The 118471-nt window shown below is 41.1% G+C and overlaps 1 protein-coding gene across 1 annotated transcript; it reads right to left on the reverse strand.

Moving 5' to 3' along the window:
- Positions 1-12556: 12556 nt before the first annotated feature.
- PKP1 (plakophilin 1) lies at positions 12557-80042 on the reverse strand. The gene is made up of 14 exons (XM_061631887.1): positions 79535-80042; positions 63054-63151; positions 49405-49835; positions 40664-40808; positions 31855-32062; positions 29281-29458; positions 24727-24841; positions 23629-23784; positions 22058-22234; positions 21764-21917; positions 20913-21099; positions 19553-19637; positions 18692-18795; positions 12557-16040 (listed from the first exon to the last, which is right to left on the reverse strand). The coding sequence occupies exons 1-13, from the start codon at positions 79749-79751 to the stop codon at positions 18724-18726; spliced, it is 2223 nt and encodes a 740-aa protein (XP_061487871.1). The 5' UTR covers positions 79752-80042; the 3' UTR covers positions 12557-16040; positions 18692-18723.
- Positions 80043-118471: the final 38429 nt, after the last annotated feature.

Below are 118471 nucleotides of genomic sequence, written 5' to 3' on the forward strand. Positions count from 1 at the left end.
ATACCCTCCCAAGAGAGGCTAGCCTGATACTTTATTTATAGTAATTTTGGTGTTATTTATTTATTTATTGTACTTTTAGACCGCCCTTTAGCGACAAGCTCTCAGGGCGGTGTACAACAGAATAAAACCACATTAAAATACAGGTGAATGAGGGTACAATACAACTATAAAAACATTTTAAAAGCAAGGTGAAGACAAAGATTAAAATAAGATTACAATTAAAATTAAAATTAAGATTAAAATGCCTGGGCAAAGAGGTAGGTCTTTACCTGGCGCCGAAAAGATAACAAAGAAGGCGCCAGGCGTATCTCATCAGGGAGGGCGTTCCATAATTCGGGGGCCACCACTGAGAAGGCCCTAGATCTAGTTATTGCACTCCGGGCCTCCCTATGAGTTGGAACCCGGAGAAGGGCCTTCGACGTCGAGCGTAGCGAACGGGTAGGTACATAGCGGGAGAGGCGTTCCACCAGGTATTGCGGTCCGATGCCGTTAAGGGCTTTATAGGTAAGAACCAACACTTTGAATCTGGCCCGGAAACATATTGGTAGCCAGTGCAGTTGGGCCAGGACAGGTGTTATATGGTCAGATTTTTTAGTCCAAGTAAGAACTCTGGCTGCAGCATTCTGCACCAGCTGAAGTTTCCGAACCGTCTTCAAAGGTAACCCAACGTAGAGTGCATTACAGTAGTCCAATCTAGAGGTTACCAGAGCATGTGGCGAGGTTCTCCCTGTCCAGATAGGGTCGTAGTTGGGCTACCAGCCGAAGCTGGTAGAACGCATTCCGTGCCACCGAGGCTACCTGAGCCTCCAGTGACAGGAGCGGATCTAATAAGACCCCCAAACTACGGACCTGCTCCTTTAGGGGGAGTGTAACCCCATCTAGGGCAGGTCGGACATCATCCACCTGGGCAGAGAGCCCCCCCACCAACAGCATCTCAGTCTTGTCAGGATTGAGTCTCAGTTTATTAGCTCTCATCCAGTCCATTATCGCGGCCAGGCAGCGGTTTAGTACATTAACAGCCTCACCTGAAGAAGATGAAAAGGCTTCAGCAGGCTTTCCCGACCCTTGGGTCCCCAGATGTTGCTGGATTACAGTTCCCGTAATTCCTGACTATTGGCCATGCTGGCTGGGGCTGATGAGAGTTGTAGTCCAGCAACATATAGGGATCCAAAGTTTGGAAAAGGTTGGTGTACAGTGATTTTTGGTGCCACTTTGTATTTGCCCAGGTCTTTTAAACTTGGGTTTTAAAACCAACCATAGGCCTCTGCTATTTCAATGTGCCCTTATTTGTTGTAGGCTGTGCAAGTCCCCTGCAGCCTGGCAAGGCTTTATAGAGCATTGGTGCAACTGCCACATCCACAACACTGCCATGCATGGATGCCAAGGCACAAGGTGAAGGGGCAGGTAAATCACTATGCCAACCTGGAGTTGGTGCAGTGACTGGGCCTGGAATGGACCCAATGCCATCATGTGATAGCAGCAGGGCTGGCTTAGCCCTGTACCCAGAAAGCTCCATTCAGCAGGCAGGAGGGGGAGTTCAAGCCAGTGGAGTGGCACTATCATCACTCTGCAAGGGGCACACTGATGGAGGCCAGCAGGGTTGGGCAGAGCTCAATTCAGATCTTCTTTTCAGTGCCAGAGTTCAACAAAGGTCAAGAATTGCTGGCCTTGATGGTTAAGAAACTGTTGAGGACTAGGGAAAGTGGCTTCAGGACACTCTTGGCATTTTTCAGTACAGAAAAAAATAGTGTATCAGGGGGAAGGGAGAGATGATGAACGACTTGTGCCATAATATTAGGTGCTTGGGTCATCAGACCACATTTGGATGAGCACCATGCCAGTGTTACTTTGCACCTAGAAGTGGCTGGAGGAGGGCCTCATGGTGCTATCTGTTGTCTTGAGAAAGAGATCCTTAAATTGTTCTTTTGATCTAATTCTGTGTGAATAAGCACAGTTCCAGTGCAATGAGTAAGTGCTGAGTTCACAAATGCTGAAGCCATCGCTCTATCTCTGTGCCTTGTTTTCCCACATTCTCCTTGATTGAAGTGGAGCTGTGAGTCACTCCAGATCTGTATTTGTGCCAAGACGTGAGCTGAGTCCTCTTTCTCCCTCCTTTTCCCATGCCAGTTAACCGCAGCAAGAACACTGATGTTCCTTCGAAGAGTTCCTACAGGACTGGTTTCAGGGACATAAAGCCCACACGGGTGTGTCTTTTGTTCTGCAACACCCCACCCCATGATGTCAAGGCTTTAGGGAGTGGAGTAACAACCATTTGTTCCACCCAGGGCAGATCTTTAACCCTTCTTTTGCTGCTTGTCCTACTGTGTTAGAAATTATTTCTAATAATTTTGAGTCATTCTGAAAGTCACACAGATGTAAGTATGATTAACTACATTTTTTTAAAAAAAATCGGCATACTTAGATGACTGTCAACACCAAAACAGTAATTAATAGTGGTCACAATATACTTTGCTGTTATATGAGGGCAGACTGCCCTGGAGCATAATAAACAATTGCTGCCCCAGGGATTCAAATGTTTACTGGAGAAGTGGGATCCACTGTCAATCATGCCAGCAGCCACACTATAAGAAGCAGTACTTGTTGAATCAGTCAGGGTTGCTCTTCTATGCTTTGATATTTCTGTAGAAGCCATTCAGCAATAACTACCTTAGAGCACATAACCAGCTTTTGCAGATGAGAGCTTGGAAATGAGAAATGACTTCAGTGAAACTTTCGACAATGTGAATAGATATAGCTCTTTAATCTTTTTTGCATAATTAAAAAACCACAACATAAAGATACCCGATTCAACCAATTTAGAAATAAAAGATAGATGGGGTTAGGGATGTTCTAGAATTCTTCCCAATTCATATTTGATACCAAATTTTGCATCAATTTGCTTGTTCTCTATCATTGCAGATAGTTCCAGTGTGGTGTAATAGTTATAGTGTGTCAGAACCTGGGAGCCCAGGGTTCAAATCCCTACTCACCATGAAGTTTACTGGGTGAACTTGGGCTGGTCACAGTCTCTCAGCCCAATCTACCTCACAGGGCTGTTGTAAGGATAAAATTTAGAGGAAGGAGAACCATGTACACTGCCTTGAGTTCCTTGGAGGAAAGATGGGATATAAATAAATTTATGTAGCAATTTTCCACAGCTATTTTCAAAAACAGATTTCTAAAAAGAAAAACCACCTCTAAAATATTTATATTAAGAATGATAGTTTTATAGATATTGATAAATAAATGGAAATTTCTATAAAACTATCCTTCATATCAATATTTTAGAGGTGGTTTTTCTTTTTAAAAATCCGTTTTTGAAAATAGCTGTGGAAAAATTGCTACATTAATTGATTGATTGATTGATTAATATACCTTATTTCCTTTAAAATATTTATATTAATATAAATATTTTGGGGAAGAAAAAATGAACCAGTAAAAGCAGCAGAGGATAAAGAACAAACTCGAATCAATACTGGCTTGTTAGGTTGATGGAATGCCTTCAAAGCAGCACCAGCCAAGGGAGGTCCCCCTGCCCTCTCAAAGGTGAGCGTGAGCTGGCATCTGTCGAAGACCTGCAGCTCAGTATGAGACCCTTTGACAAGAGGCCCCTAGACCCAGTGCAGTGGCAGATGGCAGTGCTGAGGCAATGGTACTTACCTGACCTCCCGGCAGCAGAATCACTGTCCCTTACTGAGAGAGTAAGGGGCAAGGTGGTTGGGAAGTCAGTGCTGCAGAAGCACACTACCAGAGCCAACATAGTACTCTTGCTGGTGTATTTGCACAGCACTGCCCTCCCTGCCACCTTGCCCTCCTCCCCTCTCCTCCTGGTGAGCAGCTGCAATTCTACTGCCAGGAGGTCAGGTAAGCTGTCCACTACTGCCTGGACAAGATCATTCTCTTCACCATTGCCACCAACTTCATTGTTCACTGGGGATGGAAAGATCTGTCAATTTCAGTTCTGTCAGTTTCTCACTTTTCTAATGTTAAATTGTTCTCTACATTCCTGCAACAATCTGCAATTTGTTTTTTTAGAAGATTCTCCAACATTTTAGTGCGAATTTCTCCAGATAAACACATTTTTGTAGGCAGTTTTGACAAAGGTACACATTTTTGCAAGCCATTTGTCATCATAATGCCTTTTTGCATGTTATTTTCACTCATATATTCGTTTTTATACACACTTTCCCCTACTATATACATTTTATAAATATTGTTCAGTTGGTGAACTGCATCCCAAAATTCTAATAACTGTGAATTTTGAAGGATGGCTGTGTTTTGGTTCTCATATTGTTTTGGAAAGTGCAAATTTGATCAATACTGCTTGAAATGTGAACTGAATTGAAATTCTCACCCATCCCTGTTGTTTGCCTGCCTCTCACATCAGTCCAGTCAACTGTGATGAAGGAGGAGCAATAGATGCTTCTGCCTGTTTGCTGTTTTGGTCTCTGCTGGCAAACAAGCAGGTGGCAGCAACGACGAGGGAGAGCAGCAGCAACAGTAGCTGGTGATAATGGCAGTGGGGAAGCGGACTCACTGAAGGAGCTGGGTCCATGGAGAGTGTTTCGCCCAAAGGCCCTACAAAGCCTGACTCCAACACTAGAACCCATTGTCTCAGAATGAGGATGAACCTTAGACCAACTGAGCTTCTCTGCTGTAATTGGCCAGTTTTGGTGCAAACTAAAGCAACCTTCCCAAGCCTGGCTGGGGCTGGTTGTAGTCCAAAACATCTGGGGGCACCAGTGTGGGAAAGAGTGATCTAAAGGACTATTTTGTTCTTGCATCCCAGTGGATAATGTCCATGTATTGTCCTAACCACGTACTGATTAAACGTCCCCTGTGGACTGTATCCATGTGTTGTCCTAATCGTGACTTTTTAACATAGTTTCCCAGTTCTAAAAGCCTAAAATGAAATCGTTTTGCCCTGTTTGTAACAGAAGCCAAAACATTCTCCCATAGCCATTCCTGCATCTCCTCCTGAATAAGGTGAGTGTAACTATAAATGTGACTTCAACACTTTTCTGAGAACATACACCTTATGATGCTGTGTACATGTGTGTCAGTATGTGTATTAAATGCATTTACTATGTGGGTGGTATTCAGTGCTACTTCTACTCAAAGGAGACCCATTGAAATTAATAGGCATGACTAACATAGGTTCATCCATTCCAATGGGTCTGCTCTGAGTAGGTTTTCACTAAATACAACCATGTGCTTCCAAGGAACGTGCATTACATACCTTCTTATTGTTTATATTGCTGGAAATTCATTCAGCAGTATTTAAGCAGGAGTCTTTAAAAACCCAAAACAACTAGCTGCTGGTAGCGTTTGGTCAGATCCACACCATACATTTAAAGCACTCTTATACCACTTTAGCAGTTATGGCTTCCCCCAAAGAATCTTGGGGACTGTTAAGTTTGTTAAGGGCTCTGGGAACTGTAGCTCTGTGACAAGTACACGACAGTACTTAGGATTCTTTGAGGGAAACCATGACATTTAAAATGGCATAAGAGTGCTTTAAATGTGTGGCTTGGATGTGACCTCTGGGTGGCTCATTTGTAAGGGAAAGGAACACCTTCCACCTCACATATCCTCTCACACTGAGACACCCTCCCCTCAGAGTAAACCCTAAATGTGAGTATTGTTGCTGGGAATGGTTCTCCTACATGTGCTTGAGGGCTGACAAGAGCACCCTATTGACTTATTCGCTGAAGGTGGCCAGGTAGAATATGATACATAAATCACACCTTGGGGCATTTAGCATCTCCCAACTATGCAGCAATGTCTGCTAATATGTTGTCTAGCCCAAGATTGGCAGCTATAATCTAGATGTCAGCAGTTTACCAAAATCCCAGTGTAGCCTTCTTTACATAGCAGCCTTCTAGGCTTTACTTTTTATAGGGTAAAATGTTCCTCTTTGATGTTGTGTAATACTTCAACCTAGCTGCAAATCTTTACTCCCTAAAAATGCCTCAGCTGCAGCCGTGGCATGGAAGAAAGCTCATGGGGTCATCTTCCAGCTCTTTAACATTTATGGATTAAAACACCATCAGCCAGGATTAAGAAAGAAAGGGACTTGGAATCAATTCTCCATCAAAGGCCCCTCTTAGGACACTGCTAGGCAGGGAAAATTGCCCTGTGATCTCTGTCTGGTCAGCATATTTTCCATTTGGATACTATTCTTCTAGTTTTACAATAGCTTTTTGAAGTTTTGTGGCAATGATTTAAGCGACAATGACTTCATTCCAAAGTATAAAAATGTCAGTCTATTTTAACTTTCCTGAGAATCCAGGGGAGTGATAAAAGGTTTGCCATTCCTGACATTATTTTAAAATCATGGAATGGCTTAATTTAACATGTACAGTAGCAGAGTTTTGTAATTTGCCTAATCTTACAATGGGACAATCAAACTGAGTGACACACATGCTGCTATAGCTGATGACATAAACATAAATTAAAGGATTATGTGTCTTTATTGCTGTTTCTGGCAGACCTTGCCTAATATTTATTTATAAGGGAAATGACAACTGCAGTATCTAAACCTCCTGTTGAATTCCTTGGAGACAGTGGTTAGAGTAAATAGATTTCAAGGGTCAAAGGGCCCATTACAATTATTTATTTATTTTAAAATATATGATCTTTATTAAATTGTCCATGTTACAGCACAAGAACACTGTCCCTATATCTGCAAACAAGACTCAGAATGAGACACTAACATTGGAATAAAGGTTATATTTATTAAAATATAACAGCTTGGAAGAACTGCAGTTCAATTTAACCCAATTAACCAAATTCAGAAAGTACGAGCAGGTGAGGATTTTAACTAATTCTGGTAGGGAAGCATCCCTCCAGATCCATGGGCTCCAGATCATAGCCACTAGCTGTGACTCCCCAGCAATGGATGGGGAAGAAATGACCCCCTCCTTGCTAGGTGATCCCAGGCCCTAGTGTACCATCATTCACCCCAAATGTGCATGTTAGGTTGAAAGGGCTTTTCCCCTAGGTCCTCTCAGGAATATAGCACTGGCAGATCCCTAAAGGGTGGCCTTAACCCAGTAATGCCCCAGTTACCCAATATTCTCAGTATTCTCCCCAATATCCTCATCTGCCTGGACTCCATCCCCTTAAAGGGCAACCAAACCAAAACACTCCCAAGTGTCAAACAAATTCACCCCAACAGTGTGACGTAGGCCAAAACAACGGGGGGGGGGATCCAACTATCAATCAAGGAAACCCACCAAAAAGTTCTTAGACCTTTCAACAGGTGACTGGCCAAGCCCATGCTGCATGCAGGGAGGGAGGGTAGACACATTAAAATGCAAAAAGGAAGATTCAGGGAGCAGCTGGCTTATAAACCCTGTTCCCTTTCCCTTCCATGTATTCCTCTCCCCAGACCCCACCCCTCAGGAGACAATCTCCCAAGTCATCTTTGAGAGGGGAGGGGTGAAGGTAAATGCGCTCCCACAACAAGAGTGGGAATGATAATAAAACAGACTTTGTATATGAGTACATTTGGTCTTCCATTTCCTTTGATTCGTATCCATTGGTATGAGTAGTCTGAGATCTCTCCCTAGGCTCAGTGGACTTCCTGTAAAATATGAAATTGTGTCCCTCAAGTGAATGCTTCCTTCCATAATATCCTGTGCACATCCAGTGACCTTGTATGGTTTTTTTTATATCAGATTTCAATTAAATTATCATGCTTAACCACTCCTTTCAGCCATCTAATGTGATGTGTCAGGTTTGTTTTTATATGCTACATGCCAGATCCTGCCAGATCACCTCTGAGTTGAGATAGTGTTGAAAAATCTCCACTGATGCTGTGGCTGACAATAATGCCACTAGGTTCTTATGGGGTATCTGTTGTGCAGATTCCTTATAAATTGACAATAACGCGAGCACTGGATATATTTGCAATATTACAAATACCAAGAGCAGTCAATTTAGAATGAAATTAATTTAATTTAGATAAGATAGCTGATTCACGACTGATCAACATTTTTAAAATATGAAATTGATACATTGATTGACATCAAATGAGACATATTAAAAATTTAATACAGTTCAAGAAATGATTATGGACTATCATTCTCCATATCACTCAGGATTATCATAATTATGGTATGTATATGCTGGGAAGGGATTTAAAATTTTCTTGTTTGAGTGCTAAACCTGGCCAACAATACAACTAGTCGATGTCTGATGATTAAGAGTTAGGCTCAAACTATCATGGAAGGAAAGATCAAATATGGCCATGGACTAAATATTAAGCAAATTCCTAAGGGCTACAAATGTAATCTGATGTCTGTATGCTTCAAAAATTCATTTATTTATTTATTTATTTATTGCATTTATATACCACCTCATAGCCAAAGCTCTCTGGGTGGTTTACAACAATTAAAAACATTAAAAACAGTATACAAATTTAAAACCATACCAAATTAAAACCCATAAATACTGATAGGCAAGTTAAAAATGTGCTTTATTTATATTTATTATATTTATATCCCATCCTTTCTCCCAGTAGGAGTCCAGGGCGGCAAACAAAAGCACTAAAAACACTTTAACATATCATAAAAATAGACATTAAAATATATTAAAACAAAACAACCATTAAAAACATATTAAAACAAGACTTCTTTAAAAACATTTTTAAAAAGCTTTAAAAACATCTATTGTTTAAAAAAAGAAGGTTTAAAAACATATTAAAAAGCAATTCCAACACAGATGCAGAATGGGATAAGGCAGCCTTTCCCAACTAGTGGGCCACCAGATGCTGTTGGATCACAATTCCCATCTTTCCTGACCATTGGCAATGCTGGCTGAGGCTGATGGGAGTTGTGGTCCAACAACATCTGGTGGCCCACTAGTTGGGAAAAGCTGGGATAAGGTCTCTGCTTAAAAGGCTTGTTGAAAGAGGAAGGTCTTCAGTAGGCATCGAAAAGTTAACAGAGATAGCACCTGTCTAATATTTAAGGGGAGGGAATTCCAAAGGGTAGGTACCACAACACTAAAGGCCCACTTCCTATGTTGTGCAGAACAGAGGTCCTGATAAGTTCTGCAGGAGATCCTCACCTGCAGAGCGCAGTGATCAACTGGGTATATAAGGGATATGACGGTCTTTCAGGTATCCTGGTCCCAAGCTGTATAGGGCTTTGTACACCAAAACTAGTGCCTTGACTAGGTAGCTAATAGACAGCCAGTGCAATTCTTTCAGCAGCAGGGTGACATGTTGGTGATACCCTGCCCCAGTGAGCAGTCTTGCCGCCACATTTTGCACCAGCTGCAGCTTCTGGAATTTGATCTTTTTATCACCAGACTTCATTTTGTATTATGTTGTAGCAATGATGAACCAATTCAAATTTTAGAACTTTCATAGAAATTCGGTAACGGCATATAAATAAAAACTAAGTGATTTAGAAATAAAAAAACCCCTAACTTACGCTTCTGCCTTAACAAAAATATATGGTTTTAGTCTAGGGATGGGTATCATTCCTAGGGGAGGGTTTTTTGGGGGGGGGTACTTTCTCTCTTTTGCTATAGTGAGAAGCCTCGAGGAGGGCCCAGCAGTAAAAAGATGCAAGCTAATCTGACCATTTTGTATCACTTAACTGGGTATGGAGCCCATGGCTGATCAGAGACTTCAGTCAAGGTCTCTTAGGTTCTGTTTAACTACATAGCTGCTGTTTTTTGTCCTTTGACAAAGGCATTTCTGACACACATGGCTTGCATTGCCCTCTGGAATTGTGACATCCTCATGGCATCTGCCTTACCGCAACAGGCATGCAGCTGCAGGTTCCAAGCTTTGGTGTAGCATCAGCCCAATTATCCCCTCCTGTCCCTGGAGTGCAACCAGATGCAATCTGGAAAGCAGGGCAGCCAATAGGAGTAGAAGACTATTCATTTCTTACATTAATTTATGTTTTCATATGCAGTTGTTTCGTCTGGTCATGTCTCCGCAAGCTGCTAGTGTCTGTGGTAAGGGGAACACCTTTCCAAAAATGCCAGCGCTACAGTTTCTTATCACAGTGCATCTAATTCCACCACTCCCTGCTCGGATGAATATGGTTATTTACAGTGACCTCTCAACACAACTTTCCCTTTTTCCAAGTAGCTATTCCAGATCTTCAATAGATGTTACTGGTTGGACCAATGACGCTGGTAAAGCTGTATTTAAGCAGGAGGCCTGGGGAAAATTAATACCCTCCTGTCATCACCAGATCCATCATATCACAGGACTTGGGTTCTCATAATGTGAATCAGCAGGCCTAAGGTGCCATATTGCAACCTGCCGAACAGGTGTTTTGCTTTAAATGCACTTATCTAGTGTGAGATGAGATAGCTGTGGCTGCTGCTGCCCATTCCTTCCAAGTCCTTTCATCTGTCTTCCCTTCTGCCTGCAGTGGATGTTTGCTTTACTGCAGGGAGAGATGGAGGGTGGATAAAATGACTGGGGGAGGGATGGGTAGGAACTACCTTATTTCCCACTTAACTGGTGCATTAAAAAGGTAAATGCTCATCCTCTGGGTCACAACTTGGCAACTCTAAACAAGCATCTGGACAAGCAAGACAAAACAAATTGCTCAGTGAGATGCAAGCTATTTCCTCTCCCCCTCCCCAGCTCATCATTTAGATTTATCTTAGTCCAGGTATCAAAGAACATCTGCCCTTAAGGAAAAAACTGTATCTTTTTGAGCTGCTTGGTATGGCTTGGAGCCAAAGAATAGCAACCCTTCTTAAAGAGCATGTGCTGTTGTTTCATGGGGCCTGGAAGTAAACAGTTCCTGCTCACTATTGATTTTGCTTTATAGTAATTATGGTATAGGGCTGGTATAGTAATTATGGTATTATCTCGCATGCAATAACCAAAACCAAGCTGGCAATATTGGAACACTCGTGTGTCATAGGAATAGGCCATGAGTTGAGCAGTAATTATAGAAGAGCTGTGGGTTTTCTCCTCTGTGCATACTCAAATATACTTGCTCTGCCTCCATACTCTGAGGCAGTATGCTTCTGAATGAATACCAGTTTCTGGAAACTGCAGGAAGGGAGAGTACTCTTGCACTGATGTCCTTCTTGTGGGCTTCTCATAAATGTCCATTGTGAGAACAAGATACTGGACTACATGGGCTGTTGGCCTGATCCAGCAAGCTCTTATGTTCTTAAAAGTGTTTGCATTTTTTTTTTAAAAAACAAAACCTTTCCTCATTACATGCATACTGTTCATATCTTTATTTGAGCAATGGATTTTGCTTTTGCTAAACACTGAATGCTACTCACATTGATTACCCTTACTTTACTTCAATTCCATTTTTTCAAATATGAAAAGTGAATGAGTGAGTGAGTGAGTGAGTGAGTGAGAGTGAGAGAGAGAGAGAGAGAGAGAGAGAGAGAGAGAAGGAAATAGATCTTTACCTCTCCATTTATATCAGTCAAAGCTGATTTGTGACAAGCTTTATACATCCATCTAGTGAAGAAATGTGCTTCCCTTTTAATTGCTAAATACTACCCAAACCATCTTTAAGGAAGGTTTGCTTTTCTGAATTATGGCAGTTTTCAGAATGGCCTATTATCAGCTATGAATGGACTTACTCCAGTGTTTACTACAGAATTACTGTTTGCCTTTGTCAACTTGAGAATTTACACAGAATACTGCTTACCCAAGTTACTTCAAGGTAATGATCAGAAACAGCAAGTTGAAATGCACCAATGGATGTGAGAATCATGAGGAAGGCTTACATAAGAACTACATTGCTGGATCAGACTAGAAGCTCACTTAATATGGTTTGTCTTTAACAGTAGTCAGCCATATACCTCTAGGAAACTCACGGGAGTACATGAAGTAGATAGCAGTTCCCTGTGTGTCTCCAGCATCTGGGGAGCCATATTACCTCTGATTCAGTAACAGGATAAGTGAATGTCTGAATTGCAGATCAAAAGGAAAGACTAAAAGGAGAGTCTTAAAATGATGATAGCAAATATTTGTATCTCTTATTAGTAAAACGTTTGGTGATCTCTGTTCTAAGGAACTTATTTCCATGGTACCTATGCTGTTGATTTTCTGCAATGTATTCAGCAGTATGTTTCACAGAACTGCAATAGCATTAGCCTCAGGACACTGCAGCTAGTGTTAAATAGAGTGATACCTTTTATTTATTTATTATTTGATTTATATCCTGCCCTTCTTCCCAGCACCCTTCTTGTGCTAATTAGCACCCTTCTTGTGCTAATTTCATCCGCAAGTTCTATCTACCTGCTTCAGAAATATACTCATGTTACATGCTGATGGAGAAGCAGGATAAATAGAAGCTCCCAGAAACACCCTGTCATGGTCTATGGTAACACAGAGGTATGCCTTCACTTACCATATCCTCCTCTTTCTGTCTTTCATTAAAGTACCACAAAATTGATGGCACATAACAAAAAAGCTCACTTGAGGTCTTCAGAGGATAGGGCAGTGTTCCACTGATAGCAGAAGGAAGAAAACTGAATTATTCAACCAAGTGGCTTATTTATTAATATACCTGGTAGCAGATAGAAGTAAAGAAACCACAAAAGCCTTCCAGCACTTTATTGATTTCAGATGTTCCAATGAAGCAAATACACATACAGTACAGGAAAAAACAATGTTGACACTGGATTCTTGTACATATATCTTACAGAATACTTTGTATAGCTGGATTAGTGGTTTCGATGGTAATAAAAGATAGCAAGTTAATACAATAGAGGGCTAAAGCTAGCAAAAGTTCATTTTTAGTTGTGCCCGTGAGTCTTCTGAATTGATGCATTGGACATCCAAGACATCCTTTAGCTAGCATTTTACAAGGCATATAACGAAGCAAGCCCTTATAAGCATAGCACCTCTTGCTCTGTTGAGGTCATAACTAGCTCCAGCATTTATTTACATGACTCATGTCCTATGCAAGCATCAACCTCTTACATCTTGTTTCATGTGTGGCAGGGCCAAAAGAAGTGTTCAGCCCATCCTCTCAAATAATATTTCAGACCCATTCTGTCCATCCAATCTACACTAGTAAATGATATATACACTAGATCTAATTCTCTCTGGATAATATGGAGTGAGTTGGGGGAACGGGGCTGAATGACATGATAAGGGAACATGAACCATTGCAGAGCCTTTGACATTATTTACTTATCTATATATCTTCAAACCCTGCCTTTCTAAATAGTGCAAGTATCTTGATAGTAAGGATGCACTTACTATATGTCAGACATTTACAAAACTAGTTTATAGAGGGCAAATGCAGATGACAGGTAGTTCTTGCACCAAAGCCTTCTATTAATAATAATTCTGTCAACATGACCAATCTGATGTACGTGTAGACACTCACTGATGTTTATATGTAAGAATATGCTATTAAGATTATTATTAGCTTATTATTATGAAGCATCAAATGTTAAAAACATAGTTTATGACCAGACCTGGTGCCATCATACAGCAACATTGAGCAGCTGTTGGGGCCTCACTCTGGTAGGGCCCACTGGTGATGGCAAGTGCTCTGGGTCGACCCCCTCTTCTTAAATCCCACCCCCAGCAGTCAGGACTCTGAATCAACACTGGGCACCACCGTTTAAATTTCCCACCATGCTGTGGAGCGATGCTACACTGGGAGCATTGTGGGAAATTAAAATGATAGCATTTGATGCTTATTCAGCGTGCTGTTGCCTGCCATTGTTGGTCACCACCACTGTCAGGACCCACTAAGGAACCCACCCACCCCCAGAGTGGATTTCGCTGAAGGTCCTCTGAAAACTTGGAACCAGTAGCAATCAAACTGATGAAAACGAGCTAAAACACACATAAACCAGAGACCTGCTGTTTGGTTATTATAATGTAAATTTCAACACTGTTCACCTCTACAGATCCCAGTGACGTGCAACCCTCTTTTCTGCCCATTCCTCTCTACTAGTCTTTCTCCTGTTAGATTCTCTCCTCTTCCCTTCTCTCTTCTCCATTATTCTGTACCTTTCTCAGACCCCACTTCATCTTTAGGTCTGTGCTTTCTAATCTGCCTGGCTACTTCCTAGTCCCCTGCTTGGTCCTATTTACTTAGGTTCTGTTCAGCAGATTTTGGGCAATTCTTACCACCCCCAGCAGTCCCCACCCCCAGCAATCCTCTGGAGACTCTTTTCCATGTAGGATGCAGGTGGCTGCAGGGGGTGGCGGGAGGAGGGGACAGGAACCTTTCCTCCCCTAAACTTCTTTACATTAACTTATCTTGGTCTTTTATTTGGAATTCCGATACACCAACTCACTTCCATAAAATTTACTTTTATCACCCACCATTTGCCCAAATTGTAGTTCCTCTACACAATGCCACAATAACCACAGGAGCAGTACAACACACCACTGAGAAATGTACAAAAACATATGCAAGAATGTATCTGTGAGGACTGAAGACTGAATCAGTAGTTGGAAACCACAGGGCAAATTGGAACTGGCTGAATCTCTCTCTCTTTTAAAAAAAAAACAAAACTCCCATATTTACTGGTCAGGATGAAGTGAAGCAAATCTTGTTTTGCAGTAAGCCTTTAAAATGGTCTGACAAGGAACAGGTCTATTTCATTAGTCACTTGTTAATTCTATAATTTCATTATGGTTTCTACTGACAACCCTAAGTTTAATAAAAGGCTCTGGCTGACATCCAATGTCATGTGAGAAGACTTCTGCTCACACAATGGAGTTTCTCCTTCCCCATGTCCCCCAAATCCTCAAAATCTGATTCAAAGGATTAGAAGACCTTCTGTTGGAGAACTGGGGGACCCGGGGGCTATAGGGGGCAGAAAGAAAAAGGAAGTCCCATTATGTGAGTGGAAATCAGTTGTGCACTCAGGCAAACATCGCTGGATGTCATTATCCATTGGTTCTCTGTTCCAGAAGAGTAGGTTATGTCTATTTATCTTCTTTCTGAGCTTATGATATTGGCAAACTTGTTCAGCTGACAGATTTACAAAAAAAGCAAGATAGTGACTTCAGTGTTTTTTAAATAGTCACATAGAGGCTTGTGGTAGTTTATATCCTCAGTAAAGAATCACCTTGGGAGTCTTCCACACACTCTGTTACTCATATACAGTATAAAAATAAAGTTTTTAAAAATGATCAAGACTCTGTTGAGTAGAAATTTCTCTGACATGAGTTTGCTTCTTGGGATTTAGAAACTAAGCGACCTATCGGAAGAAAAATGCTTAGCAGTAACCTGGAATATGAAAGCAGACCTGACCAAAAAATGAATGCAGAAAGAATCCCATATGACAGTAAAGATTAGGAAGAAAAACCTCAGCAATCTAAAACAAGAGCACTATGCTAATTATCTATGCATAATGACCACTGACAATGAAATAAACACACAAGATATTAGTAATTTTACACAATTCATTGAAAATGAGGAATGAAAGGACTTAAAGCACAATTCTGTGCATGTTTGCTTAGAAATAAGTTCCACTATATTTAATGGGGTTACTCTCAAGTTGCCGATCTTGTGCACATTTACATGGGAGTAAACCTCAGTGAACTCAGTTGGACTTATTTTCCTAATAAACACACATTACATTCAACTGTATACAGGGCACTCCAATACATTTTGCGGCAATGGAGTTTTGCTTCACTCACTCTATGTATGTATGCCTACTAAATATATGCATACATATTGAGAGAGAAGTGATGATTTTGTGAAGCATTAAATGGTAGTTCTATACATTTCCTAAAATAGCATCTTGACATTAACTGGGAGGTAGGTGTCTAATTTATTCTTTATACCTTTCAGAATTCTAACTCCCCATTTTTTTTTACAATAATAATGATCGACATCAAATAACACTAACCTCCAGCCTCCCAACCCATCCCCACACAAAAGGGAAAAAAATCCATTAAAACATTTTAAGATACCTCCATAAGGCAATACAATTTTCATACCTAATTTTACAACTGAGTTGAACTCTCAAAACACTGTGTTTGTTTTTTAATGTCTCAGCTAACTCCTTGAGGACTGAGGTCTCCAGACAGGAACAAGTTACAAACTCTGAAAGAAAAAGAAAATACCTGCAAAATTAATCATTTCAAAGTGTCTGCAGTTTATGCATTGAGAAATGTCACTGTGTGCTTTTCAATATCTTTTTCCTGCCCCTCCTCTACTCAGTCGCTAGTGCATAGCTGTATACAGATCACACTGTGCTCAGAGTGGGAGGTGCTATATGCCTCTTGAATAGTAATTCCCTTGCCACTTTCCTTCCCAGGTCTCCAGGCCAACAACTTACTCCTGCTAACAACTCTGTGCAAGTACAACCCAGTAGGGGGAAGGGTAAGAAAAGAGGGCTCCACTGAGTCCTGTACCAATCTACTCTACAAATGCACCCAGGTGACTGTTGTGTGGATCACAGTTACCCTGTTATTACAATATGCTGCTTTAAGCAACTTCCTAAAATATTCTGGGTACCTTGTAGTACTGCTGCATAGACTCCATCCAAATTCTTTAGTTAGATTATACAGGTAACTGCATTCCTCATCTATCTCCATTTTTTATTATGCTTGATCAGAGCCTTTTCTTATGAAATGTTTTATACTCTGATAGTACAAAATACACCTGCAGTATGCCAGTTATGAAAGCTACACAAATGGATATACATGAATTTTATATTTTCGAATGGAGTTCCTGGCCTCTGCTTGTATTTTGAAGCTAAAGGTCAACAGGTGTGCATATGTGCATGCACCTTTTATAAATATGCAGTATCTGGATATTTTAATTTTGTACTATAATTTTAGAATCCAAGTACAAAATGTATCTTAAGAAGTACAATCTTCTAAAATGTTACAACAGTCAATGCTTGCAATTATGTTATATTACTCACTGGGCCTAATTAAAGAAATGTTTGAGAAAGAACATGGGCAAGATCAAACCAAAGTTAAGCTCTTTTAATTCCCATTCACTTTACCAGGAAAGTTAATTAAGTGTGAGTGCTAAAATTGCAGCCACCGAAATCACTAGGTGCTTAAATATGGCTGCATTTTATTGCATGTTTATTTGAAAGCTCTCTGCATCTCAACAAAGATGGCTCTATCTGGCAATTAAATTAAAACATAGTTTCTGTTATGGCCTCCAAAATTCAATTACATCAACATCTCATTCTGCAATCTGAAACAAAACAATGTCATTGGTACAAACTATCCAGAGCTTGGAAAAGTCACTTTTTTGAACTACAACTCCCACCAGCTCCAGCCAGCATGGCCACTGGATTGGGCTGATGGGAGTTGTAGTTCAAAAAAGTAACTTTTCCAAGCTCTGAAACTATCCAATATGTACCAGAGGAAAATAAGTACAGCAGTATTGAAGGACATTGCTGATATTGTTTTCTTCTTAAATCATCATCAGCATCCCAACTTTTGACTAAAAGTCTCCAAAGTGGCTATCAAAATATACAGAATAATTTACAGGAGGAGTGGGAAACCTGGCAGGCCAGATCCTTATTGGTCTCCCAAGTGGACAGCCCACCTGTCAATCACCTGGGGTTATTATGCAAGGGATTTTGACACACCTGTCAAAGTTCCTTGCACAGTGCTTCCTGGCACCCAACAGCCATCTGGTTGTTTATCATTTGGGAACCGCAGCACATAGGGATAGCAAAGTTGGTTTTTGCAGGGATTGACTGCATTATCGAGTTTCCTATGGGAAAAATGTATCACACAGCTGATTCAGCCACGTATCTATCTGGCCCACACCTGACATCACATATGATGTCACGTGTGGGTAGGGAAGGAAAGATCTGTCAATTTCAGTTCTCTCAGTCTCTCATTTTTCCAATGTTAAATTCAGTTCTCTACATTTCTGCAGCAATCTGCTAAATTTTTTTTAAATCCTCATGAAAATTCTCCACCATTTTAGTGTGAATTTCTCCAAATAAACACATTTTTGTAGGCAATTTTGACAAAGGTACACATTTTTGCAAGCTATTTCTCATCACATCATACCTTTTTGCCTGTTATTTTCACTCATATATTAATTTTTATGCACACTTTCCCTAATATATGCATTTTTTGTAAATATTATTTAGTTGGCAAACTGCATCTCAAAATTCTATGTGAATTTTGAAGGATGGCTGTGTTTCAGTTCTCATATTGTTTCAGAAAATGTGAATTTGATAAATTCCTGATTTAAAGTACACATATTTTTATTTAATTCTATCTGGAAAATGCACAACCATTTTTTTTAAAAAAATGATAAAATCTAATTAATAACCACATTAAAACAGCAGGAACATGGAAAAAGAAATCAGGGCAACCAAAAACCCTTTGGCAGAGAACTGCCTTATCATGGAGAAGAGAGAGAGAGAGAGAGTCCCAGAGTGTTCAGTGTTACTGTATAAAAGCTCCTGTGCTGCATTGTCACCCATGTTTCCAATTATGGGTGCACATGAAGCAGGGCCCCAATGGAAGATCTCAACATATAAGTCCACATGGGCAAGTCATCCCAGACTATTTAGGGCTTCAAAGGTCAAAAGAGCACTTTAAATTGATCCTGGAAACCAACTGGGAGCCAATGTCCTAGTAGCTGCATTTAAAAATTCAGTTGCAGTTTTTAACACTTTCAAATGCAGCACCACATATTGATCTTGTCTAATCTAGATCGTGTGACTAAGATCCTCTCCTCCAGTTTAAAAGTCTAATTCAATTATTTACCTGCAATCTAAACATGCAATGAACATCTCTTCTTAGAATCTGGAAGACAGGGTCCTAAAAGTGCTTCCTGTTAAGGATCCCATCATATTCTTATCGTATCCTTGCTGCAGAATAGAAAGGAGGCAGGTGATAAATCAAATGAAGAACCATTTAATATTTGTAAGAGGAGTTACATTCAAGCAAAAGTCTGGATGCACTCATATATGTTTGCTTCTAAGACAAATTGGTTTGAATCAAAGACTTCCAGCCACGTCACTTAACAGCTCGTAGATAAATGCAAAAGCATTTTGCAAAGCTTGTTGAATGCATAAAGAAGTCCCACTTTTGTAATCATTTTTATTTATTTGCTACATTTTTATTTTGCTGTCCCCCCTAATGCTCAGAGCACATGCGATTCCCAAGCCTTCTTCTTTGTATTGAGTTGGTCCAAGACATTTATTAGTGGAAGTGTATCTTTCTTTTCTTTTTTGAGTTGCCTTCCATTAACAGACCAAAGGCTCTAGAAAATACGTTGCACTAAACACAGTTGTACTAAAATAAAATGCAAATCTCACAGTATATACAAATTATATTCAATAGTCTTACTATAAATATAAAAGAGCACTTCTTAGGAGGTCTCAAAGCTTGACATCTAAAAGAGATGTCAAAAGTCTCCAAAACAAACATTCTGTCCAGAAAACAAAAGAAAATGGCATATCTGCTTTCCAAAATGTTTTATCATCACACATTTTTAAAACACTGCTTCTGTTTTAGGAAACATTTACTGCAGGGCTGGCAACACATTTTATTATGTGAGTGGTGTCGTCCAAGTGCCATGTTGTTTTATGAGAAACAGGGAAAAGAAACACCTTATTCTCTTACTTGTTTTAGTATAGTTTGGAGCTCCCTGTTTGACCATAGGTCAGACAGTAGCATACGACCAGCTTCAGCTGCTTTTGGATAGGATCTATAGACAAGAAAGAAGACAAATGAGCTTCACCAAAAAGGATAGATGACACCAGCAATCTGCATTTTATAAACTGGATTTGACTTTAAGCCCTTCAGAATAGAGTTTGTAAGGCCTCCACTTTGCTGGCAGTACCAATTTTAACGTTGATTTCTGATTATTTTTGTAGTCCAAATAAGTGGCCCTGACATTTCCACTTCTCCTTCTGATCTAAATTCCAAGTTCACTGAACGTTAATGTTCAACGGTAGGAGAGGTTACCACATTTTTCAGGTTGAATAGGTTGCATCACTGCTTACAATGTTGTGGCGAAAGATTCATGATTCATATAATGTTACACTTGGAATTTTGTGCTCCAGAATATTCAAGGAATATTCCCAAGGATAGTTCTGAATTTATTCAAGAGTCAAAACAGCATAACAAAGAAATGTTTTAAAGACCATTTACTGTTATAATATTTTATGCTTACTGTTTTCATTTATAAGATCACTGTTACTGAACAAGAAAAAAAAAGCATGTATTCACATGTAATACTAAGCTGTGGACGACCCCCTCTGAGCCTGAGCAAAGCCTCAGTCTCACATGCTCCTCTCACCTCCTCCCACACAGCCAGGATCCCTGGTTTGTATCTGCTGCTGATATGCTTTAGAAGTGAAACTAAACTTAGTAGAAGTCCTCTTTCTGGTTGTGCGGAAGGAGGACAGGGGAGCACACAAGCCCCTCTTTTAGGTTGGGTTTGTGGAGGCTCATCCATGTAGCACTAACTCATGGTTTAGTGTTACATGAAAATCAAGTCCATGTGTGTGTTCTGTATTATATCTTCAGAATATAGATTCAGTTTACAAAATCACCAAGTAATGCTATTAAGTAGTCAGTAGTCACCATCTGACTCCACTCCGTGGTATTAATGATAAGTATATCAGATTCAAACTATAGGGCAGGGCTGTGGAACCTTTGGCCTTCCAGATTTGCTGGCCTACAACACCCATCACCTCAGACTATTGTCCATGTTAGCTGGGGTTGATGGGAGTTGGAGTCCTACAACATCTAAAAGGTCACAGGATCCCCATCACTGATTTAGGGAAACTAATTCAGCATCTGAGTTTCACACTGTCACCACAACTTTAAAAATGCTTATTGTGAGGTGTCAACATTCTGCAACATATGTCAAAGGAAAATATCTAATCTGAGAATATATATTATATTCAGGGAGCTGTATTTACTCTAAAACCGGTTCATGCCTCTCATATGCCCATTTTTCCTCACCATTACTCACCCATTTCGGCACAGGCCTACCACGTTATTTATCAAGCTGCCTGTTAAGTAGGGTTTGGCCATCTGTGGGTTGGACATGATTAGGTTTCTCAGTGTGTAGCAAGCAGATGTCATAATGTCTCCATAATTACTGGAACCTGGAGCCTGGAGGGCTAGGAGACGTGTCACATCTGGGAGCACCTGATGAGCTAAAGAGGGGCACAGACTTCCATTAAATAAAAAGTTGCATAAAACTCAAAAGAGACTAAACTGAATAGGCTATTGAGACTAAATAAGCATTACCCAACAATAAAGTCTACAATAAGGCATAAGGGGGAATATTTGCCACCTCAGAGCTGTAACAACACCTTTGCTGAAAGCAAATGATCATGTACTGTGAGAACCAAAGCAGATCAGCTTCAGTTCATGTAAACCTGACAGTGGCAACCAAACAAACCCAATTGTGGGACATAGTCCACATCTGGTCCAAAAAGACCAACCAACGTTTTACATGAGGTAAGTTATTCTTTGTTTATTTTCAGTTGCTTTTTAGATCATTAGATAATACTGCTGATCTTGAACAATCATGGCACATATGAATAAACCTGCAAGAGATTTTCAAACACTAAACTGGATGAGATAAAACAAGAACAGGGATAAGTAATGAACTAGCTTCTCACTGTTGAGCCTTTTTTCCTTCAACAAAATGTAAACAGACATTTAAGCACTTTGATCACATTTTACACAGTGGAATTATTGTCTTACATTTTACCTTACATTTTACATTTTACCTTACATTTATGAAGAAAAGGGTGCACATGTAAAGTAAAGAAAGAAACTAGATCCGCTCCTGGAATACAAAATAGTGCCTACCCATTGTTTTGTGGAGAATGGGGTGTCGAGACATATTGCTCAGTAAGGATGTTCCAGAACGGACAACTTCAGCACTAGTGGACTGCAGAAGGCGTGCTATACGGGGCAACCCTTTCTCCTTTAGAGCAATCAACTGGCTCATTCCATTTGACATCTAGAAAAATAAGCAATTTGGTAGTAATACATTTCTAGAGTTTGGGAGCAATATCCAATGTTAGTCACACTGAGAGTATGACTACCTTCAATAAACAGGGTTTTTTCTCCCAAATGTGGAGAGGGATATATTATATTTACCAGTCCCCTGCTTGCAGTCAGATTTTGCAGGGCTCCAGCACAAGCCTCCAGGGTGGCATCTTTCTTGCTCTGGTCCATCAGAGACAGGTATGTGCGGATGGCATCCGAATGGTACAGCCAGCTGGACCCTTTGGGTTTATAGTCCTCTTCCGGAAGAGGTAGATCATATTCATCATACTAAGGATAAAGAAGAGTGAAAAATCTAAGAAGCTGAAGTTTTACAAAAGAACCACATTTTATTGTCTCACTTTTTTGTTTCATTTAAAAATGTAATTTGTTTTAAACTGTGTTAATACTGTATTTTTAAATTGCTGTGACCCACGCTGGGACCTGATGATGAAGGGCAGGCAAGAAATCAAAATCCTCGTCATTATCCCATATTTGTTGAACATGATATGCAAGCATCAACATTTGGGTTTTTTTGCCTGCTAAACACAAGTAACATGGCAGGCAGACATATATAATATATTTGGATACAGAGCGCTATTTCCTTAATTTCTTGAGTATTTTTATTTATTTAACAAAATTTATATACTGCTTGAATCAAAATATAATTAAAACCAACAGTTACGCTAAAAACACATTAGAACACAATGCCACTTCTATATGTCTGGATAGGCTTGCCTAAACAAGTATGTCTTAAGCAGGTGCCAAGGCACTTGCCTGATGCAGAGCTTGGAAAAGTTACTTTTTTGAACTACAAGTCCCATCAGCCCAATCCAGTGGCCATGCTGGCTGGGGCTGATGGGAGTTGTAGTTTAAAAAAGTAACTTTTCCAAGCTCTGGGATGTCAATGCCTGGTCTGAATACCTCGTCTTTTTTTTACAGTTTTAAGTGGTGGTGTTTTTATAACTGGGACCAAGCAGTCCGAACATATAACACTGATTCTGGCCCGCTTGCACTGGTTGCCTATATGTTTCCGGGCTCGATTCAAGGTGCTGGTTTTAACCTATAAAGCCTTGCACAGCACGGGGCCACAATACCTGATGGAACGTCTCTCCCGATACGAACCTACCCGTACACTCCGCTCAACATCGAAGGCCCTCCTCCGGGTGCCTACTCAGAGAGAAGCCCGGAAGGTGACAACAAGAAAAAGGGCCTTCTCAGTGGTGGCCCCCGAACTATGGAATATTCTTCCTGATGAGGTACGCCTGGCACCAACGTTACTATCTTTTCGGCGCCAGGTAAAAACCTTCCTCTTCTCCCAGGCATTTTAGTTTTAGTTTTTTAGCTTTTAGTATTTCAGCTTTTTGATATTTAATATGCATTTGTATGTGTATACATATGCTTTAATTTTTGATATCATTAATGTATGTTTAGATTGCTTGATATGTGGTTTTAATTGTATATCAGATGTTTTACTTGTTGTGAACCGCCCAGAGAGCTTCGGCTATGGGGTGGTATATAAATTGAATTAATAAATAAATAAATAAAATTTATGCTTTTAATGATTATGCATTTTAGGATTATGTATCTTTTATTATAAGATACGATACTGTAGCAAGAAGTTGGGAAGGGAATACAAACCCTTGCAATCTATGAATGAATTAGCTCTATGCACCAAACCTTACCTCCAGCTTTCCACCTCTGTTGTTGAAGCAGCCTGTCAGGGTTTTGTCTGTGTAAGTGCTCCTGGCCATGTGGTTGAGCTGTGTGTATTTATTAGGCACCTCAGCATCCAGGCGGTAAGACAGATTGTGTAGGATACAGATACAGTTCTCCACAGACTAAAGCAAACAAAAATAACCAGTCACTTCTCTCAGTTATGTCAGCCAACATGCTATCATTATCTTAGCTGACAATTAACACATATATACTTTGCACATGGCAGATATATCTTAGTATGAGGGGGGGAGGGTATCTTGATTCAGTGACTGATCTTGATGCTCAGTTTTAAGTTCTATTATCCTGAAATTAGGTCTCCCAGTAAACTGCTTATTGTAACAATTCCAAAGGAAAATGATGGCAGACAGCACTTCAGGACAGGACCCATTGCTATCCTTGGAGACGCCCCAAACAGTAGGACTTCATCATAAATGGTCTTCTGTGAGTCTTTCGTGTAATTTTCCCATGTGGAAGAGAGAAGGAGAGGGAGAGAGAGGAAAGGCAACAGGAATAATTCACCTAAGATGGCAAATATATTAGGACTGGAAAGCCACAAAAAGTTCCAATTTAAGAACTTCATATGGTCAAGTTTTCAGATGAACTTAGTACAATTTTGGGGGCCCACACAATGGAAGATCCTGATGGTCAGTATATCGAAATAGATTCTAGCAGACATTCCTTCTATCCTATGTATGCAAGTCTACATTTCATACACCTTATATTCGTATGACATCGATATCATTGTTGTAAAACCCTTTGATATTTTTATGAAATTGTGGTATAAAAGTATTTTTTATAAATCAGTAAATCAGATGCTTCCTAGACAATCCCCTCTCATATGAGAAAATCAGTCTCCGTTATCCTGAGAAATAAGGAAGGCAGTTCCCAACGGCTTATTGTCACCACAATTTTGAGACACATAGTTTTAAGACATTAGTAACTGTTAATTTTTTTAAAAAGACATCGCTGTACAAATTAAACTGGGATTATGATTCTGCCAATATTAGCCAGAGATATATCAGCTTGTGAGATATACACCAAGATTGCTCTATGCCTGATGGTACCTTGTCATCTGGCCGGTTGGCAGCCACACAGTTCTGGGAATAAGTCATTACAGAGTCAATCAGTCCAGGGTAGCTTCTCATGGTTTGACGTCCAGCATCTGCAGAACTCAGGTTTCTGCAAGGAAGGGGCATTTTATAAATCAAAGGGAGAAGTAATCACAACCAGTGAAGCAGCTCGGTTATTCTTTTCCTGCACTGCATATAGTTCTCTTTGATTCTATGAGGGTGAAATGCACCTATTAAAGGGAGCCCACAGAATATATCACAGGCCAATTTCACAAAATATATCTGCGCAAATTGAATAGAACCACCGTCACTCTGAGGGCAGGACAGGCTGACAAGTAACATTTTTCTAGACCTATTTTGAGAACAATGGCTGAGCAAACTTTGAGTGCAATGATGATATTTACAGGACACCCAATACTGATTGAAAGCAACACTGCTCCTCTTCTCTCCCCCCCCCAGTCCCAGACTCTGGGAGAATTTGAAGATGGGGAGGCTTTGTGCCCAGCCACAGACAGAAGTGAGATGCCATTGTGGGCCAGCAGCTGGACATACATGCCTCACACAACATCTGCCAATGAGGAATGTATGGCTGGGAAGAGTTGGAAGAGTTGGAAGCAGACAAGGTACTGCTTCTCAGATTCTGGGCCAGGGTCAAGATTGCTCACCGCTGGGACAAGGGCAGAAGTTGGTAGGTTTAAGTGGGCACCTGCCTCTGCTCAAGGTTTGCCTACTGTGCTATTCAGCTTTTGTTGCAAATCTCCTCTGTAAAGAGGTTATAATGTTGTGGCCCTAGTTTTACTCATTTGTGTTCCAGGTGTGGGTACAATGTTCACTTTCCAATGCATACATGAACTTTATTTTTAACCTTGCAGAAGTGCTTGCCACTTTGACATTCCTGACTTTACAATTTACTTTTTGTGATTGTTTGTTAATGCTTCATTCACTTTTTATGAGCCAATGTGTAACTTAGGATATAATGTGATTGGCAAATTTGATCCTAAACAGTCACAATGATGTATATGCTAGCAATCCCAGTGGAGTAGGGGCATTGGAGAAGCCATCGTTAAGTGGCACAGTAAATGCTTTACATGCAAAAGGTCTCAAGTTCAAATCCCACATAGGCTTGGACAGACTCCCATATGAAATCCTGGAAAGCCACTGGCAGTTACTGAGCTAGATGGACCAAAAGCCTGACTCAGTATAAGGCAGTTCCTAGTGTCAATGTACGAAATAACTAGATGAGAATTCAGAGTTAATACATTTTCATCTTGTAGTACAGCCAGTGTGGCATAGTGGTTACAGTGTTGGACTACGACCTGGGAGACCAGGGTTCGAATCCCCACATAGCCATGAAGCGCACTGGGTGACCTTGGGCCAGTCACTGCCACTCAGCCTCAGAGGAAGGCAATAGTAAACTGCCTCTGAATACCACTTACCACAAAAACCCTATTCATGAGGTCACCATAAGTCGGGATCAACTTCAAGGCAGTACATTTACATTTACATACTATTCTCAAGGAGTTGAGACAAGGGGCATATCCACACAGTGATTTACTGTGAGTCTGGTGCTACTTGTATCCCCCTTTAATTCACATGGTTCACATGACATTGCAGGCAAGCAGAAGCTATCATGCAGTTTCCCCCTTTGAATCCATATTAACCCAATCCACTGATAATGTGAAAAGGGAAGGAAAGACCATCTCAGCTGCGCTTCACTCCTCCTTGTAGGCGCTTTGCTTCAATGTTTTTTAGTGAGCAGGTGAATCCTTACTTCAGTGGCTCCCAGCTGCCGCAGCAGCGGACTACTTTACCTTTCACTTACTCCCTCCCTTTCTGCCTTTCACTCACGCTTGGTCAATGGAGAAGGGGGTCTAGTCAGTTTCATTGTTTCTTGTCAATTGCACACTGAGGCGCTCTCCCAGCTTCAGCCTTGATGCCCCGATAGTCATGGGGATTGCAACTGAGGGAACTGTTGCCTTCCATATTGATACTCTGGAGGGAGTAAATGTATAAAATTGGGGGCGGGGCCACAAGGAAACAGGGACACTAATCCTTCCCAGAGGAACACCTACTTGTGTGAATGGAAAACAGTGGATTGGAAGCTACTATCGAGCAAGAAATGTGGACACTGAAAATCTGTTACGATGGTAAAAGCAGTGTCTTTAGTACGAAGTTAGGCTCCCGTGTGGATAAGCCCAAGGTCAGAAGATGCAATAACATAGTATTTGCATAGTTTTAATATTAAGTATAGTGCTGCTACACTGTGCTACTAAGGTTTGAACTAGATGGGATGCATCTGTTTTTTGTTTTTAAATAATAGACACATCCTATCTTTATTTTTCATCAGGACTGTAGCATGTGGGAAGGACTGGTTTATTATTTTTTAAAAAAATGCAAAAGTAGACACAAGGAGAGATTTTTCATTGAGGACTGTAGCATGTTGGGAGGAGAAATTTAATCCCTCTCACTGAAAATCCCCCTCCCCCTCCCCTGGCACAGCTATTAGCTTAATGGATGAGTTTAAGAAAATAGGAGGTAGTGTTTTGTCCAAGCCTCACATAAGTACTTGGCAAACTGGGACTTGAAGAAAATTATTCTGGGTTCCTGTTCTAAAGGGCAAAGCCAACTTCTGCAAAGCACTAGTTTATCTCTCACTTTAAGATTCACTTCACAGTGCCGAATCAATATGTTGAGATTTTGTTTTGTTTTTAAATACCATTTCTGATACCTAAACTGGTCCTAACTCATTTTAAGATCACTATGGAGCTATTTTTACTGTTTTTTCTTCAGAGTTTTCCAGGTTTGGAGCTTGGAGTACTCCCATTTGCTCACCTGTTCCACTGAGTCATTTTATAAGGGAGCTGTCTCACCCCTATCACTCTAAGGAAGGACTTCTCACTCTAAGGACCTCTCACTCTAAGGAAGAGTGGAAGGAATCTACTGTTTTACAAGCTGCTGATAAAATGAGACCCCTGGACCAGGGAAGCTGCAGTCACTGACTCACCTCATTCATTTCACTAAACAATGCACCTTTTAGCTAATGTGTATGGTTAAGGTGTGAACAGCTGCTGCTCAATCCCATAAGGTTGTACTTCTAATTGTGTAGCTGTTGGCATTACCTTCATGCCAAGGGGTTTGGTAGCTTTTCCTAAGCATGAATAAAACCATTCCATGCCCATAAATTGGCTTGCTACAATTTAAGCAGGGTAGTTGTAGGGAACCAGAGAATCTGATGACGAAACCTAATATGGAGGGCAGTTCAAAGGAAATTCAACAGCTAGAGGCAGTCCTTAAAATTCTATGAGGAGCAAGCAGAAAGTTTTTTTAAAAATACATGCAACAAAAATACATCTAGATTACTAAAATTGGAATGGTTAAGAAACTTCAGTTAATGTAGAACAGAGCAGCAGAGTTTTGATTAGCAGTGCTTGCTCCAGACTTAAAAGGACTTCATAGGCTTTCCGGTTGCTCGGGCCCGATTTAATGTGCAGGCACTTAACTTTAAACTTTTAAACCTTTTAACTTTAAACCCCCTAAATACTTGGGGCTGAAACAAATACTTGAAGCAGGACTTCCTGCCATATCATCCCACTCACATGCAGAGCTTGGAAAAGTTACTTTTTTGAACTACAATTCCCATCAGCCCAATCCAGTGACCATGCTGGCTGGGGCTGATGGGAGTTGTAATTCAAAAAAGTAACTTTTCCAAGCTCTGCTCACATGTTAAGGCCATCAGCCAGTGACCTTTTCCAAATGCTACCACCATTGATGTTGAGGCTTACATTTCCAAGATTTTTTCAGTAGTGGAGCACCAGGTATGGAATGCCCTTGCCAGGGTGGGTATGCCTAGCACACTGTCTTTTAAGTGCCAAGCAAAAACTTTTCTATTCACCCAGGCATCTTAGACTTTATTATTTAAGGTTCAAAGTCCACAGCTGGGCAATTTTTTAAATTGGAAACAACAATTGTCTAGAGGATATTTTGTTTAGCCATTCACGTTTATTGTGAATTTTCTTTGTATTTTTGAAGCTGATTTTTATGTGTAATTTATGTAATTTTTGTGTTGGTACTAAAGAGGACATTCTCTTTAGTTGTAGAATGTAGAAATTCTATTTTTTGTGTTTGCTGTTTATTTAAGATGTTTTATCTTATGCTGTAAGGCGCTTAGAGTTGTGTTTAAATATAAACCCTATATAAATTGTCCAAATAACTAACTAGACAAGCAGTCACACAAATATGGGACACTTTCAAGCTCAAAAACTTGCCACATTTTTATGACTTTTTGGTTGGTCCCAATGGTGACCTTTGGAGGTTTTCTTATGAATCAACATGGCTACTCTTCTTTTTTTTTTTATTTTAAATTCTTGGACTATTGATTGCACTTACATCTGTTATTTGTCCTGTTAGTTTCGATTTGGTAAACTGCCTGAAATAATTAATAAAAGGCAGCATGTAAAAAGGGCCTTTTTGAGAGTAGTTGCAGGACAAGCAAAAATGTATCTAAGCTTTTTCATTATTATCAAAATATGAATATATCTGCTGACTTACCTCAAACAGCCGGTGGCATTGAAAAAAACCTCTGGGTCAACAATTTCTTTTGATCTATTACTAACACCATCAGACCAGCCAGAAAAAGGAATAATAACACGATCAGTCAGAACAGGAAGGGCATCATGTATTAAATCTTCTTTCAGTTCATCTGTCGATGATAGGTTCCAGAGCAATCCTGGAAAGCAAGTACATGAGATGCATTGCTATAGCTTCCAGTCAATCTCACTTGGATTCAAGATACAGCAAACAGTAAAACTCATGCATATTATGAAAGTCATTCTCTAAATGTTCACAGAAGGCATTCACGCTATTGTCATGATAAAAGAAGTTCTGCCTGCCTGCCTGTTACTGACATTGGGAGTCTATGTCCTCTACTGCGCCTGAAAAGTCCAGGTCACATTTAGTTTTATTTTAGTTCTGGTGTGTTACTGGAATAGGGAATAAAAAAGAAAATAGGAAAGAGTATCTTCCATATGAACAAAGTAGTAGCTTTTCTTTATTACATTACAACTTATCTTGCTCCAATAAATAAAAATACCTATATTGAGGTTTTCTAATATATCTACAGATATATTTAAGTGTAGTCAATTTTTGACTGATCTGTTAAAAGTCATGTTATTAAACAAATCCTTTAATTTGTTGACACTCCATAACTATTCTTCCTATTTTTAAAAGCTAGACCTTCAGATACCCATAATATTGGGTTGTATCCAATGAAGTTGTCCCATTAGCACAAGGACTTCCTCCCCCTCTTCTCTCTGTGTGTCCTGCCCCAAATTTGATCTGAGGGTTCTCCCAACTCTGTGAAGAAGATTGAGGAGGTGTATGGAGAGAAGAGGTGAAGGAAGTCCCACTGTGCAGGCAGAAGTCCTTGTGCTAATGGGATAACTTTGCTGGATATAATCCAATATTAATGCAGTGATTTATTTTTTTATTTATTTAATTTAATTTATATACCGCCCTAAGTCAAAAAGGCTCTCTGGGCGGTGTACATAGAGGATAAACAAGAAAATATATGAATAGAACAAATATAAGAAAATCAAAAAGCAAAACAAACAAAGAACAAAAACCAAACAACATCAGAATATACCAGTAATGAAATACTGTTTTAAAATACACTATAAAACAATTTTTTAAAAAAAATAGAATATTTAAATTTTTTAAAATGCCTGGGAGTATAAAAAGGTTTTCACCTGGCGCCGAAAAGACAGCAGCGTCGGCGCCAGGCGTACCTCATCGGGGAGACTATTCCACAATTCGGGGGCCACCACCGAAAAGGCCCTGGATCTAGTCACCGCCCTCCGAGCTTCTCGATGGGATGGCACTCGGAGGAGGGCCTTAGATGTCGAGCGCAGTGTACGGGTAGTTTCATATTGGGAGAGGCGTTCCACCAGGTATTGCGGTCCCATGCCGTGTAGGGCTTTATAGGTCAAAACCAGCACTTTGAATTTAGCCCGGAAACAAATAGGAAGCCAGTGCAGACGGGCCAGAACAGGTGTTATATGAGCGGACCTTCTGGTCCGCGTCAATAGTCTGGCCACTGCATTCTGGACTAACTGTAGTTTCCGAACTATCTTCAAGGGCAGCCCAACGTAAAGCGCATTGCAGTAGTCCAACCTAGAAGTTACCAGAGCGTGAGCAACTGAGGCGAGGTCATCACTGTCCAGATAGGGACGTAGCTGGGTTACCAATCGAAGATGGTAGAAAGCGTTCTGTGCCACCGAGGCCACCTGGGCCTTGAGAGACAAGGAAGGATCGAAAAGAACTCCCAAGCTACGAACCTGTTCCTTCAAGGGGAGTGTAACCCCATCAAGAACAGGATGAACATCCTCCATCTGGGCAGTGAAGGCACTCACCAGCAGCGTCTCGGTCTTGTCTGGATTGAGCTTCAGTTTATTAGCCCCCATCCAGTCCATTATCGCGGTCAGACAATGGTTTACTACGTTAACAGCCTCACCTGAAGAGGATGAAAAGGAGAAATAGAGCTGCGTGTCATCAGCATACTGATGACAACGCACCCCAAAACTCCTGATGACCGTACCCAGCGGCTGCATGTAGATGTTGAAAAGCATGGGGGACAGTACCGATCCCTGCGGGACTCCACAACGGCGAGTCCAGGGTGTCAAGCAGTGTTCCCCAAGCACTACCTTCTGGTGACGACCCATCAAGTAGGAGCGGAGCCACTGCCAAGCAGTACCCCCGACTCCCAACTCCGTGAGTCTCCCCAGAAGGATACCATGGTCGATGGTATCAAAAGCAGCTGAGAGATCAAGGAGAATCAACAGAGTCACACTCCCCCTGTCCCTCTCCCGACAGAGGTCATCATACAGGGCGACCAAGGCTGTTTCGGTGCCAAAACCGGGCCTAAAACCGGATTGAAATGGATCAAGATAATCAGTGTCATCCAAGAGCCCCTGGAGCTGGCCGGCAACCACCCGTTCCAGGACCTTGCCCAGGAACGGAACATTCGCCACAGGTCTATAGTTGTTCAGGTTATCTGGGTCCAATGATTCACATTCAGTGATTTAATGTTCCAGTTGCTTCTACAATGTTCTAAAAGGATGAAGGTACCTGTCAGCTGCTTCTGTATTTCTGTACTCCCGGTCCTCCTCAGGAGGTTCACACTCTCTCGAATTCCATTCTGTCGTCTGGTTTCTAACTTGTTGGTTGGATTTCTGAAGACTAAGTTTCGAAGGGCCCCAGCTGAAGCCTGCTGCACATTCTCATCTAGGCTACGGAGAAGCTCAACAAGCTTGGCAATGCCACCAAGCCGGTAGACCTAACAAAGAAGGAATTAAAAAGTTTGCTGATCAAAATTGTTTATGTATCTCTGTTCTTTTCTGCAAATAGAAAGCATGAGAGTTAAAGGTTAACATATGAGATGTATTCATTGGCCTGGCAGTTTTAACAGTGTTGAACTACTACTGGCTGTATTGTGAATATATTAGGGATTTGCTAGAATTCTGTCCAATTTGGATTTGGTACCAAATTTTCCATTAATTTGCTTATTCTCTGTCACTGCAGATTGGATTTTTGTGTAGTGATTTTCCCCGGCTTTTAAAAAAAATGCCTCTTCTAACATACTGTTATTAAGAACAATAATTTTAATCAATATTTTGTTTCAAGTTATTGATGTTTCCTTTCAAAATTATCTTTATTAACATCAATGTTTTTGCAAGGGGAAAAAAAAACCAGGTCCGGTAAAAGCAGCGACTAGCAGACAAAGAACAAACTTGAATAGATATCGGCTTATTAGGTTGAATGCTTTTGAACCAGTACTGACCAATGGATCCCATCCCTAGAATATATGTACATATACCTCACATATTACCTTTCATTGCATACACAGTGAGATGTGTGCTTAAAATATGGCATTTAAAGCTTGTTGGGTGTTCCTTGAGGCCTCAAATCATTTGTTACTTTGAAAAAATAAATAAATACTTCTGATTGCCTCAAAACGTCACTGGGCTGCACAGGTTACTCACTATACGTGAAAGAAGGCACTCTTTGCTGATGAGTCAGGGGAGGTTCTGCAATTCAGGTGATACTTATTTAGGTTTCAACATGCCATATACTGTAGGAGAAAGGTGTGCTTTTGTTCTTTGACTGCTAACAGCTCTGGTCTAGACCCGCATGAGCCTCACCTCGCTTGGTTCAATGCTACTTGTATCATAATATTTAAGAAGGTGAAAAGTGAGACTGTAAACTGTATTTGGTAAACAGGAAATGGGTGCATAGATTGCATCTGTTCAGGTAAAATAATGACAACCACTCTGTCTGCATTAGGTGCTAATAGGAAATCTAGTTAGACTACTCACATTGTATAAAATGAATATACATTTATTAGTTATTGTAAAATGTTTCAAGTAATTTTCTAGACACTTGATTAATTAAACTGAAACAATAGTAATTTAAAAAGTTATTCCATTTTATGTTATATTTTATATCCTTATAGTGGACCAAGTTTAATTAATTTGCTTAATTTGCTGAAATTTTTTAACAGGTGTTAGTTCTGAACTTTGAAATTGTATTTTCTAATATTGCTGAAATTTGATGGGTGTGTGTGTGTTTAAATGGTAAGCCTCCTTGAGAGGGCAAAGGCAGTGTTCCATAATACATTACATAATAATAAATAAAATGGTCAAAGACCCAGAGCTTGGAAAAGTTACTTTTTTGAACTTTAACTCCCATCAGCCCCAGCCAGCATGGCCACTGAATTGGGCTGATGGGAGTTGTAGTTCAAAAAAGTAACTTTTCCAAGCTCTGCAAACGACCTTTGTGGTCACCCACTATCAGCCTTTGGGTATGTAACACTGACTTTAGATGAACTGAAGTGTGTAATTACTTGCATAAATGAGGGCTGATGGTGAGCAAGACTTTAGAATTAAGCCAGGTAGGATCGATATATTCCACAAAACAATTGATAAGATGTGTGTGATGTTCCTATATTAATGTATATATGGTAAGTGTTGTTGTTTTAGAAGATACATGGTAAGTGGAGTGAAAGAGGAGGGGGAGTGAATGGGCAGTAGAATGCGAGATGATTGGCTGAGTGTTTAAAATGGCTGAATGTATAAAAGGAAGAGTGAGAGTGGAATCTGGGGGGGAGAAGAGAAAGAGTGGATTGCTTGGTGGGGTTTAGAGAGTTGTTTACCAGGAGGGAGGTGGAGTTCGGATTAGTATTGAGTAAAACCATATGCTTATGTGCCTTAAGAAGAAATCTTGTTAATCTTGTTAGCTTTGTTATCTTTAATAAATACTTAATTTGGTTTACCAAAGGCCTGATCCTTGGCTGGGGTTTCACAGACCAGAAGGGAGGGTAAGGTAATGACCAAGGCTGAAGGGGAACTGTAACAAATGGTGGCAGCGGTGAAGAGAATAACAATACCAGTATTCAGAGTCTCTGGGAATACTAGTATTGGGACGTTACTGGTGGTTGCCTAGCAGGGGGATCTGTTGAGATCTGTGCTAGAGCGGATAGGTAAACCAGAAGAGAGTGCGGTCCGGACTGGTGGAGTCCCTGGTGGTGCCTAGAGACAGGCAGTAACCACGCACAGGTAGGAACCTGACAGGGAGAGCCAGGGAAGGACGCCTCACAAGTGGTGTCAGTAGCGGTGGGATACGAACAACAGAGAATCCAGATATGAACAACAGAGAATCCAGATACAGTGGTGTGGCAAACAGAAATAACAAAACAAGATTTCTTGTGAGAGTGACTGGCAAAGAGTGTGTGGCAAAGAGTGAGTGAACTCAAACACCATGGCTGAATACATAAAAATGAAAAGAGAGGAGCTGGTGAAGTGCATAACATTCAATTTACCTCACGAGGGTAAAGGGGTAGATGAATTGAGGGTAGCACTTATAGGATTTGCAACTGCCCAGCAAAAACAACCTGTCAGGGAAGAGACCCCAGAAGGATATTTAAGCAATCCCGCTTATATAGAGTACTTGAGAGAGAAGTTAAGATGGGAGGCTGAGGAAAAAGACAAGCAGAGGGAGTTGGAAGCTGAGAGATTGAAGATGGAAGCTGAGAGAATGAGATTGGGGTTTGAGGAGAGGGAGAAGCAACGAGCAGTGGATGCCGAATTTCAAGTAGAAAAGTTAAAATTTGAAAGAGAGAAGTTTCATTCTGATGAAACAAGAAAGGACAGAGATGGAGCAAAAATAAAAATTACTCCAAAGGACTTTGCTGTCTATGAGCCTGGTCAAGATCCTCAAATTTACCTCAGCACCTTTGAAAAAGCAGCTCAGTTGTGGGGGCTACCTGAAGATAAATACATGCAGTATTTATCAAATCTGATTAAAGGGGAATTGGCTGAGGTATACCAATATTTCCCCTCAGACAGGCCCATCACCTATGCTGAATTCAAAGAAGCAGTGTTTAAAAGATTCAGACTGGGGCCTGATTATTTTAGAAAGCTTGTCAGAAACTGCCAGATACAGACAGGGAGGTCTTTTGTGGAACTGGGAGCAAAGTTGATGGATATATTTGGAAAGTGGATGAGTAGTGCCAAAGCTCAGTCTGTGGAGGAGGTGAAAAACCTCATGATATTGGATCAATTATACCATCAGTTACCACCAGAAATAAGGCTCCTGGTCAAAGACCGTTCCCCTACATCTGTGCAGGAGGCCACAGAGATGGCGGATCACTTCGCCTCCAATAGAACTGGCTGGGTGGGGAAAACATCAAGAGAGTTTAAACCCAGACCATATAGTGCTGGCAGAAGGGATGTGGTACCACAGCGAGTGAGTCCTCCAGTAAAATCTGAAGGGCACAGGACACCCCAGAGTGGATCTGTGTACCCTAAAAGTGAGGAGAAATTATGCTACAAATGTGGTAGACCGGGGCACCTACGTTTTCAATGTGAGATTGCCAACCCCATTAGTAATCCTGCTCAGACAAGGGCAGTGAAAACAGAGCCCAAGGCTTTAGAAACAGCGAAAAAGGTTCAGTTCTGCCAGATAAACTGGACAGAAGTAACAGACCTTGATTCAAGTCTGAGAGAGGAAGTGAGTGTACAAGGGGCAAATTATTGGGCATTGCTTGACACTGGTGCCGCTCAGACGTTACTGAGGCCAGATTTAATAAAATCTGAAGAAATATTACCTCAGGAAACAGTGACTATCCAAGGAGTGAGGGGTGAACCAGAGAGTTTGCCTGTGGCCCTAGTGAAAATGGAATGGAGAGGCCGAAAGGGCCAATATAAAGTTGGTATTAATGCCCAGCAACAAGAACCAGTAATACTGGGAAGAGATGTTATGGGGGCACAGGGGAAAATATATGTAGTGACCAGACAGCAAATTGGCAGAGAAAAAGAAGCCATATTAAGGGGGGCTGAAACAAACAGGGTGGAATCTGTTAACCAGCCTCAGGTCACCATAGCAACCACTAGCAGGCCTGCTGAAGAAGACAAACTGTATCAAGTGGTCTCTGGGGAAGAAGCAGATCAATTCAGGGAAGAGCTGCATAAAGATATAAGTTTGAAGCAGATAAAGGAACAAGCTCTGACCCAACAGATTCCTTTCACTGACAAACTGAGGAATCAAGTTGTGTGTGAGAATGGGATTTTATATAGACTGTGGATGCCTGCTGAGAGAAAGGATGAATGTGAACCAGAGAAGCAATTGATAGTACCTAGCAAATACAGAACCAGATTTAATGGAGTTTTGAAGGGCATGACGGGATGCTTCTTATTTGCATACAGAGAAGTCCCTCAGGAGTCAACAGGCTTCTCACCCTTTGAACTAATGGTTACTAGAAAAGTGAGGGGACCTTTGGAACTGCTAAAAAATTCATGGGAAGGAACTCTGGGAGAGTACAAAACTTCTGTAGTAGATTTTGTATTGGAATTCTGCAATAAATTAACATCAATGATGGAAGTAGTGAAAGAGAATTTGAGTCATGCACAGGAGAAGCAAAGTTACTGGTATGACAGAACAGCCAGAGAACGTGTGTATGATGTGGGAGATATGGTTATGGCGTTCATACCCAGGAAACATGACAAATTACAGGCTAACTGGGAAGGACCATATACCATCAGAGAAAGGCTTGACACAGTGACGTATGTAATTACCACAGACCAATTAAACAAAAGCAAAGTGGTTCATGTAAATATGTTGAAGCCTTACCATACCAGGGATGCACAGGTGTTGCAAGTTACCTTATTCCCTGAGGGAAGTGGGCCTGAACTTCCAGATTTGGTACAAGAAAGCAAAGACAAAGGAGGGGTAGATCAAGTGGAATGGTCAGAGGAGGTGAAGGAGGAAGTAAAAGAGGAGATTCTGAGAGTTTTGAAAACCTATAGGAATCTCTTTAGCAACAAACCTGGCCGAACCAGTATAGTTATACATTCCATTGATACTGGAGATCATGCCCCAATCAGATCTGTTCCGTACCGTGTGAATGGGAAAGTTTTGAATGAAATCGAAAAGGAGGTGGAAGATATGCTGGAATTAGGAGTGATCAGGGAATCCATCAGTCCCTGGGCCTCAAGTATTGTCCTGGTTCCGAAAAAAGATGGAACGACAAGGTTTTGCATTGATTATTGGCTAATCAATAAAATTACTGTCCCAGATGCGTATCCTATGCCTAGGGTAGACGCAATGTTAGAGTTATTGGGGGCAGCAACCATTATCTCTACACTAGATCTCTGTAAAGGATTTTGGCAAACGGAACTAGACGAGCAATCCAGAGCCAAAACTGCCTTCAGTACACCAGATGGGTTATATGAGTTTGTGACCTTACCCATGGGACTAAGGAACTCACCAAGTTCATTTCAGAGGCTAATCAATACTGTGTTGCGAGGCATGTCAGATTTTGCAGTGGCCTATATCGATGACGTGGCCATTTTTAGCAAGTCGGTGCCTGAGCATGTCCAACACCTGACAACAGTATTGGAGGCCTTAAGAAAAGCAGGCCTCACAATAAAAGCTAAGAAATGCCAGTTTGGACTAAAGGAAGTAATCTATTTGGGACATAAGGTGGGGAGTGGGAAAATTACCCCCTTATGGAGCAAGATGGAGGCAATACAAGCGTGGCCGATCCCCTTAACCAAAAAACAAGTAAGGGCATTTATTTTATTTATTTATTTGTTTGTTTCATTTATAGACCGCCCATAGCGAGTGGCTCTCTGGGCGGTGTACAAAAAGGTTAAAATACAAAATATCAACAATAAAATCAGACAACAAACAATAAACACAAGCAGCAACTAAAGAAAAAAATAAAAAATAAAAAAATTAAATTATAACATAAACGCTTAAAATGCCTGGGAGCATAGCCAGGTCTTAACCTGGCGCCGAAAAGATAGAAGCGTAGGCGTCAGGCATACTTCTTCGGGGAGGCTGTTCCACAGTTCGGGGTGTGGCTGGATTTTATAGGAAGTTTGTGAGAAATTTTGGGGAAATAGCAACCCCCTTGCATGAATTAACAAAGAAGTGTTCTGAGCGTGTGGTATGGACGGATGAATGTCAGAAGGCTTTTGATCTACTGAAGCAAGCCTTGTGCCAAGGACCCATATTAATAGCACCAGACTATGAGAAACCATTCATCGTGGCTACAGATGCGTCGGACCTCGCGCTGGGAGTCGTCTTGCTACAGGAGAGAGAAGGCACCAGACATCCAGTGGCGTACCTGAGTCGCAAGCTGATGCCGAGGGAGAAAAACTATTTGTCGGTCCAGAAGGAGTGCCTAGCGGTCGTGTGGGGACTGAACAAGTTGCGCCCATACGTGTGGGGACGAAGATTCACAGTGACTATGGATCATCGGGCCTTGTTATGGTTGCAGACTATGAAAAACCATAACACTATGCTGCAGAGGTGGTCCTGGGCCCTACAGGACTATCAAGTGGACTTCCAGTTCATCAAAGGCAAGGACAATGTACTGGCTGATGGACTTTCCAGGCAAGTGGCTGGGACTGCAGTGACGTGACCAGACAGAGAAACAAAGAAAGACATTTTCCCCATAGAGACTTTTATTTGTTAACGCGACGTATAAATCCTGGAACAGGAATAATACTCTGCTGTTGTTTAAGGGGGGGGAAATGTGATGTTCCTATATTAATGTATATATGGTAAGTGTTGTTGTTTTAGAAGATACATGGTAAGTGGAGTGAAAGAGGAGGGGGAGTGAATGGGCAGTAGAATGCGAGATGATTGGCTGAGTGTTTAAAATGGCTGAATGTATAAAAGGAAGAGTGAGAGTGGAATCTGGGGGGGAGAAGAGAAAGAGTGGATTGCTTGGTGGGGTTTAGAGAGTTGTTTACCAGGAGGGAGGTGGAGTTCGGATTAGTATTGAGTAAAACCATATGCTTATGTGCCTTAAGAAGAAATCTTGTTAATCTTGTTAGCTTTGTTATCTTTAATAAATACTTAATTTGGTTTACCAAAGGCCTGATCCTTGGCTGGGGTTTCACAGACCAGAAGGGAGGGTAAGGTAATGACCAAGGCTGAAGGGGAACTGTAACAAATGGTGGCAGCGGTGAAGAGAATAACAATACCAGTATTCAGAGTCTCTGGGACGTTACTGGTGGTTGCCTAGCAGGGGGATCTGTTGAGATCTGTGCTAGAGCGGATAGGTAAACCAGAAGAGAGTGCGGTCCGGACTGGTGGAGTCCCTGGTGGTGCCTAGAGACAGGCAGTAACCACACGCAGGTAGGAACCTGACAGGGAGAGCCAGGGAAGGACGCATCTCACAATGTGCTCAAGGAATTTCCTGAAAATTAATCAAATAAGAATTTTAGATACAACACACATTTTTATGACAGCGTTTTAGTTTTTGTTTATTGGAATTTTGTGAACACTTTTTACAAAGATAGCAAGTTTGGGGCTATCATTTGGGAGTGGTAGGATGATTCAGAAATCCTCCACCCCATAGTGTGAGCTCTGAGTACTGAGGTCTGCAGCTCGGTGAACATAATACTGCTCATTTAGCTCCACACCTAAATGGTACAGTGTGCGTGTGAGGTTAGAGATATATTTTTGTTGTTCACTCCCTGGAGTATATGGGAAGGTTTGGGGACAAATTGGGGTCAGGAATCTGCACCTCACAGCACACATCCATATCTCTAATCTCACCCTCCTTTCCAGGATCTTTTAAATGTTTGTGGGCCTGATCCCTTTGTGGCTAAACAAACTGTTGGACTGGTAATTAATTAAGATCAGAAGAACAGATTTTCTACTGATCCTAATTAATCCAACCAAATATTTTTCTGCATACTTTTGGAGTACCAAGAGGACACAGAAACTGCTGCCTTGTCTGTTGGCAGTCCTGTTTCACTGCCTAGCTGATAGGCATGATTGTGCGGTACTAGAAGGAATGATGTGTCCTTCTATGTCCAAAAACAGTTATGCTTCCTAAATTGTGCCAGATCAATATGACTTCTGTGCAAGTTTACTCTGAGTAGGTTTCAGAAAAGTATACACCCATGAGACCAGCATGGTTCTGTTATTCTGTGAAGCAGGTGTGGGGGACCTTGAGCCCTTCAGATGTTGCTGAACTACAACTCACTTATATGCATGCTAAATGCATTTGCATTAATTCAAATATTCCAAGAATTTTGAAGTTAGATGTTGATGCTCTTAGCAATTGTAAGTTTGGATGTTTAAACATAAATTATTTGCAGACCAAAACTGTGTATGTGTCCAGGGCTCATGACAGTGTATGCCTATACACAATTCCAAATGTATAGGTCCACCCAATGGACTCATAGTCACACTCCTTGTTATACTGTCATACCCCTTAGTGTTGGATAAGATACCTCTTTCCAATTTGACTTCTTCTTTCTGATGGAGCTACCGGAAACATGAGTCCTGACATAATCCCATGCATTTAAGCATCTACTGTAAAGCCACACACAGCTGATGTAGTGAGGAATAACATTACCTCTTGCTTGGCAGATTCATCTTGAAAACAGGTGTGCTGCAGGTAGTAAGCACCCATGGCCTGGTACTTCTCATCTGAAGAACACAGGAGCTGGATGGCTTTCTGGATGGTCATTGCTCCATAATCCATCTCATCATTGCATATTCTAAATACAAAAAGGGGGGATGTCACCCACTTCAAGGCAGATTCATGGTAGCTTAGAAGCAAGATAGTATAAGATCTACAAATGCCTTCTTCCCTATCTAGCTGTACAGGAGTCAACAGGGAAATATAGGAACTATGCACAATGCATAAATCTCATTCTATGAACCATGCAAACTCTACCTAAACACTTTCTCTAGTCTCTGAACCTCTGACAGATACAGAGATTGTGTTTTAAATCTGTCTGTACAACTTGTGAAGGCCAGAAATGTATTCTTAAATTAAAGCTTCACTTCTCCATTTGTTTGCTTGACGTACCAGACTCCGCACACACCTTGTCATGTTGTGCTATGTAACTTGAAGCATATCATTGACTGGGTTGTGTGGTCTTTGCTGCTTTTCAACTTCAATTCTATTCTTATTCTGCTGGCTAAGAGAGGTTCATAATTGTATCTAAACCAACCAAAACAAGTTCTATCTAACATATGAAGTTAACTATCTAACATATGAAGCATTAAGATTAAAATCACAACATTGCACCAAGATTTCCAACTACCTCCCTGCTCAAGAAAATCATTCCACCAACTCCCACTCTTCTGTATGTTATCTAAAAGACACCACTTTCCATAATGAAAATTATTCTCCCATATTCAAGGGCCAAAGCAAACCTTTAACCCCTAAGTGGGGAACCTTGGCCCTCCAGATGTTGTTGAATTACAACTCTCATCAGCCCCAGCAAACATAGCCAATGGTAAGCAACAATTGGAGTTGTAGTTCAGCATCATCTTGAGGGCCAAAGGCTTCCCACACTCAACCTCATCCTTCTTGACAACAATCCAGCCTCATTTCCTCTTCAATTACTATTTTAGCATAAAATCATACCTTGCCCTATCATTGGCTTCTATCCACCCACCTAACTAGACCATGGTATAGATGTTATCTAATCAGATTGCAACTTGCAGCAGAAAAAGTACCAAGTGAAAGATCTTCTAAGACCGTTTGGCTTGCATGGCAGCAATGCAATTTCATAGCATTTTGATAAGCTGCCCTTTATGTCCTTGATATAATGGAATACACATCTACTTTCAGCTGGATGGAGTGGCTATCTAATTGAGACAAGTGATACTCTAAGGCCTGTCTGCTTCCAAACGGTCACAAGGCACTTATTACCGCAAAACGCATGTGCTGTAGGACAATGCTGTATCAACTTAATTTTTGTAAGAATGTAGACCTAGGAAATGTGAATACACATAGCCACATGGTTAAGATCTGTCTAGATTTTATTTTGGAGCTGCAGCATGGGGCCACATCTGCCACATGCAAAAGCAACTCCATAGTTATGTGCTACAAATACAAATACAAGATCATGCAGCTGAATCTTTTTGCTCAAGATGATGAATCTCAAATCACTATGTGATTCCTTTTTTAATCATCATATGTGTGGATTAGAATTACCCATCCATTCCAAGCATTTGGTGAAATAATGAGGAAAATCTATCACTTTACAACTCTTTAACCAAGGTGGACATCTGTGCTTGGAGGTTACCAGTGTGCATAAAGTGATCTTGGATATGTCTTCTAAGTCTCAGTCTGAGAGAATGGATCAACTATCCCAAAGTTATGGCCTCTGTATCTATATGCAGACAGAGGAAGAACTATCCTCAGCTGCTATTTGTTTTCCAAGATAGTACTAGTCCATCAGTAATTTTTGTACTAATAACTTACAAAATTCAAAAGGAAGGGTTTCAGGGAATGAATAAACCTAAGAAAGAAGTTGTCTATTCACTAAATAAAAATAACATCAATATACATTTCATTGATTATTCTAAATAAAACCATGTTTCATTGGGAGGTAGTGAGACATCATATGCCTTTCAATATAAGATATGAAGGGCTACCAAATTGCAGCAAAATCCTCAGGTATATTTGTGTTTTCACTCCCCCCAGGTATTGCCTCACCCAATCTTCCCATAGAATTAGTTTTTCTGTATTGTGTTTATCAGAGTGAAGCATTTCCATACCTCTTTGCAGGTTGTTTTGTTGTAATTATTTTCAAAACTTTATAAAGTTTAAATTTAAAAAGTAATATTCATCAGCTCTATACCTGCCCAAAGTCATTCACAAGATATTTCTCAATATCTACTCCACTAGCAATTTTTTACTATCAACATGAAAGGGCCCACTGGCTTACAAAGTTTAGTCTCTCTTTGCCTACCTCCTTTATCTACTTTGATCCACCCAACTATTATTGTTTTTGATGAAACTTTAACATAATGGAGAGTCGTCCATGTGGATCTCTCTGTGTTCTAAGCTCCAGCCACAGGGAAATGAACAGCGGCGTCACTAGCGGGAGTGCGGGGGGGTGCGGACCTCCGGCGCATGCCCTCCCAGGGGCATGGACAGGGGCGGCTGGTCTTGCACGCGCACGCTTTGCACGCATGCGCTCCAGGCTGACGGTGGAAGGCCCATCCAGGCTTCACCACCAGTGAGCGGGCACCTGCTTTCGGCGCACACTGGACTGGGTGCCGGGGGGCAGCGGCGTCACTAGCGGAAGTGCGGGGGGGTGCGGCTCTGGGTGTCACCCCCCTCATGGTGTCACCTGGGTGTGATCCACACCCCCCGCACCCCAGTAGTGATGCCCCTGGAAATGAATACTAATGCGCTATTTTCTGGAAACTGGAAGGAATTTTTTCTTGCCATGTTCTAAATGCAGAACCATGAAATATAGTTATAAATATTTTTCTTTGGGGGAAAATAAACATGACTGAAGAGAAGTTCAAGTCATTCTTTTATCAGAACTAGAGATGGGCAAGCTAGCTCAGACTGGCTTGGGAATGGCAGGAGCCCTGGAGAGAGTTACATCTCCATGCTTGTTTGCACATGGCAGATGACAAAGAGGAGGAGAGGGGAGAAATAGATTTTTGTATGGCATGGAACTACTAAAATTGAGAAGACAGTGAACAAATTCTCCACAATTTCTTACATTGCTCATACAACAAAGTAGAACCTGCTTGGCTAGAGGGAAACTAGATGCTCTTTGAAGGGTGGAGAAATGTCAAATTAATCTTCATTTCACTACCAGAACAACTGAACAAACTTTACAAGGAATCACAAAACCTAGATTGACAATAGGGGTGGCAAACCTTTTTTTGCCTGAGGGCTACATTTACCCTTGGCCAACCCTTTGGGGGCTGCATGATAGCAGTGGGTGTGGCTGCCCCACACTCTTGCACACACATTCTTACATTTGTACTACCATCACCACCACACAGGCATACAGCCCCACTTCATCAGCTGATCTGTACAGGGAGGTTATCGCTTTCTCTCCACTCATCAGATGAAACCTGCATCCCCAACCCCATTAGGGCACAGGATCCAGCCACCCTAAACACCCTTCTGCTGTTGCTGTCAAAATCAGTTGGGTCTGGGAAGGCAGGAGAGAAAACTTTGCTTGGGGAGATAGATCAGGTTGTAGACTAGGGTTAGCCATCCCTGTTCTACGTGAGGAAAACTTAGCAGAAAATCTAGAATTCCCTGTTCTCCTGTTGGCACCTTGCCAGTCCTCCCAAACGCTCCTGGATGATGCATCATCTTGGGCACTTTAATACAGCACATGAGCAGGAATGGGAGAGTCCAAGCTTCTTCTAATATCTCGCATCCCACAGATCACACCTACACAGACCACACTGAGAGATTTTGTATGGGCCTTATTCTTGGGTGAAATATGTTCCTGGAAGGTGATGAGGGAAGCAACCACTGCCCACAGTTTAAGGAAGCATTTGTATAGATAAAAGCAGGGTAGGGTGCAGGAGAGTTGTTAGGGAGTAGCCCAGGGGTCCAAGCCCCAAGTCTTTTTCACTAGACCTCAGGTCTCCTGCCCCCTTTTTAATACTCTCTCTCTCTTACTTAGATTACAAAATAGCTTTCCCTTTGAATGTTGGCTTAAATGTGTATCTAAGAACTAGTAGACATTCTCTAATCGTTAGGAATTTATTAGGAAAGTGTTAGGAAAGTGTGATTTGTTGTATTTTCATTGAAAGTTGTTATTGCTGCTTTTTATAATATTATTACCTTGTTATTTAATTGTTGTAAATTGTACTGTTTTATTGATATGTATTTCTATATTTGTGTTTATTGTTTGTAAGCCACCTTGAGAGCCTTTTCGCCAAAAGGCGGGATAATAATAATAATAATAATAATAATAATAATAATGTATATCTATACTTATAAATTAGCCTGTACAATTCTTTAAAGGCCCTTGATGGGGGTGGAGGTCTGAGTTCTGAGGACTTCCACAGGATTATCCATGGAGTGTATGTTTCTTCATGAAGTCATTTTGCACCATATTCTGACAGCCAATCTGCACTTCTGCTCCAACTGCCAAGCATGTGCAGGGAAGCTGGGGTTTTCAGGGAAGGTGAATCATTCCATTCTCCACCTTCTAACAACTCCAACTTCCTTGTACATGCTATTTGTGGCTGCAAAAGCTGTATTCTGTGTCTAGAATGTGGGAGCACATAGAATGTGGGAGCACACTTTTGAGTCCATGCCTGCTGCTCAGGATTGTCATTAGAAGCCCTAGTTTGACATTTGCTGGGAATTTGAAATGCTGGGGAGGGATGGAGAGAGGGGTTTTTTCCTGGCAGAAAGGCAGGTTCTGACCCCTCCCCCCACCATCCATCACTTTGAAATGTTTGTTGGAAGCCCCAAATATTCTGTCTTCAGAGCCTCAGAAAGCATTACCAGTTCTTCCACACTGTCTTCTTCTAGCAAAATTACCATTATGGCATGTGATTACGATTCCAGATGCAAACTATTAATGGAGTCCACATTTCAACCATTGACTGTTGTAATGATATGAGCATTATTCCAAAAGCAGAACAAGATCTCTATGAAAGAGATGGTTCCTAGACAAAACTGTTGCTTATGAAATTACACTTTAATCTGACCAAGACTAAAGAAAGTCCTTTTCCAATCCTAATTCATTTACAGGACAATCCTATACACCCTTACCTGAGAGTAAGTTTTACTGAACTCATTTGGGGCTTACTGTGGAGTAAACGTGCATAGGAATGTAACGTAAGTCTACCAACAATTGATACAGGGGTACAAAAATCTAGGCTCCTACTTTCCATTAGAGCCTAAATAATGTGGGTGGATACTAGCTTGGTGAGGAGGAAAGGACCTCCTTCCTCCTTCTCCAGTCCTTTCTTATCCTGTTAGGTGCAGTCACGTCTGCATTTCTCTCTCCTTCCATGCTGACTCCTAGAAAAGGTGGCTGTTCCAATGTAATAGTAGTAGTTTTTTAAAAAAAGAGTTCACTCCAGGCTCATCCTATCTCATCCTTATCATTTGGACTCAAACAAGCTTAACTCCTTTGCTGCTCAGATCGCAGGTTCCATCATGGTTGGTTAAGTCCAGTACTATACCATTAAACTGAAATGGAAGGAAAAGCATTCCATGCAAAGGGCACTAGCCAGCACACATTTTAGCACTATCCTTACTAGTTCTTGGCCTGGCAGGGATTATCACAAATCTCATGTGGTTTGTGGGTCTCAGACAACTGAATCAGTCTACCTGACTCTCTAAAACTTGTTCATTTGAAAGCAGGTATAAAAAGCCACATATGGAAACTCTGCTCCTATATTTCATAATTTTTCAGCTATTAATCTTTTGAATGTCAACCCTCTATTTAGCCTTAGGCAAGTCTTAGAATGGACAATGAAGAAAAGCTTAATGTATAAAGATCTGCTCATTGCTTATAAATTGTTGAAAGTGTAAAGTATTCTACAAGCAAGATGACTAGCAGATGGAGCTGAAATATCAGAGAAAGTGCTTGAGTGCTTGGCATACCCTCGGTGTAACGCTCCCTCCTGGAATGTTTTACACCCAGAGATAAATCTATATTCAAGTCTCAACTGATAACCATTCTCCAAAAAAGGCAATCCCCAGCCTGTCCCAAATTTGTAGGCACATAGAGGTCTATTATGCAATGTGCTGCTTAGAATTCATAAGTTTTCAGGATAGCAGGAATAACTATGAACATGCATCAGAATAGTGTGGAAAAAAACCAACTAAAAAATTAATCTAGTGACCATTGCAAGAGGTTCTTGTTTCTGGTTTTAGTCTCACTGCTTTATAAGAAAACACCATCCCTCACAAATCCTGCCGTTTTGGCAAATTAATATCCTTTCTTTGAAACATAAGCTTCCCCCCCCCAAGAGATACTTTCTAATAGAACTCTCTTCTACAAGCCTCTACACATTCATATCCCAGAACCACTTTGCTTTCTTTATTGTTACTATAACAAATATTATAAATGTATTGAAAACAGGACAACTTCTCAGCTTAGACACGTTCTTTCATAGTTATTATTCGACTGGGTGCACACATTTGAAGCACATACATTTAAAGCACATTTCCCCCAAAGAATCCTGGGAGATGTAGTTTATCCCTCACAAAGCTAGAATTCCAAGCACTCTTAATAAACAACATCTCCCAGGATTTTTGGGAATGCGTGTGTATGTGTGTATGCTTTAAATATTTATAAATGGTGTGTACACAGCCTTCTCCTTCTGTGGTGATAAGAAGGAAAAGGGGTGTTGCAGGATGAGCAAATACTGACAAAATCTCTGCAGCCAGGCAAGAGAGTGTCTTTGTGGCAGTGACTGGATTCTTTTGCTCCATCTCTGACCTTCAGCTTGGTGCACATCCCAGAGTGAGATTGTCCAATGGACTTCTGGAATACAATCACTGACCAATTACTTCATACAAAGCACCAGGGCTGACACATCAATCAATTTGACATAGTTCACATTTAAAAACAAATCTATCAAATTCACACTTTCTAAAACAATATTAGAACCGAAACATAGGCACCCATCAAAATTTGCACTTATCCAAATTTTGCAACGCAGTTCTCCAACCAATGTTTACAAAAATGCATATATTAGGGGAAAGGGTGCATAAAAATGAATATATTCGTGAAAGTAAAACACAAAAATGTGTTTATTAGTCAAACCTGCATACAAAAATGTATTTATTAGGAGAAATATGCACTAAAATGCAGAAGAATGTTCATGAGGATTTAAAAAATGCAAATTGCTGCAGAAATGTGGAGAACTGAATTTAAGATTCGAAAAACTGAAACTGAAGATCCTTTCATTCCAACTCACTAGAATCCTTATTTTTTTCCAGTTAAAGAAATTCCAGTTCTACAGCAGTTCAAAACTGTGCAAATAGTCTCAGTTCTAGAAAGGAGACAACTCCCCAACAAGAACAAGTTCAACTGGCAAGAAGATTCACCAGCCAGGCCCAGTGCTTCAAGACAACTCCCAAATCTAAACCCGTTCTACAAGGTGAACCACACCCTATCAGGAAAGGTGCTACAAAGAGACCACTCCTGAGAGATGTTTGGCAGAGGATGGTGTTTCCCACACAACAGTTGTCCTGGAGATGAATCTTCACAAGTCAAAGCGGTTCTTTAAAAAAAAAAGCTCTGTAATAAACTGGATCTGTAATAATCTTTTCCATGATAACTAGGCCTTTCTTAGGGAGAAATTTGGGCAGGGTGGCTAATTTTAAGTTTCAGGGGGGCAATCTTGTTAGTCTGTTGCAGACACCCCTCCTTCCCTGAAAGAGCCTTGTGCGGCACTGCAGAGACTAACAAATTTATTATAGCAAAAACTTTTGTGGACTAGGGTCCACTTCATCAGAGGCATGAAGTGTTATTCTAAGTTGACAGGTATAATTGGGACAGCCCACACTTGCCCACTTAGAGAACCCTTCATGCCTTTGATGAAGTGGACCCTAGTCCACAAAAGCTTATGTTATTATAATTTTAAAGGTGCTACAAGCCTCTCTGGGTTCCATGTCACATGGTTCAAAATCTATCTGGAGGAAGAATACTCCAATTTTCACTGGATTTTTCTTTACTCCAATGCTTTAGACATTTTAGATTATCTGAGGAAACCAAAAATAACATTTTTCTCTTCAACCTTTAGATCTTTACATACAGTTTTAGCTCAGGAAGAAAAACACTGAGCAGATAGTGAGTAGAGGCATATGTCCTTGGTGCTGAATATCTGACTGGCATTATTAGTACAAATGATCTCATGTGAAATGAAGTGTCAGGTTCTTTACTACAGAATTCCTCCCACCCAACTGACATCCACTCCTACACATGGTTACTCAGAAGCTCCACTGTGTCTAATGCAACTTGCTCCCTCATATGTGTGTTTAGCCCTGCAAATACACCATACATTTAAAGTACATATTGCTTCCCCAAAAGAATCCTAGGAACTGTAGTTTGTTAAGGGTGCTGGAACTGTAGCTCTGTGAGGGGTGAACTACAGTTCTCAGGATTCTTTGGGGAGGGGATGTGCTCTAAGTGTGTGGTATGTAACCAGTGTAGGATTCCAATCTAAATGGCCCAAGTCTTGATCCAAGCAAGCCCCATCAAAAACCAGAGGGAAAATGCTGGAATGATGGGATTCATAGTAGACTGAACATTTTTATCTCTAGTGATAAAGCCCAGTAAAGTTCCTTGCAGACCAAGAACAATAAATAATCAGAGGCTAAGCAGAATGTAGGGAACTTACTTTGAGTTTGAGTGAGCCTGTCCATAGATCACATCCTGCTTGCTGCTAGCTACAGGCTGTGCATAGACTACATCTTGCTTATTAGCAGAGGTGCAAGAGGGGCTACGGACTGGAACTCTTTTGCTTGTCCTCGAGGTTGTCATGTCATTCTGGTTGTTGCATCTGTTGTCATAATGGCTGTGACGATACAGACTGGTCTTGTGACTCACACGGCTTCCACTCTGGTTTCTCCGTAGGGTGCCTCGTGGAACGTCACAGCAGAGGTCTGGTTCACTTCGGCTGCTCTTCATATTCTGCACAAAGCAGTAATCACTCCCAGGACTGGTTGGGCTGCAGATCTTGTTGTAGTTCCTGCCACCCCAGCCATCCATTTGGCTGTAGGAACTGTAGCGTTTGTTCTCTGCTTCTCTCTTGAGGGTTCCATTGTACATCTGATGAAGACAGAGGAGAGGGAGAAGGGGGAGGTACAGGAATGAAAGGCATTAAAGTTTTAAATTAGATTTCCACCTGCATTACAAAGACAGGCTAGATCCCTGAGATATGCTAGGCACTGGGTCCAATGAAAGTAGGGTGGCCATGTGCTCTTCATTACAGAGGACAGTCCTCTGTTTGAAGGGCTGTCTGGTCCAAGTCTAGTTTAAAGATAAAAGCAGGGGCCTTGAAGTGATATGCCACGTGATAGCATACTGAGTAGGTCACCTGGTCAACATATGCAGATTTTATGCATTTTTTCTCTTTTGGTGAGGCATAAGTAGCCAACATAAATGAAAGTAACATTCATCTCATTTACTTTGACAGGAGCAATGAATAAACCATGTTCAGTACAGTGATTGCCCAAGACATTTTGTTGCCTGAAGCAAATTCCAAATGGCACCCCCATCACTACCACTAGGGCCATTTTAAAAGTCTAGCTACACCATTTAGGGTGCAATCTTAACTACAAACCCCACCAGTTGTGCTTTGTGGAGCCATTACCACATCAGCAGCCCTTCTGCTCATACCGGTCACAGCAGAAGGTGGGGAGAAGGCTCCATCCAGGTTGGTGCAGCGATTGGGCCCTATGCCACTGTGCTGCACATCCCAGGCTGTCTCAGCCTTGCATATAGAATGCTTCTTGTCAGGGCTTTCCACTGGCCCCTGCCAGCACTTGCAACACTTTGCACATTTGGTGGCCAGCAGGAGGTTAGCTGCCCCAACAGATCCAGAGGCACCTCTACCTATTCTATTACACATACACTTGTCCAGAATAAATGGGGAGGGTTGGCTGCTCCGTAAGACTCCTCCTGCCTTCATCTACTCTCATTATAGTGCTGCCTTAATCAGGTCATTTCATCCTGCTGAATTTCATTCTACTCAGCATGTCTCAGGATTTGTCTCCTTGTAGTATTACACATTATTATGCATTGAATGCTTTTATTTACCCCCTGCTCAATCACCAACTAGAGGGGAAAGAACAAAAAGTATAAATAAAATAGAGAATTGCAACTTTAGATCAGAGTTTGTCTTTGAAAGAAAAGAGCATATTGACAGATGGTGGAAAAGAGTAGAATGAAAGAAACTTAATGGAGGCTGTGTACACACCATACATTTAAAGCACATGGTTCCCCCCAATGCATCCTAGGAACAGTAGTTTACCCCTCACAGAGCTACAATTTCCAGCACTCTTAACAAACTACAGCTCCCAGAATGCTTGGGGGGGGGGAAGTCATATGCTTTAAATGTATGGTGTGTAAGCAGCCGTAATAAACCTATACATACTCAGAAGTAAGTCCCACTGGGTTCAGTTGGGCTTACTCTCAGGTGAGTATAGGGTTTAATTTATTTATTTAAGATATTTATATACACTTTTCAGGTGGATCTCACAAAACAGTTCACAATTTTTTTAAATGCTACAATGAAAGGTAAGACTCAACAGTTTGCTTAAAACAAACTATAGTTGCTTCTTCTCTGCTCCCTTTAGGACAAGATGGTCCCTTGGAAGCCACTGAGGTGGCAGTTTGAGAGGGGAGGATGGGCTCTGGATGGTGACAGCTCACCAGGTTGTTTATTTCTTTTTCTATCTTTATTTCAGCTACCAGGGTGAGAGCACTCTCTGCACTGAAGCAACTTTATGCTCATAGTTAATGCTTGTGCAAAGCAGAGTTCTCAGCTCCAGGCAGAGCCTGCCGTACCATTTGGGAGAGTGAGGCAGCTACCCCAGGCAGCTGATGCTGGAGGAGGGGGGAATGTGGCTTTGGAGGTCAGAGTTGGGTTTGCCACTCAGCTTGCCCTGGAGCCCCAAAGCTAGATTGCCACACTCAGGTACAGTAGAGGCAGCCATTGTTGAAGCGACCAGTCTGGTTGGCTTCTGTACGTCCATGCACTCATGTAAGAACAGCAACCTGAAGGACTTGCGCTTGAGTTTGCTTTTCCCTTCTCACTCCTGTTCCTTTTTCATTGTATGCCATGTTTTGTTAGATTGTGAGCCTCAGGGACCTTATTACTAATTTTTGTAAGCTGCTAAATGTGAGGTATAAAATATGAATGCTATAAATAAACAAACAAATAATGACCCAAACCAGAATGTGCACTGCAGCAAGTTGCTCAGAAGTAAATTCCACTGTGTTCATTGGGATTTATTCTCATGTACACATAGTCTGAACAGCTGCAAATTATGTTCCTAAAATGATGCGTACAACAAAAGTGTTAATGTGATAACTTTAACACATTTACTGTGATAAATGGGCTCCTACTGGGAGGAAGGGTGGGATATAGATCAAATAATAAATAAATAATAAATAATTTCTGTGTGTTTTTAAATACACACACATCAGTTTTGCCCTACTGTCATTTGGCATCATTTATATTCAGTAGGTTCTCTGAGATCTATCTCTGCCCTGTGAGGAGTAGAGATGGGGGAGGAATTCAATTCAGTACACATTTAAAGCTAACTATCGAATTAGCACTTTCCAAAACAATATGAGAAATTAAACACAGCTATCCTTCAAAATTTGCACATATCTGAATTTTGCAATACAGTTCTCCAACCAAACAATGTTTAGAAAAATGCATATATTAGGGACAAGTGTGCCTGAAAATTAATTTCTTAGTGAAAATAAAAAATGCATTATATTAGGATAAATTGCTTGCAAAAGTGTATACATTAGTGAAAAATTTATAAAATGAGTATTGGAAGAAATTTGCACTAAAATGCTGAAGAATTTTCATGAGACTTTTTTTTAAAAAAAGAAAATTGCTGCAGAAACATGGAAAACTGAATTTAAGGCCTGGAAAAATGAGAAACAAAGAGAAGCAAAATGGACAGATCGTTCCATCTCTTGTGAGTTCTTTTTCCATTAAAATGCCCTCAAATTTATGATTCAGTCTTCCAAACCCAGGAAAGCATTTTGCTGATTGGAGTGTACCCTTGCTGAAAGACAGAACTTTTTCATTCCTGTTAACCTTGAGAAGCTGTTATTCCTTCCCATTCACCTTCCTGAGAGCCCACCTGCTATCTGACATAGCATATCAGATAATTTTTTTAAATAAAAGATGAGCAGAAGTAGATTTATGACTTTCTGGATAAAATAACAAACTGTAGTACTGTCTATTAAAAAACAATCATCTAGAATCTAGGGAAAGAATGAGACACAGAACCTTGGAAGTTAGAGAATCCTGTAATATCTGAGCCACAGATTATACCAAATGCAAGCATTGCTTTTGATAATGAGCTTCTTTTAACACGAAAGAAGCTGTTTTCCACATCTGTGCAGGATAAGTCTTGTGCATCTCACCCCACCCCAGCTGTGCTTGCACTGACTTGCTTCTAAGAACTTGTTTAACAGAAAGATGCCTTCCCAAAGCTAATAACTTGGCTTCCACAGTTCCCAAGCTTCATTGGGAAGAAGAACACGTTAACAGCTCAATAGCAAAGAAAAGCAGCCTGGCATTCCAAAATTCAGGATACCCACCACCACCACCTTGATAATTCCTTCTCACAAATACATCAAAACAAACAGTCCATAAACACACTTGTGCACAAACGTCTTTTGTTTGTTTGTTCTCCTTCCAGACACTTGAGGTGGATAAATGCAAAAGAAGCCTCACATAAATAATATGTTAAGTCTTTAATGGAAACATAATAGCTAGCCTTTGTTTGAAGCAAATGCCCTGGGGACCAACATCTGTGCCAAGCTGCTATCTCTATTATACTTTTTTTTTTAATTATAAAAGCCTATGTTGACATTTAAAAAAAGCGTAGCCAAGGTACACTTATCCCTGGCATTCTGCTTTTCCTTCTCCTGCTGCTCCAGTCAGATCAGCCAGCCTTCAACATAGGCAACAGTAGTTTGACTACAGCCCATGGCAACTCTGGAACAACATCCAGAAGGAAGATACCTGCCTGCTCATTTCTCAAGCTAGCTCTAAACTCGATGTGCAAAAAGGAGAACTGGGGGGGAAAGTACACAGTTGTGTGCAATTCAGTACAACAGTCCTTGGGCATCTCTCATTTAGACCATGCCACCAAGGTAGCTCCCAAATCTGTGGCTTCATCTGGGCTGGGAAATTAGCATAATAGCCATGCCATCCCTTGATCTTTTTAAACTGACCTTGAAAACTCATCTTTTTTTCTATGGCCTTTACAGACTACTTTAAATCAAGCTGTAGAAATGGTATTGCGGTTAGGTTCTTGTTTGTGTAGGTATTTGTGTTGTTTTTGTGCTGGCTCTTGCTAACATTAGATGTTTTAAATGGTTTAGTTTATATTTTACTGGCTATATTTTTATGTGCATTTCGGAAACCACTTTGTGAAGAAATTTTCTTGAAAAGTGGGACATAAATTATATTTGATACAATAAATAAATTGCATTAAATCATTACATCAGCCTGACATGCACGTCTTAAAAATTCTATACAGAGGCAACTGAATATAGTGAACTTTTGAAGCTTGATGTGAAACAAGTGTTTGGGCAAATATACCTTACATACTAGTTTAAAGCCAATTCACTCTTCCTAAGGCACTTTTTGAGGAGAAGAAAGGATAGGCTCTGGTTTGGCTCCCAATTGTGTTTGCACGCCCAGGTCACCAAAAACAAGGAATTGGTGATTTTGTGAAGAGCCTGTCTGCTCCCTTTTGCCAAGTAGATATATATCCATTCCCAATAGAAGATGACTGCTTTAACCAAATCTCTATTCCTGCTTGCATTTTGAGCATTGCTATGGATGCAACCAATGATGCTTAATACCACAGAAATTTCAGGATGGGAATTCTCTGTACATGAATTGTCCCTCCTTTCTTACTATTGAAAGTCTGATATCAAGTTTGTAAAACTAACAGAACAGTCCTAACCACTGTATGGAAGCAGTGGGGCAGAAAGAAAGCGGCAGATCAACCACCACATGGCTTGTGAGGGCAGTAGGTGATGGGCATTTTCCCCCACATGTTTTCTTCCAGGCTAGAACAGCTGAAAAGCATGAGCATCAGGCCCCTTAGGTGATCTATGAGACTTTGGATCCAGTAGTTTCAAAGATGCCAGTGTCTTGCCCTGAAATGCCCACTTTCAGGGCTCTCCACTAGCTACCACTGCTGGCTGCTTTCTGTCCATCAGAGTGAATCCTCCCACTCACCAGTGGTAGTCTGCTCTAGAGGCAAAGGTTTGATGGAGGCAAAGGTTTTTTTGAACTGCACTCTAACATTTTACTTCATTGAGAATCCAGGCAGAGCAATCCCTGCTACGCTTTGCCAATGTCAGCATAACATCAGTTCACCTTACTTAGGATCCTATAGCAAACTAGCTAATATAGACATAACATAGTTTTGTACATTAATCATCACCTTCTTCATCATAGTAATAATACTTTATATACTACTTTAATGCTGGATTATCTCAGTAATCCAGGCTTGCACAACTTTCCACTCACCAAGCCAAATACAGCCTATCTCATAATTTAACTTTATCAATTTTTAACACCCTTATGAGTTAAGGAAATAACAATTACAGCAATTTTTCACAAAATAATTCATGAAGCAGTTAAATAACATAATATATTTAGAATTTATATTGTTTGAGTCTATGGTCACCAAGGACTTTTCACAAGTGGGTCACTATATTCACCACTCTGTATATTTGGAGAAAGTGAGCCACAATCCACACACAAAAATTGGAAACTGAGCAGGTCAACACTAGAGACTGGCATTTAATTTATGAGGTATTTTCAGTTTCCATAGCTAACAAAGTATTTATTTATTTATAGCCCTCCCTTCCACCCAGCAGGAGCAATTGTTTATGTGAATAATTATTTAAAAAACAAACAACAAACCATAGGCCGTTTATTTATTTCTAGAGCAGCAGACGATGGGAAGGTAAAAAAAATGCATGAACATGTTGATAGGGAGTGTCTGTCAGGCCAGAGGGGAAAGCCAAGGCAATGAAATATGATGGCATGCCACTCTGACTGATGTGCTGTGCACACCCTGGATCCTGCTTGCGAAATGAATTCACTCCAGTCTGTTACACTGGAAGAGGAAAACTTCCAAAACCAGCACATATACTGTGTATATATTACTCTGCATTTGAAATATTCCTTCCCTTCACTGTTCCATATTTTTCTTTGATACTTTTTTATACTTTCTCATTTTTTTTCTTTCTAAAAGCAATTCATTCATTCATTCAATGTATAATTTTGTACGCTGCCCTTAATCACTTGATCCAAAATTGGATCAACTGAAGTGGGGGTTCATTTCCCCTCACCGCTTTCCTCTCTAAGAGGACTTGGGAGGATGAAGGGAGGGAGTTTGGGGACAGGGTCATGTGGGGGCTGAGTAGCCAATTGGAGGGGGGTGGGAGCTGGGCTTATAAGACAGCTCCTCCCCTGAATCTTCCTCTTTGCATTCTGTTATGTCCTCCCTCTCTACCTACATGCAGTGTGGGATTTGCCAGTCACCTGTTGAAGAGGCTAAGAAGGAATTTTTTTGTGGGCTTGTTTGACTGGCAGTAGGATCCCTTCCTTTTTTGCCTACTTCACACTATTGGGATGAATTTGTTTGCCTTTTTGCAGTATTGCGGTTTGGTTGCCCTTTAGGACATGGTCTGGGCAGGTGAGGAAGTTGGGGAAAGCCCAGCTCTCTTTTATATAGAGTGTCTGTGCATTATAAGATTGCTGCAACAACTTTCTGATGTTGCTTCCATGCCTAGTTCTGTATCCTGATTCATGCCTAGAATGTCTGATATTGCGTTCCTGTACTGACTTCTGGAATAAAGCCTTTTGCAAAACCCAGTATTCGAGTCCTGAGTCTTCTTCTCTGGTTGGAAGCCAGAATAGAAGAGATGTTTCCTTACCAGAATTAATTAAAATCCTCTTCTGCATGTCCTTTTTGAATTTGGGTTAAATTGAACTGCAGTTCCTCCAAGCTGTTATATTTTGATAAATATAACCTTTATTCCAATGTTAGTGTCTCATTCTGAGTCTTGTTTGCAGATGTAGGGGCAGTGTTTTTGTGCTGTAACATGGACAATTTAATAAAGATCATACATTTTAAAATAAATAAATAACTGTAACGGGCCCTTTGAACCTTGAAATCTATTTACTCTAACCACTGTCTCAAAGGAATTCAACAGGAGGCTTAGATACTACAGCTGTCATCTCCCTTATAAATAAAGTGTCTCCTGAGTCTTGTTTTCAGGTGTGAGGGAAATGGGAAAATGGATTCAGACAAGATTTCTTCTCACATACTACCCTTTTTTTGGGAGGGGGAGTCATCTTATAGTGAGATCTACTGTATACTGCCCTGGTTTACACAAGGATAAAGGGCAGCCTAGAAATGTTTGTCTGACATAAGCTTCAGTCATAGACAAGCTTTAAAAACTCATGTTTGTTCAACTGCCTGGCATTCAGAGCATGCATTTGACTCTTGAAATTATGCATAAATCTCACTGCAAGGTGACTGGGAAAAGATGCTTCATGCTCAGTTCAGCTCTTCTTGCTTCTACGGCTTATGTGCAGTTTTTCCTGGGACCCTCATATCCTGAGCAGTATGATGTTTTAATCCCCAGACCAACAATTTCCCCTTTCCTCACTGCTGGACTGCAAACTGTTTAGTTCCCTTAGGAACTGAACATTCCATGCCACTATTGCAGCTCAGCCAATCAGTTTCAGAGGCTTCACTGACACATGTGAAATGGAGAAAAGATGCTGAAGATTTCCCTTTCCATCTCTCAGACTTATAATGCTGGTGAAACATGATTGACAGGGACAGTATTATCATAGCAAAAAGCAATGCTTATTATACAAACATTTACTCCAATAGCTCAAATCTGCAGGGGGGCCAACAGCGGTAGAAATTGGACTAAGTTTTGCTGAAATAAGTTCATTTAATAAGAATAGTCTGAGACAAAATTGCAATCCCAACTTTGTTACTTGATGTGAACTTCAGAGTAGCATTTCAGCATAACTTGGTTGGTAGGACAGAGAAAAGAGGTGAATTTACTGTTGGTGGCAATTACTGGAATGAAAGGTTGCCATTTTCCTCCCTGCCAGGATTCCCTAGGGCAGGGGAAGGAAACATTGCACTTAGTCTAATGGGCTGCATTCATAGTATTCCCATGAAGCTAATCAAAGTGAGGTCAATGCTCCCTAGTAGGGATGGGGGAGAATTTCGATTCAGCCAAATTTATCAAGTCCGCACTTTCCAAAACAACATGAGAACCGAATCACAGCCTTTCTTTGAAATTCTCACTTATCAGAATTTTGTAATGCGCTTCTCCAACTAAGCAAATGTTTCTAAAATGCATTTATTAGGGGAAAGTGTGCATAAAATGAATGCATTAGGAAAAATAACATACAAAAATGCATTATAATAGGAGAACGTGCTTGCAAAAATGTGTACGTTAGTCAAAACTGCCTACAGCTGTGCAGCTCGAGGAAGTGGACAAGGTGCTTGGAATGGTGCGGGCGACCACGTCTGCTCTGAACCCTTGCCCATCTTGGCTGGTGAAGGCTGGCAGGACCGAAACCACCGGCTGGGCCAAAGAGGTGATAAATGCCTCCTTGAGAGAGGGAGTAGTCCCTGGTAGTCTCAAGGAGGCGGTAGTGAGACCTCTGTTAAAGAAACCTTCTTTGGACCCAGATGTTCTTAACAACTATAGACCAGTGGCGAATGTCCCTTTCTTGGGCAAGGTTTTGGAGCGGGTGGTCGCCGGTCAGCTCCAGGTGCTTTTGGATGAAACCGATTATCTGGATCCGTTTCAATCCGGTTTTAGGTCCGGTTTTGGCACTGAAACAGCCTTGGTCGCCCTGTATGATGACCTCTGTCGGGAGAGGGACAGGGGGAGTGTGACTCTGTTGATTCTCCTTGATCTCTCAGCGGCGTTTGATACCATCGACCATGGTATCCTTCTGGGGAGGCTCGCGGAGTTGGGAGTTGGGGGCACTGCTTGGCAGTGGCTCTGCTCCTACTTAGCGGATCGTCGCCAGAAGGTAGTGCTTGGGGAACATTGCTCGACACCCTGGACTCTCCATTGTGGAGTCCCTCAGGGGTCGGTTCTGTCCCCCATGCTCTTTAACATCTACATGCAGCCTCTGGGTGCGGTCATCAGGAGTTTTGGAGTGCGTTGCCATCAGTACGCTGATGACATGCAGCTCTATTTCTCCTTTTCGCCTTCTTCAGGTGAGGCTGTTGATGTGCTGAACCGCTGCCTGACCGCGATAATGGACTGGATGAGAACTAATAAACTGAAACTCAATCCAGACAAGACTGAGACACTGTTGGTGAGCTCTTTCCCTGCCCAGATGGTGGATGTTCATCCTGTTCTAGATGGGGTTACACTCCCCTTGAAGGAACAGGTTCGTAGTTTGGGGGTCCTTTTTGACCCTTCCTTGTCGCTTGAGGCTCAAGTGGCCTCGGTGGCACGGAATGCGTTTTACCATCTTCGCTTAGTAGCCCAACTATGCCCCTATCTGGACAGTGACGATCTCACCTCAGTTGTTCACGCTCTGGTAAACTCTAGATTGGATTACTGTAATGTGCTCTACGTAGGGCTGCCCTTGAAGACAGTTCGGAAACTTCAGCTAGTGCAAAATGCAGCAGCCAGGTTATTGATGAGGACCAATCGGTCCGCGCATATAACACCTGTCCTGGCCCGCTTGCACTGGCTACCTATTTGTTTCCGAGCCAAATTCAAGGTGCTGCAGGGATGAGACTGTGCTGGGACCATCAAGGAGCAAGCATTTCCACCTGCCTTGCCCCACCCCTCTTCCTGGGCCTTATCAGGAGGAGTTGAAGGCTGAGTCGTACTGCTGCAGGGATGAGACTGTGCTGGGACCATCAAGGGGCAAGCATTTCCACCTGCCTTGCCCCACCCCTCTGCCTGGGCCTTATCAGGAGGAGCTGCAGGTTGAGTCGTGCTGCTGCAGGGATGAGACTGTGCTGGGACCATCAAGGGGCAAGCATTTCCACCTGCCTTGCCCCACCCCTCTGCCTGGGCCTTATCAGGAGGAGCTGCAGGTTGAGTCATGCTGCTGCAGGGATGAGACTGTGCTGGGACCATCAAGGGGCAAGCATTTCCACCTGCCTTGCCCCCCCACCCCTGCTCTTAGTGACATTTGTTTGGGGACTGTCCTTTACCAGGAAGATGAATGTTTTTGGTTTGCTGTTCCTGTTTTTTTAGCTTTTCCGTTATTGTTAGTTTTTATTGTTAGTCTCTTAATGTTTTGATGTTTGCATGTTCTGCTTTGTATGTCGCTTAGAGTGGCTGACAATTCAGCCAGATAAGCGACTAATAAGTCGAATAAATAAGGTGCTGGTTTTGACCTATAAAGCCTTACACGGTGTGGGACCACAATACCTTGTGGAACGCCTCTCCTGCTATGAACCTACCCGCTCACTTCGTTCAGTATCTAAGGCCCTTCTCCGTGTACCAACTCATCAAGATGCCCGGAGGAGTGTTATTCGATCTAGGGCCTTTTCTGTAGTGGCCCCCGAACTGTGGAACAGCTTACCTCAAGAGATACGCCTGGCGCCTACGGTACTCTCTTTTAGGCGTCAGGTTAAGACCTGGCTATACTCCCAGGCATTTTAATGTTAATGTTTCATGTTTAATGTTTTAGTCTTAAATTTTGCTATTTTATTGTAATATTGTAATATTGTATTTTAACCTTGTTTTGTACACCGCCCAGAGAGCTACTAGCTATGGGTGGTTTATAAATGAAATAAAATAAAATAAATAAATAAAATAAATACAAAAATGTGTTAAGCAGGAGAAATTCTCACTAAGAATGCTGGAGAATTTTCATGATGATTTTTTTTTTAAAGCAAATTGCTGCTGAAATGTGGAGAATCAAATTTAAGATTGGAAAAATGAGAAACTGATAGAACCAAAATTGTCAGATCTTTCCATCCCTAACTCTTACACTCTCTCTATTGAAGCCTCAAAGGAGAAAAATTGTGGATGTGACTGACTGAGACATTGGGGGGGGTGCTGTCACAACTGCTAGAACTTTAAAAAAGAGTATAGCAATCTCAGATAAGCAGGGGTGTTTTTGTGAAAACTTTCTCCTGCAAATTTCAGCTGAACTTTTGGTTCTGCCGTAAGTGGCAGCATTTTACTGAGATATTTTCTATTAAGAGGACAAGGCAGTAAAAAAAACAAGGATCATTTTCTTCAGACCCATGGCAAACAGCAGCTTTGTATCCTGACCTGGTCATGGGAAACTCATAGAGACATAGATTTAACCGACACCCAACTGATACTATTATTCTTTATGTATCCTGTCTCCTTTATTACTTGCACAGCATGACTGTTCCTCTCATCTTTGCCTGAATCTGTCTGACTGTAGCATCACCTCCTACTTTGAGTTTATATAGTACATGGTTAGGTGTGTACTCTGCAATGAGTAGCCTTTGTTCTACCCAGCCTGTAAATTCTCTCATCTACAAAAGATTTAACATGCTTCAGCAGTAGTCATTTCCATGACTAATTGAAATATTTCTAATGAAACTAGGAAAAATAGCGGCTGAGTGGTGTGTGTGTAATGAGAGAATATGTTCTCCTGGTACCTGAGAATTTCTCAGTTTTGGAATGTCATACCCATCAGAGGTTCAGTAGGTGATAACCATTTAGTTAGCTTCATAGGGGGCAGAGAAGTAGCTTAGAGCCAGTTTGAAAGTTGAATTTGGGAGAACAGAGAATGTATAAACTTACACTATACTCTGCTTGCACATTTGTGTGTGTTACTCTACAATCTAATGAAGAAAATGTCAGTCAGATGTGTTTCATTCTGTACAAGAGATCACGGGAAGAAGACACACAAAAAGGAAAGTGTGTGTGGGGGAACACATTGCAGAAATTCTCCCCTTCATCATGCTGACAATTTTGATGGCCAAACTCAGCCACAAATAAGTTTTCTTTCCATGCAGGACAGTCTGTCCTGGGACTTATTTCTGTGCACATGCAGTTGTTGCTGAGAAGGAAATATTGAAGAAAAAGTGATACTCTTCAATATCCTAAAGAGACAAAAGCTATATAACAAGTATTAACAAGTATCATGAATGAGAATGATCAAACAATTGCTCAGAAGAGGAGATAATGATAAACCCCATCTCATCGAGCTCTCCGGGACAGGAAGTTTCCCACAGCTGTTGATTACTTTAGCAGTGCAAGATAGTGAAAGATGCAGTTCACCTCAGCTGGGGCAATGGAATTCATCTTTGGAAGGGTATGATCTTTATCATCCTAGTTAGTTGAAGAAGACTACTGTTTTTGTTTTGAGGTATGGGAAAATGCAAAGGAAACCAAGCTGGGCCGGCTCTTTCCTTGGCATGAGGACCAATGTAAAGAGGAATGGCTTTTTAATTTGGGAAGGCAGTGAAAACAGTCAATGGATGTGACTTAAACAAGGGAGAGGAGAACACTGCAGGATTTCTGCAACAACCTCTTAGTAGGAGGTATGGGGTGGACTGCACACAGCAATGCTGGGCAGCTGCTGGGTGGAGAACACTTTATGCATGCCCAAGGTGTAGGGTAGGGCTGCAAAAAGGGACAGGCTCCGGATTGGGCCAGAAGGCCCAGGGGATGATTATGGGTGGCAGGACAGCCGGGCCAGCTCCTGTGGGCATCAGATTAGGAGTTGAGGAGCTTGCCTCCACCCTGCTCCTAGTTTTACTGCAGCTGTAATTGTTGAAAAGATTAAATAAAGTCATGGCCTGTTTTTAATCCAGGTTCTTGTGTCTGTCTCTCTTTTGTTACTCCACAATGTTGCTTGTTCTGTTCAAGCACTGCTTCTACTTGACTTTGGCAAAACTTTACATACCACATAGACACATAGATACAGCAAAATGTATTTGCAGAAACATCTTCAAGGAAGATCTGCAATTTAGTCTCAGTTTTTCCTCATGGTAATGGACCTGTTGCCCAGGCCAAGGTTTTAGTAAAGTGTACCTGCTTCCACTCCCCCCCCATTGTTTCTGAGTAGATAATTGGGCTCTGGGATGATCTACATCAAAGAGCATAGTGGCAATGCCTTGTTCTTGTTTTAGAGGAGTTACTGTATTTCCAAGAAAGAAAACTGCTCTATTCCATTTTTGCTTTATCGGGCAAAAAATGTAACAAGAGCCCCACCACCATTTCTTCCCACTCCCACCAGAATGCCATGGTTCTTAGGGAAAACCTTACCGCATGGCCCCAGTTGTTTCCTGTGTGGGCTTTGGCATAGTAGCTACCACGGGCTGTTCCATAGCTGTAACCATCAGCCAGACCATCATGCATGGACCCTGGAAGCAGAGTAAGAGTATTAGGTGTGAAAAAGATGAGCTCTGAACCCTGATTCAATTGGATATTTTAGTGACTAAAGTTTAGTCTCTCTGGGAAATAAATCTCTCCCCCTCACCACCCTTTGGTAGGTAATGTACAATGGACTAAATGGAAATCAAGGAGAAGAAACCTGCTTCTCCAGTGGATAGGATTTATTTGGCACAAAGTCTGTGCGTATCAGTGACAACTAGTAATGGATGGATCAGTTCATTTCTGGTACATATCAATTTTACTTGTGTTTATGCATAAGTCAGTTCCATCACCATGCTGATCTGCTAGTTTTTTTAAAAAATCCATTTGAAAAAATCATATTTAAATACATATTTAAACCTGTGTTTTATTTTATCAAGAAAAACTTATATTTTATCTCAATGTATGCATTTCTAAATGCATTTTACCCTAAAATATACAATTTTATGCATTTTGTACATTTGTTGAGCCAAGAGCTGTATCATAAAATTTGAAGATGTGCAAAATCCAAAGAATAATTATGTTCAGATCCATGGATTGTATCCAACTAAGTCCTACTTAGAAGAGACCCATTGAAATTAATGAAATAAAGTTAGAGATGTCAATTTATTTTAATGGATATACTCTGGGTTACAGTAGCATTGGATACAACCCAAAGTATTTGTTTGGGAGATGTGAATTAGGCCAATTCACTTTAAAAATGCAGACTGGATGAAATTATCCTCCATCCCGAGTGAGAGCTAGTTCACATTACTCCTCTCTCATAATTAAACAACTTGTTTTAAACAAAACATTGAATTGGAATTTTGTAATTTTTCCAATTTTGAATTAGTGCAGAATGTCATTTTAGCTCTCAAGCTGACCAGATGATCAAAAGATATTCAGAAAGTTAGACAACTCATCACACTTGCTCTTACGTATGTGATAACATCGGCGTGCCCCCCAAAATTATGCGTCACATGCTAAATGGTAATTAAATCTATATTTTCCTAAGCTGTCATGCTGTCACATGTGGTGGGGGGCACAGTGGCTGGGCAGCAAGCCAGGCAAGGGTGTGAGGGAAGCAACAATAGCTGGCAGGGGGTGGGCAGCTAATCAAATGGGACAGCTGAGTGCAGGGCAGGCAGCTGGGTGTAGGAATGTCTAAAATGATGAGAAAGGGTTGTATTCAATGTAGCACTAAGTAGATCTTTCCATCACAGCAAGGATATCTCCTTGCACAATAGAACAATCTCCCCCTATCCTCTCCCCGTGTGCCCCTGAAATCTGTCCTAGTGGTCCCCTCAACCCTTCAGAGAAGATTTGATGATGGCACAGGGTGGGTATAGGGGGAGGAGAGAGGGGAAACCCCATTGTGCTAGTGCTACATCTCACGCTAGTGACAAAATTTAGTTGAATACCACCCAAAGGCTTTCTTCTTCCAGAGCTTTCACTGTCACTGAGAACATCAAGAAGATTGTAGGCGTTTAAGATGATAAGTGATTTGTACCAAACTTATAGGCACCTGCAGTCACTTGCACATCTGCCTGTTTTGTGAGTGTGCTATAAACAGTTGGCTGCTGCTGAATTTTCTCAGCTATATATGACAAATGTGGCATGCAACAAATGCTTCATGAAGCCAAGAGTTGAACAAAGCCACTGAGTTTCAATTATCAGTAATTAAATGTGGTATAGTGACATGCTGAATATGAGGTTGAGCAGTGGTGGCTGGCACTCATTAGGACTGGCAGGGTGGAAGGCAGGGAGCCCAAACAGTAGGTAGAGGCAGAGCCAAGTAATTCTAGTTTTTGCTCTCATTCTCCTCCCTTTTGAGTTCTACAAAGGCAATTCTAAGGAGGAGGAAGCTGACAGCCAAGGCCAACCCTTGGATTGGATGTAAATAAGAAGGCAGGCAGGTGAGGACTGGCTGAGAGCAGACTTGAGGTTCTGAGGCAGCGCACCACTTGCTCTAATGAATCAGCCTCCACTGAGATTGGGGTTACAATCTTATTATGTGCACTTACCTGGGAGTAAACCCCACTGAATTCTGAGGTCTGCTCACCACCACTAATGGGGAGCTCCCATTTGTAGCCTTTAAAGTCAAACCATGCACCAAGGAATGAAGGCTTACTTTGTGCTTATGTATGAAAGAGCCACAAAGAAGCTGCAAATAACTATGAGTGACATTCAACATTAATCATACTCAGAGTAGACCCACTGAAATAATTAAAGTAATTTATTTCAATGGGTCTACTCTAAGTATGACTTCATTGGATCTCACCCTGTAATTTAACACTCCTGATTTAGGAATTGTATATTTGTTGCAGCAGATAAATGTCTTGAACAGGAGCAAGTATAAAATGATTATCATTTGATTAGTCAGAAAAAGTAACAATTGGATGCATAAGCTTTTGTGCAATTAAGCTAATTGTGCATGTGATGCACAACAATTATTTAGACCTGCTTTATACTTTTTATAGAGGTCTGGATTTTTGAACAAGGAACACAATGTGCAATAATGTCAATAGAAATACATATAAATGTAAAACAATTATTCCAATGCCCATTGTGGGAAATAGCCTTTCTCTTACGGATGTGTCCCAAACATATAATGTCAGTATGTGAGAGTTAAAGGTGCATCTATAAAGAGCTTAGTAAAGTGATATGCTGTCCTCTATGTATGTACAGGCTGTTGCAGGCTAAGGGGTCCTGAGAGCCATCTTCCATATAACACTCCCAGACTCCAACTACAGTTCTGCAATAGGGAGTGGGATGGGATGGTTGATAATGTGTTTTATTTTTTGTTTTTAGCCACCTTTTGTTCTGAGGTTGTTCTCTGGCTGAGAGCACCCTTCTAGCCAAGTGCAAAGGAGCCTAGTAGGGAAAACAAAAGGTTGAGTTCCATTACAGGCTTAGCAAGTTTCCTCAGCCCTAAGCACTTTTGTACCTGCTTTTTCCAAGCTTATATTTAGCTCTATAAGAACCCTTTTGAAATTAGAAATGTTAGGAGAAAGATGGTCTGCGTTAGTCCATTCTCTAAGTACCTGGACTATGCTAAGAGAGCCAGTGTGCGATATTGGCTACATAGAAGTATCATGCCATGATCTAAATAAAGGCATTTGATGCATTCCCTTGCTAACACTACACAGGTGTGGTTTTGCTCCCTGCCTGGAAAGGATACTATCTGGAAACTCTGTATAAGCCCTAAAATGATGGAAGAAAAGTGTGACAGAAATGTGATGCGATGTAGTATAATAAAATAAAATAAAGTACTCAGTTTTAAATTTGAGCAGCTCCACAATTTTATTTATTTATTTATTACATTTATATCCCGCCTTTCTTTTCATGATAGAAACCCAAGGCACTGCTTGTTTAGGAAACACTGGTGCTTTAGCTGTGTTTGTTACAGTAAATACATAAAGGGTAAAAGAGAAATTATTCCTCCAAAGCAGGGAAATAAGAAATCCACTTTTCAAAACAATAAGTGAAATTTGCACTTCTCAAAACAATACGTGATACGAAACACAGTTATTCTTCAAAATTTGTATTTCTCCAAATTTTGTGATGCAAGAAATGTGTACAAAAATATGTATATGGGGGGAAAGGTGCATAAATGCATATATATGAGAAAATAACACAAAATGTTTTATATTAGGGAAACTGCACAAAATGCTTATATTCAGCAAGACTGTATTAAAATATATATATTTGGAGAAACACACTAAAATGCTGATGGGATTTTTGTGAGGACCTTTTCGAAAAAATTGCAAACTAATGTGGTAACGTGGAGAACCACATTTCTCCACAATGTGAGAGAAACAGAAATTAATAGATTCATCCATTTCCTACAAATACATAGTGGACACATCCAGGGGTCCTTGATCCCACAGCCGCTATCTGCCAGGTATCTTCAAGTGCTTGGAGGAAGGCCTATGACATTCACACTTCACATATCCACAGAGCAAACACTGATATAGCTATAGGAAATAAATTGCTACATAAAACATGAAGTGGCTCTAAGGCTGCAATCCTAATTCCACTTACCTGGTAGTAAGCCATTCAATATGTCTTACTTCTGAGCAGACATGGATAGGATTACACTGTAAACCAGGAAGCTAGCTAGTTGTATTTGAGCAATTCTGATACCTTTTCTCTAGTATGCCATCATACTAATGAACATGGAACTCACTCTGCATTGTTCCTGCATGTCGAACTCTGGTGGATTACTATTATTACAGTTTAATTTGTGGTGCTGTGAGTTTTCGACATTAATATAAATTCAACACTATATCATGTTGCTTCTGTGGGGTGTGCATAGGGCCAGAGAGGCAGTGTACAGAGCAGAATTTTCTCCTCAGCTCGTTCTCTTATATGACAAGAATTATAGAAATGGCTAGCACTATAAACCACACTCATACAGTCACTTCAACGTCAGTGGGGCAGTGAATCTGCTCCATGTATTAGCCCAAATTTTCAAGCTTTCAGCACTTTGGACAATTCCTTGAAAGTTCACACTAAAACCTGGAGCAGATTCACTGTCCCACGGACATAGGAGCCACAAGCTTCCACTGCTCACACATTTCTTTGGCCTATTCCACTAGGAGTAATTTTACAAGGTATTTTTTCTCATCTGTGTGTGATGCTATAATTATGCAGAGGACTTTTTGTTCACTCCATCAGGTCCTCACATGTAATCCAACTGGTCTTACACATACCTGAAAGTATTGAGACTTCACAGGAGAATCTATGCTGTCATTTTATCCTAATTAGCTCTGGAATAATAACATACCTCTTAGGGAACCCAGAAAGTATGCTTCCAAAATGCAACAAGGCAGGCACATTTACCCACTCACATACTATCAATGAGATTGGCTAGGTTCTTCATTCATTTCAATGGAAAGAGAATACACATGTATAAAGAGATACAGACAAAGCTACCGCCTCCGCTGAAATGAATGGGGAAGATTGTACAGGCCCTGCCAGAACTGAAGGATGATAAAACAATCTCCCCAAAAAAGTTCTGGAGGGCCATTTCTGCTTTTTGTTCACCTTCACAGAAGAGTGTAATAAAGCAATAACCCTGTGAGTGTGAATACATGCCAAATTTGCAACATCATGTAGCAATTTGCCCTGTAATAAGAAGTGCATGGAAGTGGCTGCTGCCATTTTGCAAGGTCCATGTGTTAAGTCTGCATGTATGTGTACAGGTCCCCATCACCACCAGTCAGCTGAGAAGCCAGTCCAGAGAAGAATTCAGTCCTTTCCACTAAGCTGCCTCCGGTTTTCTCCCAACCATCCTCTCAGCTAATATAGTGCCTATTGGACCACCAGCACCATAGTCAAGTGGACTCAGGATAAGATGCAGAATATTAAACAAATCCTATGGCGTGCTGGCCCAGGCAGTTTGGAATCTGGATAGATAGATAGATAGATAGATAGATAGATAGATAGATAGATAGATAGATAGATAGATAGATAGATAGATAGATAGATAGATAGATAGATAGATAGATAGATAGATAGATAGATAGATAGATAGATAGATAGATAGACAGACAGACAGACAGACAGATGTAGTAGTGGTAGCAGTAGTAGTACCCCAGCTTTCTGTCGTATCTGTAAACTAAAGCATCCAAGATGGTAGACATCATCAGAAATAAAGCAACCACCAAGTGCTATGACACTAAAACAAATATTAAAACAAAATATGAGAACAGAAATGATAGATTAAAAAAAAGAACTTGGGAGACCTGAGATCATTTTTGCACAAAGGAAATGCATTTGCATACATTGCACTTGTCCCCTTTTCAAAAAGAAAAGAAGATGTTACACTTGGGAGACAGAAACCCTGCCCATGCTCAGAAGCAATTAACTTGAGGTACTAGAATTTCTGAAAACAAAAATAAGCATGCAGAATCTGTGCGTGTACTTCAAAGCACACCTACAGCTCTGGACTGTTGTGTGTGTGCGTGCTTTATAAAAACATGTGTCTATCCAGTTATTTAATCTAATATTTCAGATGGAAATCAACACACACAGATACAGGGGACAAAGGACATGACTCAGCTGGTAGCATATGAGAAAGTAAGTGCCCTTCCTGAAACACAAGAAAGATGGGAAGTTCTCCCCCACTTCCCCTTCTCCCCCTTCTTACACGTTCACACAAACCACATTGTTTTGATTTATTATGATTGATAGTGTATTATGTGACTGACTTGTGTGTGTTTTTGTTTCTTTTTGGAAAATTCAAGAAAAAATTATTAATAAAACATTAAGCCATCAAAAGAAATCAGCTGTCCAGAAATCCTGACAGGATTGAGGGAAAGGAAAGGACATGCATCTGGACTCTCACATGAGAGCTTTCTCCACATTTCACCTTTTTACACAGTTCATTTTTGTTATCAGCTGACAGTAATTGGATTTGCAAGGGCCAAGTATTTTGAATGGTGCCATTCCAGTTATGGTGACAGCCTGAGGCTCCAATCCTATACTCACTCACCTGTTCTCACTGAAGCCAATGGGGCTTGTTTCTGAGTAGGACTATATAAGATTGCACTGAAAGGCTCTTACAAGTTCCCCCAGCACACCAAACTTTTAACTCTGGTGTAGTTAAAAAAATGCAGACATTTTCATTCATAAGGAAAATTGTTGTTGTCATGTGCCTTCAGGTCGACTACGACTTATGGCAACCCTATGAATCAGAGATTTCCAACATCTGTCATGAACCACCCTGTTCAGTTCTTGTAAGTTCAGGTCTGTGGCTTCCTTTATGGAATCAATCCATCTCTTGTTTGGCCTTCCTCTTTTTCTACTCCCTTCTGTTTTTCCCAGCATTATTGTAGCCCAGCTTAAGGAAAATAATTTTGTAAAAACTGTCTGAGACAGAGCTACTGTACACTTTAATGTTATTACATCTTCCTTTGGGTTTTATATATAAGGTGCCAGTCTTAGCTCTATAACTGTAAAACATTTATGGCTGGGTGACTAGAATCTACCATGAAACATATTCTTACATGGGTGCACCCAGTTTCTGAGCAGCAAGAAATTTGAAGGGTTCAGCATTCACCCAGCATTCAGTTTCGTTTGGAAGGAGGTCACTGGAAACTTATGGTCATTTTGTCAAATCTGCATTTATTTGAGCATGAGGTGAAGGTTTATTTATTTATTTATTTATTTAATTACGCTTTTAAACCGCCCTATAGCAATGAGCTCTCAGGGCGGTGTACAGCAAGATAAAACCACATTTAAAAACGAACAAGTGTGGAGTACAGCATACAATATAAAACATATTTAAAAACAAAATTAGAATACAAATTAAAATAAAAATATTTACACTCCAGCAGACACTGCTCTTCCATTAGGTTTCTTGGAGGGTGGGGGGCCTATCAGCACCATTGCATTCTTCCAGGGAGCAATTTTATGTTGTCTCTGTCTCTCAGTTGCAGTCGGTGGGACGGTAAAGGTGGGTGGCATTCCACATCTGGCTTCTGGATACCAAGCCTCTTTGCTGCTTACTGAGAGGGAGAGGGGCAAGGTGTGGGGAGCTCAGCGTGCTGGAGATGCAGTACCACAATGCATTAAACTCCTCGTGAAAAGAAGCAGCGATGTTCAGCATCCACAAGCCAGATGTGCACTGACACTCCACCTTCACTGCCTCACCAACCACTACTGCTGTCTCTGCTGGTCACAATCTGAATCCAGTCCAAAAACTTCAGCTTCTTCACAAGGAACTGGATGACATTATTCCCTGAAGGAAGGGAACAGCTGGGGAAGGAAAGACCCACAGCCTTCCAGATAGAATTTCCAACCATTAACTCCTAGGGTAACAAATCACCTGTACTTGGTCAACTATTTTACAAAATGAAGCAAGTTTGGCAGATTTTATCATTCAAGCAATCCTCCTGCCAATAAGATCCTATACTTACAACAATGGAATAACTGAATTGTGTGTGTGTGTGGGGGGGGGAACCTGAGCGATCATTTAGTCCTAACCTGCCATCTCACAACATGAAGAGGTGAGATGAAATACTCTTCTAACCTTGAAAGTTCAGAAGATAACATATTCCTCATCTGTGCCCATTTGTTAAGTATTAAAGCTTTAAAATGTACTGAATACTTTTCAGAAGGGTTGAGTTGATATCTCTGGTCCAAAAGAGGTTTCCTACCAACACTACCATAGACCATATTAACTATTGATGGCACATTCAACCATTGATCAAGACTTTAAAAGTAAAAACACAGTGCTGATAGTGTATTATTTGCACATTTAATTAATATGAAAAATGAAGAGACAGAAGGCTACAAAAGTGCATACAGAGTTATTCATTACCCCAATCCTAATAAATGTTCCTAATTTGCACAAGAACATTGAACTTTTATTTATTTATTTATTTATTTATTTATTTGATTGATTGATATCCCACCCTTCCTCTCAGTAGGAACCCAAGCACCCCATATTGTTTCCTAATGTGCAAAAAGTTCCAGTTTATGTCTTTGGGATTCATTCTTTGCAATCAAGATGATAGACAGCAATACACATATATTCCCAGTCATTAGTAAAGGTCTGATATTCCCTACTCATCTCTAGTTGTATATCTGGAAAATTTGTATCTGATGTCCAGCTGTACCAGCTAAAGAAGCACAGCTACACTTTCTTCCTAGTCCACAGAAAGACTATTGTCTCCTTCACCTCTGTCATAAGTGATACTCTCCAGAAACAAATACAAATATTTAATGGATTACCTTCCATGAATCTGTGAGTTTGTAAGTATCATTCCCAATATTATTATTATTCTTTAGCATCTAAAATTATGCTAATCTACACAGTTTTAAAAGCCACTGTCTAGAAAATTTTGTCTCATATGTCTATAAAAGCAATTTACAACTGAACAAACTTCCTTCTATTATACCAAGCCTAGAGTGTGTTACAATGAATGCATATACATTGTATTAAGATGCAATGTCAATTACATAGAGGAAAGGTGGAGTTGGGTGGAGAAGGGTGGGGCCAGGTTAGTGTTAGCATTACAGAGCCTCTGCCATTCTTGTTGCATTATAGGCAAGATCCAGCAAGAGTTAAGCACTTGAATTCCATTTATTTCAATGGCTGACATTCAATAGTCGAAATTCTCCCACTGAAACCAAAGAGGCATGGAAAGTGCTTACATGTGGCCTGATGGATGTAAAATGTAATACGTGAACATGATAAACATATGCTTAATACAGATATGATATTGGTACACAATTTAGGAAGATGAGACTGGCTATTAGCCAAACACCTATTTGCTAATGCAGCAAGTAATAAAAGTGATCACAGGATGATGCAAATTGATTTTAGACAGAGTAAAACAAGAATTTTGCCAGAATGTGCTGTGTAAAGTGCTGCTAACAGTGACAGATAATACCTTAAAAGAAAAGTGAGCAATTTTATCAAAGTATGCCTTTCTCAAATGAAAAAAGATCAATCACTTCACAATTCTTGTTTTTATTCTGTCTAATTTCAATGTGTATTATCATGCAATCACTTTTATTACTTGCTTCATAACCAAGACAAAATCCTCCTTTTTTTCTTTTTGTACATTGATGCTAACTACCTTTGATGACAAAGGCTATCTTGCAACCGTAGATTTATACTTTCTGTTTTCAGAATTTCCATTCTCTCTCTGACCACAGCAGAAAACTATGTTATATGGTTCCACAAACTACCTACAATGATCAAGGCTAATCTAATAACACATTTGTCTCATATCATGCATCTATTACATTGCACTTATCCTATCTGCTGTTCTACTCCTGGCCAGCTAAAAAGTTGTGAGTTCCTTTTTAAAAGTATCATAAGTAGTGCTGTCACCTAATGAATAGTTTTGTTTTTTGAGCTTTCCACCCGCCCTCATTTTTCAACCAGTTCTGTTTTCAGAATATGTTGAATAAGACAGATATTGTTGCTTATCTTTGGACATTCTTCAGTTTCTGATTCTTTTTTCTAATGATGGGAGTGAGAGAGGCAAAAATGTTTCATATTATCCAAAGACCATTAAAGCTTCCATAAAAACTGAGCTTGTGATGACTTTCTGAAAATGAATGGACTTTATTACCTCTATTAATCTGTCTGTTGAGAAGAAAGCTTTATAGACTGTGTTATTTCCTTTTGTGTAACGTCTGTCACCTATGTCTACTCCAGTGTAATAATTTTGTTTCTGATTACACTTTTTACCTCTCATAGGTACTCAATTTAACTTTAATTTTTTTTAATGTCTTTTACACCTTGTAAGAGCAACTTTTCAGGCAGGCAGGCTGCCAAGGATTGCTATTTCTCTGCAATTTTCATCTGTGTTCCATCAGAACTCTAGAGAGATTATCATCTGGTTTTAGCAATTTAGCAGTTTAGATGTCAGTTTGCTTGAAAACCCTTTAGTTATGCAACCATTTTATGAACTTTATATCCATCTAATGATATCCTGCCATAAATCACAAGTTTACAATGTACAATTAATTTGAAAAGATGTGTGTGTTTAGCGTATCTAGACTTAAAAATAAATTTATTTGGGTGTTGGTATTTCCTGAATGACTTCTGTATTGAAGATCAATGCAAAATATTTATTTTGTTTCTCTGGAGCAGAAAACCTTTAGGTTCTTCTGCAATTGCAGAAGGAGCTTTAATATGAGGTAGAAAGCAGATGACTGATTTTTTAAAAGTACTATTTATTCTATTTTCAATGCTTCAAAATGGAAATGGAACTATATTCTTTTAGAAAATCTGCAACCATTTTATTCAATTTAATGTACATTTTAGAAAAAATATTTTGGGTTATTGCTCAAAATAAATATGTAAGTAACAGTTTTTTGTTATTTATTTATTAAATTTATATCCCACCCTTCCTCCCAAAGGGAGCTGAGGGCTACAAACAAATGATAAAGCACTAAAAACATCTTAAAAACAAAACATCTTTAAAACAAATCTTTAAAAGCATATTAAAAACCAATTCCAGTACAGATGCAGACTGGGATAAGGTCTCTGCTTAAAAGGCTTGTTGAAAGACAAAGATCTTTAATAGGTGCCAAAAAGATAACAGAGATAGTGCCTGTCTAATATTTAGGAGGAGGGATTTCCAAAGGGTAGGTGCCACATCACTAAAGGCCTGCTTCCTATGTTGTGCAGATTAGACCTCCTGATAAGATGGTAACTGCAGGAGGCCCACACCTGCAGAGCACAGTGATAGACTGGGTATATAAGGGGTAAGATGATCTTTCAGGTTTCCTGGTCCCAAGCAGTATAGGGTGTTATACACCAAAGCCTGCAACTTGAACGTAGCCCATTGATGAGATGGATTTAAATGTGAAATGTCAAATTTTTGAAATTTCAAAGCAATATGTAATATTACATTGTTCTATTTATTGGTAGATAGTGTCAGCCTAGTTGATCCCACTAAGCCTTCATTTTTCAGTCTTAGATAAAAAGTGGACCTGGCTTACAAGGCTGTTGACCTGACATAATAAACACAAAAACCAGTTGTTGCTACATTGATATCTTGAAAGGCTCCTCTAAATAGACCAGGCGCTTCAAGAGACGGGTGTTTATTGTGGGATGGATGGTCCTCAGACATGCAATTTTTTTCTGCAGCAACATTGTTGACATCAAAATGCCAGCCCAAATTTTTCTGCATTTAATCCAGATTTACTCTGTCCTGGGGAAGTCCAATAAATTGGACTCCCCTCCAAACCTGAGGTTTTTTGTGTTGGGGGGAATTTGTGATATCTCAATGGCTGTTCATAATATTAAGCCTCTATCTGTTAACACTTGAACCCAGTGTTTTCCTTAAAATTGAATAGCAGCCTTGGAAAGTTATGGTTGGGAGCAGAAGAGTGGTGGGGCTGCTTAACCTTTCCTTCCTGCCATTTGTACTTCCACCTCAAGTTCCTTTTCCACTCACAAGGGAACATAAGAACAGAAGAAGAGCCTGCTGGATCAGGACAGTGACCCATCTAGTCTAGTTCTCACAGTGGCTAACCAGATGCCCATGGGAAGCCTGCAAGCAAGCAGAACCTGGGTGCAAAAGATATCAGGATTCAACCACAGGGAAAAAAAGCAACTGGGGGACTGATTTTTAACACATCCTGTCTCCGATTTCTTTCCCCTTTGGATGGAAAAACAACTTAAGGGGCAATTTTTGATGAACAAACTAAAGGAGTGTAATGGGAGAAGCAATCCCTCCCTTTCATATCCTTCTGCCCCCCAAATGAAACTGTCAAGGGCTGATTTTTATTTAAAAGGGAAAAGAGATACAAAATTCATCCCAAGATGCATATTGGGTCAAAAAGGAAAAGAAAAAGAGCCATGCCTTTCAAAATGCTCCCTGACACCCAGAACTAATGTTGAGAATATCTGAGGTTTAATCCGATCTTCTCTGTAATTACCCACTCTGGTTCTCACAGATTAAGCATGCTGGTACAAGCTGTTCAGAGTGAATCAGGTACCTCAAGTTTCTGAAGGGCAGTTCCCATATAACTTTTTCCAACCTGCGGATCAATATATTTGTTGGAAGAATGGTATACCTAGCATGAGAATGGCTAAGTGAAATTCTGTTTCACTCCCAATAAATGAGCTGGGAAGTCATTATAAGCATTGTCCCCTCAGCACATATATCAAAGACATTTTTACCCAATGTCCTGAATATGAAAACGTTATGTGCAAAGTGGCTATCCAGATTTTTGTTTTTAGACTCCAACTCTCATCAGTTCCAGCCAGCATGGCAAAAACTCAAGGATGAGAACATCTGGAGAGCCACAGGTTACCACCATCACCCCACATAAGTAGACACAATTAGCTCTTGAATAAAAATTCTCACATTTCTAAAAATTGGCTAAGCCAATTTCCCAAAACACAAAAATCTTAAATATAACAGAACTTGCTTAGAGATAATTTCCTTGGAGCAAAAGATTTGAGTAATAGGGAATATACTGTTCTATTCAACCCAATAATGAATACACTGGCAAACCTATTTTATCCCAGAAGGATTATTTGGGGTACCAATTATTTAATTACTTTAAAATGTTTTCAAAATACTTAATAAAAAACCTCTAAGCAGTATAAACCGATAAAAGCATAAAACCAATGAAACAGTATAATAAAATCAAAGGTACAAAATAAACCCCCATAAAACCGTATTATAATAACAGATAAAAACAGGAACAGGTAAAACAGGAATTCAGAAGTAACTGGTCTAATCTTATGGGTCAGGAAAAGCTTGGGCAAAAGATCTCTGAAGCAACTAGGAATAGAAAGATCTGTCCATTTCAGTTATCGCCGTTTCTCATTTTTCCAGTCTTAAATTCGCTTCTCCACATTTCTGCAGCAATCTGCTTTTTAAAAAAAAATCTGCACAAAAAATCTACATTTTAGTGTGCTATTCTCCTAATAAACACATTTTTGTATTCATTTGACTAATATACACATTGTTCAAACACTTTCTCCTAATATAAAGCATTTTGTCTTATTTTCATTCATATGTTCATTTCTATGTTCACTTTCCCTAATACATGCATTTTTGTAAACATTGGTTACAGATCTGCATCGCAAAATTCAAATGTGTACAAATTTCAAAGGATGGCTGTATTTCAGTTTTCATATGGTTTCAGAAAGTGCAAATTTGCTAGATTTGCAAATTTAAATGTAAATTGAATTAATAGATGTTATTTGTAAATAGCAGAGGGAAGGGCATTCCACAGTTTAGGGGCAATGGCAAAAAATACCTCTTGTCAGTCATCACCCTGTGACATTCTCTAGGATGCAGTGCCACAAGCAAAATTTCCCCAGATGATCTAAGTAATCATACTAGTCTATAGAGGAGTAGGCAATATTTTAGGTAACCTGAAATCTTTCAGATAACAGAACAACAAAGGGACTATATCCATACTCATTTGTGCATAGTTTTGATGAGTGACCATAAGCAAATATTTTTCCCTCCTAAGATGTGTTTCCCCATTTGCGAACTGTCATACATAGAGGTTAACATTTTCTTCTAGAAACCTGTGTGATTTCATTCATGAAATTTCTGCATAGCATTGAAAGGAATGCTAAAGACAAAGGCTCATTTTCACTCGTTACTCAAATCTTTACTTTTAATGGATTCTTCTTCTGTCTTTTTAAAATGAGCTGAAGTTTACAGGGCCACAGGTCTGGCATACGAGGAAAGGTTGCAGCATTTGGGGCTTTTTAGTTTAGAGAAAAGGCGGGTCAGAGGAGACATGATAGAAGTGTATAAAATTATGCATGGCATTGAGAAAGTGGATAGAGAAAAGTTCTTCTCCCTCTCTCATAATACTAGAACTTGTGGACGTTCAAAGAAGCTGAATGTTGGAAGATTCAGGACAGACAAAAGGAAGTACTTCTTTACTCAGCGCATAGTCAAACTATGGAATTTGCTCCCACAAGATGCAGTAATGGCCACCAGCTTGGATGGCTTTAAAAGAAGATTAGACAAATTCATGGAGGACAGGGCTATCAATGGCTACTAGCCATGATGGCTGTGCTCTGCCACCCTAGTCAGAGGCAGCATGCTTCTGAAAACCAGTTGCCGGAAGCCTCAGGAGGGGAGAGTGTTCTTGCACTCGGGTCCTGCTTGCGGGCTTCCCCCAGGCAACTGGTTGGCCACTGTGAGAACAGGATGCTGGACTAGATGGGCCACTGGTCTGATCCAGCAGGCTCTTCTTATGTTCTTAAGTCTGAGATACACATTATAAATTATCTCACATTTAGATAAGAGTTCAAATTACAAATGCATAATGTTCTTCAGCCAAAAGGACTACCTTACAGAGAAAAGCAGCATGTCTTCCTGGCTATCCCTAAGGAACACCAGAAACGTTATGCGCAACTTTCTAGCATGCTGCTTGATGTTGGTATTCTTAATTCACATTGTTGCTTCTCATAATTTCCCTGCAATGTATGCAATCTGTTGGAGTAGTTTTAAGCATAAATTCCTCAAGACACGAGTCATTTATAAATCTAAAGTACATTTATAAAAGTAGATTCACTGGCCAAAATAAACAAACATTTTAAAAAGCTTGAAACCATGAATGTCATAGCCACAAATAAGGAGGCAATGTGTTAAAATCACCCAATTAGATTTTAATTATCTCATCTTTTTTAATGTCACAAACTGGGAAAACAGAGGCCAGGCTTTGGGGTTGGTCAATAATCTTAGAGCACAAATTAAGAACAGGCATGCTGAAAAAATACAAAGCCACAGACTTCGATTAATTGTATATCTGTATGTTTTTTTCAAGATAGTTAACAGATTAAGCTGCAGAGAAGTTGAAACAAGAGCTGTAAAATAAAAACCTTGTGTGATAACCTACTCAGAGTAGAACCCTTGAAATTAATGGACATAGGTTACATAAGTCTATTGATTTCATTGAGTCTGCTCTGAGAATGACTAATGTTGGACATCCACCCATCTGCAAAGTTACAGAATATTTAGATCAGTGGTGCAAATAGGTAATAACAACAATCTCCATTTGTCAGTCACAGCAGATCCATAGACATGCCTTAATTTCAATACAACAACTTTCCTGCTGGGGTGCATACCATTTCAAATTTGTAGATAGACTTAGAATGCTGCCAAGAATACAGATTATCTCAGATTCTTGGATCTATGTTAAACTGTACACTATAAATCCTATTGATTTATTATTATTATTATTATTATTATTTAGTTGCTCGCTACTCGAAGGTCTCCAAGCAACTTACAACATAATTAAAAGCCAAAATAATATATCATACATGAAACAAAACAAAAATAAAACAACCACCCCATACAGCCACAGAAAGCTTTGGCACCACTCTAATTAGAATGCTTTACTCTCCTACTGAAGTCAGTGGAACTTAACGGTGCTTAACTTTGGCTAGATTGTAATTCACGCCAACTGGCTTAACTAAGACTTAATGACAAAAGAATCACAGAATCTTGATGCTGAAATGGTTCAGAAAACTTTCGGCTCCAGCCAGCTTCATCTCAAAGCAGAAGCACCTGTCCTTAGCCACATCACCTTACCATGCCAAATCAAGCCACACAATCCAAATCAAAGCCCTACAACTTCACTAGATTTGGTAAGGGCTATCTTGAAACCTCTACAGTACTATGCTACAGAAGTACCAAGACTGGGATCCCCAAATTCCTAGGTATCCTGCAAGATGCTGCAAGATTTCCCTGATATCATCACGACAGAATCCAGCAGAGAGAACCCAATACAACCAGCCAAGTTTGCCCCTATAGACAATGCCCAATACCACATACTCTGAAGCTCAAAGAGACACCTGATGGAGTAAACACAGTACAGCCAAATTATCACATGGGGGGGGTCATCCCTTGCAAAACAGAGCAGTGATAGGTATTTACCTCGGTTGGAGTGACCTGCTGCATTCGATGCTGATGAAAGGGAGCTCTTTTGCTTTTGCCGTTTCACTGTCATCATCACCTGCTCCTGGACCCTTTGTTTTCCTGTCCCCCTAGTTTTCAGCTTGTGATCCGAGGGCAACGCTAGAGTAGAATTGGCCTGGTCCTGGAAGCACTCGTAAGCCAGTGCTGTTTTCAGTGGAGAGGGAGAGTGAAGCATGATTACAGATGGGGTGGCAATGAGGTGGGATGTCACCTGTCTCCCTTTTGGAGCTTAAACAACAAAATGAAAACAGCGGCACAAAAAATGTCTTGATCTGGTGTAGAATGTCAGGGAGCCCTCCTTGCCATACGTCCCTCTGCTGACAGCTGCTCTTTCCCCACACTCTGCTCTCCTGTGTGTGAGTGAGCAGGCACACCCTCTGCTAGACTGGATATACAGCCTTCAGTCTATGTCTGCACACACCCACTGCTGTCCTGTGGTTGCAGATCCCAAGGCAGCACAACACACTCACCCAGGTGCAGCAGGTCTGGTGCCTGTGTTACTGCTGCTATTTATGTGACTGCACTCTGAAATGTCAACATATATGTGGGAAAGGATAAAGCAGCCATGGCAGGTGGGCAATGTGGAGTAGAAAGTAACAACAGGAGAGGGAGTGACGTCCTGCATAATTTTATCTTCAACTTTCCATTGCTGTCAAAAAGTTTGCTCTGAATAATTTTGAGCTTGTCAGGCTTCCCTCATTATTACTGGTCAACGTCCTCTACTCTGAACAGAATGTCCATTTCAGTTTCTCTATGTTTCTCCTTTTCCCACTCTTAAATTCATTTCTCCAAATTATCACATCAGTTTTTCAAGTCCTCATGAAAATTCAGCAGCATTTTCTCCTAATATGTGCACCTTTGTATGCAATTTTGCCTGATATATATATATATATATTTTGCAAAGCAATGTTCCCTAATATAATATTTCTGTATGCTATTTTCACTAATATATGCATTTTATGTCTTTTCCATAGTATAAGCATTTTTGTGGCTGGAGAACTACTTTGCAAAATTGAGAGAAGTGTGAATTTTGAAGGATGGCTGTATTTCAGTTCAGAAATTGTTTCAGAAAGTGCAAATTAGGTAGATTCACTTATAAATGCAAACTGAACTGAATTTCTCCCCCCCATCCATAGCTCTGAATGAACTATTATCCTCTTTTCCATGTTCTGAATTAAGTCACTAATAGGAATCAGCTAATCCACAAAATAATTTCAGAACTATTGTATGTATGCAGAGAAAAATGGTGGCCTTGAAATAGTATAGTCTGAATTCCACATTTATATGCCATAAATTCTCTGAAACAGCTTTCTGTGGAATTAATAATCTGCCTGCTGGACCAAAAATTGTGAGGAGGAACTGTCACTTTAAGGTGTTTGTGCTTTCCACTATATCTTGCTATCTCCACTATGCAGCTCCTTGCCTAGGCAAAATCCTGTGGATTTGGGCCCCCAAAACATCATGAAGAGGTCCAGTATATAGCAAGGGAAAATTAGGGTGTGTCCTGCTAGGTTGGCGGTGAGTGAGGAGCTTCCACGCATGGCTGAAAGAACAAGATGTAGTGGCAGCAGAAGAAATCTTATTTTCACTGTGGGCAAAAGCAGGGCTTCAGTTTGCTTCTACTGAGCATGCTCAGTAGCATTACAGTAAGAAAAGTGATGAGGTTGCTTTTTATGTGCTACGCCAGTGAGTGTGGGACCACATGGTATGAGCTGAGAGTAAGTTGGGGGAAAATAAAGGAAGGATGTGGGGTAAGGGGCTGTGATCACAGGGATAGAGGATAAGGGCTGGAATAGCCTGGCAGTTATCTAGTAATACATTGTGTTAATCACTTTCTGGTCCGTCTTTTAATCCAGACTGTAACAGCTCTAAGGAACACATTGGATGCCCCTAATCACAGAAAGTTCCAGTTCCATAGACTTTTATAGGAATGGATTCCAAAGCTCTAATATTTATGAAACTACGGGTTGTCAAACTCAGCAATGTGTATGTTGGCCTAAACATTTTTGTAAGCACTTTCCAAAATACACAGTCACAAAACCTTGGCTCCAGTGGCAAAGCTATTTTTTTCCTATTTAAAAAAATCCAATTCCTTGTAATGAATAAAAATAAGCTCCCTACTGCCTAGGAATGAACATTGCTTTTTCACTAAATAGATTCAACAAACATATGGTTGTGTAACAAGAAAAAAAGGATCATTAACCAAAATCAGATCAAGGATCAAGAGCTGGCCATGAATCAGACATTAATATGCCTTAATATACATTATATTATATTATATATATATATAAACTTTAAAAAGCAAAAGAGGTAGATGAAAAGTCTCAGTCCCTCCTGTTTGCTATTTTTAGATGTCTATACCCTGCAACTGCCCAAATAGAGCAGCCTAAAAATAAGTGAATACAATAAAATATTTCAGCATCTGCTGAAATTAAACTAAGAAAGGTATGTTCACACATCATAGTAGATCATGACATACTGTGCACAAGCAAATTCACTCTGCCCAATTTCTCCCATATACTTGGAGGAAACAAGCCATGATTCCTGGCTTAGCTTTATGTCCAAACCAGGGATTGAGGTCAGTCGCCACAGTCACAATCCCTGCTTCAGACATAGTGCTAAACCAAGGATCAAAGGAGCAAATCAGTCCAGCACATTCATGGCAATCCATTAACTTTGGTTTACTGTGACATGTGAACTGGTCTAATACATTCACACAAAATCCCTAAATATATGCTAAAAGAGAAAAGCATTTGCAACATCTGCTACTTTGAACTAGGATCTAAGTTTCTGCCAAATTTACCTCATTCATCTTAACTTATTATGGAAATGAGCTTTTACAAGGGCAACTAGTTTAATTAACAATTTGGCAGTATTATTTTGCAAACCTATCTAGAGCTTCGTTGCCTTCTGTTGTAGTTCATGCCTTAGATTATACTTAAGTCTTTGGTGCTATTATGACATATTATAAATGTTATAACACTGTTTTAACATTTAATTATTATGGTTTTACTTTTTGGCAAAGCTCCCCAGTGTATCTGACTATGAGAGACAATGGCAGATTGTTTGGGTTCATCTGTGGAAGGGACTGGTAAGGAAATGGTCCCACCTTGCAGCAGGGGGTTGAGCTGGACTGTATGACCCTTTGCTTCACTCCAATTCAATTATTCTAGGATTCTAAATTTTTACAAAGGCCGGCTAAAGATTAGAATGAAGTGGAAGTGGTGGCAAGTTAAAATGAAGAGCACATGAACCTCCTGGACTGAGGGAGCTGCATATAAGAGGTAAAGTATTGTTTGGAATATTGTTGGACTGCAGTTCCCATCATTCCTGACCAATGGCCATGCTGGGGCTAATGGGAGGTGTAGTGCAACAACATCTGGAGGGCCACAGGTTCCCCACCCCTTGTATAAAGAAAGAACAGGATGCATTTGTGCTAATAAGTCAAATCCTGTATAAAAGGTGCAAGGCCCTGTTTGACAGATAGAATATATATTCTAATACAGCCCACATATCTCTTTAATTTGATCTTGGAGAACAAAGCAAGGTTGGTTGGTTGGTGATTGTTCTTTCCCTGTTTTATCATGTGAACAGGAACAATTAGCGTCGAATAATTTTGTACCAATTATAATGACAAGTATCTGTCATCATCAAACTCATTTTGAGCAACCCTGCATGTTACCCACCCTCAGAGCTTGGAAGCAACTAGTTACAAGTAACGAATTACTTGTACTTTATTACTTTTTTGAGTAACAAGTGGGTAATTTCATTACATTTTGCTGGTAATAGAATGAGTAGTAACTTCATTACTTTTGAGGAGTAATTGTAATGTTTCCAGCATTACTTTTGCGCATTACTTGGGGGGGAGGAGCAGGGAAAGTCTTCTGCTCCTCTGATTTGTGAATAAAAATCATGTGCTTCAAATTGAGCTTCTGTGCAGCGTTGTTCTTCCTTCATGCTCTATGGGTACTTAAGAGGCAGCAAGGGAGGAGGTGGAGAGCGAGACGGTGCGGAGAAAACAATTGTTTAAAAATGGACAGGAGTGGAAGGAGAAAAGAGCTGGAGGCAATATATATATATATATATACAAAAAAATGTGTGTTGGGGTATCATCATTGCTGGGGGTGGGGTGAGTGGATGTGAGATTCTGTTATGCCATTCTGTTAATCTTATGGATAAAAAAAATTATTCTACCCTCTGTGTGTGTGTGTGCTTATTTTTAATGTTGTTTTAGGCTACTTAGATGTTCAGCAGCCAAGGCCAGCACCTTGTAGGCAATTTTTTAAAAAAGTAACTAAAATGTAATTGTAGCAATTACTTTTGAGTAAAAGTAAAGTAATCAGTTACTTTCAGAGCAATTATAATTGTAACACTAATTACTACTTTTTGGGGGTCATGTAACTGTAACAGTAATTTATTACTTTTTAAAAGTAATCTTCCAAGCTCTGCCCACCCTTACACATATATCAGTTCCCCTTTAGCACAGGACATCTTGCAACAGAAGATCAGATCAATGCAACTCAATCAATTATTTGCTGAACTGTAACAAAACATGATTTATAGGAAGCTTTTCTTTATTTAATACCTACAGTAAAACTACTGCACCTCTATAATGAAGAAAGGTTTCAAAAGATAAGCGGACGGATTAGTATTCCATGAATTATGGTTGAATTTGCATCAACAAACAGGTTAAAGCATGGAGGAAATACCACCAAGATATTGACTAAAGTAGATATGGGCAAACATGACCTCCCCTCAGGCAACAATGTGTGTGGGGTTGGAATTCACAAAGGAACCTCTGCCACAAGTCTCAAGGGACAGGCGGGTTCATGATGTGAACTCTTCCCTGAATTTCAGAAGTTTGAGCATTTTCTTCATCCATGTATGGGGCTGGCAACAGGGACTGAAAGTATTTGTTTTCAAGTCTTCCAAAAGTAACATTACATTCTAGGAAATCCTTAGCTGTTCAAAGAACTAAGTAATATGGCAGCAAGGAAACTTGGATAGTTGAAGTCAACAACTGGAGGAATTTGAAGAAGCCACAGCTCAGGTGCTCAGTCTCACACATGCAGCATGTTGTGCACTCAGTACAACATGATAATGCTGTGAGTCATACTGCACACCCTGAAAATGTAGGACACACCCTGAGCACCAGGCTTGTTCAAAGCATTTTTGTTCTGCATTTCTGGGGCTCCTGCCAAGGCATTGATTGCAATCAAAGGTTTTACTGATCCTGTTTTGCTGCCAAAATGCTTGAGATCTTAAGTTGGGGCTTGTCAAAATCTCTCAGATTGGTGGAAACTATAAATCTTTGTCTTCCAGGGAAACAATAGTTTACATTAGGGCAAATAGGAAATTTTAATGAAGGCTGCTATGTTATAATCACATCCTAATCTAATAGAATCTTGCCTATTTGAAGGAAATGGATTGGCTACTCATTGGGAGACATACTGGGTAAACGTGAGTTCCACTTGTGGAGAAACACCTCAGAAGAAGCTCGGGTGTATTAATAATTAAAAACTTAAATTGGAAGATGCAAAAAAAGAAGAACAAATCCAATGGATCATTAAAAGAGCAAACAAGCAGGAAGTAAACTCCAGACCCTGGGATAGTTCTATTTCCGTTTGAAAAAACTGACACCAAAGCTCTTTCAAGGACACTAGATGAATGCTTCAACTGTCTCTGCACAAAGCTGAGGGCACATCAGCAAAGATTTTTAAATATATATACAATAAAAGCTCCTGAAATGGCAGTGTGGTTAATGAAGCAAGTACATCTGGAAAATGTAGTTTCCTAAGGGGTATTTGTGCCTCATTTACATACACCCACACAAGGCACAGCTCTTGTCTAATAAAAATAAAAATAAAATGAGCTAATACAAAGGGTAAGTCTGAAGACCAATTTGGTTTTGATACAGATAACAGGAATAGGTGGCTGGCTATATTCCTCAGTAGACAAGATGACTAAGGAAGGCAGAAGTGGGGAATCTTCCCCCCCCCCTGTTGAGGGCCACATTGCCTCAAGAGTAATCTGTCACAGACTGCATGCCAGTGGTGGCTGGAGAGACCAAAGCCAGTGGTGGGTGGGCTGAAGCCAAAAGGGGATGGAACACCACATTTCTGTTCCTGCCATACCCCTTTCTTTACCCGTTTATCTCCCTCTCTTTCTGCCCTTCTCTCTCTCTGTCTGCCACCCCCCTTTCTTTCTTCCCTCCCTGCCACCCACATGAAATTAGGCTGAGGGCTACAAGTTGCCCACCCCTGAATGAAGCCATGACCTCAAAGGTGTGAAAGGGATCCGTCATTTTCCGTGCGTGAATCAGACTCCTGTGCCACCGCCCACCGCCGGCCCTAACTGTGCACCAGAAGGGGTGAGGTTTTATATTCACACTTGCTGCCATCAAAACAGCAGCTGCAGTCACCACATAGGTGGGTGGGAAAGAAGAGGGAAACGTCTTGGAAGATTGTGCATGGGTGGGAGGAAGGTGGGTTAGGCCCCTGTGGGGACCTATGACACTAGATGGTACCTGTCATCTATGCAGCAAGGATGGGGAACCTGAGGCCCTCCAGAAGTGTTGGACTATTAACTCCCATCAGCCCCAACCCAGATGGCCTACCATCAGAGATGGTGGGAGCTGGAATCTGGCAAGATATGGAGGGCCACATACTGTACATGGATTACAGTAGATATCTGGGTGGGGGGAAATCCATTTTTCCTGCAAATAAAAATATTGGAGATGGGATTTTAAGATGGAGAGTAAACCCTATATACTAATAGTGAACTCGTTCTCTGTATGGCTTTTTATACAGCCCAAACAGCATCATCTATGCAGATTTGGGGACACTCCCCTCCCCCAAAAAACTTTTTAAGAAACCCAAAGGAGCTAAAAAATGTCCAAGGAGGAGGACTAAGTATGCTCAGTGAGCATGGAGTAGGCAATGTGATGCTAAAAACAGGAGGGAGGAATGTAATGGAGTATTGTGGAAGAAGAGGGCAACACTGGCTCCCTCAACAGTTGCTCTTCATACTGTGACATTTTTTGTGTCAGAAGCATTCAAGGGCTAGGCCTAGAGTCCATTTTGTCAGATGCACAGTATTATCCTTATTTAGCAGATCACACACACATATAGAAATACGAGGGAATGTTATTACAAAGTGAGGCCAGAGGCCTAGGAATGCAAGAAGTGGGTGTGTCACATTACTATGCAAAGTAATGTACTCATATGTGTTCTGCATAGTAATGCAATACTCCTATCTCGCAATATTGGGCCTTCTGGCCTGACTTTGTAATAACATCTCTCTCCCTTTGTTAATTATCTGTATCAGGTTTTTTTGTGTGTGTTTCTGCCACCTGACAATAACACTTCATGCAAATGAGTTCTGGCCTATGGAAGGTTATGCCACCATAGCCTGTGAGATCTCAGGAGACACAAATTTCTTTGTTTTTTCCAGAGCTTGGAAAAGTTACCTTTTTGAACTACAACTCCCATCAGCCCCAGCCAGCATGGCCACTGGATTGGGCTGATGGGAGTTGTAGTTCAAAAAAGTAACTTTCCCAAGCTCTGATTTTTTCTTATTATTATGAGCTACCTTAATGTGAGATACTTTGAGCAGATAGGTCAGGGAAGAGGAGGAGGCTGACTCATGACTGGAGATTGGTTGGTGCCTTCCACTCTTCCATGTCCATACAAAGAATCCTTGGAAGTATAGTATGTTAAGAGTGCTGAGAATTGTTAGAAGATGCCATATTCTCCTCACAGAGCTACAATCTCCAGAAGAGGGGCTGACTGTTAAACACTCTGGCCACTGGAGCTCTGTCACAGGAACAGGAGTCTCCTAATAACTCTCAGCATCCTTCACAAACTATACTTCCCATGATTCTTTGGGGGAAGCCATGACTGCTTAAAGTAGAATAAATGTCTGGTGTGGGTATAGCCCCCTGATTAACCAAACCATGCACCTGTTACTCTGCCTTTTAGAACACTGACAGTTGGTTCTTCTTGAGTACCCCTGAGCTATCATAGACTCTAATGTTGTTGTTATTATTGTTATCATGATTAAATTTATATCCTGCCCTTCCTCCCAGTAGAAGCCCAGGGCAGCAAACAAAAACACTGAAAACACTCTAAAACATCATAAAAACAGACATTAAAATATATTAAGACAAAACATCTCTAAAAACATATTAAAACAAAACACCTTTTTAAAAAAGCTTAAAAAACATCTTAAAAAGCAATTCCAACACAGACACATACTGGGATAAGATCTCTTCCTAAAAGACTTGTTGAAAGAGGAAGGTCTTCAGTGGGCATAGGTGCCACTACACTAAAAGTCCGCTTCCTATTACATTTCTTAAATTAATTAAACATCAGCCATGGATTTTTTAAACTTTTAAACTGCAGAAGATGAAAGTCAGAGTATGGGACCAGGTCAGTAATAGGGTTACAGGTATTCTGTGAACATGGCTGGTTTTTAATTAATTTCAACAAACCATGAGACCACTGACAGAAAAAAGCCCAATGGGGGATCTGGATTTTTTTCTCGTTTTATACTTTGAGCTCTAGATTCTCTCTGAGTGTATTGTGCAGGGCCGGCTCTAAAGGGCGGCAAGGTTTGGCCTTGGCCGAGGGCCCCATGGCCCAGAGGGGCCCCTGAAGGGCCCTTCTTTAGGGTAGGGGAGTAGTGCACCCCTTCCGCGATCTGTGGCAGAATCACCCACCTGTTCCTTCGCTCTGCCTACCTTTCCGGTGTTTTGTGGTTGCACTCGCAGCGCTGCCCTTAACCAAGATGGCGGCTGAGGTTTCCCTGAGAGGCTGAAGCATCTGCTGCCATCTTGGTTGATAGCAGCCCTGTGTGTGTGTAGCACACATGCATGCCATCAATCAAAATGGCGGTGGAGGCTTCAGCCCCTTAGGGAAACCTTGGCCGCCATCTTGGTTAAGGACAGCGCTGTGAGTGCAGCCACAGTGCACAGCCGCAAATCACAGGACAGAAAGATAGGTGGAGCGAGGGAACGGGCAGGTGGTGCAATCTACAGCAGCGTGTGCCAGGGCCCTGGCATGCCTGGAGCCGGCCCTGGTTTTGTGCATATACAGTCACTCTCCTCCAAGGAGCAACATCCATTGTTTTCTCCCCCTGCCTATTATAACCTTACTGAGGCTCTGTTGTGAGTAGATTAGGCCAAGAGATTATGGTGATTGGCCCAAGAACACAGAGTCAACTTCACGGCTGAATGGGTATTGGAACTCATCTTTTCCTGCTCCTAGACCAATATCCACTATTTAACACTGGTAAGTTGATGATTGACTAGACAGTCCTGTTTTAAGATGCTAGCTACCAATGTGTATTTTTCATTCATTCATTCTGTGCTCGTTTCTTACATTTCAAGGGTTTTTTTTATCACAGTAGTAGCTAACATATTTTGTAGACATACACATAATTAGCATTAACATCAACTGTGAATCACACTGTCTAGTTTCACTCACTCTTGCATGTTTCAATGGTAATGCTAGACAAAGAGGTATGATTAGATGCATACCACAGAAGTCTGCACTTACCCACCTTCAGAGCTTGGAAAAGTTACTTTTTTTTAACTACAACTCCGATCAGCCCCAGCCAGCTTGGCCACTGGATTGGGCTGATGGGAGTTGTAGTTCAAAAAAGTAACTTTTCCAAGCTCTGCCCACCTTTGCATATGCCTGCATGTTAGCCCCATGACTATAATCTCCATCTTCCTCCTGACCTTCTTATATATATTCTTATATATATTAGGTGAAGTCCTTAAACACCATGCTTTAACAATGAGAATCTAGCTATAGCACATATGAGGAACGAAATATGATACTACAAACCAAACTAGTGGTATGCTCTCCCTCTGTACACCATCATGACTCTTGTCTATTTATGGGTATGGAAAAACTATCTATCTATCTATCTATCTATCTATCTATCTATCTATCTATCTATCTATCTATCTATCTATCTATCTATCTATCTATCTATCTATCTATCTATCTATCTATCTATCTATCTATCTATCTATCTATCTATCTATCTATCTATCTATCTATCTATCTATCTACTGAGTTTTAGATCTCTGAAATGCTCTCTCTGTTTTTTAAAGCTTCCCAATTTCTGGAGATGAAGAGGGAAACCAATGGCTTAAATGAACCTGGAAGCAAATGCATGCAGTTTCATTGGAGCTGCTATTATGGTTGTCCCAACTTATTGATGATTTGATTTGGCTTTGTTAAATTTTTCTTCCAGCAGTGATAGTGGGGTCTCAGGAGAGGAGAATATGCTTTTAGCAATATACTCTTGTATGACACAACTTGGCAGAAGAGCATCTCAGGAGGTGTAACCGAATTATGCAACAGCACTTAAGGTGGTGGGGAAGCTTACAACCTTAAGTGCATATTGTGCTTACGTAAGCGACAAATCAAAATAAAAATGTAAGTGGCTAGGCGGTACCCCAGTGCAATGGATGGCACTACTGTGGCTCATCTCATGTGGGGGAGGGCACTTGCTAGTTTCTCTTTGGTTACAAACATGCTGTTCTTATTAGCATAGCATGGGCTTCAGACATCTTTTTTTCAATAGTGTCCTTCTCTTGAGGAGATGTGAAATCTTTTCAATACTCAAACCACAATATTTTGCCATTGGGAAAATGCTATTTTATTCCCCCTGCAGCTAGAGTGAGAGTTGCAGATGCAAGTACTATGTAAAGCTGACATAGAGGTGTTTATTCCATCACTTCATATAAATTATATGCCTTGGTTTTCACTTTTCCATATCAGCAGTTATATCAACTGCCACAGGAGTACTGAACAAATGCGAACAGGACATTTGTTGAACACATTAATTGTCTTGTGTGTAAAGCAAACTTGCAGGTATGAAGATTCAATATGAGCTAGCTTAGCTCTGAAAGCTATATTCAGTATCAGGACTAATTTCTTGATTTATGTGGGGAAAAACAATAAAGAAATCAATGTCTTTGAGCATGTGCATGCATACTGATGGTGTCTACACATGTACTGCACCAGCATACTGCTTGTTTGTGTTAAACAATAGTTAATGATTTAAGGTGATGTGTGAAGTGGACCATTTTCACATTTTTCCAATTTTAACCTTAATTTGCCACATGTCCACATTAGTTTGTGATTTTTTTAAAGTCCCAACAAAAATTCATTAGCATTTTAGAGTTCATTTTCCTAATATACACATTTTTGTATGCAATTGTGCTTAATATATTTATTCCCAAGCAATTTCCCCCTAATATAATGCATTTTTGTATCTATTTTCCATTATATGTCAATTTTCATGCACATTTCCCCTCAATGTACAAATTTTAGCACATGCTAAAGTAATTTCTAAGTGAACACATTTCTTGTTCCCTATTACCTTCTTTACTCAATACAAACATTAAAAACAAATGCCATCTTTGTGGTTTTTTGAGTGCCAGATTTACTCAGGTTTGCTTTTGTTATCCAAGCACTTTAACACTTTATTTAGTCTGGGGCTCTCAGTTTTAAATGTAAATGTATTGCCTTCAAGTCGATTCCACCTTATGGCAACCCTATGAATAGGGTTTTCAAGGTAAGCAGTATTCAGAGGGGGTTCACCATTGCCTTCCTCTGAGGCTGAGAGGCAGTGACTGGCCCAAGGTCACCCAGTGAGCTTCATGGCTGTGTGGGGATTTGAACCCTGGTCTCCCAGGTCATAGTCCAACACTTTAACCACTACACCACACTGGGTCTCTCTCAGTTTAAGTCTGTTTAAAAAGAAAAAAAATCTTGGGGCTGTTCTGGACTTTGTGTTACATTTATTTATATTTGATTGTATGGTTTATTTTCTGTATTTGCATTGTTGTAAGCTGCCCAGTGTGCTTAATGCAAATGAAGAGAATAAATAAATAATAAACACCAGGAAACAAATAGTTATTCAATTGGCCCCACAAAAGATATAATAAGCACACATTATTCCTACCAACTAAATGATAAATTGGAAAATTGGCTAGAATCCTGAATCCTAGAATCATAGAATCCTGAAATTATACCCTATGAATAGGCAAAATATCAGAGTTAATTAATATTATGGACTGCTATAATGATGATTATCCAGTAAAGATGCAAACAAGGTCTGCACGGTGGTTGTTGTGGAAACAATGGTCCTCCTCTGCTACATGTATTTTAAAAAGATGTATGTCTTTTGTTCCTGCTCCAGTTCCTGCTCCAGTTTCACTATCTATATTGGGAGTACAGGAAATGTATATGTGCATTAAGGCAGCAGTTGCCACCTATGTTCCTAATCACACATGCAAATTCCCTTTACTTTTCAGAGGGCCTGTTTTGTACTGAGCTTTTTGTCAAGCTCTCCATGACTATGAGAAATTGACAGGGAATCAGTGTGTTTCCATCATATCTCGGGTCCTGCTTGCGGGCTTCCCCCAGGCACCTGGTTGGCCACTGTGAGAACAGGATGCTGGACTAGATGGGCCAGTGGCCTGATCCAGCAGGCTCTTCTTATGTTCTTATGTTCTTATGTTCCCAAATAATCCTACTTTTGATCATGAAAAAATTGAACAAGAATCTTGTCACTGAAACAGTTTCCTTTATGAAATGTATGTGGCTCATACCTTGCAAAAGTAATCAGACCCCTGAACAATGCTTTCATAGTACTGAATTACAAATGGTACATTGTAATTTTGTTCTGTATGATATTTTATTTTGAAACACTGAAGCTCAAAATCAGTTATTTTAAGGTGACATTGGTTTTATGTTGGGAAATGTTTGCAAGAAACAGCAAAAACATGGGGCTTGCATAAGTATTCAACCTCTGTGCTGTGGAAGCTCCCAGTGTACACAGATGAAAGAAATTGCCCCATTGAGGACACAATTACCATACCATTGGCCTCCACCTGTGAACCATTAAAGTTGCTGTCACATTTGGTCAGGCTGTAGATCTGAAGGAAAATGAAGACCAAAGAGCATTCTACAGAAGGGAGAGATAATTTATTTTATTTATTTATTATTTGATTTATATCCTGCCCTTCCTCCCAGCAGGAGCCCAGGGTGACAAACAGAAGTGCTAAAAACACTTTAAATCATAAAAATAGACCTTAAAATACATTAAAACATAACGACTTTAAAAACATTTTTTAAAAAAGCTTTAAAAACATCTTTAAACAAAGGGTTAAAAACATTATTAAAAAAACATATTAACAAGCAATTCTAACATAGACGCAGACTGGGATAGGTCTCAATTTAAAAGGCTTGTTGGAAGAAGAAAGTCTTCAAAAGGTGCCAAAAAGATAGCAGAGATGGTGCCTGCCTAATATTCAAAGGGAGGGAATTCCACAGAGGAGGTGCTGCCACACTAAAGGTCCGTTTCCTATATTGTGCAGAACGAGCTTCCTGATAAGATGGTATCTGCAGGAGGCCCTCACCTGCAGAGCGCAGTGATAGACTGGGTATATAAGGGATAAGACGGTCTTTCAGGTATCCTGCTCCCAAGCTGTATAGGGCTTTGTACACCAAAACTAGAACCTTGAACTTGGCCCGGTAGCAAATGGGCAGCCAGTGCAATTCTTTCACCAATGGGGTGACATGTTGGCGATACCCTGCCCCAGTGAGCAGTCTTGCCACCAGCTGCAGCTTCTGGACCAACCTTAAAGGCAGCCCCTCATAGAGCGCATTACAGTAATCCAGCCTACAGGTTACCAGTGCATGGACGACAGTGGTCAGGCTATCCCGGTCCAGAAACAGCCACAGCTGTCTCTCCAGCTGAAGCTGGTAAAAGGCACTCCTAGCCACGGAGGTCACATGGGCCTCTAGTGACAAAGATGGATCCAGGAGCACCCCCAAACTACGGACCTTCTCTTTCAGAGGGAGTACAACCCCATCCAAAGCAGGCAACTGACCAATTATCTTGGGACTTGGGAACCACCAACCCAGAGTGCCTCTGCCTTGCTAGGATTCAGACTCAGTTTATTGGCCCTCATCTAGCCCACCAGTCCAGCAGCGGTCCAGGGCTTGCACAACCTCTCCTGATTCAGATGTTACGGAGAAATAGAGCTGGGTGTCGTCAGCATACTGCCGACACCTCGCTCCAAAGCTCCTGATGACTGCTTCCAAGGGCTTCATATAGATGTTAAACAGCATGGGGGACAAGATGGTACCCTGTAGCATCCCACAGCACAACTGCCAGGGGGCCGAAAGACAGTCACCCAATGCTATTCTCTGAGAGTGACTCTGGAGATAGGATCAGCACCACTGTAAAACAGTGTCTCCAATACCCATCTCACCAAGTCGACCCAGAAGGATACCATTGTCAATGGTATCAAAAGCTGCTGAGAGATCAAGTAAGAACAACAGGGTTGCACTCCCCCTGTAATTCTCCCGATAAAGGTCATCCATCAGGGAGACCAAGGCCGATTCAGTCCCATAACCAGGCCTGAACCCGGACTGGGATGGGTCAAGATAAACTGTTTCATCCAAGAGTACTTGCAATTGCTGCACCACAACCCTCTAAATCACCTTCCCTAAAACGGGGGTATTTGCAACCAGTCAGTAAGTGTCACAAACCAATGGGTCCAGGGTGGGCATTTTCAGGAGTGGTCGGATCACCGCCTCTTTCAAGGTGGCTGCAACCACTCCCTCCTGCAATGATGCATTGACCACACCTCAGTCAAACCCCCTCAGCAAGCTTTAATAAGTCAAGAAGGGCAAGGGTCTAGAGGACAAGTTGCTGGCTGCATCATCACAAGCACCTTGTCCATGTCATCAGGCCACATCAACTGAAACCGTTCCCAAGATGTTGCAACAGACATTGCACTGGACACCTCATTGGGGACTACAGTAGATGTGGATGGGGCATCAAGACTGCTATGGAGGCAAGCAACTTTACCCTCAAAGTGCCTTGCAAACAATTCACAGTGGGCCTCCAAAGGGTCTAAACCTCCATTTCCTGGAGTTGACGTCAACAGACCCCTGACAATACATAAACGCTCCACTGGATGGCTACTTGAGGATGTGATGGAGGCAGAGAAGTGGGCCTTCTTCGCCGCCCTCACCACCACACAGTAGGCACGGCTATGATGTTTTACTCATGCCCGATCAGCCTCACAGCACATCTTTCACCACTTGTGCTCTAGCCTGTTTCATTGCCCTTAGCTCACTGGTGTACCAAGGTGCAAGCCAAGCTTCACAATGCCGGAGAGGGCGCTCGGGGGCAACCGTGTCAAGAGCCCGACTCACCTTGCTGTTCCACAGCGTGACAAGAGCTTCAACAGGGTCACCTGCTCTATCTACTAGGAACTCCCCCAGGGCATTCAGGAATCATGTGGATTCCATTAGGATCCAGGGGCAGACCATCTTAATCTGTCCATCACCTGTGCAGGGAAGGATCAGAGCCATAAGTCTAAACTTCACCAGGAAGTGATCTGACCATGACAATGGGGTGACATCCATCCCCGCTATCTCCAGACCACCTCTTCCTCCATCTGGAGCAAAAACCAAGTCGAGGGTGTGTCCTGCCCTATGTGTTGGGCCAGTAACACTTGAGACAGCCCCATGGTCATCATGGAGGCCATGAAGTCCTGAGCCGGAACACTAGAGGCAGCCTCAGCATGGACATTGAAATCACCCAGCACTATCGTTCTGGGCTCCTCCAACACCACAGCTGAGACAGCTTCTGCCAGCTCGGTCAGAAAAGCTGCTGGGCAGCAGGGTGGACAATACACCAGCAGCAACCCTAGTGTACTGTCTCCTTGGCCCAACACCAGGTGCAGGCCCTCACAGCCAGCTCCAAGACAGAGTGGTTTCCTGGTGAGAGAGGTGGAAGTTCTGTAGACCACAGCAACTCCTACCCCCCCCGTCCCTGCAGCCTGTGCTGGTGTTGCACCAAGTATCCAGGTGGGCAAAGTTGGATCAAATAAACTCCTCCAAGCTCACCCACCCAGGTCTCAGTAATGCACAACAAATCAGCACCTTCATCCACAATCAAAACATGGATGAGAGTGGTCTTTTTGTGTACCGATCTGGCGTTAAACAACAACACACACAGGCCAGTGGGCACAGCAGATGAGCAACGAGGAACCCATCCATGAGAGGAGTGGCAGCAAGGAACAAGGTGCAGATAGCCTTGCCCTTGTCTTCTATGGTAATTCACCACATCCCCATGGCTATATTTCCCTCTGCCCATAATCACTGAAATTGGGGTGGCATCACCCATGTTCCTCCGTACTGCGACTCCTCCTAAACACCTGATATGGACCCAACACGAGCCCACCAACAAAACCTGCCGGAACAAATTATCCCAGTAGGCCTCTGTGAGGATAGGGAACAGTCATACCCATTCAAATTTTTTCACACAGGGCCTATCTACTCTCCCTCCTGTCTCATACCCAGGGAGGGCCAGCCTTCTGCCAGTTACAGACTCACTCTGAAGGCATCTGGCAACTTTCTCCTGTCATTCAGTTCACTGCACAGGCTCCCATCCTGTGCAGGAACTACACATGCACCACACGCCCTCCCCACCACCAATCTCCTCTAGATTGGTTTAACAGAAAACAAATTTAAAAAAGAAAGGGTAATAGAAGGGGGGTAATGTAATACAAATGCATAGACTAAGAAACGGGTACAAAATAATATCCAAGTGTTTGGATATCCCAGTGAGCACAGCTGGATCAATAATCAGAAAATGGAAGTTGCATCACACCACTCAGGCACAGCCAAGAAAAGGGCATCCCTCAAAACTCAGTGCTCAAACAAGGAGACTTGTGAGAGAAGCCACAGAGAAGCCAGCAATCACTGTGAAGGAGCTACAGAGTTCAGTAGCTGGGAGTGGAGTAATGGTGCACCAGTCAACCATATCAAGAGCTCTGAGTAGCACTGGCCTGTATGGGAGGGTGGCAAGAAAGAAGCCATTACTCAAAAAAGAGCATCTGAAAGCACATCTGGAGTTTGCCAGAAAGCATGAGAGTGCCCTAGCTGTGATGTGGGAAAAGGTTTTGTGGTCAGACGAGACCAAGATAGAGCCTTTTGGCCAAAACTCAAAGTGCTATGTATAGCACAAACCTAACACTGCCCATGCCTCAAGACACACCTTCTCTACAGCAAAGTATGGTGGTGGCAGTATCATGCTGTGGGGATGCTTCTCAGCAGGGACTGGGCATCTTGTTAAAATTGAAGGAAGAATGGATAGAGCAAAACACAGGGAAATACTGCAAGAGAACCAGCTTCAGTCCTCAAAAAAACTGAGGCTTGAGAGCAAATTCACTTTTCAGCAGGGCAATGATCCCAAGCACAAGGCCAAAGCAACCTTGGAGTGGCTCAAGAAGAAAAAGGTGAATGTCCTACAGTGGCCCACTCAAAGTCCTGATCTCAATCCCATGGAGAATCTGTGGCGCTCTTTGAAAATTGAGGGCCACAAGCGACATCCAACCAACCTGAACGACCTGGAGTGAATCTGCCAAGAAGAATGGGCCAAAATGCCTCCGACACTGTGTGCAAAGCTGGTACATACCTACCCCAAAAGACTTAAAGCTGTTATTGCAGCGAAAGGTGGCTCTACCAAATATTAATGTGTGTGGGTTGAATACTTATGCAAGCAACATGTCCCAATTTTTGCTGTTTGTTACAAACATTTCCCAACATAAAATCAATGTTACCTTACAATAATTGATTTTGAGTTTCGGTATTTCAAAATAAAATATACTGAACAAAATCACAAATTACTATTTGTAATTCAGTAATATGAGAGCACTGGTCAGGGGTCTGATTACCTTTGCAAGGCACTGTATACCTAAGATCCTTTGCTCTGTAGTACATCTTTGTACAGCACATATTTAGATAATATATAGTTCTTTTAATATACATTTAGCTCAGTGTATTTTAATGTGACTTGAGTATCCCCCCTACCAAGAAGAGGGTAGTTATGTGTTCAATAATTTCAGTAGAATGAGACTAAATTTTAAAAATATTGGCTTCACATTTGCCAATTCTGTTTTCAATATAAACATGAGGATTCATTTTCATTTTTCAGCAACATGTTAAAACATGAAAACTTGAGATATATAAAGAGAGATGCTATGATTCATGAAAACTGTCTTGAAGCAATATCTTATGTAATTATACTAAACTGTCTTAACACATTTTGCAGCATCGTCCATTCCCCAAGATAAACTGCTGACATTGTGGATCTATGCCATTAGTAGTATACTACTGGTCATAAGGAGCGAAAATGGGCTTTACTCAGCGCATAGTTAAACTATGGAATTTGCTCCCACAAGATGCAGTAATGGCCACCAGCTTGGATGGCTTTAAAAGAAGATTAGACAAATTCATGGAGGACAGGGCTATCAATGGCTACTAGCCATGATGGCTGTGCTCTGCCACCCTAGTCAGAGGCAGCATGCTTCTGAAAACCAGTTGCTGGAAGCCTCAGGAGGGGAGAGTGTTCTTGCACTCGGGTCCTGCTTGCGGGCTTCCCCCAAGCACCTGGTTGGCCACTGTGAGAGCAGGATGCTGGACTAGGTGGGCCACTGGCCTGATCCAGCAGGCTCTTCTTATGTTCTTATGAGCTTGAGGTACTGTAGCAGGGGATAAGCAAGAGTTAGCCAGAGTCCTGTGTTTACTCAGATATCAATCCTATACATAATGTGTATGCCTGCAAAAGCGGTGGTGTAAGTTAAACTCTCATTGAAATCAATGGACAGCCCAAAACAACCATTCCCCCCCTCATCTCCCTTCCCCCCATTTTGCCTCCAGAGCAACAATGAAAAATAAGAGGTCAATTAACTTTGTAGCCAACCATGATATCATCAGCAACAGTATAAAAGTTCCAGCCAGCAAACACACAGTGGCTAGAGTGTTGGACTGGGCCCAGGAGACCAGGGTTTGGATCCCTACTCAGTCACGGTTTGCTGGGTGATCTTGGGCCATGCACTGCCTCTCAGCCTAACCTACCTCATAGGGTTGTATGGGGATAATATGGAGAGAGGAAGAGCCATGTACAGTATCTCACCTTGAACTCCTTGGGGACAAGGTGGGATATAAGGGTGATAACAAAAAATACAATAAAGGCATGCAGTATTTGGTATACTGCTCTGTTCTCATGTCAAGAGAACGTAGAACGCACTAGTGGGAACTGCAGTCTCGGTAAAAGGGCACTTTGCCCAAAAAGGAACAATTTAAACAAACAGGCAGAGCTCAACTGTTTGTTCAGACAAACCACAGCCAGAACTGCCTGTTGCAATTGAAACATCAGTTCTTCTGTGAACACTGCTTAGTTCTGACTGCTTAGCAAAAGGCTGCCAGCTTATGGGCTGGGCTGACTAGGATAACAAACTGCTGTCTAGGGAGGGCTGGAGCTTGTGGTTGCAGGTATTTAGTGCTGCCCTTTTTTTCATTGTGCCATGGATCTTGTGCATTGGTAGGACCCATATCTTCTTGGCTGCTAAGGTGTGCCTCTCTGTGTAGGTTGTGTGTACTGGGTAAGGCGCCGTCATGGGGTGATACCACTGTTGCCATGTATTGATTGTGCCTTCAGTGCATGGCTAATATAGGACATCTATACACATTGTTGTGATTCAATGGGTGGTGGCTGAGTTGACATGGATGCTGTGGGAATGTTTGTCTATATTACTGCATTATTTCTTGTGTCTACTGATATTTCTAGTTTACTGCTGGCAATGCATAGGATTGCATCAACATATAGCCAGTGTAATGTTTAATTTATTATCATTATTTTGTTATATAATTTAAGGATGATTCCTCTGTCTAGAAACCTATGGCTGTATCATATTGTTGTGGGTTCAGTATCAGATTTCTGTGCATAAGACTGTGGGTTGCCTTTTAGTATTATTATTATTAACAAAATTGGATTGTTTTAACTGTTGTGTTCTGCTCTGGGCATCTTCAGGAGAAAGGGTGGGACAAAAATCTAATAAATAGAATAGTAAAGGCAATACCTGGAAGAGCCTTGCATAAAGGAGTGTTTATAGCCTAAGATACTATGGAAATGTGTTTTAAGAACATAAGGAAAACCCTGGTGGATGAGGCCAAATACCTATCTAGTTTAGCATCTTGTTCTCACAGTAGCCTACCAGATGTCTATGGAAGACCTACAAGCAGGATTAGAATGGAACAGCACTCTCCTGATTTGCAATTCCCAGCAACTGGTATTCAGAGGCATACGGCCTCTGACAAAGGGTATAGAACATCATGACTAGTAGCCATTGATCCCTTATTCTCCATGAAATTATGTCTAACTGTATTGTAAAGCCATCCATGTTGGTGGCCATCACTAGATTTTGTGGGATCAAATTCCATAGTTTAACTATGTACTGTATGAAGACGTCCATAAGAGCTAATTGTTAGAATTGATTGCTTCATGATAGAGACCATTCCAGAGTGTTCTCAACAGGAAAAGCCAGAGTACGAAATAGGGACATATGCCCTCCTCAACTGGATAAGATATTCTGTGTGTATGTGTCTTTAGCGGTGGGGATCAAGGAGACAAACTGTAGTTTTTGGAGACAGTAAGTGGAAGAGACCCAGAGAGGGCAGGGCGAGCATAACATTATCTATGCCTTTATCACTGCACTTTCCTTTCTCCAGAGAAATACACTTTTCTTGGCATAGAAGAAGAGACCCTGTAAAGGATATCCAGCCAGATTGGGTTTGGAGATGTTTCATTGCAGGCAAACCCATGTACCTCCCACCAAATCTCTGATCAAGAATGCAGCAAATTCTTCTTCTTCTTTGCATTATACAAAAAAATGCTAACATAGAATTTTTGTCACATTGTGTATGTTAGCAGGTACACTCATGTACAATTTAACATAAGAGCTGATATTTATATAGTACAGTAGGGCCCCACTCATATGGCAGGTTACTTTCCAGACTCCTGCCTAAAAGCGGAACTCCTTCAATAAAATGGCTCCCGACACCCGAAAATGCCGTAAAAGCGGAACAAGCACCATATGAGTGGGGCCTTACTCTAATTTTAGCCATCATATTAGCGGAACACCGAAAAGCAGACCGCCGAAAAGCGGGGCCCTATTGTATTGTATGGAATCAACTGTTTATTGTAACCCATAATTGTCCTAGATTTTGAGAAGTTGTTTTGTGTCACTTTCAATGTCATTTATCTGAAGCTGCATCAACAAACAAATTAGATGCATTCAATCACACACAAATCAGTTAAGATGAGTTCTACAATTACAGATCATACCAAGATAAGGATTCGACTTAGGATAAAACTGAACCTCCCCTAATGTGACATCCAAGTTCACAAACCTTCCCTCAAAACATTAAATGAAAGTCCTCTGATATGGTTGACCAGAATATTTTGGGGCATGAGGCAAACTTCTCTATACCCCCCTTACCATCAATTGGCATTCTTTTACTCTAATTTGACTTTCCTTAGAAAAACTTCTATTAGCTTTTTTGGCCAAAAATAAAATACAGATACCTCCATTTCTTCTCCAAGTCCCACGCTTACTCCTCTCAGTCTCAACAAGCCACCTTGTCTCTCACAGCCTCAAACTGTATGTTTTTTCTTTCTTTTGTGAGGTGGGAGAGGACACCCCAGTCCTAGTCTTCTTCTGAAGCTCTTCCATATAAGTAATGTACCTAGGAGTTACTCACAAGGCTGCCATATTCCTCAACGATTTCCTTTGCTCATATCAGACAGTAGGAACCCACTATATCAATCGCCTCTCCCATCTAACCTGCATTCAACTCAGCCAAGGCCTAGTCTAGGCCTAGACTGGCCATCTTCACATTCACTAGAAACAGAGATGGCAGAATCCTGAGATAATGGAGTGAAGCGAACGGTATCATTTCAGGCTTCAGGTGACTGATGCCATTTTCAAACCCATATATATATAACTCCCTGTGATGCAAAAATGAGCACACCAGGGGAAAACTTCCAAAATCATAGGTTTCTACTTACAAGGAGATTTATTTATTTTTCACAGGAAGGAAAGCATTTCAAAATGTGATCCTCCATCTGCAGGCTGAAGTGGCACAGTCCATTCCACCTCCTTAGAACTCAATTACCTCATTCTGCTGAATATATAAACCAGGTCAAACCAGGAAGTTTAAGAAAAACAACCTCACACTCTGTAGCTACAGATGGTGCCAATGGTGTATAGTCGTCTTTTCTGTTGCTCAAAAAATGTATTTGCAAGCAACAAATTATTGGCTTCACTGAATTCAATAAGTCTCTCTCCTTCATTTCTGTCTCCTAAGCCTCATTTCCCCACAATTCCTAGTTCTTCTCTGTTCCCTACTTTTGCATTCCAATCCCCCATGATTGTCAGCACATCTTGTTTTGGTGTGTGATGAATTTCTTCCTGTTGTTGTTGTTATTGTTATGTGCCTTCAAGTCGATTACGACTTATGGTGACCCTATGAATCAGTGACCTCCGAGAGGATCTGTCATGAACCACCCTGTTCAGATCTTGTAAGTTCAGGTCTGTGGCTTCCTTAATGGAATCAATCCATCTCTTGTTTGGCCTTCCTCTTCCAGTACTTCTGCGTAAAATCTTTCCAATTCCTGTTCTTCTGTGTTTGCCGTTGGAGCATACACTTGGATGATGGTTATGTTAATAGGTTTCCCATTAATTCTCTTTGATATCACTTGCTCAGACCTTGCATTATAACTCCTGATTGCTTTTGCTACATCATGTCTCACTATTAAAGCAATCCCGTTTCTTCTTAATTTCTCAGTTCCTGCATAAAATATTTGTAGTTGCCTGATTGAAAATGTTCCATTCCCATCCATTTTAATTCACTCACGCCAAGTATTGTAATGTTGATACGTTCCAATTCTTGCTTGACGATTTCTAACTTTCCGTGATTCATGCTTCTCACATTGCATGTTCTTATTGTGTATGTCGTACAACTCTAGACTCTCACGATAAGTATCTGATTTCACATAATGGTTGTACATTATTATTTCCTCTACATTTTAAGTGTGCTCTTCTTACTTGGAGTGCTCATGGTTCCCCTCAGTGTTTGGGATGCTTCTGACTTGGCAACCCTAGTGGCACTAGTTTTGGAAGTTTCTCCTCAATGAGGAGTCATAACTTTACTCTCTTAAAGGATTGCTAAAAATCCCCCCCTTTTAACCATGACAGATTTTATGGTTGATTCCTGCCATTTTAGTGCTCTCTTCTTTGATTTCAGTGCTGCTGTCTTTTATAATTGCTTTTATCTGATATATATTTTTAATCTGTATTCTAATATTATTATACTGTGATTATTGTGATTATGTACTCTGGAAAGAGTATTTTTAAAAGTGAAGTATAAATAATGTATGAAATGGCATCACTACGGTCTGTCCCCATGATATCACTAGGGTCCACCCCTGAAATCTCAGGGTTTGGGATGTTTCTGACCTGGAATGAAACAGCAATTCCAACTTTGTAGCCTGTCCTGTAGTCTGAGGTTTTGATGAAAGTTAGGATTAGACATTTTGGATCCATCCTTGCTGTTGGGATAGAATCTGAATGGTCAGTTGGCTGAGGTTGGGGGTTGGTGCATTGTTACTAATGGTCATTATGTAGTTCAGAAATGGGGACCCTGTGGCCCTTCATATGCTGTTGGACTCCAACTCCCATCAGCCCAGCCAGTATGGCCAATAGTCAGGGATGATGGAAGTTGTAGTCCAACAGCCCTCTGGAAGGTCAAAGTTCTCTTACCCTGGAGTAGTTTTTGAAATCTGAAGAGATCTGAATTGTGGACTCAAGCTACATTTACGCTCGAGGAACAGCCAGAGCTTGGAAAAGTTACTTTTTTGAACTACAACTCCCATCAGTCCAATCCAGTGGCCATGCTGGCTGGGGCTGATGGGAATTGTAGTTTAAAAAAGTAACTTTTCCAAGCTCTGGGAACAGCAACCATTTACTCCAGAGTAACAATGCAGTAAAGTACTCTGCTGCAGTCGTGTTTGCCACATGGGAATAAATCAGCATGAGAAGGGGAGGAAAAGGCCATTTTCCCCTCCTCCCCAGGTAGCTGGTGATGAGAAAGGCCCCTTTCCAAGACAGTAGTAAGCCACTAGCAATAGTGGGCAAGTTGGACAAATCTATTGAGTTGGTTTAACACCATTTTCTATCCTGGAGAGCCCTGTGGCTGAAGGAGGAATCTATGTGGGCAGAGAAACAGGAACTTCAGGGAAGGGCAGATGAAAGAGACAGAGCCTGAGGAGACAAGGAGCTAAGGAGGAACAACTGTAGAAAAGCTGCAGAGGATGGAAGATCCAGAGAGTCTCATGTTGTTGGCAGGAAAGGAAGAGTGGGGCGCTGATTAGGCAGAGAGGCTAAAGGAAGCCGAGCAAGCTATGTCGAGAAGGGCCATAGCTCAGTAGCAGAGCATCTGCCTTGCATGCAGAACCTCCCTGGCTCAATCCCTGGCATCTCCAGGTAGGGCTGGGAATATTTCTTACAAAAAAAATTAAGGCAACAAAATCTTAACATTTCAAAGCAGACTAAAAGCCAAATATATTCATGTTCCTGACAAAATGCAAAGGGCAATCCCCAAAAAGATGGGGAAAACTGGAGTAAATCCTTAAGGAACAGCTGTTCTTTACAAGGGTCTCAAGTGAGGGCATAGGGCAGGGCAGATGGAAAACCTTGCCCCTCCATCAAGCCACTACATCTACAGGGTTTCATTTGATTTGTATGTATTTGATAGCTGACTTTGCAGCAATAGGTAATTTGAGTGTACTGGATAACTGAGTCACTGCATCTTTTAAACTTTGACTGCTAACTGGTAACAGAGAGACCTCGGGGTTGTAGTGGACAGCACAATGAAAATGTCGACCCAGTGTGCGGCAGCTGTGAAAAAGGCAAATTCCATGCTAGCGATAATTAGGAAAGGTATTGAAAATAAAACAGCCGATATCATAATGCCGTTGTATAAATCTATGGTGCGGCCGCATTTGGAATACTGTGTACAGTTCTGGTCGCCTCATCTCAAAAAGGATATTATAGAGTTGGAAAAGGTTCAGAAGAGGGCAACCAGAATGATCAAGGGGATGGAGCGACTCCCTTACAAGGAAAGGTTGCAGCATTTGGGGCTTTTTAGTTTAGAGAAAAGGCGGGTCAGAGGAGACATGATAGAAGTGTATAAAATTATGCATGGCATTGAGAAAGTGGATAGAGAAAAGTTCTTCTCCCTGTCTCATAATACTAGAACTCATGGACGTTCAAAGAAGCTGAATGTTGGAAGATTCAGGACAGACAAAAGGAAGTACTTCTTTACTCAGCGCATAGTCAAACTATGGAATTTGCTCCCACAAGATGCAGTAATGGCCACCAGCTTGGATGGCTTTAAAAGAAGATTAGACAAATTCATGGAGGACAGGGCTATCAATGGCTACTAGCCGTGATGGCTGTGCTCTGCCACCCTAGTCAGAGGCAGCATGCTTCTGAAAACCAGTTGCCGGAAGCCTCAGGAGGGGAGAGTGTTCTTGCACTCGGGTCCTGCTTGCGGGCTTCCCCCAGGCACCTGGTTGGCCACTGTGAGAACAGGATGCTGGACTAGATGGGCCACTGGCCTGATCCAGCAGGCTCTTCTTATGTTCTTATGTTCACTCCTTACTGGTAGGGGACATAATTAGAAAAACTAGTTAGAAGAATCTACGATGGGTTTAGGTCTTTTTACCCCCACTCTCAGCCTTGCTCTCAGTAATGTTGTCACAAAACCAAGACTGATTGGCCACATGTGTTGTGACATCATCATGTTCAGTATATGATCTCTTGATTGGCTGTGGCATCATGTAGTGAAAAAGAAGGAAGTGATGCTGAAACAATAATATGGTTCCCTGTCATGGTAGCAATATATGCCAGCCTTTGCCAACCTGGTGCCCTCCAGATGTTTGGCCTACAACTCTCATCCTCCTCAGCCACCACAGCCATAGTGGCTGGGGCTAATGGGAGATCGGATAGTGAAGATGGCTGCCTCTAGCTGACTGCAGTAAGTTTCCTCTCCTGAATTGTTTTACTTTTCAAGTTATACTTTTACATTTTGGATTAAACGGCTATCCTCCAAACCCAATGCCTATATAAAACTTCTAAAGGCTGAATCTGATGTGAAAGGAGATTACAAAAATGGTTCTTACTAGAAAATGTTATAAAGAATTGGGTCTTACACCAGTGGCTGATGATTTCGGCCTCGGTGAAACGGACAAAGCAGACGAAGATAACAAACTTCTGCTGCCCATCAATAGAACCTAACTTTGCTGATTTATTAAGGTCGAGGCCGCCAGCTGTTCCTATCGGACACAACTGGACAATTTCCAACCTCCCATGTTTGATGTTAAAGGAGAAAGAAAAAGAGAAAGAGAAAGAGGACGAGGGATTCCTAAACTTAGCCCAGGAATTAGCTCAAGTTATAGGACCTTCTTCCAAAGACGAATTTTTATCTACAAGAAATGCACTAAATGTTTCCAGCATCTCGCTTTCAATGCCGTCTTTGGAATCTTCATACTGTGATGACTCAGTAAAACTAAGTCGCCCAGCTGAATCCATTCACCAACAGGACTTTGAAATTCCTCAATCACCATCTTGGAAATCTCCTCCTTTACAAGAAAATTGGCTACATACAACTACTCAAATGCTAATTCAGATAGCAGACTTCGTGGCTGAATCAAACGCATTACTTACCACCTTAACGGCCTCACTGTTAAATAAAGCTACAATAACAAACAACGAAAATGAACCAGCCAGCACAGCTACTCGGGCAACGCAGACCACGGACGAACAACACTGCCATCTACTGGATATAAATGTAAATTCCAGGAGACCTAAAAAGCTTTGTAGGTGTGACCAAATCAAGAAAACTAAAAACCAGAAGATATCAAAAACGCACCGTAATAACACCATGAACTTTAAAAAACTCTATAAAATCCTAGATCTTCCGAGACTTAAGGCTAAAGAACAAAAGAAAAAGAGGAAGAGGAAAAAGAAAAAGAAAAATCTAGCTACCCCAATTGCACCTCAAATAGCTATATCAGACCCTATGTCTTTGACAAACACTGTTAATACCAATACAGTGTCACTTCCTCTTTCCGGGGAGGAAGGAAAACAACTTCAAGACCCACAAATACTAAAGAATCCTGTTTCTGTACCTATCATTAAAAATACTGGATGGAACTTAGTGCGACAAAGAAATACGATAGCCATAACAAACTATCCAAAACCCAGGGGTTTATTAAACCAACAAGCGCGAAAGCAACACCTATGTGATACTTTGGGTTCCATAATCCCTGGGGTGATAGAGGTACATCAGATTACTTCTGTAAAATATCTTTTTCACAACTACATCTCTGCTAGAGCCCTAATATCATTCTATGATGATAATATAGCGAAATGTCTCTATAGCAGAAGACAGTTTTTCTTATCATATAACTTGTTAATTTCTAGGGTCTTTATAAACTGTGCCCCCCCACAATGTCTGATACCGGACGCTCTAGGTAGATCTAGTTCTGTTGTGCAAAACGAACTGGATATTTTAGATCGACAAAATTTGCAACATATTGATATACCTGTATTGCCTTCCGAACTAACCCACCAGACTCCAACAAATTTGTGTGGAACGCAAGATATATATACTTGTGATAAAGAGGAATTAACTCCAGAAGAACTATCACTACTTGACTCACTTTCTTCCTTGCCGATGGATGCCAAAATGGAAATAGTTACAAATCTTGAAAACTTATTATGGACTATAAAGATGCAATTGACACAAAAGTCCTTGGGAGATATAAGCAACGAGAACATCAAATCAAGCTCAACCAGAATAGACAAAGATAGGACTACCACTTCTGAGAACACTAACATTCAATCATTGCAGAGACTCCCAGTGGATACGTCCCAACCTTTACCCATCTCCAACTCTAGCCCTCAATGCCCTCTTCCAAACTGACCAAGAAAATTTGCTCCAAACTGGAACCTTAATTTGGTCACGTGGAATATTGCCGGATGGTGGAGCAAAATTCAGTTACCAACTGTTAAACCTTTTTTAATCTAAATACGACATTATTTTAATACAGGAATCTTGGGCAATAGGAGAAATACATCTGGATGGCTACTCAGCCTTCGCACTTGATGCACACCCGAGTACCAGTGGAGGAAGAGCTAAAGGTGGTGTGTGCACCTTAGTTACCACCAGATTAGAAGCTGAAGTGTTTAGCCCAAGTCCCCTTTCGGGCTTAGCAGTTGCAGTATTATTAAAACTCACGTGTTTTACTTATCTAACTGTAAATACCTATATCCCTCCTAGCAAAGATAAAAATTATACCAAACAACAATTTAAGAAACTAGAGGCTTACTTGCTTAATTTAGCAGAATCATTCCCAGAAGCTGTATTAATTTTAGCTGGGGACTTTAACGCCAGAATGGGTTACTCGGATAATGAGCTATATGCAAAATTCCATTTAGAACCTCCCATCCTTGATGGACCACCGAATGTCCCTACAAGACACTCTAAGGACAAAGGAATAAACTACACGGGAATGTATTTAATGCTTTTGTCAGTGAAACTAAATTTATTACTACTAAATGGGCGAACGAAAGGAAATTTAGAAGGGGAACTAACTTATCTTATGGCTAAGGGAGCTTCTGCTATAGACATGATTTTCATCTCTCAGGAACTCTTTACTTTAATTGATTGCTGCAAAGTGTTGGCTCGACCGGAAAGTGATCACTTTCCGGTAATATTTACAATCCATGGTAACAACAAATCTCCATTCTTGACTCAAAGAACATTTGATATAACGGATGTGGAAATACGCCCACCTCGGTTAAAGTGGGTTCCTAAAGTTCAGAAGGGGATTTCAGATGGTCTCAATTCTTTAGAAATAGAGACCATCAAAAACCAATTTATATCAGTTTCCCATGACACTCTTTACTACCACCACTTTTACCAATTGATTACTAAGATCCAAGATTTGATTAAGAGGAACTCAACTGAAATACCAGCCAGCTCTAGTTGCAGACAGAGGTCTTGGTTTGATCGGGAATGCTTTGAACTTAGGAAACAAGTTAAATTCACGCATCAAATATATAAACTATATGGATCTCAAGAATGCTTAGATAAATTTAGGGAGTCTAGGAAAAGTTTTAAGCAACTAATAAAAATAAAAAAGAATCTCACACTGAGACAAACGTGGCATAGTCTTATCCAGGCCTTCAGATTAAAAAACTCAACCTTGTTTTGGCATATAATAGACCAACAGTGGCCTAAAACCAAATTTAAATTGGATTGTGCCATTGTTCCAGCAGTCTGGGAAAAGTACTATGCTACTTTATACCATAATAGTACCACGATGGCGAAAGCCTCTATAGGCTCGCAAATGGAATTCCCGCTATGGCCATCTGTCACCATTGATGAAGTTCTAGATCTTATAGCCACTCTTAAATTAAATAAGGCACCAGGACCAGATAATATACCTTCAGAGGTCTTCAAAGCAAACGCAAATTGGTGGGCTCCCATCTTGGCGGCCCTATTTACCAACATCAACACCTCCATGGTCATCCCAGAAGGATGGACTGCTGCAATTATAATACCTATCCATAAAAAAGGATCATATTTAGATCCAGCAAACTATAGACCAATAAGTTTGCTCAATATAATAAGCAAGCTCTATGCCACCTACCTTTATAAGAAACTTCTAGACTGGGTTAACCAAATCGACCTCCTAGCACCAAAGCAAGCAGGCTTTCGAGCAGGATGATCACCAGGTGATCATGCTGTGGTTCTCCAGCATTTAATCACTAAGTATAGTAACATCAATGGCCGTTCCTTATACACCACTTTTATTGATTTAAAAGCGGCTTTCGATTCAATATCTAGATCAAGACTTTGGCTAAAACTAGAAAATTTGGGAATAGATAAGCGATTATTAACTTTGATCCAAGGGCTCCACCATAACACTTCTGTACAAGTCCGCTGTAACAACAAAGGCCATTTAACAAAACAAATCTTTACCTCAAAGGGAGTAAAACAAGGATGCGTTCTTGCACCCTTATTATTTAACATCTATATAAATGCGTTAGTTACCAAACTTGCACCTATATCATCACACCCACCAATGTTGTGCCACGTTCCAAGATCCTGCTTATTATATGCGGATGATATAGTCTTGCTCTCGCAGACACCTATTGGCCTCAAAAGACTGTTGGCGACATTAACATCATTTTGCCTAGAGGAGGAACTAACAATTAATCATCAGAAAACCAAAGCCCTAGTCTTTACTAAAAAAAAGATAAAACATGTTTGGAGGATAGGTATTCATTCTATTGAACAGGTAAAAACCATCAGATACCTTGGAGTTATCTTCCAATCATCAGGTTCACAACAGATGCATATCACCTCTAGCCTGCTGAATGCTAGACGCACAACAAAGGCCTTAATATCTTTTTTTTACACAAAAGGGGGCCAACTCATCCTCCCGGCCAAGAAAATATTTGTTGCAAAAATTATACCGCAACTTCTATATGGTGTTCAAACTACCACATTTACTAATTTCTCAAAACTAGAAGCTATTCAAAACTCCTTTCTAAGAACTATATTAGGTGTACCCACTTGTGTCCCTAATCATATTCTGAGGTTAGAATGTGGACTTCCATCTATAGAGTCCTGTGCATGGAAGCTGAGAATTTTTCTATGGCTGAAACTGATTTTCAACCCTATTGGGTTGGCTCCCCATGTCTTTTCTGATAACTTTCATTCCCCTTGGGGAAAACTTATACATGATAAGTTATTAACTTTAGGTTTCTCGTTATCCTATATTCTCAAATTGGGTTATGAATCTGCTCGTGGGACAGTTAAACAACGGCTTAATGACATTGACTTCCAGAACCATCTATTGCTCATTAAAAAACAAAGACACAACCCGAAGTTTTGTACTTTAATGTCATATCTTTCGACCCTGGAATTACCCAATTATCGCAGGGCTTTTATGTTAGCCAAATTAAACATCTTGCCGTCCGCTGTGCTTACGGGCAGATATAATAAAATTCCATATCCTGAGAGACTTTGCCCATGTGCTGGTGAAGAAATTGAGTCCAATGAACATGTCTTTTTTAGATGTACTTATTATTGTGATTTAAGACAGCAACTGATTTTACCTATTTTATTGCTTTACCCAGGCAGACCTGAATCATTTTATCTTGATTATTTACTAGGAGACTACTCACCTGCGGTGACATTTGCAGTTGCCAAATTTAGTGCTGCTGCTATTCAACGTAGGAAAGCAATGGTGAAACATATAGCTGCATACTAGTTCCTAATGTGAATCAATTAACTATTTTATTGTCAAACTAAATATTGAAATTATTTGTACCCATTTTATTCTATTGACATATGTCTTTGTATCTTGTCTGTCTGAAATGGTCAAATGACTGTAACAATAAATTTCATTTCATTTTCAGTTGCCGGAAGCCTCAGGAGGGGAGAGTGTTCTTGCACTCGGGTCCTGCTTGCGGGCTTCCCCCAGGCACCTGGTTGGCCACTGTGAGAACAGGATGCTGGACTAGATGGGCCACTGGCCTGATCCAGCAGGCTCTTTTTATGTTCTTATGTCCTTAACAGATGACAACTCCTTAGCCACACAATGAAGCCAAAATGCAAATTTCAAATTCTGAGGTGAATTTTTCTCTTTGAAATTTGGCACTGAGATGGAATTTTGACTTCAGAATCAGAGTATCAAATGTATTGCTTTTCAAGTTTTCAGTATTTTGTTTGCAGGGATTGACCAAGAAAGCAATCTTCAATTGTAGTAGATAACAATGAAAATGTCAATCCAGTGTGCAGCAGCATATTAGGAATCATTAGGGCAGGGAATGAAAATAAAACTGCCAACATCATAATGGTATTATACAAATCTGTGAGCACGCTTGGAATACTATGTAAGCTTCTGGTTGCCACACCCAATAACAATGTTGCAGAGCTGGAAAAAGTTCAGAATAGGGCAACCAAAATGGTTGTGGAGCTGTAACAACTCCCCTGTGAGGAAAAGTTTCAACATTTGGGGCTTCTTAGTTTTTAGGGTGTGTTTTTTAAGGTGAGTAAGGAGGGCTATGACAGAAGTGTCTAAGATTATTCATGGTTTGGAGAAACTGGATAGAGAGACATTTTTATCCCTCTTGCATAATACTAGGAGTCATTCAATGACAGTGAATGTTGGAAGATCCAGGACATAATGTATAGTTCATATAATGTGTAGTTTAACTGTTGAATTCACTTCTACAAGATGTAATGATGGTCACAAATTTAGATGGCTTAAAAAGGGATTAGACTAATTCCTGGAGAATGAGGCTAATTACTACTAGCTATGTTCTCCATCTATTGTCAAAGGCAGCATTCCTTTGAATACCAGCTGCTGGGCAGAGTGCTGTTGTGCTTATGTCCTGATTGTGGGCTTCCCATAAGTATCTGGTTGACCTATGTGAGAACAGGATGCTGGACTGGGTGGGTCATTGCCTTGATCCAGCAAGGCTCCTCTTATATTCTTATGTTTCAGGTCTAGCTTTTCTAGTATATTATCTTTCTGGACCATTCTTTTGCTCAGGCTCATCAATGGAGTGTCCAAGCCCTCTTATGTGTGGTCTGCCTGATGCTGCTGCAATGTGCCGAGCACATCTCTGATCTGCCTTTGTTTTTCTTCTTAGAACATTAACAGAAACTTTTTTAAAAAACCCTATTTTCAGCAAGGATTTGCTTTCTGCCAACCAAAACAACATTGCAAAGTACCTGGGGGGGGATTCATTGTTTTCACTGCTAACTTGCCCTGCCTGTCTGAGAACAAACCAGCTTACTTCTTTTCACCTTGAGAACATTCATCCTTTTGTCATTTTCAGGACTGGGAAAGCTTAAAGCAAAGATATTATGGTATAGACTCCTCCCTGAAAGACACACCAACCACACCGGAATGCCATTCATTGTTTAATTTATGTACTTACGTATGCTCATGCACTTCTTAGTGCTTCACCAGCATCACATCTGTAACCTTTCCAGTCTCAATGCATTATATATGGGGAAGATTCTACCAGCGGCATCACTAGGGGGGTGCGGGGGGTGCGGACCGCATCAGGTGACACCATCAGAGGGGGTGACACCCAGAGCCGCCCCTATCTTCAGCCCTGCAGGGGCCATCTCACCAGCCACTTCCCACTTGGGGAATTTCCCGCTCTTCGGCTGCACAGCATTTTTTTCCCCATCCTGCCTGGCCTGCCTGCTCATCAGCTATGAATTTTAGGCGGGAGGTTTGAATCCCCTGCCTGCTCTTGGGCTGCGTGCCTGAGTGGCTTCTCAGGCAGGATGGGGGAAAAACCGCTCTGCAGCCAAAGAGCGGCTGCAGGAGATTCAAACCTCCAGCCCAGGCAAGCGCTGCCTCTGTAAACCCACTGCATGCAGAGGGTTTACAGAGGCAGCACCAGTGGCATACCAAGGAGGGTCGGGGTGCAGTCAATCAGGGGGTGCAAGATGGAGTAGGGTTACCAGGTGTCCAATTTTCGGCTGGAGTTTCCAGTTTTGGGGGGTCCCCTCCGGGTCTCCAGCTAATTTACCTTAATCTCCGGACTCTCAGCTTCAATTTTTTTAAAAAAACTAAGTTTCTAGGTCGTCTGGTTCCCCCGCAACTGTTTAATCAGTTTTTTAACCGATCTGTATAGCAGCTTTTAGCCAGAGCTTGGAAAAGTTACTTTTTTAAACTACAGCTCCCATCAGCCCCAGCCAGCATGGCCACTGGATTGGGCTGATGGGAGTTATAGTTCCAAAAAATAACTTTTCCAAGCTCTGGCCTCTAATTCCGCCCTTTCAGGATTGTAGCCAATAAGGGGAGCCAGGCTTGTGATTTGTTGACCCAGGCAGTGCTTAGGCTTCATTACAATGTCAAAATGGTGGTTTTGAGGTCTTCAGTTTGAGTAAGTAAGAATATGGGTTAAAGTTTTTTTCTCTTGTGTGTAGCACGCAGTCAGACCCTGGGCTGTTGGAGAGGGCAGTGCTTTGAAAACCTTTCTAATATGAAAGCTTTAATCCAATACTTGCTTTTCTGGGAGTAAAGGAATGCTGATCCCATGTACCTGGAGTAAACCCCATTGAATTCATTAGGATTTACTTTTGAGTAGACATGGTTAGGATTGTGCTGTAAATTAATGGGGCTTCTGAGTAAACATAACAAGGATTATGTTTGTGTTCTGATTTAGTCGAGATGTTCACTAAGTGCTGACATGCTTGTGTATTTGTTCCTGTTTATTTTTTTGGTATTATTTCATTTATGAGTATATTTCCATATGCATTTGTCTACAACTTCTACATTATTTGGGCCGTTATTGATTATGCAAACCTAATCCATTAATGTATCTCATGTAACGGTAAAGTTTAATGTTAAAATGAACATAATTTTGATGTAGTTCTTAAACGTTTTTACTTCAAATTCTATTGTTTTCTTACTGAATTTTCACTTTAACCACATGAAACTATGTATAAATGTAAATACATTTAGGCTGTGCATATGATATTGTACTTTAAAGGTGTAATTTTAATTTTGCTAGTTGTTTATGTCACTACTATTGTCATTACATTCAGTGATATACGGGAATTACGATTTATGAGTAACATTAGTACAAAAAACATTACTAAGGATTTTGTATGGTCTGGTACGGGAGGAGGTCCATGGGGTGACACCATGAGTTACCGCACTGGGTGACACCAACCCTAGTGACGCCACTGGATTCTACCATCCCATTGCATAAAAATGTCTCACGTTATACAGTCCTAACCCCTAATCATACCCATTCGTACTATTATCTTACCAGCATTTAAAGTGGCTTGAATGACAAACAAGTATTTGTCAAGCTCTTTGTTTTTCTTCCTCATTTGACAAAGCATGCTTGCCCTGAGGGTGTCCATTCAACACAAACACTTAGCACATGATAGAAATCATAATTTCCATGATAATTAGGGATCAAGGTGGGATAGGAGGTACATGGACTGAATTTCCATGACACTAGCAGTTTCAGCAAACATCTAAGGCTTAGAGATTCTGAGCATTATGGGTCCAGAGAATGGTTAATGCCTCACTATATGAGGCATGAACCATTCAGGGTGTTGGGAGTTAGAAGCATGGTAATACAGTGGTTCCATTCCTATCTGCGGCGTAGCACTTTTTCAGCCCCATGGCTTTTGGGCTGTGGGGTCCCACAAGGGTCTATTCTGTCTCCTGTGCTATTTGACATCATGTGAAACCATTGGGAGCTGTCATTTGGAGAAAGTATGCTGATATCGCACAGCTCTATCTCTCCATTACATCTGAATCAAGAGATCCTGTGAAGGTGTTGGACCGCAGCCTGGAAGCAGTGAGGGTGGCCAATAAATTGAAGCTGAATCCTCATAATATGGAGGTACTATGTGTGGGCAGTGTCCAGGAATTAGGTGGACAACATTCTCTGGGAGGGTTCCACTCCACCTGAAGAAACAGGGTCATCATCTGGGAGTACTCCTAGATCTCAATCTATCACTAGAATCAGAAGTAGCCTCTGTGGCTAGGAGTTCGCATGCCCAGCTTAGACTGCTTCACCTGCTACTCCATTCCTAGTTTTGAACTGCCTGGCCTCAGTAGTTCAGGATCTAGTGACCTCACAGCTGGACTTCTGTAATGTGTTCTACATGGGGCTACCCTTAAAGATGGTCCAGAAGCTGCAGCTAGTGCAGAATGTGGTTGGCAGGTTCGTGAGTGGAGCAGTCCAATGGCCCACATGTCACCAGTCCTGAAAGCACTGCACTGGTTGCCAGTGAGCTACTAGGCCCAATTCAAGGTGTTAGTACTAGTGTACAAAAAGATTGCCTTCCCCAGTATCAGTCAACTTGGGCCTTACTATAATCAGGGGAGGTTTTGTCAGTGGTGCTGCAGCTAGGTACTGCTCTGCTGGTGCTGATCCATGACAGGACCTTTTCAGTAGGAGTTCCTCACTTATGGAATACTCCCCCCAGGTGATGGTAAGGTATGTCTCTCATTCTCTCATTATTAACATTTTTTTTAAAAAAAATTAGGGTCTTCACCCCTGCTCACTTCATTCACCAACCCTGCCTACTGATGCCAGTGATCCCTCCCATGTGTTGTCAGGGCTCCCTCCCTCCACCCTCCCCCTCACAGGTCACCAGTGCACCCCCACTCCCTCCCCCCACAGGTCACCAGCACTCCCCTATATTGTTCCTGATAACCTTGAAATTAGGTAGCTGTGGGGATATTTGATTGTTTTAAAATATTTTTATTGTTAATTTTATATTCTTTTCACTGTTTTGTTGTTTGCCACCCTGGGCTCTTTTGGGAGGAAGGGTGGGACAGAAATTTAAACAAACAAACAGATAAACAAACAAACAAACAAATAAAATATTTGAAGCTAAATCTCCATGAAATGTGTTTGGTGGGACAGGTAACCTTTCCAGCCTCATTCAGCTGCTCCTAATTTGTACATTTGTGTCATACATTATTGTATCCCGTTGTCATGCAACAGACGATGGTCCCAAGCAACAGATGATGAACATATGGCACTGTCCCATGAAGCAAACTGTAATAAGGAAATATTTTGTTATGTAGAATAAAGGTAATATAACATGAACAGAAAAGAAATAGCAGTAATATATATCCACATAATACAATAAATACATAACAATATAAAAGAGAAAAGGCATAATTAAACATAACAGATTGCTAACCAGCACAAGACAGAAAATGAAGGTCAGAGTACAAGGTCAGTAATATGATTACAGGTGCTCTGTGAACATGGCTGATTTTTAATTAATTTCAACAAATTATGAGACCAGTGATAGAAAAAAGTCCAACAGGGGTCTGGATTTTTTTCCTCGTCTTACATTTTGAACTCTTAATACTCCCTGCGTGTTTTATGTATTGCTGTGAACATTAAGAAGGCTGTTAAGCAAGCGTTTCTGAGTTCACAACTATACGTTTTGTAAGATTTTGTTTTAAAATGAGCTTATGGGAAGCAGAAGAATGGCATGGGGGTATTTTCTATTTAACATGGCGGAATGTGAAAAATCCGTTGGCTGTAGTACAGTATACAATTTTTTAAATTAATTAAGTCCATTAAGTTAATGGCTCCCTTTAAGATTATAAGATTTGTTGGTCCATTATTAAATATTCCTCTCCATTATTTTTCTTGTATGTGATCATTTAAATCTCTGATCAACTATTATTTTAAGAAAAAGGAGGTTCATGATTTAAAAAACTTTTTGTTGTTGTTGCGAGGTTATAAGAAAAGATCTTATCCAATTGTCAGGTTTTGGCTTTACAGGTATGAGTATACTTGATTAAAAACTGCATTATCTCTAACTTGGAAATACCAAAATTAGGTGGCCTGTAACTTCTATTTTTGCTATCAGATCCTCAAATGAAATGACATTGTTTCATGTGAGTTCCTTTGCAAGAAACAGCGGGATATAAATTTAATAAATAATAAGTATTAACCACCAGATCCTGGATTGTAGCCAACTGTGTGTGTTTCCATACAGAAAAAAACCCACAACTACTATGCTTTATCTGTTATCTGTTCATTATAAAATCCTGATGTCAATAAGGATAAATCTGGGCTAAAGAATTGTTCCACTTCCAGGGTAGTAGCACAGGTAAAGCTTGGGCGGTGGTAGCATGGGTAAAGCTTGGGTGGTTGTAGCACAGGTAAAGCTTGGGCTGTAGTAGCATGAGTAATGTTTGGGCTGTAGTAGCACAGGTAATGCTTGGGCTGTAGTAGCACAGGAAAGCTTGGGCTATAATTTAACTTTAAGTTTGCTGTAACGAAGGATGCCACCCAAGAAAGGACAAGGCGGGCTGAAGGAGAAAGGCAAGGCCCCCAAGCCTCCTGCGGTTTTAGAAGGGGGAAAAGAAGACGGGCCTCCATGGGCAGCTATCCTGGCCAGGTTGGAAGCCCTAGAGCGCAGCCCACGTTAGCCTGAGGCACCCCACGTTCAATCTGTGCCTGGGAGGGCAAAGGAGCCACCGCCTAAGTGTTCCCAAGGGAAAATACAGCACGCAGGGAGCGGGACTAACAAGGCTGCCATTGATGCCATCCTAGCTCGGTTGGACATGCTCGAGGCCGGGCCCAGCTGTGCCGACACGAGGATGACCAGTGCAACAGCGGGGATAGCTCCCACTTTGCAGACCTCCAGGGGGCCAACACCTGACGGTGCACTGGGTGAGTCCCCTTCCGCTGCACACCAACACCAACAGGGTCAGCCACAGTGCAGTTGGCCCCCATGGGGGCTTCCCTACTGGCCCTTTTCTCCACCTACAGGGATGGAGGGGTGCAGACAGTCAGGGTTGCCCACGGGGGGTGGGGATAGCATGCCACAGCAATAGCTAGGGGAGGCCTGTGAGCAGGTGTGGCAGTTCCCTGCGGGTACAATGACAGGGGGAACGCCCCCCTCATCTGCCTCCCCTTTGGCAGAGGCTGTTGACCCTCTGGGCTCAGTGGAGGACAGAGCTATACCCTTTGGGGAGACGTCAGTCCCACTAGGCTTTCACCTACTACTTGCTACTAAAGAAAAAATATGGAAAGGGGAGTACTTGGACCTGTTCTTACTTTTATATAGGGAACCAGCCAAAAAGGACAAGGACAAGGGTGATGACGTGGAACCGGATAAGCCCAAGTGGCGATGCATACAGCGCACTTGAGATAACTGGTTGCCAGCATTCCTAACATACATGGTGGTGGTGATGCAGAAACACCCACAGAAGTGCTCAGGAATGATTAAATACCTCAACATCATATATCGAGGTTACTCTGAGTTCCAAGGGGCTGCCTGGCTCACCTATGATCAGGCATTCCATATGCAGGCAGCCTTTGATGTTTCCCTCCCCTGG

The sequence above is a fragment of the Rhineura floridana genome, chromosome 6, assembly GCF_030035675.1.
Source record: "Rhineura floridana isolate rRhiFlo1 chromosome 6, rRhiFlo1.hap2, whole genome shotgun sequence".
NCBI classification, from domain to species: Eukaryota; Metazoa; Chordata; class Lepidosauria; order Squamata; family Rhineuridae; genus Rhineura; species Rhineura floridana.

What these genes read in the sequence shown, in the direction of transcription:
- PKP1 (XM_061631887.1), bottom strand. Translation starts at nt 79,751, where the DNA reads ATGCTTCACTCTCCCTCTCCACTGAAAACAGCACTGGCTTACGAGTGC. An exon ending in ATGAATCTGCCAAGCAAGAG is followed by an intron (nt 32,063 to 40,663) that starts GTAATGTTATTC and finishes CTTCTTTGTTAG; the next exon opens with GTCTACCGGCTTGGTGGCAT. An exon ending in TGACTGCAAGCAGGGGACTG is followed by an intron (nt 21,918 to 22,057) that starts GTAAATATAATA and finishes TTATTTTTCTAG; the next exon opens with ATGTCAAATGGAATGAGCCA.